The sequence below is a fragment of the Coturnix japonica genome, chromosome 16 (genome assembly GCF_054131305.1).
Source record: "Coturnix japonica strain WE chromosome 16, WE-NBRP24, whole genome shotgun sequence".
Lineage (NCBI taxonomy): Eukaryota > Metazoa > Chordata > Aves > Galliformes > Phasianidae > Coturnix > Coturnix japonica.
In genome coordinates this window covers 9,813,169-9,957,347 of record NC_140678.1, presented here as the reverse complement: position 1 = coordinate 9,957,347, position 144,179 = coordinate 9,813,169, and the positions used below count along the sequence as shown (strand labels likewise).

Below are 144,179 nucleotides of genomic sequence, written 5' to 3'. Positions count from 1 at the left end.
ACACCAGTTTTACTCTACAAAATAAGGACAGTTCCACCCGAAATATCAATTTCTGTCAACACATTAAAAATTTTCACACGAATATCACTACACATACCAGAAATAAAAAGTTATCACTGAAGTATCACTAATTATCCTTGCAAAAATTTCATTTTCTTTCAAAAATAAAGCATTTCATTCCTAAAAATAGCATTTCTAAACAAAATACTGGTTTTCATACACAAAGAAAGACTTTATCCCTACAGAATGATGCTTTGGAGCCTAATAGAATACAGTGATTCAAGAATTCCCAAATTCCTCTACAAAATAAGGACATTCCCACCAGAAATATAATGTTGTGTCATAATGTAGAAAACTTTCACACTAATATCCTTGCTTATCTCAGAAATAAAAAGGAATCTCATAAGTATCACTAATTATCCTTTCAAATATTTCATTTTCTTACCAAACTAATGCTTTTCATTCCTAAAAATAGCATTTTCTAAACAAAATACTGGTTTTCATCCCCAAAGGTAGACATTATCTCTACAGAATGTTCCTTTGGAGCATAATAGAATACAGTGTTTCATGAATTCCTGTATTCCTCTACAAAATAAGGACATTTCCACCCAAAATATCAATTTCTGTCAAGATTTAGAGAACTTTGACAATAATAGCAGTACTTATCCCAGAAAAAAAAAATAAAAGGTACATTCTTGAGTATCACTTCTTATCCTTGCAAAAATACAATTTTCTTAACAAATACAATGCTTTTCAGCCCTAAAAATATCATTTTCTCCCCAAAATACTGGGTTTCATCCTCAAAAGAAGACAGTTCCTCTAAAAAATGAATATTTGCAGCATAATATGATACATTGTTTACAGAATACCGGAATTCCTCTTTCAAATAAGGACACTTCCCCCCTAAAGATCAATTTCTGTTCTAATTTTTGAAATTTACACACGACTTTCACTACATAGACCAGAAATAATAAGTTCTCTCTAAAGCATCACCATTTATCCTGGCAAATATTTGAGTTTCTTTTGAAAATATGAATTTTCTTCACTAAAAATAGCATTTTCTAAACCTAATACCTGTTTTCATAACCAAAAGAAGATATTTTCTCTAGAAAATGATGCACTGTAGCATTATAGGATGCATTTCTACCAGAATACCCGTTTTCCTTTACAAATTATGGACATTTCCACCCAAAATGACAGTTTCTGTTAAAATTTTTACCATTTACACATGAATATCACCACTTCTTCCAGAAATAAGAAGTTCTCTCTTAAGTATCACTCCGTATTCTGGCAAAAATACATTTTTCTTAACTAAGAAAATGCTTTTCATTCCTGAGAATAGTATGTTCTAAACAACATATGGTTTTTAATTCCCAAAAGAAGATATTCTCTCTACTAAATGATACTTAGGAGCATAATATGACACATTGTTTCCAGAACACCAGTTTTACTCTACAAAATAAGGACAGTTCCACCCGAAATATCAATTTCTGTCAAAACATTAAAAATTTTCACACGAATATCACTACACATACCAGAAATAAAAAGTTATCACTGAAGTATCACTAATTATCCTTGCAAAAATTTCATTTTCTTTCAAAAATAAAGCATTTCATTCCTAAAAATAGCATTTCTAAACAAAATACTGGTTTTCATACACAAAGAAAGACTTTATCCCTACAGAATGATGCTTTGGAGCCTAATAGAATACAGTGATTCAAGAATTCCCAAATTCCTCTACAAAATAAGGACATTCCCACCAAAAATATCAAGTTGTGTCATAATGTAGAAAACTTTCACAGTAATATCCTTGCTTATCCCAGAAATAAAAAGGAATCTCATAAGTATCACTAATTATCCTTTCAAATATTTCATTTTCTTACCAAACTAATGCTTTTCATTCCTAAAAATAGCATTTTCTAAACAAAATACTGGTTTTCATCCCCAAAGGTAGACATTATCTCTACAGAATGTTCCTTTGGAGCATAATAGAATACAGTGTTTCATTAATTCCTGTATTCCTCTACAAAATAAGGACATTTCCACCCAAAATATCAATTTCTGTCAAGATTTAGAGAACTTTGACATTAATAGCAGTACTTATCCCAGAAAAAAATAAAAGGTACATTCTTGAGTATCACTTCTTATCCTTGCAAAAATACATTTTTCTTAACAAATACAATGCTTTTCAGCCCTAAAAATATCATTTTCTCCCCAAAATACTAGGTTTCATCCTCAAAAGAAGACAGTTCCTTTAAAAAATGTATATTTGCAGCATAATATGATACATTGTTTACAGAATACCGGAATTCCTCTTTCAAATAAGGACACTTCCCCCCTAAAGATCAATTTCTGTTCTAATTTTTGAAATTTACACACGACTTTCACTACATAGACCAGAAATAATAAGTTCTCTCTAAAGCATCACCATTTATCCTGGCAAATATTTGAGTTTCTTTTGAAAATATGAATTTTCTTCACTAAAAATAGCATTTTCTAAACCTAATACCTGTTTTCATAACCAAAAGAAGATATTTTCTCTAGAAAATGATGCACTGTAGCATTATAGGATGCATTTCTACCAGAATACCCGTTTTCCTCTACAAATTATGGACATTTCCACCCAAAATGACAGTTTCTGTTAAAATTTTTACCATTTACACATGAATATCACCACTTCTTCCAGAAATAAGAAGTTCTCTCTTAAGTATCACTCCGTATTCTGGCAAAAATACATTTTTCTTACCTAAGAAAAGGCTTTTCATTCCTGAGAATAGTATGTTCTAAACAACATATGGTTTTTAATTCCCAAAAGAAGATATTCTCTCTACTAAATGATACTTAGGAGCATAATATGACACATTGTTTCCAGAACACCAGTTTTACTCTACAAAATAAGGACAGTTCCACCCGAAATATCAATTTCTGTCAAAACATTAAAAATTTTCACACGAATATCACTACACATACCAGAAATAAAAAGTTATCACTGAAGTATCACTAATTATCCTTGCAAAAAATTCATTTTCTTTCAAAAATAAAGCATTTCATTCCTAAAAATAGCATTTCTAAACAAAATACTAGTTTTCATACACAAAGAAAGACTTTATCCCTACAGAATGATGCTTTGGAGCCTAATAGAATACAGTGATTCAAGAATTCCCAAATTCCTCTACAAAATAAGGACATTCCCACCAGAAATATCAAGTTGTGTCATAATGTAGAAAACTTTCACACTAATATCCTTGCTTATCCCAGAAATAAAAAGGAATCTCATAAGTATCACTAATGATCCTTTCAAATATTTCATTTTCTTACCAAACTAATGCTTTTCATTCCTAAAAATAGCATTTCCAAAACAAAATACTGGTTTTCATCCCCAAAGGTAGACATTATCTCTACAGAATGTTCCTTTGGAGCATAATAGAATACAGTGTTTCATGAATTCCTGTATTCCTCTACAAAATAAGGACATTTCCACCCAAAATACAAATTTCTGTCAAGATTTAGAGAACTTTGACAATAATAGCAGTACTTATCCCAGAAAAAAAAAATAAAAGGTACATTCTTGAGTATCACTTCTTATCCTTGCAAAAATACATTTTTCTTAACAAATACAATGCTTTTCAGCCCTAAAAATATCATTTTCTCCCCAAAATACTGAGTTTCATCCTCAAAAGAAGACAGTTCCTCTAAAAAATGAATATTTGCAGCATAATATGATACACTGTTTACAGAATACCGGAATTCCTCTTTCAAATAAGGACACTTCCCCCCCTAAAGATCAATTTCTGTTCTAATTTTTGAAATTTACACACGACTTTCACTACATAGACCAGAAATAATAAGTTCTCTCTAAAGCATCACCATTTATCCTGGCAAATATTTGAGTTTCTTTTGAAAATATGAATTTTCTTCACTAAAAATAGCATTTTCTAAACCTAATACCTGTTTTCAGAACCAAAAGAAGATATTTTCTCTAGAAAATGATGCACTGTAGCATTATAGGATGCATTTCTACCAGAATACCCGTTTTCCTCTACAAATTATGGACATTTCCACCCAAAATGACAGTTTCTGTTAAAATTTTTACCATTTACACATGAATATCACCACTTCTTCCAGAAATAAAAAGTACTCTCTTAAGTATCACTCCGTATTCTGGCAAAAATACATTTTTCTTACCTAAGAAAATGCTTTTCATTCCTGAGAATAGTATGTTCTAAACAACATATGGTTTTTAATACCCAAAAGAAGATATTCTCTCTACTAAATGATACTTAGGAGCATAATATGACACATTGTTTCCAGAACACCAGTTTTACTCTACAAAATAAGGACAGTTCCACCCGAAATATCAATTTCTGTCAAAACATTAAAAATTTTCACACGAATATCACTACACATACCAGAAATAAAAAGTTATCACTGAAGTATCACTGATTATCCTTGCAAAAATTTTATTTTCTTTCAAAAATAAAGCATTTCATTCCTAAAAATAGCATTTCTAAACAAAACACTGGTTTTCATACACAAAGAAAGACTTTATCCCTACAGAATGATGCTTTGGAGCCTAATAGAATACAGTGATTCAAGAATTCCCAAATTCCTCTACAAAATAAGGACATTCCCACCAGAAATATCAAGTTGTGTCATAATGTAGAAAACTTTCACAGTAATATCCTTGCTTATCCCAGAAATAAAAAGGAATCTCATAAGTATCACTAATTATCCTTTCAAATATTTCATTTTCTTACCAAACTAATGCTTTTCATTCCTAAAAATAGCATTTTCTAAACAAAATACTGGTTTTCATCCCCAAAGGTAGACATTATCTCTACAGAATGTTCCTTTGGAGCATAATAGAATACAGTGTTTCATGAATTCCTGTATTCCTCTACAAAATAAGGACATTTCCTCCCAAAATATCAATTTCTGTCAAGATTTAGAGAACTTTGACATTAATAGCAGTACTTATCCCAGAAAAAAATAAAAGGTACATTCTTCAGTATCACTTCTTATCCTTGCAAAAATACATTTTTCTTAACAAATACAATGCTTTTCAGCCCTAAAAATATCATTTTCTCCCCAAAATACTGGGTTTCATCCTCAAAAGAAGACAGTTCCTCTAAAAAATGAATATTTGCAGCATAATATGATACATTGTTTACAGAATACCGGAATTCCTCTTTCAAATAAGGACACTTCCCCCCTAAAGATCAATTTCTGTTCTAATTTTTGAAATTTACACACGACTTTCACTACATAGACCAGAAATAATAAGTTCTCTCTAAAGCATCACCATTTATCCTGGCAAATATTCGAGTTTCTTTTGAAAATATGAATTTTCTTCACTAAAAATAGCATTTTCTAAACCTAATACCTGTTTTCATAACCAAAAGAAGATATTTTCTCTAGAAAATGATGCACTGTAGCATTATAGGATGCATTTCTACCAGAATACCCGTTTTCCTCTACAAATTATGGACATTTCCACCCAAAATGACAGTTTCTGTTAAAATTTCTACCATTTACACATGAATATCACCACTTCTTCCAGAAATAAAAAGTACTCTCTTAAGTATCACTCCGTATTCTGGCAAAAATACATTTTTCTTACCTAAGAAAATGCTTTTCATTCCTGAGAATAGTATGTTCTAAACAACATATGGTTTTTAATACCCAAAAGAAGATATTCTCTCTACTAAATGATACTTAGGAGCATAATATGACACATTGTTTCCAGAACACCAGTTTTACTCTACAAAATAAGGACAGTTCCACCCGAAATATCAATTTCTGTCAACACATTAAAAATTTTCACACGAATATCACTACACATACCAGAAATAAAAAGTTATCACTGAAGTATCACTGATTATCCTTGCAAAAATTTTATTTTCTTTCAAAAATAAAGCATTTCATTCCTAAAAATAGCATTTCTAAACAAAACACTGGTTTTCATACACAAAGAAAGACTTTATCCCTACAGAATGATGCTTTGGAGCCTAATAGAATACAGTGATTCAAGAATTCCCAAATTCCTCTACAAAATAAGGACATTCCCACCAGAAATATCAAGTTGTGTCATAATGTAGAAAACTTTCACACTAATATCCTTGCTTATCCCAGAAATAAAAAGGAATCTCATAAGTATCACTAATTATCCTTTCAAATATTTCATTTTCTTACCAAACTAATGCTTTTCATTCCTAAAAATAGCATTTTCTAAACAAAATACTGGTTTTCATCCCCAAAGGTAGACATTATCTCTACAGAATGTTCCTTTGGAGCATAATAGAATACAGTGTTTCATGAATTCCTGTATTCCTCTACAAAATAAGGACATTTCCTCCCAAAATATCAATTTCTGTCAAGATTTAGAGAACTTTGACATTAATAGCAGTACTTATCCCAGAAAAAAATAAAAGGTACATTCTTGAGTATCACTTCTTATCCTTGCAAAAATACATTTTTCTTAACAAATACAATGCTTTTCAGCCCTAAAAATATCATTTTCTCCCCAAAATACTGGGTTTCATCCTCAAAAGAAGACAGTTCCTCTAAAAAATGAATATTTGCAGCATAATATGATACATTGTTTACAGAATACCGGAATTCCTCTTTCAAATAAGGACACTTCCCCCCTAAAGATCAATTTCTGTTTTAATTTTTGAAATTTACACACAACTTTCACTACATAGACCAGAAATAATAAGTTCTCTCTAAAGCATCACCATTTATCCTGGCAAATATTTGAGTTTCTTTTGAAAATATGAATTTTCTTCACTAAAAATAGCATTTTCTAAACCTAATACCTGTTTTCATAACCAAAAGAAGATATTTTCTCTAGAAAATGATGCACTGTAGCATTATAGGATGCATTTCTACCAGAATACCCGTTTTCCTCTACAAATTATGGACATTTCCACCCAAAATGACAGTTTCTGTTAAAATTTTTACCATTTACACATGAATATCACCACTTCTTCCAGAAATAAAAAGTTCTCTCTTAAGTATCACTCCGTATTCTGGCAAAAATACATATTTCTTACCTAAGAAAATGCTTTTCATTCCTAAGTATAGTATGTTCTAAACAACATATGGTTTTTAATTCCCAAAAGAAGATATTCTCTCTACTAAATGATACTTAGGAGCATAATATGACACATTGTTTCCAGAACACCAGTTTTACTCTACAAAATAAGGACAGTTCCACCCGAAATATCAATTTCTGTCAAAACATTAAAAATTTTCACACGAATATCACTACACATACCAGAAATAAAAAGTTATCACTGAAGTATCACTAATTATCCTTGCAAAAAATTCATTTTCTTTCAAAAATAAAGCATTTCATTCCTAAAAATAGCATTTCTAAACAAAATACTAGTTTTCATACACAAAGAAAGACTTTATCCCTACAGAATGATGCTTTGGAGCCTAATAGAATACAGTGATTCAAGAATTCCCAAATTCCTCTACAAAATAAGGACATTCCCACCAGAAATATCAAGTTGTGTCATAATGTAGAAAACTTTCACACTAATATCCTTGCTTATCCCAGAAATAAAAAGGAATCTCATAAGTATCACTAATGATCCTTTCAAATATTTCATTTTCTTACCAAACTAATGCTTTTCATTCCTAAAAATAGCATTTCCAAAACAAAATACTGGTTTTCATCCCCAAAGGTAGACATTATCTCTACAGAATGTTCCTTTGGAGCATAATAGAATACAGTGTTTCATGAATTCCTGTATTCCTCTACAAAATAAGGACATTTCCACCCAAAATACAAATTTCTGTCAAGATTTAGAGAACTTTGACAATAATAGCAGTACTTATCCCAGAAAAAAAAAATAAAAGGTACATTCTTGAGTATCACTTCTTATCCTTGCAAAAATACATTTTTCTTAACAAATACAATGCTTTTCAGCCCTAAAAATATCATTTTCTCCCCAAAATACTGGGTTTCATCCTCAAAAGAAGACAGTTCCTCTAAAAAATGAATATTTGCAGCATAATATGATACACTGTTTACAGAATACCGGAATTCCTCTTTCAAATAAGGACACTTCCCCCCCTAAAGATCAATTTCTGTTCTAATTTTTGAAATTTACACACGACTTTCACTACATAGACCAGAAATAATAAGTTCTCTCTAAAGCATCACCATTTATCCTGGCAAATATTTGAGTTTCTTTTGAAAATATGAATTTTCTTCACTAAAAATAGCATTTTCTAAACCTAATACCTGTTTTCATAACCAAAAGAAGATATTTTCTCTAGAAAATTATGCACTGTAGCATTATAGGATGCATTTCTACCAGAATACCCGTTTTCCTCTACAAATTATGGACATTTCCACCCAAAATGACAGTTTCTGTTAAAATTTTTACCATTTACACATGAATATCACCACTTCTTCCAGAAATAAGAAGTTCTCTCTTAAGTATCACTCCGCATTCCGGCAAAAATACATTTTTCTTACCTAAGAAAATGCTTTTCATTCCTGAGAATAGTATGTTCTAAACAACATATGGTTTTTAATTCCCAAAAGAAGATATTCTCTCTACTAAATGATACTTAGGAGCATAATATGACACATTGTTTCCAGAACACCAGTTTTACTCTACAAAATAAGGACAGTTCCACCCGAAATATCAATTTCTGTCAAAACATTAAAAATTTTCACACGAATATCACTACACATACCAGAAATAAAAAGTTATCACTGAAGTATCACTAATTATCCTTGCAAAAATTTCATTTTCTTTCAAAAATAAAGCATTTCATTCCTAAAAATAGCATTTCTAAACAAAACACTGGTTTTCATACACAAAGAAAACTTTATCCCTACAGAATGATGCTTTGGAGCCTAATAGAATACTGTGATTCAAGAATTCCCAAATTCCTCTACAAAATAAGGACATTCCCACCAGAAATATCAAGTTGTGTCATAATGTAGAAAACTTTCACACTAATATCCTTGCTTATCCCAGAAATAAAAAGGAATCTCATAAGTATCACTAATGATCCTTTCAAATATTTCATTTTCTTACCAAACTAATGCTTTTCATTCCTAAAAATAGCATTTCCAAAACAAAATACTGGTTTTCATCCCCAAAGGTAGACATTATCTCTACAGAATGTTCCTTTGGAGCATAATAGAATACAGTGTTTCATGAATTCCTGTATTCCTCTACAAAATAAGGACATTTCCACCCAAAATACAAATTTCTGTCAAGATTTAGAGAACTTTGACAATAATAGCAGTACTTATCCCAGAAAAAAAAAATAAAAGGTACATTCTTGAGTATCACTTCTTATCCTTGCAAAAATACATTTTTCTTAACAAATACAATGCTTTTCAGCCCTAAAAATATCATTTTCTCCCCAAAATACTGGGTTTCATCCTCAAAAGAAGACAGTTCCTCTAAAAAATGAATATTTGCAGCATAATATGATACACTGTTTACAGAATACCGGAATTCCTCTTTCAAATAAGGACACTTCCCCCCCTAAAGATCAATTTCTGTTCTAATTTTTGAAATTTACACACGACTTTCACTACATAGACCAGAAATAATAAGTTCTCTCTAAAGCATCACCATTTATCCTGGCAAATATTTGAGTTTCTTTTGAAAATATGAATTTTCTTCACTAAAAATAGCATTTTCTAAACCTAATACCTGTTTTCATAACCAAAAGAAGATATTTTCTCTAGAAAATTATGCACTGTAGCATTATAGGATGCATTTCTACCAGAATACCCGTTTTCCTCTACAAATTATGGACATTTCCACCCAAAATGACAGTTTCTGTTAAAATTTTTACCATTTACACATGAATATCACCACTTCTTCCAGAAATAAGAAGTTCTCTCTTAAGTATCACTCCGCATTCCGGCAAAAATACATTTTTCTTACCTAAGAAAATGCTTTTCATTCCTGAGAATAGTATGTTCTAAACAACATATGGTTTTTAATTCCCAAAAGAAGATATTCTCTCTACTAAATGATACTTAGGAGCATAATATGACACATTGTTTCCAGAACACCAGTTTTACTCTACAAAATAAGGACAGTTCCACCCGAAATATCAATTTCTGTCAAAACATTAAAAATTTTCACACGAATATCACTACACATACCAGAAATAAAAAGTTATCACTGAAGTATCACTAATTATCCTTGCAAAAATTTCATTTTCTTTCAAAAATAAAGCATTTCATTCCTAAAAATAGCATTTTCTAAACAAAATACTGGTTTTCATCCCCAAAGGTAGACATTATCTCTACAGAATGTTCCTTTGGAGCATAATAGAATACAGTGTTTCATGAATTCCTGTATTCCTCTACAAAATAAGGACATTTCAGCCCAAAATATCAATTTCTGTCAAGATTTAGAGAACTTTGACATTAATAGCAGTACTTATCCCAGAAAAAAATAAAAGGTACATTCTTGAGTATCACTTCTTATCCTTGCAAAAATACATTTTTCTTAACAAATACAATGCTTTTCAGCCCTAAAAATATCATTTTCTCCCCAAAATACTGGGTCTCATCCTCAAAAGAAGACAGTTCCTCTAAAAAATGAATATTTGCAGCATAATATGATACATTGTTTACAGAATACCGGAATTCCTCTTTCAAATAAGGACACTTTCCCCCTAAAGATCAATTTCTGTTCTAATTTTTGAAATTTACACACGACTTTCACTACATAGACCAGAAATAATAAGTTCTCTCTAAAGCATCACCATTTATCCTGGCAAATATTTGAGTTTCTTTTGAAAGTATGAATTTTCTTCACTAAAAATAGCATTTTCTAAACCTAATACCTGTTTTCAGAACCAAAAGAAGATATTTTCTCTAGAAAATGATGCACTGTAGCATTATAGGATGCATTTCTACCAGAATACCCGTTTTCCTCTACAAATTATGGACATTTCCACCCAAAATGACAGTTTCTGTTAAAATTTTTACCATTTACACATGAATATCACCACTTCTTCCAGAAATAAGAAGTTCTCTCTTAAGTATCACTCCGTATTCTGGGAAAAATACATTTTTCTTACCTAAGAAAATGCTTTTCATTCCTGAGAATAGTATGTTCTAAACAACATATGGTTTTTAATTCCCAAAAGAAGATATTCTCTCTACTAAATGATACTTAGGAGCATAATATGACACATTGTTTCCAGAACACCAGTTTTACTCTACAAAATAAGGACAGTTCCACCCGAAATATCAATTTCTGTCAACACATTAAAAATTTTCACACGAATATCACTACACATACCAGAAATAAAAAGTTATCACTGAAGTATCACTAATTATCCTTGCAAAAATTTCATTTTCTTTCAAAAATAAAGCATTTCATTCCTAAAAATAGCATTTTCTAAACAAAATACTGGTTTTCATCCCCAAAGGTAGACATTATCTCTACAGAATGTTCCTTTGGACGATAATAGAATACAGTGTTTCATGAATTCCTGTATTCCTCTACAAAATAAGGACATTTCCACCCAAAATATCAATTTCTGTCAAGATTTAGAGAACTTTGACATTAATAGCAGTACTTACCCCAGAAAAAAAATAAATGGTACATTCTTGAGTATCACTTCTTATCCTTGCAAAAATACATTTTTCTTAACAAATACAATGCTTTTCAGCCCTAAAAATATCATTTTCTCCCCAAAATACTGGGTTTCACCCTCAAAAGAAGACAGTTCCTCTAAAAAATGAATATTTGCAGCATAATATGATACATTGTTTACAGAATACCGGAATTCCTCTTTCAAATAAGGACACTTCCCCCCTAAAGATCAATTTCTGTTCTAATTTTTGAAATTTACACACGACTTTCACTTCATAGACCAGAAATAATAAGTTCTCTCTAAAGCATCACCATTTATCCTGGCAAATATTTGAGTTTCTTTTGAAAATATGAATTTTCTTCACTAAAAATAGCATTTTCTAAACCTAATACCTGTTTTCAGAACCAAAAGAAGATATTTTCTCTAGAAAATGATGCATTGTAGCATTATAGGATGCATTTCTACCAGAATACCCGTTTTCCTCTACAAATTATGGACATTTCCACCCAAAATGACAGTTTCTGTTAAAATTTTTACCATTTACACATGAATATCACCACTTCTTCCAGAAATAAGAAGTTCTCTCTTAAGTATCACTCCGTATTCTGGCAAAAATACATATTTCTTAACTAAGAAAATGCTTTTCATTCCTGAGAATAGTATGTTCTAAACAACATATGCTTTTTAATTCCCAAAAGAAGATATTCTCTCTACTAAATGATACTTAGGAGCATAATATGACACATTGTTTCCAGAACACCAGTTTTACTCTACAAAATAAGGACAGTTCCACCCGAAATATCAATTTCTGTCAAAACATTAAAAATTTTCACACGAATATCACTACACATACCAGAAATAAAAAGTTATCACTGAAGTATCACTAATTATCCTTGCAAAAATTTCATTTTCTTTCAAAAATAAAGCATTTCATTCCTAAAAATAGCATTTCTAAACAAAACACTGGTTTTCATACACAAAGAAAACTTTATCCCTACAGAATGATGCTTTGGAGCCTAATAGAATACTGTGATTCAAGAATTCCCAAATTCCTCTACAAAATAAGGACATTCCCACCAGAAATATCAAGTTGTGTCATAATGAAGAAAACTTTCACACTAATATCCTTGCTTATCCCAGAAATAAAAAGGAATCTCATAAGTATCACTAATGATCCTTTCAAATATTTCATTTTCTTACCAAACTAATGCTTTTCATTCCTAAAAATAGCATTTCCAAAACAAAATACTGGTTTTCATCCCCAAAGGTAGACATTATCTCTACAGAATGTTCCTTTGGAGCATAATAGAATACAGTGTTTCATGAATTCCTGTATTCCTCTACAAAATAAGGACATTTCCACCCAAAATACAAATTTCTGTCAAGATTTAGAGAACTTTGACAATAATAGCAGTACTTATCCCAGAAAAAAAAAATAAAAGGTACATTCTTGAGTATCACTTCTTATCCTTGCAAAAATACATTTTTCTTAACAAATACAATGCTTTTCAGCCCTAAAAATATCATTTTCTCCCCAAAATACTGGGTTTCATCCTCAAAAGAAGACAGTTCCTCTAAAAAATGAATATTTGCAGCATAATATGATACACTGTTTACAGAATACCGGAATTCCTCTTTCAAATAAGGACACTTCCCCCCCTAAAGATCAATTTCTGTTCTAATTTTTGAAATTTACACACGACTTTCACTACATAGACCAGAAATAATAAGTTCTCTCTAAAGCATCACCATTTATCCTGGCAAATATTTGAGTTTCTTTTGAAAATATGAATTTTCTTCACTAAAAATAGCATTTTCTAAACCTAATACCTGTTTTCATAACCAAAAGAAGATATTTTCTCTAGAAAATTATGCACTGTAGCATTATAGGATGCATTTCTACCAGAATACCCGTTTTCCTCTACAAATTATGGACATTTCCACCCAAAATGACAGTTTCTGTTAAAATTTTTACCATTTACACATGAATATCACCACTTCTTCCAGAAATAAGAAGTTCTCTCTTAAGTATCACTCCGCATTCCGGCAAAAATACATTTTTCTTACCTAAGAAAATGCTTTTCATTCCTGAGAATAGTATGTTCTAAACAACATATGGTTTTGAATTCCCAAAAGAAGATATTCTCTCTACTAAATGATACTTAGGAGCATAATATGACACATTGTTTCCAGAACACCAGTTTTACTCTACAAAATAAGGACAGTTCCACCCGAAATATCAATTTCTGTCAAAACATTAAAAATTTTCACACGAATATCACTACACATACCAGAAATAAAAAGTTATCACTGAAGTATCACTAATTATCCTTGCAAAAATTTCATTTTCTTTCAAAAATAAAGCATTTCATTCCTAAAAATAGCATTTTCTAAACAAAATACTGGTTTTCATCCCCAAAGGTAGACATTATCTCTACAGAATGTTCCTTTGGAGCATAATAGAATACAGTGTTTCATGAATTCCTGTATTCCTCTACAAAATAAGGACATTTCAGCCCAAAATATCAATTTCTGTCAAGATTTAGAGAACTTTGACATTAATAGCAGTACTTATCCCAGAAAAAAATAAAAGGTACATTCTTGAGTATCACTTCTTATCCTTGCAAAAATACATTTTTCTTAACAAATACAATGCTTTTCAGCCCTAAAAATATCATTTTCTCCCCAAAATACTGGGTCTCATCCTCAAAAGAAGACAGTTCCTCTAAAAAATGAATATTTGCAGCATAATATGATACATTGTTTACAGAATACCGGAATTCCTCTTTCAAATAAGGACACTTTCCCCCTAAAGATCAATTTCTGTTCTAATTTTTGAAATTTACACTTGACTTTCACTACATAGACCAGAAATAATAAGTTCTCTCTAAAGCATCACCATTTATCCTGGCAAATATTTGAGTTTCTTTTGAAAGTATGAATTTTCTTCACTAAAAATAGCATTTTCTAAACCTAATACCTGTTTTCATAATCAAAAGAAGATATTTTCTCTAGAAAATGATGCACTGTAGCATTATAGGATGCATTTCTACCAGAATACCCGTTTTCCTCTACAAATTATGGACATTTCCACCCAAAATGAAAGTTTCTGTTAAAATTTTTACCATTTACACATGAATATCACCACTTCTTCCAGAAATAAGAAGTTCTCTCTTAAGTATCACTCCGTATTCTGGCAAAAATACATTTTTCTTACCTAAGAAAATGCTTTTCATTCCTGAGAATAGTATGTTCTAAACAACATATGGTTTTGAATTCCCAAAAGAAGATATTCTCTCTACTAAATGATACTTAGGAGCATAATATGACACATTGTTTCCAGAACACCAGTTTTACTCTACAAAATAAGGACAGTTCCACCCGAAATATCAATTTCTGTCAACACATTAAAAATTTTCACACGAATATCACTACACATACCAGAAATAAAAAGTTATCACTGAAGTATCACTAATTATCCTTGCAAAAATTTCATTTTCTTTCAAAAATAAAGCATTTCATTCCTAAAAATAGCATTTTCTAAACAAAATACTGGTTTTCATCCCCAAAGGTAGACATTATCTCTACAGAATGTTCCTTTGGACGATAATAGAATACAGTGTTTCATGAATTCCTGTATTCCTCTACAAAATAAGGACATTTCCACCCAAAATATCAATTTCTGTCAAGATTTAGAGAACTTTGACATTAATAGCAGTACTTACCCCAGAAAAAAAATAAATGGTACATTCTTGAGTATCACTTCTTATCCTTGCAAAAATACATTTTTCTTAACAAATACAATGCTTTTCAGCCCTAAAAATATCATTTTCTCCCCAAAATACTGGGTTTCATCCTCAAAAGAAGACAGTTCCTCTAAAAAATGAATATTTGCAGCATAATATGATACATTGTTTACAGAATACCGGAATTCCTCTTTCAAATAAGGACACTTCCCCCCTAAAGATCAATTTCTGTTCTAATTTTTGAAATTTACACACGACTTTCACTTCATAGACCAGAAATAATAAGTTCTCTCTAAAGCATCACCATTTATCCTGGCAAATATTTGAGTTTCTTTTGAAAATATGAATTTTCTTCACTAAAAATAGCATTTTCTAAACCTAATACCTGTTTTCAGAACCAAAAGAAGATATTTTCTCTAGAAAATGATGCATTGTAGCATTATAGGATGCATTTCTACCAGAATACCCGTTTTCCTCTACAAATTATGGACATTTCCACCCAAAATGACAGTTTCTGTTAAAATTTTTACCATTTACACATGAATATCACCACTTCTTCCAGAAATAAGAAGTTCTCTCTTAAGTATCACTCCGTATTCTGGCAAAAATACATATTTCTTACCTAAGAAAATGCTTTTCATTCCTGAGAATAGTATGTTCTAAACAACATATGCTTTTTAATTCCCAAAAGAAGATATTCTCTCTACTAAATGATACTTAGGAGCATAATATGACACATTGTTTCCAGAACACCAGTTTTACTCTACAAAATAAGGACAGTTCCACCCGAAATATCAATTTCTGTCAAAACATTAAAAATTTTCACACGAATATCACTACACATACCAGAAATAAAAAGTTATCACTGAAGTATCACTAATTATCCTTGCAAAAATTTCATTTTCTTTCAAAAATAAAGCATTTCATTCCTAAAAATAGCATTTCTAAACAAAACACTGGTTTTCATACACAAAGAAAACTTTATCCCTACAGAATGATGCTTTGGAGCCTAATAGAATACAGTGATTCAAGAATTCCCAAATTCCTCTACAAAATAAGGACATTCCCACCAGAAATATCAAGTTGTGTCATAATGTAGAAAACTTTCACACTAATATCCTTGCTTATCCCAGAAATAAAAAGGAATCTCATAAGTATCACTAATTATCCTTTCAAATATTTCATTTTCTTACCAAACTAATGCTTTTCATTCCTAAAAATAGCATTTTCTAAACAAAATACTGGTTTTCATCCCCAAAGGTAGACATTATCTCTACAGAATGTTCCTTTGGAGCATAATAGAATACAGTGTTTCATTAATTCCTGTATTCCTCTACAAAATAAGGACATTTCCACCCAAAATATCAATTTCTGTCAAGATTTAGAGAACTTTGACATTAATAGCAGTACTTATCCCAGAAAAAAATAAAAGGTACATTCTTGAGTATCACTTCTTATCCTTGCAAAAATACATTTTTCTTAACAAATACAATGCTTTTCAGCCCTAAAAATATCATTTTCTCCCCAAAATACTGGGTTTCATCCTCAAAAGAAGACAGTTCCTCTAAAAAATGAATATTTGCAGCATAATATGATACATTGTTTACAGAATACCGGAATTCCTCTTTCAAATAAGGACACTTTCCCCCTAAAGATCAATTTCTGTTCTAATTTTTGAAATTTACACACGACTTTCACTACATAGACCAGAAATAATAAGTTCTCTCTAAAGCATCACCATTTATCCTGGCAAATATTTGAGTTTCTTTTGAAAATATGAATTTTCTTCACTAAAAATAGCATTTTCTAAACCTAATACCTGTTTTCATAACCAAAAGAAGATATTTTCTCTAGAAAATGATGCACTGTAGCATTATAGGATGCATTTCTACCAGAATACCCGTTTTCCTCTACAAATTATGGACATTTCCACCCAAAATGACAGTTTCTGTTAAAATTTTTACCATTTACACATGAATATCACCACTTCTTCCAGAAATAAAAAGTTCTCTCTTATCTATCACTCCGTATTCTGGCAAAAATACATTTTTCTTACCTAAGAAAATGCTTCTCATTCCTGAGAATAGTATGTTCTAAACAACATATGGTTTTTAATTCCCAAAAGAAGATATTCTCTCTACTAAATGATACTTGGGAGCATAATATGACACATTGTTTCCAGAACACCAGTTTTACTCTACAAAATAAGGACAGTTCCACCCGAAATATCAATTTCTGTCAACACATTAAAAATTTTCACACGAATATCACTACACATACCAGAAATAAAAAGTTATCACTGAAGTATCACTAATTATCCTTGCAAAAATTTCATTTTCTTTCAAAAATAAAGCATTTCATTCCTAAAAATAGCATTTTCTAAACAAAATACTGGTTTTCATCCCCAAAGGTAGACATTATCTCTACAGAATGTTCCTTTGGAGCCTAATAGAATACAGTGATTCAAGAATTCCCAAATTCCTCGACAAAATAAGGACATTTCCACCCAAAATATCAATTTCTGTCAAGATTTAGAGAACTTTGACAATAATAGCAGAACTTATCCCAGAAAAAAAATAAAAGGTACATTCTTGAGTATCACTTCTTATCCTTGCAAAAATACATTTTTCTTAACAAATACAATGCTTTTCAGCCCTAAAAATATCATTTTCTCCCCAAAATACTGGGTTTCATCCTCAAAAGAAGACAGTTCCTCTAAAAAATGAATATTTGCAGCATAATATGATACATTGTTTACAGAATACCGGAATTCCTCTTTCAAATAAGGACACTTCCCCCCTAAAGATCAATTTCTGTTCTAATTTTTGAAATTTACACACGACTTTCACTACATAGACCAGAAATAATAAGTTCTCTCTAAAGCATCACCATTTATCCTGGCAAATATTTGAGTTTCTTTTGAAAATATGAATTTTCTTCACTAAAAATAGCATTTTCTAAACCTAATACCTGTTTTCATAACCAAAAGAAGATATTTTCTCTAGAAAATGATGCACTGTAGCATTATAGGATGCATTTTTACCAGAATACCCGTTTTCCTCTACAAATTATGGACATTTCCACCCAAAATGACAGTTTCTGTTAAAATTTTTACCATTTACACATGAATATCACCACTTCTTCCAGAAATAAGAAGTTCTCTCTTAAGTATCACTCCGTATTCTGGCAAAAATACATTTTTCTTAACTAAGAAAATGCTTTTCATTCCTAAGAATAGTATGTTCTAAACAACATATGGTTTTTAATTCCCAAAAGAAGATATTCTCTCTACTAAATGATACTTAGGAGCATAATATGACACATTGTTTCCAGAACACCAGTTTTACTCTACAAAATAAGGACAGTTCCACCCGAAATATCAATTTCTGTCAAAACATTAAAAATTTTCACACGAATATCACTACACATACCAGAAATAAAAAGTTATCACTGAAGTATCACTAATTATCCTTGCAAAAATTTCATTTTCTTTCAAAAATAAAGCATTTCATTCCTAAAAATAGCATTTTCTAAACAAAATACTGGTTTTCATCCCCAAAGGTAGACATTATCTCTACAGAATGTTCCTTTGGAGCCTAATAGAATACAGTGATTCAAGAATTCCCAAATTCCTCGACAAAATAAGGACATTTCCACCCAAAATATCAATTTCTGTCAAGATTTAGAGAACTTTGACAATAATAGCAGTACTTATCCCAGAAAAAAAATAAAAGGTACATTCTTGAGTATCACTTCTTATCCTTGCAAAAATACATTTTTCTTAACAAATACAATGCTTTTCAGCCCTAAAAATATCATTTTCTCCCCAAAATACTGGGTTTCATCCTCAAAAGAAGACAGTTCCTCTAAAAAATGAATATTTGCAGCATAATATGATACATTGTTTACAGAATACCGGAATTCCTCTTTCAAATAAGGACACTTCCCCCCTAAAGATCAATTTCTGTTCTAATTTTTGAAATTTACACACGACTTTCACTACATAGACCAGAAATAATAAGTTCTCTCTAAAGCATCACCATTTATCCTGGCAAATATTTGAGTTTCTTTTGAAAATATGAATTTTCTTCACTAAAAATAGCATTTTCTAAACCTAATACCTGTTTTCATAACCAAAAGAAGATATTTTCTCTAGAAAATGATGCACTGTAGCATTATAGGATGCATTTTTACCAGAATACCCGTTTTCCTCTACAAATTATGGACATTTCCACCCAAAATGACAGTTTCTGTTAAAATTTTTACCATTTACACATGAATATCACCACTTCTTCCAGAAATAAGAAGTTCTCTCTTAAGTATCACTCCGTATTCTGGCAAAAATACATTTTTCTTAACTAAGAAAATGCTTTTCATTCCTAAGAATAGTATGTTCTAAACAACATATGGTTTTTAATTCCCAAAAGAAGATATTCTCTCTACTAAATGATACTTAGGAGCATAATATGACACATTGTTTCCAGAACACCAGTTTTACTCTACAAAATAAGGACAGTTCCACCCGAAATATCAATTTCTGTCAAAACATTAAAAATTTTCACACGAATATCACTACACATACCAGAAATAAAAAGTTATCACTGAAGTATCACTAATTATCCTTGCAAAAATTTCATTTTCTTTCAAAAATAAAGCATTTCATTCCTAAAAATAGCATTTTCTAAACAAAATACTGGTTTTCATCCCCAAAGGTAGACATTATCTCTACAGAATGTTCCTTTGGAGCCTAATAGAATACAGTGATTCAAGAATTCCCAAATTCCTCGACAAAATAAGGACATTTCCACCCAAAATATCAATTTCTGTCAAGATTTAGAGAACTTTGACAATAATAGCAGTACTTATCCCAGAAAAAAAATAAAAGGTACATTCTTGAGTATCACTTCTTATCCTTGCAAAAATACATTTTTCTTAACAAATACAATGCTTTTCAGCCCTAAAAATATCATTTTCTCCCCAAAATACTGGGTTTCATCCTCAAAAGAAGACAGTTCCTCTAAAAAATGAATATTTGCAGCATAATATGATACATTGTTTACAGAATACCGGAATTCCTCTTTCAAATAAGGACACTTCCCCCCTAAAGATCAATTTCTGTTCTAATTTTTGAAATTTACACACGACTTTCACTACATAGACCAGAAATAATAAGTTCTCTCTAAAGCATCACCATTTATCCTGGCAAATATTTGAGTTTCTTTTGAAAATATGAATTTTCTTCACTAAAAATAGCATTTTCTAAACCTAATACCTGTTTTCATAACCAAAAGAAGATATTTTCTCTAGAAAATGATGCACTGTAGCATTATAGGATGCATTTTTACCAGAATACCCGTTTTCCTCTACAAATTATGGACATTTCCACCCAAAATGACAGTTTCTGTTAAAATTTTTACCATTTACACATGAATATCACCACTTCTTCCAGAAATAAGAAGTTCTCTCTTAAGTATCACTCCGTATTCTGGCAAAAATACATTTTTCTTAACTAAGAAAATGCTTTTCATTCCTAAGAATAGTATGTTCTAAACAACATATGGTTTTTAATTCCCAAAAGAAGATATTCTCTCTACTAAATGATACTTAGGAGCATAATATGACACATTGTTTCCAGAACACCAGTTTTACTCTACAAAATAAGGACAGTTCCACCCGAAATATCAATTTCTGTCAACACATTAAAAATTTTCACACGAATATCACTACACATACCAGAAATAAAAAGTTATCACTGAAGTATCACTAATTATCCTTGCAAAAATTTCATTTTCTTTCAAAAATAAAGCATTTCATTCCTAAAAATAGCATTTCTAAACAAAACACTGGTTTTCATACACAAAGAAAACTTTATCCCTACAGAATGATGCTTTGGAGCCTAATAGAATACAGTGATTCAAGAATTCCCAAATTCCTCTACAAAATAAGGACATTCCCACCAGAAATATCAAGTTGTGTCATAATGTAGAAAACTTTCACACTAATATCCTTGCTTATCCCAGAAATAAAAAGGAATCTCATAAGTATCACTAATTATCCTTTCAAATATTTCATTTTCTTACCAAACTAATGCTTTTCATTCCTAAAAATAGCATTTTCTAAACAAAATACTGGTTTTCATCCCCAAAGGTAGACATTATCTCTACAGAATGTTCCTTTGGAGCATAATAGAATACAGTGTTTCATTAATTCCTGTATTCCTCTACAAAATAAGGACATTTCCACCCAAAATATCAATTTCTGTCAAGATTTAGAGAACTTTGACATTAATAGCAGTACTTACCCCAGAAAAAAAATAAAAGGTACATTCTTGAGTATCACTTCTTATCCTTGCAAAAATACATTTTTCTTAACAAATACAATGCTTTTCAGCCCTAAACATATCATTTTCTCCCCAAAATACTGGGTTTCATCCTCAAAAGAAGACAGTTCCTCTAAAAAATGAATATTTGCAGCATAATATGATACATTGTTTACAGAATACCGGAATTCCTCTTTCAAATAAGGACACTTCCCCTCTAAAGATCAATTTCTGTTCTAATTTTTGAAATTTACACACGACTTTCACTACATAGACCAGAAATAATAAGTTCTCTCTAAAGCATCACCATTTATCCTGGCAAATATTTGAGTTTCTTTTGAAAATATGAATTTTCTTCACTAAAAATAGCATTTTCTAAACCTAATACCTGTTTTCATAACCAAAAGAAGATATTTTCTCTAGAAAATTATGCACTGTAGCATTATAGGATGCATTTTTACCAGAATACCCGTTTTCCTCTACAAATTATGGACATTTCCACCCAAAATGACAGTTTCTGTTAAAATTTTTACCATTTACACATGAATATCACCACTTCTTCCAGAAATAAGAAGTTCTCTCTTAAGTATCACTCCGTATTCTGGCAAAAATACATTTTTCTTACCTAAGAAAATGCTTTTCATTCCTGAGAATAGTATGTTCTAAACAACATATGGTTTTGAATTCCCAAAAGAAGATATTCTCTCTACTAAATGATACTTGGGAGCATAATATGACACATTGTTTCCAGAACACCAGTTTTACTCTACAAAATAAGGACAGTTCCACCCGAAATATCAATTTCTGTCAACACATTAAAAATTTTCACACGAATATCACTACACATACCAGAAATAAAAAGTTATCACTGAAGTATCACTAATTATCCTTGCAAAAATTTCATTTTCTTTCAAAAATAAAGCATTTCATTCCTAAAAATAGCATTTCTAAACAAAACACTGGTTTTCATACACAAAGAAAGACTTTATCCCTACAGAATGATGCTTTGGAGCCTAATAGAATACAGTGATTCAAGAATTCCCAAATTCCTCTACAAAATAAGGACATTCCCACCAGAAATATCAAGTTGTGTCATAATGTAGAAAACTTTCACACTAATATCCTTGCTTATCCCAGAAATAAAAAGGAATCTCATAAGTATCACTAATTATCCTTTCAAATATTTCATTTTCTTACCAAACTAATGCTTTTCATTCCTAAAAATAGCATTTTCTAAACAAAATACTGCTTTTCATCCCCAAAGGTAGACATTATCTCTACAGAATGTTCCTTTGGAGCATAATAGAATACAGTGTTTCATGAATTCCTGTATTCCTCTACAAAATAAGGACATTTCCACCCAAAATATCAATTTCTGTCAAGATTTAGAGAACTTTGACATTAATAGCAGTACTTACCCCAGAAAAAAAATAAAAGGTACATTCTTGAGTATCACTTCTTATCCTTGCAAAAATACATTTTTCTTAACAAATACAATGCTTTTCAGCCCTAAACATATCATTTTCTCCCCAAAATACTGGGTTTCATCCTCAAAAGAAGACAGTTCCTCTAAAAAATGAATATTTGCAGCATAATATGATACATTGTTTACAGAATACCGGAATTCCTCTTTCAAATAAGGACACTTTCCCCCTAAAGATCAATTTCTGTTCTAATTTTTGAAATTTACACACGACTTTCACTACATAGACCAGAAATAATAAGTTCTCTCTAAAGCATCACCATTTATCCTGGCAAATATTTGAGTTTCTTTTGAAAATATGAATTTTCTTCACTAAAAATAGCATTTTCTAAACCTAATACCTGTTTTCATAACCAAAAGAAGATATTTTCTCTAGAAAATGATGCACTGTAGCATTATAGGATGCATTTTTACCAGAATACCCGTTTTCCTCTACAAATTATGGACATTTCCACCCAAAATGACAGTTTCTGTTAAAATTTTTACCATTTACACATGAATATCACCACTTCTTCCAGAAATAAGAAGTTCTCTCTTATCTATCACTCCGTATTCTGGCAAAAATACATTTTTCTTACCTAAGAATATGCTTTTCATTCCTAAGAATAGTATGTTCTAAACAACATATGGTTTTGAATTCCCAAAAGAAGATATTCTCTCTACTAAATGATACTTAGGAGCATAATATGACACATTGTTTCCAGAACACCAGTTTTACTCTACAAAATAAGGACAGTTCCACCCGAAATATCAATTTCTGTCAACACATTAAAAATTTTCACACGAATATCACTACACATACCAGAAATAAAAAGTTATCACTGAAGTATCACTAATTATCCTTGCAAAAATTTCATTTTCTTTCAAAAATAAAGCATTTCATTCCCAAAAATAGCATTTTCTAAACAAAATACTGGTTTTCATCCCCAAAGGTAGACATTATCTCTACAGAATGTTCCTTTGGAGCATAATAGAATACAGTGTTTCATGAATTCCTGTATTCCTCTACAAAATAAGGACATTTCCACCCAAAATATCAATTTCTGTCAAGATTTAGAGAACTTTGACATTAATAGCAGTACTTATCCCAGAAAAAAAAAAATAAAAGGTACATTCTTCAGTATCACATCTTATCCTTGCAAAAATACATTTTTCTTAACAAATACAATGCTTTTCAGCCCTAAAAATATCATTTTCTCCCCAAAATACTGGGTTTCATCCTCAAAAGAAGACAGTTCCTCTAAAAAATGAATATTTGCAGCATAATATGATACATTGTTTACAGAATACCGGAATTCCTCTTTCAAATAAGGACACTTTCCCCCTAAAGATCAATTTCTGTTCTAATTTTTGAAATTTACACACGACTTCCACTACATAGACCAGAAATAATAAGTTCTCTCTAAAGCATCACCATTTATCCTGGCAAATATTTGAGTTTCTTTTGAAAATATGAATTTTTTTCACTAAAAATAGCATTTTCTAAACCTAATACCTGTTTTCATAACCAAAAGAAGATATTTTCTCTAGAAAATGATGCACTGTAGCATTATAGGATGCATTTCTACCAGAATACCCGTTTTCCTCTACAAATTATGGACATTTCCACCCAAAATGACAGTTTCTGTTAAAATTTTTACCATTTACACATGAATATCACCACTTCTTCCAGAAATAAGAAGTTCTCTCTTAAGTATCACTCCGTATTCTGGCAAAAATACATTTTTCTTACCTAAGAAAATGCTTTTCATTCCTGAGAATAGTATGTTCTAAACAACATATGGTTTTTAATTCCCAAAAGAAGATATTCTCTCTACTAAATGATACTTAGGAGCATAATATGACACATTGTTTCCAGAACACCAGTTTTACTCTACAAAATAAGGACAGTTCCACCCGAAATATCAATTTCTGTCAAAACATTAAAAATTTTCACACGAATATCACTACACATACCAGAAATAAAAAGTTATCACTGAAGTATCACTAATTATCCTTGCAAAAATTTCATTTTCTTTCAAAAATAAAGCATTTCATTCCTAAAAATAGCATTTCTAAACAAAACACTGGTTTTCATACACAAAGAAAGACTTTATCCCTACAGAATGATGCTTTGGAGCCTAATAGAATACAGTGATTCAAGAATTCCCAAATTCCTCTACAAAATAAGGACATTCCCACCAGAAATATCAAGTTGTGTCATAATGTAGAAAACTTTCACACTAATATCCTTGCTTATCTCAGAAATAAAAAGGAATCTCATAAGTATCACTAATTATCCTTTCAAATATTTCATTTTCTTACCAAACTAATGCTTTTCATTCCTAAAAATAGCATTTTCTAAACAAAATACTGGTTTTCATCCCCAAAGGAAGACATTATCTCTACAGAATGTTCCTTTGGAGCATAATAGAATACAGTGTTTCATGAATTCCTGTATTCCTCTACAAAATAAGGACATTTCCACCCAAAATATCAATTTCTGTCAAGATTTAGAGAACTTTGACATTAATAGCAGTACTTACCCCAGAAAAAAATAAAAGGTACATTCTTGAGTATCACTTCTTATCCTTGCAAAAATACATTTTTCTTAACAAATACAATGCTTTTCAGCCCTAAACATATCATTTTCTCCCCAAAATACTGGGTTTCATCCTCAAAAGAAGACAGTTCCTCTAAAAAATGAATATTTGCAGCATAATATGATACATTGTTTACAGAATACCGGAATTCCTCTTTCAAATAAGGACACTTTCCCCCTAAAGATCAATTTCTGTTCTAATTTTTGAAATTTACACACGACTTTCACTACATAGACCAGAAATAATAAGTTCTCTCTAAAGCATCACCATTTATCCTGGCAAATATTTGAGTTTCTTTTGAAAATATGAATTTTCTTCACTAAAAATAGCATTTTCTAAACCTAATACCTGTTTTCATAACCAAAAGAAGATATTTTCTCTAGAAAATGATGCACTGTAGCATTATAGGATGCATTTTTACCAGAATACCCGTTTTCCTCTACAAATTATGGACATTTCCACCCAAAATGACAGTTTCTGTTAAAATTTTAACCATTTACACATGAATATCACCACTTCTTCCAGAAATAACAAGTTCTCTCTTATCTATCACTCCGTATTCTGGCAAAAATACATTTTTCTTACCTAAGAATATGCTTTTCATTCCTAAGAATAGTATGTTCTAAACAACATATGGTTTTTAATTCCCAAAAGAAGATATTCTCTCTACTAAATGATACTTAGGAGCATAATATGACACATTGTTTCCAGAACACCAGTTTTACTCTACAAAATAAGGACAGTTCCACCCGAAATATCAATTTCTGTCAAAACATTAAAAATTTTCACACGAATATCACTACACATACCAGAAATAAAAAGTTATCACTGAAGTATCACTAATTATCCTTGCAAAAATTTCTTTTTCTTTCAAAAATAAAGCATTTCATTCCTAAAAATAGCATTTCTAAACAAAACACTGGTTTTCATACACAAAGAAAGACTTTATCCCTACAGAATTATGCTTTGGAACCTAATAGAATACAGTGATTCAAGAATTCCCAAATTCCTCTACAAAATAAGGACATTTCCACCCAAAATATCAATTTCTGTCAAGATTTAGAGAACTTTGACATTAATAGCAGTACTTATCCCAGAAAAAAAAAAATAAAAGGTACATTCTTCAGTATCACATCTTATCCTTGCAAAAATACATTTTTCTTAACAAATACAATGCTTTTCAGCCCTAAAAATATCATTTTCTCCCCAAAATACTGGGTTTCATCCTCAAAAGAAGACAGTTCCTCTAAAAAATGAATATTTGCAGCATAATATGATACATTGTTTACAGAATACCGGAATTCCTCTTTCAAATAAGGACACTTTCCCCCTAAAGATCAATTTCTGTTCTAATTTTTGAAATTTACACACGACTTCCACTACATAGACCAGAAATAATAAGTTCTCTCTAAAGCATCACCATTTATCCTGGCAAATATTTGAGTTTCTTTTGAAAATATGAATTTTTTTCACTAAAAATAGCATTTTCTAAACCTAATACCTGTTTTCATAACCAAAAGAAGATATTTTCTCTAGAAAATGATGCACTGTAGCATTATAGGATGCATTTCTACCAGAATACCCGTTTTCCTCTACAAATTATGGACATTTCCACCCAAAATGACAGTTTCTGTTAAAATTTTTACCATTTACACATGAATATCACCACTTCTTCCAGAAATAAGAAGTTCTCTCTTAAGTATCACTCCGTATTCTGGCAAAAATACATTTTTCTTACCTAAGAAAATGCTTTTCATTCCTGAGAATAGTATGTTCTAAACAACATATGGTTTTTAATTCCCAAAAGAAGATATTCTCTCTACTAAATGATACTTAGGAGCATAATATGACACATTGTTTCCAGAACACCAGTTTTACTCTACAAAATAAGGACAGTTCCACCCGAAATATCAATTTCTGTCAAAACATTAAAAATTTTCACACGAATATCACTACACATACCAGAAATAAAAAGTTATCACTGAAGTATCACTAATTATCCTTGCAAAAATTTCATTTTCTTTCAAAAATAAAGCATTTCATTCCTAAAAATAGCATTTCTAAACAAAACACTGGTTTTCATACACAAAGAAAGACTTTATCCCTACAGAATGATGCTTTGGAGCCTAATAGAATACAGTGATTCAAGAATTCCCAAATTCCTCTACAAAATAAGGACATTCCCACCAGAAATATCAAGTTGTGTCATAATGTAGAAAACTTTCACACTAATATCCTTGCTTATCTCAGAAATAAAAAGGAATCTCATAAGTATCACTAATTATCCTTTCAAATATTTCATTTTCTTACCAAACTAATGCTTTTCATTCCTAAAAATAGCATTTTCTAAACAAAATACTGGTTTTCATCCCCAAAGGAAGACATTATCTCTACAGAATGTTCCTTTGGAGCATAATAGAATACAGTGTTTCATGAATTCCTGTATTCCTCTACAAAATAAGGACATTTCCACCCAAAATATCAATTTCTGTCAAGATTTAGAGAACTTTGACATTAATAGCAGTACTTATCCCAGAAAAAAATAAAAGGTACGTTCTTGAGTATCACTTCTTATCCTTGCAAAAATACATTTTTCTTAACAAATACAATGCTTTTCAGCCCTAAAAATATCATTTTCTCCCCAAAATACTGGGTTTCATCCTCAAAAGAAGACAGTTCCTCTAAAAAATGAATATTTGCAGCATAATATGATACATTGTTTACAGAATACCGGAATTCCTCTTTCAAATAAGGACACTTCCCCCCTAAAGATCAATTTCTGTTCTAATTTTTGAAATTTACACACGACTTTCACTACATAGACCAGAAATAATAAGTTCTCTCTAAAGCATCACCATTTATCCTGGCAAATATTTGAGTTTCTTTTGAAAATATGAATTTTCTTCACTAAAAATAGAATTTTCTAAACCTAATACCTGTTTTCATAACCAAAAGAAGATATTTTCTCTAGAAAATGATGCACTGTAGCATTATAGGATGCATTTCTACCAGAATACCCGTTTTCCTCTACAAATTATGGACATTTCCACCCAAAATGACAATTTCTGTTAAAATTTTTACCATTTACACATGAATATCACCACTTCTTCCAGAAATAAGAAGTTCTCTCTTAAGTATCACTCCGTATTCTGGCAAAAATACATTTTTCTTACCTAAGAAAATGCTTTTCATTCCTGAGAATAGTATGTTCTAAACAACATATGGTTTTTAATTCCCAAAAGAAGATATTCTCTCTACTAAATGATACTTAGGAGCATAATATGACACATTGTTTCCAGAACACCAGTTTTACTCTACAAAATAAGGACAGTTCCACCCGAAATATCAATTTCTGTCAAAACATTAAAAATTTTCACACGAATATCACTACACATACCAGAAATAAAAAGTTATCACTGAAGTATCACTAATTATCCTTGCAAAAATTTCTTTTTCTTTCAAAAATAAAGCATTTCATTCCTAAAAATAGCATTTCTAAACAAAACACTGGTTTTCATACACAAAGAAAGACTTTATCCCTACAGAATTATGCTTTGGAACCTAATAGAATACAGTGATTCAAGAATTCCCAAATTCCTCTACAAAATAAGGACATTCCCACCAAAAATATCAAGTTGTGTCATAATGTAGAAAACTTTCACACTAATATCCTTGCTTATCTCAGAAAAAAAAAGGAATCTCATAAGTATCACTAATTATCCTTTCAAATATTTCATTTTCTTACCAAACTAATGCTTTTCATTCCTAAAAATAGCATTTTCTAAACAAAATACTGGTTTTCATCCCCAAAGGTAGACATTATCTCTACAGAATGTTCCTTTGGAGCATAATAGAATACAGTGTTTCATGAATTCCTGTATTCCTCTACAAAATAAGGACATTTCCACCCAAAATATCAATTTCTGTCAAGATTTAGAGAACTTTGACATTAATAGCAGTACTTATCCCAGAAAAAAATAAAAGGTACATTCTTGAGTATCACTTCTTATCCTTGCAAAAATACATTTTTCTTAACAAATACAATGCTTTTCAGCCCTAAAAATATCATTTTCTCCCCAAAATACTGGGTTTCATCCTCAAAAGAAGACAGTTCCTCTAAAAAATGAATATTTGCAGCATAATATGATACATTGTTTACAGAATACCGGAATTCCTCTTTCAAATCAGGACACTTCCCCCCTAAAGATCAATTTCTGTTCTAATTTTTGAAATTTACACACGACTTTCACTACATAGACCAGAAATAATAAGTTCTCTCTAAAGCATCACCATGTATCCTGGCAAATATTTGAGTTTCTTTTGAAAATATGAATTTTCTTCACTAAAAATAGCATTTTCTAAACCTAATACCTGTTTTCATAACCAAAAGAAGATATTTTCTCTAGAAAATGATGCACTGTAGCATTATAGGATGCGTTTCTACCAGAATACCCGTTTTCCTCTACAAATTATGGACATTTCCACCCAAAATGACAGTTTCTGTTAAAATTTTTACCATTTACACATGAATATCACCACTTCTTCCAGAAATAAGAAGTTCTCTCTTAAGTATCACTCCGTATTCTGGCAAAAATACATATTTCTTACCTAAGAAAATGCTTTTCATTCCTAAGAATAGTATGTTCTAAACAACATATGGTTTTGAATTCCCAAAAGAAGATATTCTCTCTACTAAATGATACTTAGGAGCATAATATGACACATTGTTTCCAGAACACCAGTTTTACTCTACAAAATAAGGACAGTTCCACCCGAAATATCAATTTCTGTCAAAACATTAAAAATTTTCACACGAATATCACTACACATACCAGAAATAAAAAGTTATCACTGAAGTATCACTAATTATCCTTGCAAAAATTTCATTTTCTTTCAAAAATAAAGCATTTCATTCCTAAAAATAGCATTTCTAAACAAAACACTGGTTTTCATACACAAAGAAAGACTTTATCCCTACAGAATGATGCTTTGGAGCCTAATAGAATACAGTGATTCAAGAATTCCCAAATTCCTCTACAAAATAAGGACATTCCCACCAGAAATATCAAGTTGTGTCATAATGTAGAAAACTTTCACACTAATATCCTTGCTTATCCCAGAAATAAAAAGGAATCTCATAAGTATCACTAATTATCCTTTCAAATATTTCATTTTCTTACCAAACTAATGCTTTTCATTCCTAAAAATAGCATTTTCTAAACAAAATACTGGTTTTCATCCCCAAAGGTAGACATTATCTCTACAGAATGTTCCTTTGGAGCATAATAGAATACAGTGTTTCATGAATTCCTGTATTCCTCTACAAAATAGGACATTTCCACCCAAAATATCAATTTCTGTCAAGATTTAGAGAACTTTGACATTAATAGCAGTACTTATCCCAGAAAAAAATAAAAGGTACATTCTTGAGTATCACTTCTTATCCTTGCAAAAATACATTTTTCTTAACAAATACAATGCTTTTCAGCCCTAAAAATATCATTTTCTCCCCAAAATACTGGGTTTCATCCTCAAAAGAAGACAGTTCCTCTAAAAAATGAATATTTGCAGCATAATATGATACATTGTTTACAGAATACCGGAATTCCTCTTTCAAATAAGGACACTTCCCCCCTAAAGATCAATTTCTGTTCTAATTTTTGAAATTTACACACGACTTTCACTACATAGACCAGAAATAATAAGTTCTCTCTAAAGCATCACCATTTATCCTGGCAAATATTTGAGTTACTTTTGAAAATATGAATTTTCTTCACTAAAAATAGCATTTTCTAAACCTAATACCTGTTTTCATAACCAAAAGAAGATATTTTCTCTAGAAAATGATGCACTGTAGCATTATAGGATGCATTTCTACCAGAATACCCTTTTTCCTCTACAAATTATGGACATTTCCACCCAAAATGACAGTTTCTGTTAAAATTTTTACCATTTACACATGAATATCACCACTTCTTCCAGAAATAAGAAGTTCTCTCTTAAGTATCACTCCGTATTCTGGCAAAAATACATTTTTCTTACCTAAGAAAATGCTTTTCATTCCTGAGAATAGTATGTTGTAAACAACATATGGTTTTGAATTCAAAAAAGAAAATATTCTCTCTACTAAATGATACTTAGGAGCATAATATGACACATTGTTTCCAGAACACCAGTTTTACTCTACAAAATAAAGACAGTTCCACCCGAAATATCAATTTCTGTCAAAACATTAAAAATTTTCACACGAATATCACTACACATACCAGAAATAAAAAGTTATCACTGAAGTATCACTAATTATCCTTGGAAAAATTTCATTTTCTTTCAAAAATAAAGCATTTCATTCCTAAAAATAGCATTTCTAAACAAAACACTGGTTTTCATACACAAAGAAAGACTTTATCCCTACAGAATGATGCTTTGGAGCCTAATAGAATACAGTGATTCAAGAATTCCCAAATTCCTCTACAAAATACGGACATTCCCACCAAAAAATATCAAGTTGTGTCATAATGTAGAAAACTTTCACACTAATATCCTTGCTTATCTCAGAAATAAAAAGGAATCTCATAAGTATCACTAATTATCCTATCAAATATTTCATTTTCTTACCAAACTAATGCTTTTCATTCCTAAAAATAGCATTTTCTAAACAAAATACTGGTTTTCATCCCCAAAGGTAGACATTATCTCTACAGAATGTTCCTTTGGAGCATAATAGAATACAGTGTTTCATGAATTCCTGTATTCCTCTACAAAATAGGACATTTCCACCCAAAATATCAATTTCTGTCAAGATTTAGAGAACTTTGACATTAATAGCAGTACTTATCCCAGAAAAAAAAAAAAGGTACATTCTTGAGTATCACTTCTTATCGTTGCAAAAATACATTTTTCTTAACAAATACAATGCTTTTCAGCCCTAAAAATATCATTTTCTCCCCAAAATACTGGGTTTCATCCTCAAAAGAAGACAGTTCCTCTAAAAAATGAATATTTGCAGCATAATATGATACATTGTTTACAGAATACCGGAATTCCTCTTTCAAATAAGGACACTTCCCCTCTAAAGATCAATTTCTGTTCTAATTTTTGAAATTTACACACGACTTTCACTACATAGACCAGAAATAATAAGTTCTCTCTAAAGCATCACCATTTATCCTGGCAAATATTTGAGTTTCTTTTGAAAATATGAATTTTCTTCACTAAAAATAGCATTTTCTAAACCTAATACCTGTTTTCATAACCAAAAGAAGATATTTTCTCTAGAAAATGATGCACTGTAGCATTATAGGATGCATTTCTACCAGAATACCCGTTTTCCTCTACAAATTATGGACATTTCCACCCAAAATGACAGTTTCTGTTAAAATTTTTACCATTTACACATGAATATCACCACTTCTTCCAGAAATAAGAAGTTCTCTCTTAAGTATCACTCCGTATTCTGGCAAAAATACATTTTTCTTACCTAAGAAAATGCTTTTCATTCCTGAGAATAGTATGTTCTAAACAACATATGGTTTTGAATTCCCAAAAGAAGATATTCTCTCTACTAAATGATACTTAGGAGCATAATATGACACATTGTTTCCAGAACACCAGTTTTACTCTACAAAATAAGGACAGTTCCACCCGAAATATCGATTTCTGTCAAAACATTAAAAATTTTCACACGAATATCACTACACATACCAGAAATAAAAAGTTATCACTCAAGTATCACTAATTATCCTTGCAAAAATTTCATTTTCTTTCAAAAATAAAGCATTTCATTCCTAAAAATAGCATTTCTAAACAAAACACTGGTTTTCATACACAAAGAAAGACTTTATCCCTACAGAATGATGCTTTGGAGCCTAATAGAATACAGTGATTCAAGAATTCCCAAATTCCTCTACAAAATACGGACATTCCCACCAAAAAATATCAAGTTGTGTCATAATGTAGAAAACTTTCACACTAATATCCTTGCTTATCTCAGAAAAAAAAAGGAATCTCATAAGTATCACTAATTATCCTTTCAAATATTTCATTTTCTTACCAAACTAATGCTTTTCATTCCTAAAAATAGCATTTTCTAAACAAAATACTGGTTTTCATCCCCAAAGGTAGACATTATCTCTACAGAATGTTCCTTTGGAGCATAATAGAATACAGTGTTTCATGAATTCCTGTATTCCTCTACAAAATAGGACATTTCCACCCAAAATATCAATTTCTGTCAAGATTTAGAGAACTTTAACAATAATAGCAGTACTTATCCCAGAAAAAAAAAAAGGTACATTCTTGAGTATCACTTCTTATCCTTGCAAAAATACATTTTTCTTAACAAATACAATGCTTTTCAGCCCTAAAAATATCATTTTCTCCCCAAAATACTGGGTTTCATCCTCAAAAGAAGACAGTTCCTCTAAAAAATGAATATTTGCAGCATAATATGATACATTGTTTACAGAATACCGGAATTCCTCTTTCAAATAAGGACACTTTCCCCCTAAAGATCAATTTCTGTTCTAATTTTTGAAATTTACACACGACTTTCACTACATAGACCAGAAATAATAAGTTCTCTCTAAAGCATCACCATTTATCCTGGCAAATATTTGAGTTTCTTTTGAAAATATGAATTTTCTTCACTAAAAATAGCATTTTCTAAACCTAATACCTGTTTTCATAACCAAAAGAAGATATTTTCTCTAGAAAATGATGCACTGTAGCATTATAGGATGCATTTCTACCAGAATACCCGTTTTCCTCTACAAATTATGGACATTTCCACCCAAAATGACAGTTTCTGTTAAGATTTTTACCATTTACACATGAATATCACCACTTCTTCCAGAAATAAGAAGTTCTCTCTTAAGTATCACTCCGTATTCTGGCAAAAATACATTTTTCTTACCTAAGAAAATGCTTTTCATTCCTGAGAATAGTATGTTGTAAACAACATATGGTTTTGAAATCCCAAAAGAAGATATTCTCTCTACTAAATGATACTTAGGAGCATAATATGACACATTGTTTCCAGAACACCAGTTTTACTCTACAAAATAAGGACAGTTCCACCCGAAATATCAATTTCTGTCAAAACATTAAAAATTTTCACACGAATATCACTACACATACCAGAAATAAAAAGTTATCACTGAAGTATCACTAATTATCCTTGCAAAAATTTCATTTTCTTTCAAAAATAAAGCATTTCATTCCTAAAAATAGCATTTCTAAACAAAACACTGGTTTTCATACACAAAGAAAGACTTTATCCCTACAGAATGATGCTTTGGAGCCTAATAGAATACAGTGATTCAAGAATTCCCAAATTCCTCTACAAAATACGGACATTCCCACCAAAAAATATCAAGTTGTGTCATAATGTAGAAAACTTTCACACTAATATCCTTGCTTATCTCAGAAATAAAAAGGAATCTCATAAGTATCACTAATTATCCTATCAAATATTTCATTTTCTTACCAAACTAATGCTTTTCATTCCTAAAAATAGCATTTTCTAAACAAAATACTGGTTTTCATCCCCAAAGGTAGACATTATCTCTACAGAATGTTCCTTTGGAGCATAATAGAATACAGTGTTTCATGAATTCCTGTATTCCTCTACAAAATAGGACATTTCCACCCAAAATATCAATTTCTGTCAAGATTTAGAGAACTTTGACATTAATAGCAGTACTTATCCCAGAAAAAAAAAAAAGGTACATTCTTGAGTATCACTTCTTATCGTTGCAAAAATACATTTTTCTTAACAAATACAATGCTTTTCAGCCCTAAAAATATCATTTTCTCCCCAAAATACTGGGTTTCATCCTCAAAAGAAGACAGTTCCTCTAAAAAATGAATATTTGCAGCATAATATGATACATTGTTTACAGAATACCGGAATTCCTCTTTCAAATAAGGACACTTCCCCTCTAAAGATCAATTTCTGTTCTAATTTTTGAAATTTACACACGACTTTCACTACATAGACCAGAAATAATAAGTTCTCTCTAAAGCATCACCATTTATCCTGGCAAATATTTGAGTTTCTTTTGAAAATATGAATTTTCTTCACTAAAAATAGCATTTTCTAAACCTAATACCTGTTTTCATAACCAAAAGAAGATATTTTCTCTAGAAAATGATGCACTGTAGCATTATAGGATGCATTTCTACCAGAATACCCGTTTTCCTCTACAAATTATGGACATTTCCACCCAAAATGACAGTTTCTGTTAAAATTTTTACCATTTACACATGAATATCACCACTTCTTCCAGAAATAAGAAGTTCTCTCTTAAGTATCACTCCGTATTCTGGCAAAAATACATTTTTCTTACCTAAGAAAATGCTTTTCATTCCTGAGAATAGTATGTTCTAAACAACATATGGTTTTGAATTCCCAAAAGAAGATATTCTCTCTACTAAATGATACTTAGGAGCATAATATGACACATTGTTTCCAGAACACCAGTTTTACTCTACAAAATAAGGACAGTTCCACCCGAAATATCAATTTCTGTCAAAACATTAAAAATTTTCACACGAATATCACTACACATACCAGAAATAAAAAGTTATCACTGAAGTATCACTAATTATCCTTGCAAAAATTTCATTTTCTTTCAAAAATAAAGCATTTCATTCCTAAAAATAGCATTTCTAAACAAAACACTGGTTTTCACACACAAAGAAAGACTTTATCCCTACAGAATGATGCTTTGGAGCCTAATAGAATACAGTGATTCAAGAATTCCCAAATTCCTCTACAAAATACGGACATTCCCACCAAAAAATATCAAGTTGTGTCATAATGTAGAAAACTTTCACACTAATATCCTTGCTTATCTCAGAAAAAAAAAGGAATCTCATAAGTATCACTAATTATCCTTTCAAATATTTCATTTTCTTACCAAACTAATGCTTTTCATTCCTAAAAATAGCATTTTCTAAACAAAATACTGGTTTTCATCCCCAAAGGTAGACATTATCTCTACAGAATGTTCCTTTGGAGCATAATAGAATACAGTGTTTCATGAATTCCTGTATTCCTCTACAAAATAGGACATTTCCACCCAAAATATCAATTTCTGTCAAGATTTAGAGAACTTTAACAATAATAGCAGTACTTATCCCAGAAAAAAAAAAAGGTACATTCTTGAGTATCACTTCTTATCCTTGCAAAAATACATTTTTCTTAACAAATACAATGCTTTTCAGCCCTAAAAATATCATTTTCTCCCCAAAATACTGGGTTTCATCCTCAAAAGAAGACAGTTCCTCTAAAAAATGAATATTTGCAGCATAATATGATACATTGTTTACAGAATACCGGAATTCCTCTTTCAAATAAGGACACTTCCCCTCTAAAGATCAATTTCTGTTCTAATTTTTGAAATTTACACACGACTTTCACTACATAGACCAGAAATAATAAGTTCTCTCTAAAGCATCACCATTTATCCTGGCAAATATTTGAGTTTCTTTTGAAAATATGAATTTTCTTCACTAAAAATAGCATTATCTAAACCTAATACCTGTTTTCATAACCAAAAGAAGATATTTTCTCTAGAAAATGATGCACTGTAGCATTATAGGATGCATTTCTACCAGAATACCCGTTTTCCTCTACAAATTATGGACATTTCCACCCAAAATGACAGTTTCTGTTAAGATTTTTACCATTTACACATGAATATCACCACTTCTTCCAGAAATAAGAAGTTCTCTCTTAAGTATCACTCCGTATTCTGGCAAAAATACATTTTTCTTACCTAAGAAAATGCTTTTCATTCCTGAGAATAGTATGTTGTAAACAACATATGGTTTTGAATTCCCAAAAGAAGATATTCTCTCTACTAAATGATACTTAGGAGCATAATATGACACATTGTTTCCAGAACACCAGTTTTACTCTACAAAATAAGGACAGTTCCACCCGAAATATCAATTTCTGTCAAAACATTAAAAATTTTCACACGAATATCACTACACATACCAGAAATAAAAAGTTATCACTGAAGTATCACTAATTATCCTTGCAAAAATTTCATTTTCTTTCAAAAATAAAGCATTTCATTCCTAAAAATAGCATTTCTAAACAAAATACTGGTTTTCATCCCCAAAGATAGACATTATCTCTACAGAATGTTCCTTTGGAGCATAATAGAATACAGTGTTTCATGAATTCCTGTATTCCTCTACAAAATAGGATATTTCCACACAAAATATCAATTTCTGTCAAGATTTAGAGAACTTTGACATTAATAGCAGTACTTATCCCAGAAAAAAATAAAAGGTACATTCTTGAGTATCACTTCTTATCGTTGCAAAAATACATTTTTCTTAACAAATACAATGCTTTTCAGACCTAAAAATATCATTTTCTCCCCAAAATACTGGGTTTCATCCTCAAAAGAAGACAGTTCCTCTAAAAAATGAATATTTGCAGCATAATATGATACATTGTTTACAGAATACCGGAATTCCTCTTTCAAATAAGGACACTTCCCCCCTAAAGATCAATTTCTGTTCTAATTTTTGAAATTTACACACGACTTTCACTACATAGACCAGAAATAATAAGTTCTCTCTAAAGCATCACCATTTATCCTGGCAAATATTTGAGTTTCTTTTGAAAATATGAATTTTCTTCACTAAAAATAGCATTTTCTAAACCTAATACCTGTTTTCATAACCAAAAGAAGATATTTTCTCTAGAAAATGATGCACTGTAGCATTATAGGATGCATTTCTACCAGAATACCCGTTTTCCTTTACAAATTATGGACATTTCCACCCAAAATGACAGTTTCTGTTAAAATTTTTACCATTTACACATGAATATCACCACTTCTTCCAGAAATAAGAAGTTCTCTCTTAAGTATCACTCCGTATTCTGGCAAAAATACATTTTTCTTACCTAAGAAAATGCTTTTCATTCCTGAGAATAGTATGTTCTAAACAACATATGGTTTTGAATTCCCAAAAGAAGATATTCTCTCTACTAAATGATACTTAGGAGCATAATATGACACATTGTTTCCAGAACACCAGTTTTACTCTACAAAATAAAGACAGTTCCACCCGAAATATCAATTTCTGTCAAAACATTAAAAATTTTCACACGAATATCACTACACATACCAGAAATAAAAAGTTATCACTGAAGTATCACTAATTATCCTTGCAAAAATTTCATTTTCTTTCAAAAATAAAGCATTTCATTCCTAAAAATAGCATTTCTAAACAAAACACTGGTTTTCATACACAAAGAAAGACTTTATCCCTACAGAATGATGCTTTGGAGCCTAATAGAATACAGTGATTCAAGAATTCCCAAATTCCTCTACAAAATACGGACATTCCCACCAAAAAATATCAAGTTGTGTCATAATGTAGAAAACTTTCACACTAATATCCTTGCTTATCCCAGAAAAAAAAAAGGAATCTCATAAGTATCACTAATTATCCTTTCAAATATTTCATTTTCTTACCAAACTAATGCTTTTCATTCCTAAAAATAGCATTTTCTAAACAAAATACTGGTTTTCATCCCCAAAGGTAGACATTATCTCTACAGAACGTTCCTTTGGAGCATAATAGAATACAGTGTTTCATGAATTCCTGTATTCCTCTACAAAATAGGACATTTCCACCCAAAATATCAATTTCTGTCAAGATTTAGAGAACTTTGACATTAATAGCAGTACTTATCCCAGAAAAAAAAAAAAAGGTACATTCTTGAGTATCACTTCTTATCCTTGCAAAAATACATTTTTCTTAACAAAAACAATGCTTTTCAGCCCTAAAAATATCATTTTCTCCCCAAAATACTGGGTTTCATCCTCAAAAGAAGACAGTTCCTCTAAAAAATGAATATTTGCAGCATAATATGATACATTGTTTACAGAATACTGGAATTCCTCTTTCAAATAAGGACACTTCCCCCCTAAAGATCAATTTCTGTTCTAATTTTTGAAATTTACACACGACTTTCACTACATAGACCAGAAATAATAAGTTCTCTCTAAAGCATCACCATTTATCCTGGCAAATATTTGAGTTTCTTTTGAAAATATGAATTTTCTTCACTAAAAATAGCATTTTCTAAACCTAATACCTGTTTTCAGAACCAAAAGAAGATATTTTCTCTAGAAAATGATGCACTGTAGCATTATAGGATGCATTTCTACCAGAATACCCGTTTTCCTCTACAAATTATGGACATTTCCACCCAAAATGACAGTTTCTGTTAAAATTTTTACCATTTACACATGAATATCACCACTTCTTCCAGAAATAAGAAGTTCTCTCTTAAGTATCACTCCGTATTCTGGCAAAAATACATTTTTCTTACCTAAGAAAATGCTTTTCATTCCTGAGAATAGTATGTTCTAAACAACATATGGTTTTGAATTCCCAAAAGAAGATATTCTCTCTACTAAATGATACTTAGGAGCATAATATGACACATTGTTTCCAGAACACCAGTTTTACTCTACAAAATAAGGACAGTTCCACCCGAAATATCAATTTCTGTCAAAACATTAAAAATTTTCACACGAATATCACTACACATACCAGAAATAAAAAGTTATCACTGAAGTATCACTAATTATCCTTGCAAAAATTTTATTTTCTTTCAAAAATAAAGCATTTCATTCCTAAAAATAGCATTTCTAAACAAAATACTGGTTTTCATACACAAACAAAGACTTTATCCCTACAGAATGATGCTTTGGAGCCTAATAGAATACAGTGATTCAAGAATTCCCAAATTCCTCTACAAAATAAGGACATTCCCACCAAAAATATCAAGTTGTGTCATAATGTAGAAAACTTTCACACTAATATCCTTGCTTATCTCAGAAATAAAAAGGAATCTCATAAGTATCACTAATTATCCTTTCAAATATTTCATTTTCTTACCAAACTAATGCTTTTCATTCCTAAAAATAGCATTTTCTAAACAAAATACTGGTTTTCATCCCCAAAGGTAGACATTATCTCTACAGAATGTTCCTTTGGAGCATAATAGAATACAGTGTTTCATGAATTCCTGTATTCCTCTACAAAATAAGGACATTTCCACCCAAAATATCAATTTCTGTCAAGATTTAGAGAACTTTGACAATAATAGCAGTACTTATCCCAGAAAAAAAAAAAAGGTACATTCTTGAGTATCACTTCTTATCCTTGCAAAAATACATTTTTCTTAACAAATACAATGCTTTTCAGCCCTAAAAATATCATTTTCTCCCCAAAATACTGGGTTTCATCCTCAAAAGAAGACAGTTCCTCTAAAAAATGAATATTTGCAGCATAATATGATACATTGTTTACAGAATACCGGAATTCCTCTTTCAAATAAGGACACTTTCCCCCTAAAGATCAATTTCTGTTCTAATTTTTGAAATTTACACACGACTTTCACTACATAGACCAGATATAATAAGTTCTCTCTAAAGCATCACCATTTATCCTGGCAAATATTTGAGTTTCTTTTGAAAATATGAATTTTCTTCACTAAAAATAGCATTTTCTAAACCTAATACCTGTTTTCATAACCAAAAAAAGATATTTTCTCTAGAAAATGATGCACTGTAGCATTATAGGATGCATTTCTACCAGAATACCCGTTTTCCTCTACAAATTATGGACATTTCCACCCAAAATGACAATTTCTGTTAAAATTTTTACCATTTACACATGAATATCACCACTTCTTCCAGAAATAAGAAGTTCTCTCTTAAGTATCACTCCGTATTCTGGCAAAAATACATTTTTCTTACCTAAGAAAATGCTTTTCATTCCTGAGAATAGTATGTTCTAAACAACATATGGTTTTGAATTCCCAAAAGAAGATATTCTCTCTACTAAATGATACTTAGGAGCATAATATGACACATTGTTTCCAGAACACCAGTTTTACTCTACAAAATAAGGACAGTTCCACCCGAAATATCAATTTCTGTCAAAACATTAAAAATTTTCACACGAATATCACTACACATACCAGAAATAAAAAGTTATCACTGAAGTATCACTAATTATCCTTGCAAAAATTTCATTTTCTTTCAAAAATAAAGCATTTCATTCCTAAAAATAGCATTTCTAAACAAAATACTGGTTTTCATACACAAACAAAGACTTTATCCCTACAGAATGATGCTTTGGAGCCTAATAGAATACAGTGATTCAAGAATTCCCAAATTCCTCTACAAAATAAGGACATTCCCACCAAAAATATCAAGTTGTGTCATAATGTAGAAAACTTTCACACTAATATCCTTGCTTATCTCAGAAATAAAAAGGAATCTCATAAGTATCACTAATTATCCTTTCAAATATTTCATTTTCTTACAAAACTAATGCTTTTCATTCCTAAAAATAGCGTTTTCTAAACAAAATACTGGTTTTCATCCCCAAAGATAGACATTATCTCTACAGAATGTTCCTTTGGAGCATAATAGAATACAGTGTTTCATGAATTCCTGTATTCCGCTACAAAATAAGGACATTTCCACCCAAAATATCAATTTCTGTCAAGATTTAGAGAACTTTGACAATAATAGCAGTACTTATCCCAGAAAAAAAAAAAAAAGGTACATTCTTGAGTATCACTTCTTATCCTTGCAAAAATACATTTTTCTTAACAAATACAATGCTTTTCAGCCCTAAAAATATCATTTTCTCCCCAAAATACTGGGTTTCATCCTCAAAAGAAGACAGTTCCTCTAAAAAATGAATATTTGCAGCATAATATGATACATTGTTTACAGAATACCGGAATTCCTCTTTCAAATAAGGACACTTCACCCCTAAAGATCAATTTCTGTTCTAATTTTTGAAATTTACACACGACTTTCACTACATAGACCAGAAATAATAAGTTCTCTCTAAAGCATCACCATTTATCCTGGCAAATATTTGAGTTTCTTCTGAAAATATGAATTTTCTTCACTAAAAATAGCATTTTCTAAACCTAATACCTGTTTTCAGAACCAAAAGAAGATATTTTCTCTAGAAAATGATGCATTGTAGCATTATAGGATGCATTTCTACCAGAATACCCGTTTTCCTCTACAAATTATGGACATTTCCACCCAAAATGACAATTTCTGTTAAATTTTTTACCAATTACACATGAATATCACCACTTCTTCCAGAAATAAGAAGTTCTCTCTTAAGTATCACTCCGTATTCTGGCAAAAATACATATTTCTTACCTAAGAAAATGCTTTTCATTCCTGAGAATAGTATGTTCTAAACAACATATGGTTTTGAATTCCCAAAAGAAGATATTCTCTCTACTAAATGATACTTAGGAGCATAATATGACACATTGTTTCCAGAACACCAGTTTTACTCTACAAAATAAAGACAGTTCCACCCGAAATATCAATTTCTGTCAAAACATTAAAAATTTTCACACGAATATCACTACACATACCAGAAATAAAAAGTTATCACTGAAGTATCACTAATTATCCTTGCAAAAATTTAATTTTCTTTCAAAAATAAAGCATTTCATTCCTAAAAATAGCATTTCTAAACAAAATACTGGTTTTCATACACAAACAAAGACTTTATCCCTACAGAATGATGCTTTGGAGCCTAATAGAATACAGTGATTCAAGAATTCCCAAATTCCTCTACAAAATAAGGACATTCCCACCAAAAATATCAAGTTGTGTCATAATGTAGAAAACTTTCACACTAATATCCTTGCTTATCTCAGAAATAAAAAGGAATCTCATAAGTATCACTAATTATCCTTTCAAATATTTCATTTTCTTACCAAACGAATGCTTTTCATTCCTAAAACTAGCGTTTTCTAAACAAAATACTGGTTTTCATCCCCAAAGATAGACATTATCTCTACAGAATGTTCCTTTGGAGCATAATAGAATACAGTGTTTCATGAATTCCTGTATTCCTCTACAAAATAAGGACATTTCCACCCAAAATATCAATTTCTGTCAAGATTTAGAGAACTTTGACAATAATAGCAGTACTTATCCCAGAAAAAAAAAAAAGGTACATTCTTGAGTATCACTTCTTATCCTTGCAAAAATACATTTTTCTTAACAAATACAATGCTTTTCAGCCCTAAAAATATCATTTTCTCCCCAAAATACTGGGTTTCATCCTCAAAAGAAGACAGTTCCTCTAAAAAATGAATATTTGCAGCATAATATGATACATTGTTTACAGAATACCGGAATTCCTCTTTCAAATAAGGACACTTCCCCCCTAAAGATCAATTTCTGTTCTAATTTTTGAAATTTACACACGACTTTCACTACATAGACCAGAAATAATAAGTTCTCTCTAAAGCATCACCATTTATCCTGGCAAATATTTGAGTTTCTTTCGAAAATATGAATTTTCTTCACTAAAAATAGCATTTTCTAAACCTAATACCTGTTTTCATAACCAAAAGAAGATATTTTCTCTAGAAAATGATGCACTGTAGCATTATAGGATGCATTTCTACCAGAATACCCGTTTTCCTCTACAAATTATGGACATTTCCACCCAAAATGACAATTTCTGTTAAAATTTTTACCATTTACACATGAATATCACCACTTCTTCCAGAAATAAGAAGTTCTCTCTTAAGTATCACTCCGTATTCTGGCAAAAATACATTTTTCTTACCTAAGAAAATGCTTTTCATTCCTGAGAATAGTATGTTCTAAACAACATATGGTTTTTAATTCCCAAAAGAAGATATTCTCTCTACTAAATGATACTTAGGAGCATAATATGACACATTGTTTCCAGAACTCCAGTTTTACTCTACAAAATAAGGACAGTTCCACCCGAAATATCAATTTCTGTCAAAACATTAAAAATTTTCACACGAATATCACTACACATACCAGAAATAAAAAGTTATCACTGAAGTATCACTAATTATCCTTGCAAAAATTTCATTTTCTTTCAAAAATAAAGCATTTCATTCCTAAAAATAGCATTTCTAAACAAAACACTGGTTTTCATACACAAAGAAAGACTTTATCCCTACAGAATGATGCTTTGGAGCCTAATAGAATACAGTGATTCAAGAATTCCCAAATTCCTCTACAAAATAAGGACATTCCCACCAAAAATATCAAGTTGTGTCATAATGTAGAAAACTTTCACACTAATATCCTTGCTTATCTCAGAAATAAAAAGGAATCTCATAAGTATCACTAATTATCCTTTCAAATATTTCATTTTCTTACAAAACTAATGCTTTTCATTCCTAAAAATAGCGTTTTCTAAACAAAATACTGGTTTTCATCCCCAAAGATAGACATTATCTCTACAGAATGTTCCTTTGGAGCATAATAGAATACAGTGTTTCATGAATTCCTGTATTCCGCTACAAAATAAGGACATTTCCACCCAAAATATCAATTTCTGTCAAGATTTAGAGAACTTTGACAATAATAGCAGTACTTATCCCAGAAAAAAAAAAAAAGGTACATTCTTGAGTATCACTTCTTATCCTTGCAAAAATACATTTTTCTTAACAAATACAATGCTTTTCAGCCCTAAAAATATCATTTTCTCCCCAAAATACTGGGTTTCATCCTCAAAAGAAGACAGTTCCTCTAAAAAATGAATATTTGCAGCATAATATGATACATTGTTTACAGAATACCGGAATTCCTCTTTCAAATAAGGACACTTCCCCCCTAAAGATCAATTTCTGTTCTAATTTTTGAAATTTACACACGACTTTCACTACATAGACCAGAAATAATAAGTTCTCTCTAAAGCATCACCATTTATCCTGGCAAATATTTGAGTTTCTTTCGAAAATATGAATTTTCTTCACTAAAAATAGCATTTTCTAAACCTAATACCTGTTTTCATAACCAAAAGAAGATATTTTCTCTAGAAAATGATGCACTGTAGCATTATAGGATGCATTTCTACCAGAATACCCGTTTTCCTCTACAAATTATGGACATTTCCACCCAAAATGACAATTTCTGTTAAAATTTTTACCATTTACACATGAATATCACCACTTCTTCCAGAAATAAGAAGTTCTCTCTTAAGTATCACTCCGTATTCTGGCAAAAATACATTTTTCTTACCTAAGAAAATGCTTTTCATTCCTGAGAATAGTATGTTCTAAACAACATATGGTTTTTAATTCCCAAAAGAAGATATTCTCTCTACTAAATGATACTTAGGAGCATAATATGACACATTGTTTCCAGAACTCCAGTTTTACTCTACAAAATAAGGACAGTTCCACCCGAAATATCAATTTCTGTCAAAACATTAAAAATTTTCACACGAATATCACTACACATACCAGAAATAAAAAGTTATCACTGAAGTATCACTAATTATCCTTGCAAAAATTTCATTTTCTTTCAAAAATAAAGCATTTCATTCCTAAAAATAGCATTTCTAAACAAAACACTGGTTTTCATACACAAAGAAAGACTTTATCCCTACAGAATGATGCTTTGGAGCCTAATAGAATACAGTGATTCAAGAATTCCCAAATTCCTCTACAAAATAAGGACATTCCCACCAAAAATATCAAGTTGTGTCATAATGTAGAAAACTTTCACACTAATATCCTTGCTTATCTCAGAAATAAAAAGGAATCTCATAAGTATCACTAATTATCCTTTCAAATATTTCATTTTCTTACAAAACTAATGCTTTTCATTCCTAAAAATAGCGTTTTCTAAACAAAATACTGGTTTTCATCCCCAAAGATAGACATTATCTCTACAGAATGTTCCTTTGGAGCATAATAGAATACAGTGTTTCATGAATTCCTGTATTCCGCTACAAAATAAGGACATTTCCACCCAAAATATCAATTTCTGTCAAGATTTAGAGAACTTTGACAATAATAGCAGTACTTATCCCAGAAAAAAAAAAAAAGGTACATTCTTGAGTATCACTTCTTATCCTTGCAAAAATACATTTTTCTTAACAAATACAATGCTTTTCAGCCCTAAAAATATCATTTTCTCCCCAAAATACTGGGTTTCATCCTCAAAAGAAGACAGTTCCTCTAAAAAATGAATATTTGCAGCATAATATGATACATTGTTTACAGAATACCGGAATTCCTCTTTCAAATAAGGACACTTCCCCCCTAAAGATCAATTTCTGTTCTAATTTTTGAAATTTACACACGACTTTCACTACATAGACCAGAAATAATAAGTTCTCTCTAAAGCATCACCATTTATCCTGGCAAATATTTGAGTTTCTTTTGAAAATATGAATTTTCTTCACTAAAAATAGCATTTTCTAAACCTAATACCTGTTTTCATAACCAAAAGAAGATATTTTCTCTAGAAAATGATGCACTGTAGCATTATAGGATGCATTTCTACCAGAATACCTATTTTCCTCTACAAATTATGGACATTTCCACCCAAAATGACAATTTCTGTTAAAATTTTTACCATTTACACATGAATATCACCACTTCTTCCAGAAATAAGAAGTTCTCTCTTAAGTATCACTCCGTATTCTGGCAAAAATACATTTTTCTTACCTAAGAAAATGCTTTTCATTCCTGAGAATAGTATGTTCTAAACAACATATGGTTTTGAATTCCCAAAAGAAGATATTCTCTCTACTAAATGATACTTAGGAGCATAATATGACACATTGTTTCCAGAACACCAGTTTTACTCTACAAAATAAGGACAGTTCCACCCGAAATATCAATTTCTGTCAAAACATTAAAAATTTTCACACGAATATCACTACACATACCAGAAATAAAAAGTTATCACTGAAGTATCACTAATTATCCTTGCAAAAATTTCATTTTCTTTCAAAAATAAAGCATTTCATTCCTAAAAATAGCATTTCTAAACAAAATACTGGTTTTCATACACAAAGAAAGACTTTATCCCTACAGAATGATGCTTTGGAGCCTAATAGAATACAGTGATTCAAGAATTCCCAAATTCCTCTACAAAATAAGGACATTCCCACCAGAAATATCAAGTTGTGTCATAATGTAGAAAACTTTCACACTAATATCCTTGCTTATCTCAGAAATAAAAAGGAATCTCATAAGTATCACTAATTATCCTTTCAAATATTTCATTTTCTTACCAAACTAATGCTTTTCATTCCTAAAAATAGCATTTTCTAAACAAAATACTGGTTTTCATCCCCAAAGGTAGACATTATCTCTACAGAATGTTCCTTTGGAGCATAATAGAATACAGTGTTTCATGAATTCCTGTATTCCTCTACAAAATAAGGACATTTCCGCCCAAAATATCAATTTCTGTCAAGATTTAGAGAACTGTGACATTAATAGCAGTACTTATCCCAGAAAAAATAAAAGGTACATTCTTGAGTATCACTTCTTATCCTTGCAAAAATACATTTTTCTTAACAAATACAATGCTTTTCAGCCCTAAAAATATCATTTTCTCCCCAAAATACTGGGTTTCATCCTCAAAAGAAGACAGTTCCTCTAAAAAATGAATATTTGCAGCATAATATGATACATTGTTTACAGAATACCGGAATTCCTCTTTCAAATAAGGACACTTCCCCCCTAAAGATCAATTTCTGTTCTAATTTTTGAAATTTACACACGACTTTCACTACATAGACCAGAAATAATAAGTTCTCTCTAAAGCATCACCATTTATCCTGGCAAATATTTGAGTTTCTTTTGAAAATATGAATTTTCTTCACTAAAAATAGCATTTTCTAAACCTAATACCTGTTTTCAGAACCAAAAGAAGATATTTTCTCTAGAAAATGATGCATTGTAGCATTATAGGATGCATTTCTACCAGAATACCCGTTTTCCTCTACAAATTATGGACATTTCCACCCAAAATGACAATTTCTGTTAAATTTTTTACCATTTACACATGAATATCACCACTTCTTCCAGAAATAAGAAGTTCTCTCTTAAGTATCACTCCGTATTCTGGCAAAAATACATATTTCTTACCTAAGAAAATGCTTTTCATTCCTGAGAATAGTATGTTCTAAACAACATATGGTTTTGAATTCCCAAAAGAAGATATTCTCTCTACTAAATGATACTTAGGAGCATAATATGACACATTGTTTCCAGAACACCAGTTTTACTCTACAAAATAAGGACAGTTCCACCCGAAATATCAATTTCTGTCAAAACATTAAAAATTTTCACACGAATATCACTACACATACCAGAAATAAAAAGTTATCACTGAAGTATCACTAATTATCCTTGCAAAAATTTCATTTTCTTTCAAAAATAAAGCATTTCATTCCTAAAAATAGCATTTCTAAACAAAATACTGGTTTTCATACACAAAGAAAGACTTTATCCCTACAGAATGATGCTTTGGAGCCTAATAGAATACAGTGATTCAAGAATTCCCAAATTCCTCTACAAAATAAGGACATTCCCACCAGAAATATCAAGTTGTGTCATAATGTAGAAAACTTTCACACTAATATCCTTGCTTATCTCAGAAATAAAAAGGAATCTCATAAGTATCACTAATTATCCTTTCAAATATTTCATTTTCTTACCAAACTAATGCTTTTCATTCCTAAAAATAGCATTTTCTAAACAAAATACTGGTTTTCATCCCCAAAGGTAGACATTATCTCTACAGAATGTTCCTTTGGAGCATAATAGAATACAGTGTTTCATGAATTCCTGTATTCCTCTACAAAATAAGGACATTTCCGCCCAAAATATCAATTTCTGTCAAGATTTAGAGAACTTTGACAATAATAGCAGTACTTATCCCAGAAAAAAAAAAAAGGTACATTCTTGAGTATCACTTCTTATCCTTGCAAAAATACATTTTTCTTAACAAATACAATGCTTTTCAGCCCTAAAAATATCATTTTCTCCCCAAAATACTGGGTTTCATCCTCAAAAGAAGACAGTTCCTCTAAAAAATGAATATTTGCAGCATAATATGATACATTGTTTACAGAATACCGGAATTCCTCTTTCAAATAAGGACACTTCCCCCCTAAAGATCAATTTCTGTTCTAATTTTTGAAATTTACACACGACTTTCACTACATAGACCAGAAATAATAAGTTCTCTCTAAAGCATCACCATTTATCCTGGCAAATATTTGAGTTTCTTTTGAAAATATGAATTTTCTTCACTAAAAATAGCATTTTCTAAACCTAATACCTGTTTTCAGAACCAAAAGAAGATATTTTCTTTAGAAAATGATGCATTGTAGCATTATAGGATGCATTTCTACCAGAATACCCGTTTTCCTCTACAAATTATGGACATTTCCACCCAAAATGACAATTTCTGTTAAATTTTTTACCATTTACACATGAATATCACCACTTCTTCCAGAAATAAGAAGTTCTCTCTTAAGTATCACTCCGTATTCTGGCAAAAATACATATTTCTTACCTAAGAAAATGCTTTTCATTCCTGAGAATAGTATGTTCTAAACAACATATGGTTTTGAATTCCCAAAAGAAGATATTCTCTCTACTAAATGATACTTAGGAGCATAATATGACACATTGTTTCCAGAACACCAGTTTTACTCTACAAAATAAGGACAGTTCCACCCGAAATATCAATTTCTGTCAAAACATTAAAAATTTTCACACGAATATCACTACACATACCAGAAATAAAAAGTTATCACTGAAGTATCACTAATTATCCTTGCAAAAATTTCATTTTCTTTCAAAAATAAAGCATTTCATTCCTAAAAATAGCATTTCTAAACAAAATACTGGTTTTCATACACAAAGAAAGACTTTATCCCTACAGAATGATGCTTTGGAGCCTAATAGAATACAGTGATTCAAGAATTCCCAAATTCCTCTACAAAATAAGGACATTCCCACCAGAAATATCAAGTTGTGTCATAATGTAGAAAACTTTCACACTAATATCCTTGCTTATCTCAGAAATAAAAAGGAATCTCATAAGTATCACTAATTATCCTTTCAAATATTTCATTTTCTTACCAAACTAATGCTTTTCATTCCTAAAAATAGCATTTTCTAAACAAAATACTGGTTTTCATCCCCAAAGGTAGACATTATCTCTACAGAATGTTCCTTTGGAGCATAATAGAATACAGTGTTTCATGAATTCCTGTATTCCTCTACAAAATAAGGACATTTCCGCCCAAAATATCAATTTCTGTCAAGATTTAGAGAACTGTGACATTAATAGCAGTACTTATCCCAGAAAAAAAAAAAGGTACATTCTTGAGTATCACTTCTTATCCTTGCAAAAATACATTTTTCTTAACAAATACAATGCTTTTCAGCCCTAAAAATATCATTTTCTCCCCAAAATACTGGGTTTCATCCTCAAAAGAAGACAGTTCCTCTAAAAAATGAATATTTGCAGCATAATATGATACATTGTTTACAGAATACCGGAATTCCTCTTTCAAATAAGGACACTTCCCCCCTAAAGATCAATTTCTGTTCTAATTTTTGAAATTTACACATGACTTTCACTACATAGACCAGAAATAATAAGTTCTCTCTAAAGCATCACCATTTATCCTGGCAAATATTCGAGTTTCTTTTGAAAATATGAATTTTCTTCACTAAAAATAGCATTTTCTAAACCTAATACCTGTTTTCAGAACCAAAAGAAGATATTTTCTCTAGAAAATGATGCACTGTAGCATTATAGGATGCATTTCTACCAGAATACCTATTTTCCTCTACAAATTATGGACATTTCCACCCAAAATGACAATTTCTGTTAAAATTTTTACCATTTACACATGAATATCACCACTTCTTCCAGAAATAAGAAGTTCTCTCTTAAGTATCACTCCGTATTCTGGCAAAAATACATTTTTCTTACCTAAGAAAATGCTTTTCATTCCTGAGAATAGTATGTTCTAAACAACATATGGTTTTGAATTCCCAAAAGAAGATATTCTCTCTACTAAATGATACTTAGGAGCATAATATGACACATTGTTTCCAGAACACCAGTTTTACTCTACAAAATAAGGACAGTTCCACCCGAAATATCAATTTCTGTCAAAACATTAAAAATTTTCACACGAATATCACTACACATACCAGAAATAAAAAGTTATCACTGAAGTATCACTAATTATCCTTGCAAAAATTTCATTTTCTTTCAAAAATAAAGCATTTCATTCCTAAAAATAGCATTTCTAAACAAAATACTGGTTTTCATACACAAAGAAAGACTTTATCCCTACAGAATGATGCTTTGGAGCCTAATAGAATACAGTGATTCAAGAATTCCCAAATTCCTCTACAAAATAAGGACATTCCCACCAGAAATATCAAGTTGTGTCATAATGTAGAAAACTTTCACACTAATATCCTTGCTTATCTCAGAAATAAAAAGGAATCTCATAAGTATCACTAATTATCCTTTCAAATATTTCATTTTCTTACCAAACTAATGCTTTTCATTCCTAAAAATAGCATTTTCTAAACAAAATACTGGTTTTCATCCCCAAAGGTAGACATTATCTCTACAGAATGTTCCTTTGGAGCATAATAGAATACAGTGTTTCATGAATTCCTGTATTCCTCTACAAAATAAGGACATTTCCACCCAAAATATCAATTTCTGTCAAGATTTAGAGAACTGTGACATTAATAGCAGTACTTATCCCAGAAAAAAATAAAAGGTACATTCTTGAGTATCACTTCTTATCCTTGCAAAAATACATTTTTCTTAACAAATACAATGCTTTTCAGCCCTAAAAATATCATTTTCTCCCCAAAATACTGGGTTTCATCCTCAAAAGAAGACAGTTCCTCTAAAAAATGAATATTTGCAGCATAATATGATACACTGTTTACAGAATATTGGAATTCCTCTTTCAAATAAGGACACTTCCCCCCTAAAGATCAATTTCTGTTCTAATTTTTGAAATTTACACACGACTTTCACTACATAGACCAGAAATAATAAGTTCTCTCTAAAGCATCACCATTTATCCTGGCAAATATTTGAGTTTCTTTTGAAAATATGAATTTTCTTCACTAAAAATAGCATTTTCTAAACCTAATACCTGTTTTCAGAACCAAAAGAAGATATTTTCTCTAGAAAATGATGCACTGTAGCATTATAGGATGCATTTCTACCAGAATACCCGTTTTCCTCTACAAATTATGGACATTTCCACCCAAAATGACAATTTCTGTTAAAATTTTTACCATTTACACATGAATATCACCACTTCTTCCAGAAATAAGAAGTTCTCTCTTAAGTATCACTCCGTATTCTGGCAAAAATACATTTTTCTTACCTAAGAAAATGCTTTTCATTCCTGAGAATAGTATGTTCTAAACAACATACGGTTTTTAATTCCCAAAAGAAGATATTCTCTCTACTAAATGATACTTAGGAGCATAATATGACACATTGTTTCCAGAACACCAGTTTTACTCTACAAAATAAGGACAGTTCCACCCGAAATATCAATTTCTGTCAAAACATTAAAAATTTTCACACGAATATCACTACACATACCAGAAATAAAAAGTTATCACTGAAGTATCACTAATTCTCCTTGCAAAAATTTCATTTTCTTTCAAAAATAAAGCATTTCATTCCTAAAAATAGCATTTCTAAACAAAATACTGGTTTTCATACACAAAGAAAGACTTTATCCCTACAGAATGATGCTTTGGAGCCTAATAGAATACAGTGATTCAAGAATTCCCAAATTCCTCTACAAAATAAGGACATTCCCACCAGAAATATCAAGTTGTGTCATAATGTAGAAAACTTTCACACTAATATCCTTGCTTATCTCAGAAATAAAAAGGAATCTCATAAGTATCACTAATTATCCTTTCAAATATTTCATTTTCTTACCAAACTAATGCTTTTCATTCCTAAAAATAGCATTTTCTAAACAAAATACTGGTTTTCATCCCCAAAGGTAGACATTATCTCTACAGAATATTCCGTTGGAGCATAATAGAATACAGTGTTTCATGAATTCCTGTATTCCTCTACAAAATAAGGACATTTCCACCCAAAATATCAATTTCTGTCAAGATTTAGAGAACTTTGACAATAATAGCAGTACTTATCCCAGAAAAAAAAAAAAGGTACATTCTTGAGTATCACTTCTTATCCTTGCAAAAATACATTTTTCTTAACAAATACAATGCTTTTCAGCCCTAAAAATATCATTCTCTCCCCAAAATACTGGGTTTCATCCTCAAAAGAAGACAGTTCCTCTAAAAAATGAATATTTGCAGCATAATATGATACACTGTTTACAGAATACCGGAATTCCTCTTTCAAATAAGGACACTTCCCCCCTAAAGATCAATTTCTGTTCTAATTTTTGAAATTTACACACAACTTTCACTACATAGACCAGAAATAATAAGTTCTCTCTAAAGCATCACCATTTATCCTGGCAAATATTTGAGTTTCTTTTGAAAATATGAATTTTCTTCACTAAAAATAGCATTTTCTAAACCTAATACCTGTTTTCATAACCAAAAGAAGATATTTTCTCTAGAAAATGATGCACTGTAGCATTATAGGATGCATTTCTACCAGAATACCTATTTTCCTCTACAAACTATGGACATTTCCACCCAAACTGACAATTTCTGTAAGAAATTTTAAAATTTACACAGGAATATCGCCACTTCTTCCAGATATAAGGAGTCCTCTCTTAAGTATCACTTCGTATTCTGGCAAAAATATTTTTTTCTTACCTAAGAAAATGCTTTTCATTCCTATGAATAGCATATTCTTAACCACATCTGCTTTTCATCGCGAAAAGAAGAAATTTTCCCTACAGAATGATGCTTTGGAGCAAAATAGAATACGGTGTTTCTACAATTCCCAAATTCCTCTACAAAATAAGGACATTCCCACCAGAAATATCAAGTTGTGTCATAATGTAGAAAACTTTCACACTAATATCCTTTCTTATCTCAGAAATATAAAGGAATCTCATAAGTATCACTAATTATCCTTGCAAAAATTTCATTTTCTTGCCAAAATAATTCTTTTCATTCCTAAAAATAGCATTTTCTAAACAAAATACTGGTTTTCATACCCAAAGGAAGACATTATCTCTACAAAATTATGCTTTGGAGCATAACATGGTAGATTGTTTCCAGAATTCCTGTATTCCTCTACAAAATAAGGACATTTCCACCCGAAATATCGATTTCTGTCAAGATATAGAGAACTTTGACACCAATAGCTGTACTTATCTCTGAAAGAAATAAAAAGTTCATTTTTGAGTATCACTCTTTATCCTTGCAAAAATACATTTTTCTTACCAAATAAAATTATTTTCATCCCTAAAAATTGCATTTTCTAAACCAAATAATGGTTTTCATCCCCAAAGAAGATATTTTCTTTACTGAATGTTGTTTTGTTGGATAAGAGAATCCATTGTTTCAAGAATTCCTGTTTTCCTCTACAAAATAAAGACATTTCTACCCCAGTTATCTGTCTCCAGATGAAGGTCAACCCAATGCTGCCATGACTTGAGCAGGTTGCCCTCCCTTTGCTGCTTAACCCAATGCTGCCATGCGATGTGCAGGGTGCCCTCCAGTTGCAGCTCAACCCAGTACTGCTATGCCATGTGCAGGTTGCCCTCCATCCAGCTGCAGCTCAACCCAATGCGTCTCGTCCATTCGTTGCTCACCTGCTTCTGCTCCTGCAGCAGCTTCAGACACTGCAGCGCTGTTAATGTTCCGCTGGCAAATTGGGCCCGCATTGCTGCACTGCTCACACAGCTCCTTGCAGGACCTGAGCCAATTGCAGAATGGGGCCGGTGGGTTCCGTGCTGCCCCACTGCCCCTGCCCCACCCTGGGTGGCTTCTATGAGGTCAGAGTGTCATTGTGACACACCAGCACTGGAGGGTCCTTGAAGGTCACAGACGCAAAGCATGGTTTGTGATGGAAGAGTCCTTGAAGGTCATTAAGAACCAGGGAATCACAGAATCACAGAATCACAGAATTACCCGGGTTGGAAGGGACCTCAAGGATCATGTAGTTCCAATCCCCCTGCCTAGCAGGGCCACCAAACATACACCTCTACTAGATCAGGTTGCCCAGGGCCCCGTCCAACCTGGCCTTGAACACCTCCAAGGACGGGGCATCCACAACCTCACTGGGCAGCCTGTTCCAGGACCTAACCACTCTTCTAGTAAAGAACTTTCCCCTAACATCCAACCTAAATCTTCCCTCCTTCAACTTAAAACCATTTCCCCTAGTCCTGCTATTATCAGCCCTTTCGAAGAGTTTACTCCCTTCCTGGGAGTAAGTTCCCTTCAGGTATTGAAAGGCTGCAATGAGGTCGCCCCGCAACCTTCTCTTCTCCAGGCTGAACAAACCCAACTTCCTCAGCCTGTCCTCATAGGGGAGGTGCTCCAGCCCCCTGATCATCTTTGTGGCCCTCCTCTGGACCCTTTCCAATATCTCCATATCTTTTTTGTACTGAGGGCTCCACACCTGGACACAGTACTCCAGATGGGGCCTCACAAGAGCAGAGTAGAGAGGGACGATCACCTCCCTATCCCTGCTGACCACCCCTCTCCTGATGGAGCCCAGGATCCCATTTGCTCTCCGGGCTGCCAGAGCGCACTGCTGGCTCATGTTAAGTTTCTCATCTATCAGGACCCCTAGGTCTTTTTCTGCCGAGCTGCTCCTTGATGGCCCTCCTCTGGACCCTTTCCAAAATCTCTATGCCTTTCTTGTACTGAGGGCTCCACACCTGGACACAGTACTCCAGATGGGGCCTCACAAGAGCTGAGTAGAGAGGGACAATCCCTATCCCTGCTGACCACCCCTCTCCTGATGGAGCCCAGGATCCCATTTGCTTTCCAAGCTGCCAGAGCGCACTGCTGGCTCATGTTAAGTCTCTTGTCCATCAGGACCCCCAGGTCCTTCTCAGCCGAGCTGCTCTCAAGGACAACTCCTCCCAGCCTGTACAGGTGCCTGGGGTTCTTCCGGCCCATGTGCAAAACCTTGCACTTTGCCGTGTTGATCCTCATTAGATTCACACAAGCCCAGCTTTCTAGTCTGTTGAGGTCCCTCTGAATGGCACCCCTTCCTTCCAACGTATCGACCGCACCACTCAGCTTGGTGTCGTCAGCAAACTTGCTGAGGGTGCACTCAATTCCCTTATCAATGTCATTAATAAAGATGTTCAAGAGCACCGATCCCAAGACAGACCCTTGAGGGACACCGCTCGTTACTGGCCTCCACCTGGACATAGAGCCATTGACCACCACCCTCTGTCTGCGGCCTTTCAACCAATTGCTTATCCATCGAGTTGTCCACCCATCACATCCACTTCCCTCCAATTTGGAGATGAGGATGTGATGGGGGACCATGTCAAAGGCCTTGCTCAGGTCCAGGTAAATGACATCAGTCACCTTCCCTTCGTCCACCAACACCGTCACTCCATCATAGAAGGCCACAAGATTAGTTAAGCATGACCTTCCCATGGTGAAGCCGTGCTGGCTGTCTCGGATCACATGCTCATTCTTTATGTAATGGAGCATGTTGTCCAGGACGATCTGTTCCATGATATTCCCAGGCACGGAGGTGAGACTCACCGGCCTGTAGTTCCCCGGGTCCTCCCTGCTCCCCTTCTTGTATATGTGAGTGACATGACACATCCAGCAGCAGCTCAACCCAATGCTGCCATGCTATGTGCAGGGTGCCCTCCAGTTGCAGCTCAACCCAGTGCTGCCATGCCTTGTGCAGGTTGCCCTCCATCCAGCTGCAGCTCAACCCAATGCTGCTCATCCATTCATTGCTCACCTGCTTCTGCTCCTGCAGCAGCTTCAGACACTGCAGCGCTGTTAATGTTCTGCTGGCAAATTGGGCCCGCATTGCTGCACCGCTCACACAGCTCCTTGCAGGACCTGAACCAATTGCAGAATGGGGCCGGTGGGTTCCGTGCTGCCCCACTGCCCCTGCCCCACCCTGGGTTGCTTCTATGAGGTCAGAGTGTCATTGTGACACACCAGCACAGGAGGGTCCTTGAAGGTCACAGTGGGTTTGTGTCTATGTTGGGTTTGGGTTTGAGGATTGGGTTTGGGGTAGGGTTGGTTTTAGCTTTGGAGTTTGGTTTTGTGTCTATGTTGGGTTTAGGTTTGGGGTTTGGGTTTGGGGTAGCTGTGGTTTTAGCTTTGGGGTTTGGGTTTGGGGCAGGGTTGGTTTTAGGTTTGGGGTTTGGGTTTGGGATAGGATTGGTTTTAGGTTTGGGGTTTGGGTTCAGGGTAGGGTTGGTTTTAGGTTTGGGGTTTTGGTTTGGGGTAGGGTTGGTTTTGGTTTGGGTTTGGAGTAGGGTTGGTTTTAGGTTTGGGGTTTGGGTTTGGGGTAGGGTTGGTTTTAGCTTTGGGGTTTGGTTTTGTGTCTATATTGGGTTTAGGTTTGGGGTTTGGGTTTGGGGCAGGGTTGGTTTTAGGTTTGGGGTTTGCGTTTGGGATAGGGTTGGTTTTAGGTTTGGGGTTTGGGTTTGGGGTAGGGTTGGTTTTGGGTTGGGTTTGGGGTAGGGTTGGTTTTAGGTTTGGGGTTTGGGTTTGTGTCTGTGTTCAGTTTGGGGTAGCTGTGGTTTTAGCTTTGGGGTTTGCATTTGGGGCAGGGTTGGTTTTAGGTTTGGGGTTTGGGTTTGGTGTAGGGTTGGTTTTGGGTTGGGTTTGGGGTAGGGTTGGTTTTAGGTTTGGGGTTTGGGTTTGGGGTAGGGTTGGTTTTAGATTTGGATTAGGGTTTGTGTCTATGTTCGGTTTGGGATAGGATTGGTTTTAGGTTTGGGGTTTGGGTTTGTGTCTGTGTTCAGTTTGGGGTAGGGCTGCTTTTAGCTTTGGGGTTTGGGTTTGTGTCTATGTTGGGTTTGGGGTAGGGTTGCTTTTAGGTTTGGGGTTTGGGCTTGGGGTAGGGTTGGTTTTAGATTTGGATTAGGGTTCAGGGTAAGGTTGGTTTTAGGTTTGGGGTTTGGGTTTGTGTCAATGTTGGGTTTGGGGTAGGGTTGGTTTTAGGTTTGGGGTTTGGGTTTGTGTCTGTGTTCAGTTTGGGGTAGCTGTGGTTTTAGCTTTGGGGTTTGCGTTTGGGGCAGGGTTGGTTTTAGGTTTGGGGTTTGGGTTTGGGATATGGTTGGTTTTACGTTTGGGGTTTGGGTTTGGGGTAGGGTTGGTTTTGGGTTTGGGTTTTTGGTTTGGGGTAGGGTTGGTTTTAGATTTGGATTTGGGTTTGGGGCAGGGTTGGTTTTAGATTTGGATTAGGGTTCAGGGTAGGGTTGGTTTTAGGTTTGGGATTTGGGTTTGTGTCTATGTTGGGTTTGGGGTAGGCTTGCTTTTAGGTTTTAGGTTTGGGGTTTGGGGTAGGGTTGGTTTTCGATTTGGATTTGGCTTCAGGGTAGGGTTGGTTTTAGATTTGGATTAGGGTTCAGGGTAGGGTTGGGTTTAGCTTTGGGGTTTGGGTTTGTGTCTATGTTGGTTTTGGGGTTTCAGTTTGGGGTAGGGTTTGTTTTAGATTTGTGGTTTGCGTTTGTATCTATGCTGGGTTTGGGTTAGGGGTACAGTTGGTTTTAGGTTTGGGGTTTGGGTTTGTGTCTATGTTGAGTTTGGGTTTGTGTCTGTGTTGGTTTATGGTTAGGCTTTGGCACTGGATTAGGGTAGGGTTGGGTTTGGGTTAGGCTTCGGCCTTGGATTAGGGTTCGGTTTTGGTTTAGGGTTTGGGATGGCGTTTGGGTCAGAGTTAGGGTTGTGAATCATGCACAACTTAAGCAGATCCAACCTGAAGGACAAAGGCGCTGGAGTAAATGTCAGCTCAGGAACAGAACTGGGAGTGGGCCTCAGAGTTTGCTTTCAAGGGAAGATTGGACAGATGTGCTGCTGTTGAAAATAAGATTGCAGATGTGCTGGTGTTGAAGATAAGATGGCAGAACAGATGCCTCAGCTGGACGTAGCATCAACAGGAACCAGTTTGGGCACCCCCCCTTAGAGAGTTGGGCATTTATAGTGAGAATGGCTATTAGCCTTCATCCCACCACCACCAGAGATGTTCATTAATGCTTGGAATCTCTGCCCATGTCATTGGGATTAATGACCATGTATAGGCTATGCCTATCAATGGGTAGTCGCTGCAGTGATCCCCACGCACCCAGTGCTGCAATAAAGGGAACAGAACTCATTGGCGTGTCACATTCCTGTCTTGATTTCCTTGGCTTCACCATGGCCACAGCTTATAGGACTGGTCATAGATCAGCTTCCAAAGCCCCTTTTTTTAAAGGAGATGCCACAAAGCTGTACTGCCTGGTGGTGTTGTTGATCAGGTAGTAGAGAGCATTCAAAAGGCTCCAAATGATGCATTATAGAAAGCTGCAGCCACATCATGAATCCCTTCCCCTGCCCCCATCCCCAAATCCATCACCAATCAACCCCTCCATCCACGGCCCCAAATCCCCCCCTTCCATTTCTAGGAACCAATGAAGCTACATTGTGTGCCTCCGGTGGCACAGTGGTTAAGGACGCCACTTTGCAACACCAGAGGCCCGGGTTCAAATCCCCCCTGTGTCGCAAGTGGTAGAAGTGCCGCTCTGCTACACAGGAGGCTCATATCCTGGGGGTTGGACTCGATGATCTCTAAGGTCCCTTCCAACCCGCATGAGACTGTGATACTCTGATACATCCATGGCCCCAGATCCATCTCCAATGAACCTTTATTCACAGCCCCAAATTCATCCCTCCATTTAGAGGAACCAATGAACCCCTTTATCCACAGCCCCAAATCCATCTCCAATGTACCTCCACCCATGACCCCAAACCCATCACCAATGAACCTTCATCCACCACCCCAAATCCATCCCTTCCATTTATAGGAACCAACGAACCCCTTCATTGATGGCCCCAAATCCTTCCCTTCCATTTATAGGAACCAATTAACCCCTCCATCCCATCCCCAACCCCCCACTTCCCCCTTCAGCCTCAATGCACAGAACTGACACATTGTGGGCCTAAAAATGAACCCAAAATCCAAACCCTAAATAAACAGGCCCAAAATGATGCAAAATGAACCCAAAACCAGACCCCAAATTAAGCCGTGGGGCTTCCAAACTCCACCTCAGCACCTTCCCACCTTTGGCTGCTTGATGCCCCCCATGGCAGCAGCTCTCCTGCCCTGCTGCAGCCTGTAGAGCATCTCCCCCCGGTTCCTCCTCATCTTTTCCTCATAGCTTCAGCCCTTTAAGGTCACGACGTCGCCATATTCCTCCTTCAGCTTCTTCATCACAGCCTTCAGTTCCCCTTCGTACCTCGTGAGCTCTGCGTTCAGCTGTTGCCGTGTCTCACCAGGCCATGATGGGAGCCCATGTTGGCCTTGGAAGCCATTGGGGTTGGAGTCTGGGATCCCACGTTGACCTATAAAGAAGCCATTGGGGTTGGAGTCACGGCCACCCAGGAGGGGGGTTGAAGGCAGAGCACAGATGAGGGTCCTGCATCCTGAAGGAGCATCTGGTACAGAGCAGACACATCTGAAGGATGAGCTCCAGCATGGCTGGCACCAACAAGGAGCAACCCAGGATGAGCAAGAACGGCCCCAGGGTGGGAACTGCCTCTGGACAGACATGCAGTGACACTGAAGGTACACGTGCCCACAGCCACCAAGGGAGCGGTGCTGCAGCCAGTCTTGGGATGGAAATGGCACTTTCCATCTGCCACCTCCATCCTGCCCAGCAGTGGGAGGGGTGCCAGGAAGCAGCAGATGCAGAGTGTGACCTGCTTTTATTTTAATCTCCAGAGCGAGTTGCCGTCTGGGATGCGGTGGCCGCCTTTGTATGAGAGAATCATGGAACAATTGGAGCAGGAAGGAACCCCAAAAGGGCACCCGGTCCCACCGCCCTGCGGGGAACAGGGACACCTACCTCCAGATGAGGTTGCTCTGAGCCTGGTCCAGCCTGGCCTTGAAAGCCTGTCTGGGCACCCACCACCTCTCTGGGCAAGACATCCCAGTGCCTCACCACCCTCCAGCCAAATCCTTCTTCCTCCCATCCAAAGCCAATCTTCCCTCTTTCTGCCTGAAACTGTTTCCCCTCCTCCTATCCCAAGTGACCCTGCTAACAGCTTTAGAAAGCCTTCATGCAGCATGAAAACATGCCTGTGAGCAAACAAGCAGAGAGAGCAGCAAGGATTGCTGTTGCACTGCGTCACGCCGCTCACTGCCCTCTCCTCCCTTACCAACTCCCCAAAATAAAGCCCACCCCCCCCCCCTTCAATATATACTCATTAATAACACACACACACACACCCTTTATATAGAAACCCGGAACGCAGCGTTGGGTGCGGCGCAGCCCCGGGGCAGGAAGCGCTGATGATGGGAGGGGGCCGGGCCATATACACTCATATGGGCCCGCCCCTAAGCTCTGCCCCCCTGCACGGAAGGACACAAAGTTCCCCTGTCGTGGCTGTGGGTGACCACTAGGGGGCGCCGTAGGCATAAAGATTGCCCCCCACGCCCCTTCCCCTTCAACCCAATTTGGTTCCAAAGAGACCCCCCCGCCCCCCCATTAAACTGGGGTCTTAGAGTGCCCCCACTGACTCCAAATACCTCCGCCAACCCACCCTATAGACCCCAAACCCACCCCACTGCACCCTAATCCCACCCCACAGCCCCCAAACACTCCCCCAAGCTGTTACCTCGATCTGGTAACCTGGAAAGTCAAGTCCCTTTGTGAATGTGTATCGACGGCCCCGACCAAGTCACAGCTGTTTGTTACACCATTATGGTGAGCTGTAAAATGGTGTTTATTGGAATGTGAGGGTCCCTTATATAGGTATCCAGTTTCATCCTTACCTTTTTTACATATGCATGACCCAGCAGGGGAGGGCCTATCACGTTACATCCCGAGGGTCCGATTTCGCCTAATACAACATCTCCCTCTCCCCATGCTTAACAAAACCATGCCCCGTTACAACGCAAGCGCCGATCCTAAACCTAATATATAAAAGTGTTAGTACTTATATAAATTTTTGTGGTGAGTTATTTAAAAAGTGACGTAAACATGCAGAGGTATGTGGTGCAGTGTGTAATAATGTTAGTGCTTCTTTAGTTAGTATTTTCAAGGCATCTTGGGCTATATTATACAGTTCATCCTTCTGCTCAAAGCTTCTCATATATCTGCTGGAACTCCATTTTCTCATTCAAAGTCCTTGCACCTGTGCCTCTTGAGCCAGCAGCAGGAAATCTATTGCAGCTCCTTTCTGTAAAACAGCATGCCTGAAAGAAAAGTACTCAGCATTCGATTAGTTTTCTGTTTCTCCCAGACCGCCCTTTTGGGTGATCACTGCATCAGGTTTTACTTTTCTCGATGGGATCCATAAAATTTTTCCCGATTCTCTGTCCTTTACTGTGGCATAACCTCTTCGTTCAAAATGACTGATTGCATAAAGTGCTCGGGCCAATACTTCTGCCTGTTGGGCTATTGGGATCCTACCTCTGTGACCCTCCCCCTCCCCAAGGACACGTATCTTATCCTTCAGGAGGCGGTTGGCCCTCTCCACAATTGCTTGTCCCTGGGAATTCCCAGGGATGCCTGTTGAATGAGATATTCCCCAATGCTCTTTAAGTAGATCTTGAGATGAAGCACGAGCCATTGTCTGTCTTGATGTGTCGCAGCACACCAAGGACCATGATGGCAGTGGCCCAGTGTCGCTGAGCTGCAGGGGACTTAAATGTTAACATAACCATCACTCAATCAAAACCTTCACTGATAATACACTAAACAGAAGATTACATGTAACGTCATAATTTTTTGAATTGACATATACACACTCATTCAAGCATTCATTTTAGACAATTCTATAAATGAAAATTTCTAAGCTAATGTATTATTACTTATCGATAACTATGAGGTGGCAAACCACCAAAAGGAGAGAAAAGGAACACAGTAGTGATGGATGCGATAGGCAGTGCCTGCAGGGCGTCCCCTGCTTCAAAGTGCATTTTGCCTTTCTCACCCATCACAGATTCTCTCCTGTGCAGGTTTTTTTTTTTTTTTTTTTTTTCACATGTACTCCATATATGCATGGCCAGTGCATGATACAGAGCCCAGATGAAACACCTGTTCTTAAAAGATAACAAACCACTATATTAGATCTCTCTACAATACAAACTACTCAGAAAAGTTATTAATAGCTATAGTCACTTATTTCTATTGTTACTTGCTTCACCCTTAGCTCTCTTCTTTTTTCTTTTTCTTTTAATTGGTAAGCTTTTTCTTGTTGACCTACTCCTACTATAGTTACAAAAATCATCTATGGGTAGTATAGTAATTCTTGATGCAGTATAGAGTGAGATGCACCTGAAACTGTCAGAAAACAAATATCTTTGCACTGCTGTGTGCACGTTGCATTCAGCCCACTACGGGCAAAACTCATCCTGGGATCTTCAGGACCTGCTCTAGTACGGCTGCCACCGTTCCATCCAACTCCACCACCACAATTCCCCCTCCATACAATTTCCAAGCTCCATCAACAAATTTGTCCAAGTCCCTACCCTAGTTCCCTAAATGTGTATATTATTGGGAGAAAATGAAGGCATTCTTGCTCCGACTAGCAAGAGATCTTCAGAGGTTAAACAGCACTGCAGACAAAGAGGGAGAAAACTTTGTCTGTAATACGGATCCCAGAAGGGGAAGTGATTAACACTGAACCAGGGGCACGAGCACTCAGAATGCTTTGCTTTTGTCCCCATTCAGAAGTAACGATTTGTTTACTTTCACAAGCGGCGGAGCCGAGGGGCGGGGGGGGGTAAGCAGTGAGGAGGGGCAGCGCGGGGGTTTGCGTTCTCTTGCTGGCACTTAAACTTCTCTGGCTAGAGCAGATCACATTCAATATTTTAACTCACTGTTCTTCTGTAACCTTTTTCCTGTTTTTTTTGTTTTTCACAATTCCACTACTCGAACCCTCAATTACACTTCCATGTAACATTAATAATTCCACTTCCATATAGCATTCATGTTTACACATCCCTATAACATTAACAGTTCCATATACCATTTGCATTTATACTTTCATATACCATAAACATTTAACAATCACAACGACAGTGACAATAATCAATACAGTTTATCCTAAGCATTCTTCCTCTCCTCCAAGTTGTCAGCAGGAGTTTAACCGACTCCAACTCGGGCTGCAGTGGCTCTCTCATCAGCTGGACTTGTTCCAGCTTCAGAGACTCCACTCGAGCCCGGGGCCCCCTGACCGGGCCCCCAATTAACAATAAAAAGGAATGCCTCCCTTATCTTTGACCAATCCGAGACTTGGTCGCTCTTGTTCTCCCCTCTCCCTCCCCCCAGGTAGAGCTGGACCAGTAGCCCACCCTCTTGGGGAAGGGTTATGATGATTAGGAAAGCCTCTGCCTCCGCCCCCACTGATGCGGATTGGCTTCCATCTTGGTTAGTCCTATCCACCCCGCCCCCCGGGGCGGAGCCACACCCACAACCCATCCCATCTCGAGGAAAGGACCCATCCTCCCGCCCCTGCTCACTCCCCTTCCCCACCCCCAAGGATGGGCGAAGGAGTGCAGAAGATACCGGTTGCTTTGGATACCGATATGGGGCCTCAGAGGAAGGCTTCTGCGGGTCAAGAGATAAGGATGTGGAATGTGTGGAATGCTGCTGGACGGGGCCATCTGCTCGTTGTTCAGCCGGAGTGATGGGTGCGGTCGGGATGGCTCGCGCCACCTTGTCTTTGTCTTTCAAATCTTCGGATCTGCAAGAGAAAAGGCTTCCCGACCCACATTCCGCCGTCCCAACCTGAGTTTCAGTCTTCCCCTCTTTCTGAGCCGCTTTCAATGCCCGTAGCACCAATGCCCACGTTTTGAGCTCAGAAGCTTTTTGCTCATTCATTGCGCGCTCAAAGAGCGAAAAAGTTAAAGAGTCCCACTTATTGTGATCCAAAATCACCCGAGGAGAGGAAAGCTCCCTCTCCTTTTCAAGACAACTAATGACGGCCGCAATGTCCTTCTTAGAAGGCGTATCTTTCCTACCATAGTAGGTTTTACAAAGTTGCAATACTACTCTAATGACGGAATACATTTACCCAGAGACCTGAAGTCTTCCTGGTCTTCTATGAACTATCGGCCGTAGGATAGGCGCAGCGCTGCATTCCCCTTTGCACCCCACCGAGAGTGCTTCCACGGGCTCGAACCGTGGATACCGCGTCCGTCAGCGCGGTTTTAGCCGTCGCACACTCACCTCCAGGACTTTTCCTCACACGGGGCACCATTTGTTACCTCGATCTGGTAACCTGGAAAGTCAAGTCCCTTTGTGAATGTGTATCGACGGCCCCGACCAAGTCACAGCTGTTTGTTACACCATTATGGTGAGCTGTAAAATGGTGTTTATTGGAATGTGAGGGTCCCTTATATAGGTATCCAGTTTCATCCTTACCTTTTTTACATATGCATGACCCAGCAGGGGAGGGCCTATCACGTTACATCCCGAGGGTCCGATTTCGCCTAATACAACACCAAGCCCACCTTAAAACCCCCAAAGTCCACCCCATAACCCCCAGATACCCCCCAAACCCACCCTATGGCCCCCAAATCCACCCCTCAGCCCCCAAATACTCCCTTAAACCTACAATATAGACCCCAAACCCACCCCACTGCACCCTAATCCCACCCCACAGCCCCCAAACACCCCCCAAGCCCACCTTAAAACCCCCAAAGGCCACCCCATAACCCCCAGATACCCCCCAAACCCACCCTATGGACCCCAAATCCACCCCTCAGCCCCCAAATATCCCCTTAAACCCACCCTATGGATCTCAAATCCACCCCTTAGCTCCAAAATACCCCCTTAAACCATGCTGGAGCCTTGGGGGCGGCTGTTGGCGGCCCTCAGCCCACAAACCTCTTCCACTCCCTCTGCCGTTCCCCCCCCTCCGCCCCACGCAACCAGGTCAGGCCTCTCCGGTCTCCACTCCCCCTTCCCCCCATTATCCCTAATGGGTCCGTGCCGTAACCCGCTCCCCCGGAGGGAACGCGTGCTCTGCGGAAATGAGTCCCCTGGGAAACGCGATCCGCTTCACTGTTGTTCCGCCCTTGCTTTGGTTCCTACGGCCTACAGAGCCGGAGGAAGGCGATCCCGGGAAGGGGGGGGGGGTGGTGTCCTCAGAGGAGTGGGGACGTGTCAGCTGTGTCTCCACGGAGGGCTGTGTGTCCCCCCCCTACAGGTGGAGCTGCTGCTGCTGCTGCTCGTGTACCCCCGTGGGCGCCCCCCCCCCACCACCCAAAACGAAGGGGGGCTGCGGGGATACCTGAGAGTATTGGCTCGGGCGCCCGGCCCCCCCCGGCCCAAAGCGTGCAGCCGCTACCTGCGGCGTTTGGCTGCCCGGAGCCTGGGGGGGTTACGGGAGGGCTTTGGCACGATGGGGAGCCCCGGAGGGGAGTAACGGCTTTGCCTCCGTTTGGAGCCCGACAACGCGACCCCTCCTCATCGCCTCCACATCCTGCCGGTGCTGCTGCAGGTGGGGGGGGGGGCTCAGGGCTGATCAGTGCGGTTGGAGTCGGGGGGAGCAGAATTAAGGCTCACCCTGCGCCCCTCCCGGTTTCCCCCCCACCCCCCACTCCTCCCGGTCAATGCCCTATTCAGCTCCTAAGGCCCCTGGTGGTGGGGGGTGTCTCCAACTCCTCTTTGCCCCCCCTTACTTTACCCGTAGCGGCTCAATTGCGACCCTCCCCCCACCTTGGGATGCCTCCAGGCGACGCCGCATGTTCGACGCCATGTGGGAAACGCTGGGAGTGGGACCCGAAAGCCAGTTGGTGTGAGAAGGGGCTCGGCCCCCCGCCGTCATCACCCCCTTCATGTTGGATGAAGGGGACGGAGATGGGGGGTGGGTGGCGGCCGCCTCGTTGCCCCCCCGCGGTCTGGCCATAGGAAATAATTCATCTCGATGGTTTTCTTATGGATTCATTTGCTTCCTCAAGGTTGTCCTGACATTTGGCAATTTCCTTCAGTAGCGTTTTGAGCCTTTTCACTTCTGCATCCTTCTGCTGTAGAAATATCACATTCCAAACAGGACGAACCAGATCATTTTAGAAACAATTACAAGCCAAGTTGCATTTTGGTGTTAAAAACAGCCATAGACTCATAGAATAGCCTGGGTTGAAAAGGACCACAGTGTGCAGGGTCTCCAACCAGCAGACCAGGCTGCCCAGAGCCACATCCAGCCTGGCCTGGAATGCCTCCAGGGATGGAGCATCCACAACCTCCATGGGCAACCTGTTCCAGTGTGTCACCACCCTCTGTGTGAAAAACATCAACCTAATATCCAACCTAAACGTCCCCATATAACTTTAAAACCATTCCCCCTTGTCCTATCACTATCCACCCTTGTAAACAGCCATTCCCCTGCCTGTTTATATGCTCCTTTCAAATACTAGAAGGCCACAGCGAGGTTTCCCTGGAACCTTCTCTTCTCCAAGCACAACAAGCCCAGTTCCCTCAACCTGTCCTCACAGGAAAGGTACTCCAGCCCTCTGATCATCTTACTGGCCCCCCTTAGCGTTATTTGCAATTCTCTTTTGCCTTCCTGCAAGCACACCTGCTTCAGGGCACATTTCATCCCACTGTTAGGCCTTGTAAGAAGCACTATGGCAAGTCCATATGCAGAAAACACCGGCATTCCATTCACTAACAGAGAAACTATTCTGCCCTTGCTCCTGACTCTTGTCCCTGCCTCCTCCTGCACTGGGCAGTGTTTGTGGGCAATGAAAGAAATACCCACATTCTGGAAAATACAGACAAAAAAGAAACAGGCAGAAAAGCGGCACTAATACTTTGTCACTGGTGGGAATCTCCACAGAAAGTGCTGTGCTAAAGGTGTGAGGTTAAGGGATCATCACTGTCACGATAAAAGTCACAGCATGGAAGATTTAGCGATGGCGTGCTGACTAGAAGGAAAAAACAACACTTACCTTGGAGCTTGTTCATTTTCTCTCCTATCATCGGATATCTTCTCATCATCTACGTAGCTCTGAGGTTGGCCAAAGCCTGTTGCCATGAGCTTTGCTAAACGCAACAGTGCTGTGGCTCAGAGGTATTACACCGGCACATAGCATAGGAGAACTCCATAACCCAAGTGTCAAGGGAAGAAGAAAGGGGAACTGTTACAATTAATTACGTTCACTAAATTGATAATTGTAGGCTTCTTGTCACACACTACTGCCTACAGCAAAACAGCACAGATGTTGACAACTGTGATTTCTGCATACAAGCAACCACTCAAGGCTGAGCACACTCTCCTGTCCCTTTGCCATGTCTAGAAAGACCCAGAAGAGCTCAGTGTTCTCTTGCTGTTAGTTTACATCCTCCAAGCACTTCCAAAGGCACACTGCTCTGTAGAAAAAGCTGAGCTTATCAGAAAGTTTGTGCAGGAAGAAGGCAGCAGTGTCAGTGCACGTCATCCTGGGGGATCTGAAAGCATTTGTGAAGAGAACAGGGAAAGAAGAGGGAAGAGAGCAAAACCAACAGGCACTAGCACTGCTGCCCACAGGGGGCGGGGCTTGAGGCAGGGCCTGTGCCAGAGGGGGGCCTGGCACAGTTAGGGCCAGCTCAGGGCCCAGAGCAGAGGGGGAGCAGGCAGAGGCAGGGCCTTGGGGCCCAGGATGGAGGAGGACCAGGCACAGCTGGGGCCAGCTCAGGGCCCAGAGCAGAGGGGGACCAGGCACAGCTGAGGCCACTGCAGGGCCCAGGTGAGAGGGGAACCCAGCACAGTCGGGGCTGCTTTGGGGCCTGGGCCAGAAGGGGGCCCGGCACAGCCAGGGCCTATCCCCCTTTTTTGCACATATGAAATGCTCCCAGCTGTGCTGCACAGCAGAACATCTTTCAATGGAGATGAAAGCCTGTGAAATGAAAGAATCCTTTCTTATTTCTTTCACATTTGTGTTTGTTGACTGCAGTTCCAACCAGGTGGACTCGCAGTGTCTTGCAAGTGACACCTGGAAGCAGGTACAGACTGGAGACACAGCACCCTCAATGTCCAGGTGAGTAACAGCAGCCAAGGAGGCCTTTGGGCTCTGCAGGATTCAAGTGTGGAGCTTTACACACAGGAACAGCTGAGTATAAAGACAGTGGCAGAGCTGCAGAGCTTGCCATAGTAGGGAGGCACAGTGGCTCAGCTCATTTCCCACAGAAACACAGGAAATAAGAGCCATGAGGGAAATGCAGATGCCTTCTGCCCCCATCAGAGGGGAGGAATGAGCTGCACTTCCACAGAGACATTCCTCTCACAGCCACTCACACCTCAGGTGTGGAGGGACGAGCTGGGGCTGCTGGTGGCAGCTGTGGAACACTGCCATCTGTGGTGCTCCATCCTACCCTGGAGGGGCATGTAGAGCTGAGGACCTTTGTCACTGCACAAATGACTGCAAGCAGAGATGTAGCAGAGGGAACATAAAGCATTTAATAACATTTAAATGACAGTATTTCCAACCAAATGTCCCCCATCCTCACAGTCATATCTGATCTCTACAATCCCACCCAAACAATTTCCCAGCCCCCTCCAATTCCTCCTCACTATCCCACCCCTGAATTTCCCTCCCCCAATTCCCACACAGTAATTGCCCACACTAATTACCAGCATGCAGGGCATAGAGAACACCTGTTCCTTGTGTGCAGACACCTGAAAAAAAGAAGTGGCAGGGAACTGGAGGTCTGTAGCAGGTTGTGGAGGCTCTGCATAGAACGTAACCCCAGACCACAACCCCATCAGCTGCTGGGGCAGCAGCATCCCTGTCATTGGGGGATGTTGCCAGTGGTGGACAGGGACACAGGGAGAAGCCACACCTTGGTGTAGCTCTGATCTGCTCATGTCCAGTCCAATCCTCTATAGCACTTTCCATCTTCTGTCCTTTGTTCTTAACCGTATCCTTCCTTCTCTTCTGCTCTTTTCCTTTCCTTTAGTTGTCTTACCTGTATCTGCTTTTCCCCTCTTCTGTTCTTTTACTGCTCTGGTCAGCATCCAGTGTCTGCACCGCAACTCTAGGTTTTGGGATGGAGAAAGGTACACAGGGCATAGATTTGTACAAGAAAAGCTCTCTTGCTGTGCCCAACAGATGACAAAAAGGAACCCTCAGGACCACAAAGGCAGCTTGTTTCTCCAAAGGCCACAGCGTAAGCTCGTGTAACTGGGAAGGACTCTGTTATACATCTCCTAAAAGTGCCTTTGAATGAATAATTTTCTGGTCTTGTTTCCAATTGTTGCTCAGAGGAAATGAGGTTTTTATCCTTGTATCTTTGCAGGAAGACAGAGAGGAGGGAACCTGTTTGGTGAAATGCTCAGGTGCTGTTTCCTTCCTTGCACCAACAGCCTGTTAGTGTCCATGCGATGCCAGTTGTCCTCCTGACAGTTTCTACCGGTCCTTCTCCGAGTCCTTCTGCTAAGCACTGCTATTTCTGTATCCTCGGGGCCCTGTTAGGACTAAAAAGAGGAGCAGATAACAGATGGAAGGATCTGGCCTTCTGCTGGGTGATAGCCGCCTGCATGTCCTGTTCCTGCTTTCTCTTTTCCCCAGGTGGCATTGTGCTTCCCAAGGAGCATATGGACCTTTTAGATGGGAGTGTAGCAAGGAACACATGGGGTCTCAGCTTCCTTCCTGCCCTGCACCTGAGTGAGAAACATTGTGACCTGCTCAGGAGGCAAGATGTCATGTCAGGGAGGTGTGTTTTCCTTGTTGTTTTTTGTCATCTGTGCTTTGCTTTGCTGTGTGATTTTTTTTCCTTTGCAGTGCTATGGTTTTCTTTCCTATTTGGTGTTTTCTATGTTGTTTTGTTTGTTTTTTTTTAATAAGTTTGTTTCTGTTTTTCCTTGTCTTAGTTTTTTGCTTTTGTTTGATTTATTATTTTTTCTTTCCTTTTATTTATTTATCTTTTTTTTAAATTTTGTGTTGTTTCCTAGAATCCTTCAAGGTTTATTTGTTGTTGTTGTGTTTTTCATCTATGCTTTGCTATTTTTCTTTAGATACGCTGTATGAGAACTGTTGAATCACAGCCTGAGCCACTGATTATCACCTAGGGAAGGGACCTGGTCAGCCCTGGTTAGTGCAGGTGATGGCAATGCAGCTGAGTGACTGGAAGGGATGGAGCCTGGCTGCACCTCTCTTACAGCTCATTTTTGAAGGCTGACTGCCCCTGGGTGGAATTTTTCTGAGGATTTCTCCGCTGTGGAGTTTGTTCTGTGCAATTCTATCCTCAGAGGTGGGTGAGCTGTTCTTTCCTTGCCTTTGTAATATGTTCCCATTGTGCCAGTATTTCTGCTATTACAGATACTTTGTGGTTTTTTTTTTATATTTCTTTTGTGTGTTTATTTTAAAACTTTGATTCCTTGGTCTTTGGCTTGATTTTTTCTTTATTGGTGTTTGCATTGCTATTTTTTATTTTTTTTCTTTCTTTTGCTGACTCATGTTCTGCTTTACGGTGACATTTGCAAGAGACTGTGAATTCTCCTGGTTCAAACTGCAGTTGGCTTAATCAAATGCGTAAGAAATACATAAGGGCTGCTGAGGCCAGGCTGGAGTTGCATTTCTTTATGAACTGGGGTGTTGCTGTGGATGCGTTTCTCTCCTGTTTTGTCTCTTTTGTGGCAGTTCAAGAATATTTGAACGTGCTATGTCAGTGTTTGTTGCCATCCTGCTTTCTCTTCTCTGTCTTGCAGGTCAGCTCATGCTAGAAGTCAGTGGTATCACTGTATGAATGGAGGTCAGTTTAGGAGCAGCTGCTGATGGAAGGAATCAAGACCAGGCTAATAAATGGAAGCATCTCCTGGTAAGGTGTCAGAGGTGGCAGTAATGATGTCTGTCATCATAAAAACCAGAGGGCAGGCTCATCCGAGTGCTTGCTGACTGATACTTGGGAGTATCTCGTTCTCCAGCTGAACGATAAGAAAGCTAAACATGTTGAGCCGTTACAGCTTGTGCTGAAGTTGTGAATGTGCCCCCAGATGTTTCCTTTAGTGGTAAATCATGTTCTGGCACTGTGGTAGCCCTATCTCTGTCATGATCTGGAGCACCGTGTCTTGTTGCGAGCCTTGTGTGCCTGTTTCCATGAACCTTGCTTTCTTTCTCTCTTCCAAGTAAGGGCAGGGTGCTTCCTTGCTTTTGGTGGATTCATCCAGGAGGCTGTTAGAAGGCCAAATGCAATGTTCATTACATGGAGGGACAGGATGGGAATGGACTGCCGTTGCCACCAGGCAAAAGTGAGTTTCTTATGTCATGAATGATATAATTTTGATTATTCAGAGCAGTTGCAGTGTGGTAGAGGATGTCACGGAACCATTTATTTGGGAGCGCAGGGAAGAGTCATGAGAACCGAAACCGTAGTTTCTGCTTTGGCTGTCAAAATGGTGGAGGACAATGTCTGGTCTTCCTGTTAGCAGGCCCCCTCTGAGAGATTGGGCTTTGCTTGCTGCTTTGCTGTGCCTACCTGCCTGCTCCCTGTGCTTGTTCCTTTTACCTTTCAGTGCTTCTTTTCCCTTGCTTTGATGCTTTTCCCTTTCAGGGCTCCTTTTCTCTTTCAGTGCTGCCTTTGCCCTTTATGTACTCCTTTTCCCTACCAGTGTTGCTTTATGCTGTTCCTTTCCCTTTCGGGGCTCCATTTCCCTTTCGGGGCTCCTTTTCACTTTCAGGGCTCCTTTTCCCTTTCGGGGCTGCTTTTCTTCACTTCTTTTCTTTTTCAGGGCTCCTTTTCCCTTTCAGGGCTCCTTTTCTTTATCAGTTCTGCATTTCCCTTTCAGGGCTGCATTTTCTTGTTCCTTTTCCCTTTCACCGCTGCTTTTCCCTTTCACTGCTGCTTTTCCCTTTCTCTGCTGCTTTTCCCTTTCTCTGCTGCTTTTCCCTTTCTCTGCTGCTTTTCCCTTTCTCTGCTGCTTTTCCCTTTCTCTGCTGCTTTTCCCTTTCTCTGCTGCTTTTCCCTTTCTCTGCTGCTTTTCCCTTTCTCTGCTGCTTTTCCCTTTCTCTGCTGCTTTTCCCTTTCTCTGCTGCTTTTCCCTTTCTCTGCTGCTTTTCCCTTTCTCTGCTGCTTTTCCCTTTCTCTGCTGCTTTTCCCTTGTAGTCTTGCTTTTCCCTTGTAGTCTTGCTTTTCCCTTTTAGTCTTGCCTTTCCCATTTAGTCTTGCTTTTCCCTTTTAGTCTTGCTTTTCTATTTTAGTCCTTCTTTTCCCTTTTAGTCTTGCTTTTCCCTTTTAGTGTACCTTTTCCCTTTTAGTCTTGCTTTTCCCTTTTTAGTCTTGCTTTTCCCTTTCCCTGCTGCTTTTCCCTTTCCCTGCTGCTTTTCCCTTTCCCTGCTGCTTTTCCCTTTCCCTGCTGCTTTTCCCTTTCCCTGCTGCTTTTCCCTTTCCCTGCTGCTTTTCCCTTTCCCTGCTGCTTTTCCCTTTCCCTGCTGCTTTTCCCTTTCCCTGCTGCTTTTCCCTTTCCCTGCTGCTTTTCCCTTTCCCTGCTGCTTTTCCCTTTCCCTGCTGCTTTTCCCTTTCCCTGCTGCTTTTCCCTTTCCCTGCTGCTGTTCCCTTTCCCTGCTGCTGTTCCCTTTCCCTGCTGCTGTTCCCTTTCCCTGCTGCTGTTCCTTTCCCTGCTGCTGTTCCCTTTCACTGCTGCTGTTCCCTATTAGTCTTGCTTTTGCCTTTCACTGCTGATTTTCCCTTTTAGTCTAGCTTTTCCCTTTTAGTCTTGCTTTTTCCTTTTAGTCTTGCTTTTTCCTTTTAGTCTTGCTTTTCCCTTTTAGTCTTGCTTTTCCCTTTTAGTCTTGCTTTTCCCTTTTAGTCTTGCTTTTCCCTTTTAGTCTTGCTTTTCCCTTTTAGTCTTGCTTTTCCCTTTTAGTCTTGCTTTTCCCTTTTAGTCTTGCTTTTCCCTTTTAGTCTTGCTTTTCCCTTTTAGTCTTGCTTTTCCCTTTTAGTCTTGCTTTTCCCTTTTAGTCTTGCTTTTCCCTTTTAGTCTTGCTTTTCCCCTTTAGTCTTGCTTTTCCTTTTCACTGCTGCTTTTCCCTTTTAGTGCTGCTTTTCCCTTTTAGTGCTGCTTTTCCCTTTTAGTGCTGCTTTTCCCTTTTAGTGCTGCTTTTCCCTTTTAGTGCTGCTTTTCCCTTTCAGTCTTGCTTTTCCCTTTCAGTCTTGCTTTTCCCTTTCAGTCTTGCTTTTCCCTTTCAGTCTTGCTTTTCCCTTTCAGTCTTGCTTTTCCCTTTCAGTCTTGCTTTTCCCTTTCAGTCTTGCTTTTCCCTTTCAGTCTTGCTTTTCCCTTTCAGTCTTGCTTTTCCCTTTCAGTCTTGCTTTTCCCTTTCAGTCTTGCTTTTCCCTTTCAGTCTTGCTTTTCCCTTTCAGTCTTGCTTTTCCCTTTCAGTCTTGCTTTTCCCTTTCAGTCTTGCTTTTCCCTTTCAGTCTTGCTTTTCCCTTTCAGTCTTGCTTTTCCCTTTCAGTCTTGCTTTTCCCTTTCAGTCTTGCTTTTCCCTTTTAGTCTTGCTTTTCCCTTTTAGTCTTGCTTTTCCCTTTCACTGCTGCTTTTTCCTTTTAGTCTTGCTTTTTCCTTTTAGTCTTGCTTTTTCCTTTTAGTCTTGCTTTTCCCTTTTAGTCTTGCTTTTCCCTTTTAGTCTTGCTTTTTCCTTTTAGTCTTGCTTTTTCCTTTTAGTCTTGCTTTTCCCTTTTAGTCTTGCTTTTCCCTTTTAGTCTTGCTTTTCCCTTTTAGTCTTGCTTTTTCCTTTCAGTCTTGCTTTTTCCTTTCAGTCTTGCTTTTCCCTTTCAGTCTTGCTTTTCCCTTTCAGTCTTGCTTTTCCCTTTCAGTCTTGCTTTTTCCTTTCAGTCTTGCTTTTTCCTTTCAGTCTTGCTTTTTCCTTTCAGTCTTGCTTTTCCCTTTCAGTCTTGCTTTTCCCTTTCACTGCTGCTTTTCCCTTTCACTGCTGCTTTTCCCTTTCAGTCTTGCTTTTCCCTTTCAGTCTTGCTTTTCCCTTTCAGTCTTGCTTTTCCCTTTCAGTCTTGCTTTTCCCTTTCAGTCTTGCTTTTCCCTTTCAGTCTTGCTTTTCCCTTTCAGTCTTGCTTTTCCCTTTCAGTCTTGCTTTTCCCTTTCAGTCTTGCTTTTCCCTTTCAGTCTTGCTTTTCCCTTTCAGTCTTGCTTTTCCCTTTCAGTCTTGCTTTTCCCTTTCAGTCTTGCTTTTCCCTTTCAGTCTTGCTTTTCCCTTTCAGTCTTGCTTTTCCCTTTCAGTCTTGCTTTTCCCTTTCAGTCTTGCTTTTCCCTTTCAGTCTTGCTTTTCCCTTTCAGTCTTGCTTTTCCCTTTCAGTCTTGCTTTTCCCTTTCAGTCTTGCTTTTCCCTTTCAGTCTTGCTTTTCCCTTTCAGTCTTGCTTTTCCCTTTCAGTCTTGCTTTTCCCTTTCAGTCTTGCTTTTCCCTTTCAGTCTTGCTTTTCCCTTTCAGTCTTGCTTTTCCCTTTCAGTCTTGCTTTTCCCTTTCAGTCTTGCTTTTTCCTTTTATTCTTGCTTTTCTCTTTCACTGCTGCTTTTCCCTTTTAGTCTTGCTTTTGTCTTTTAGTCTTGCTTTTCCCTTTTTGCACTTGCTCAGTGTAAGCACTGAGATGAGGCCAACCCCCAGCTCACTACATCCTCCCTTCAGGAAATTATAGAGAATTGTGGCACAGGACATTCTGACTGTTAGACTGTTATAATCCCTGCAGTGAAACCACAGTTGAATGCTCTTTGTTTCTTTTGATGAATGTCTTCAGCTATTTCCATGCATTTTACTTACCTGTTGAATCCTGTCTTACAGTAAGGGCCTATCACAGGATTCAGGAACTTCAGCAACTTGTGGAAATTGCCTACAGCAACTACAGACAGCTGGGAGGAATAACTGAGGAGGAGAGGAAGATGAAAAAAGAGGAAAACTATGTTAAGAAGTAAGGCCAACATTATAATGTGTTCCATTTTAGTGCATTTTTTAAGGGTACTTTACACTCAGATTGCTTTGGCCTTTCTGCCTTTTTCACTTAGTGAATTTAGCCAGGCTTAAAAGAAAAGGACTTCAGGCCATTTGTGGGCTCCTGCCATGAGGATCAACACTGCAGTACAACACAAATGACTGATGGCTCCATTCTTCTTGTGCTTGTGCAGGATGACAGCCTGCACAAGAAGACATCCCTAACTCTACCTCTGCCTGTCAAACATTTGGCTATGTGCTGTTCTTAGTCACTGTAGATGAACATGTCCTTAACGTGCTTGGGCCTCCTCAAACCCATGTCACAAGTGATGTGCAATTAGTGGAGGCCAGAGAGCATCATCTCTAGGTCCATCCCTAGGACCTTCTGAAACTGAAGTAGTGGTTCTCAGGTGGTCAATTGCTGTTATATATAGGTATAGATCAGAATTAGGTCTCAGCTAAGCAGTTTCGGGAATTTAATAGTTAATTTAATAGCCACTGTGAATGTGACTGATGTGACCTGTGCAACTGGCTCAGCCAGTGCTTCAGCTTCCTTTTAGAAGTGTCATGCAGTCTCTCATTTGATTGTTCCAAATCACTTTGGAAAGTGTGCACAGGAGCCAGCTGCTGCTGGGGGCGGAGCTGGGTTTCGTCCCATCAGGAGCCCTGCGCTGGTTCGCTGCGCAGGGAGACGTCTCCATCTCGCGGTCAGAAGAGTCGAGCACAGCTGACTCTATGGTAGTCAAAGCAGTCGACGCAGGAGCTTTTACAAAGGGTCCCGAGCCAGGAGTACGCTGCATTTGAGCTGTTTTCTGCTCTCACTAGCCTATTCCTTAAAACACTCTTGGAGCGGACTGGGCACGGCTGGCTGTTCTTGATGCTGTTTGTCCCCTTTGTGTTTTGCAGGACCGTGAGGGAGCTGGAGGCTCAGCTGGAATCCGAGCGAGTCAGGAGGGAAAACCTGGAGAGCCAGCTGGATGGCTGCCGAGCCGAGATCGGCCGCCTCAGGGAGACCCGGGATAGAGCCCGCAGCCCTGCTGCTTTGCCTCCGGTTAGTGGGATGGATGGCAGCCCTGTTGCTCTGCCTCCGGTTAGTGGGATGGATGGCAGCCCTGCTGCTTGATCTCGCTAAGATTGTGAGGTGTGGTGCAAGGAAATTCTGGAGTGAGTATGTTAACAGCTTTCAGCTTGGGACACTGAAGTGAGCTGCAGCCTTTGCTACATTCTGAACTGAGAGGTTATCAGTTTGTCCCGGACAGAGAATATGAATTCTCTGTATTTAGAAAAGGGAGTGAAATGGTCCTTGAATGCTTCCATGGTGACTGGCTGCTGGCTGTTCATCTTGCTGGGTAGCTGATGCCCAGTTCAGACTGGACTGGGGACTTTAGGAATTGTCCCCCCATTCCCCAGCTGCCACAGGTCATAGCAGCTACCACGCATATTGCAGGATCACTCTTTTGCATCAGAACTCTCCTTCAGAATGGGTTTATTCTCCCCCCTTTTGCCCCAGGCTGGAAATAGAGTTAGTGGAGGCCTGTATTACAGCATTGCTGTGTGCAGTGGCTGAATTCAACAACTGGTCTCATGTCATCTTAATTATCAAACCCACTGACAGCAAAGCAGGTGCAGATAGGTTGACTTACTTAGAAAACAGAACTAATTCTTCTGCCTGTTGGAATAAGGAGTGAAGAAAGACAGTGCTTACTGCGTGCATTCCTTTTCTCTTCTTTATCCAGGATTAAGTCTTCTTTGCTATCTGTACTCCCTTCCACACCATGTCTTTCAAAAAATGCTATGTTGCTTGCATCCACTTCTTCATCACTAGAGCTACCATCTCCAGTTCTTTGGGTCAAAAGGTCCACAGCTGCTAGCTGGGCAAATCTGCACAGAGAACAGTTAACCTACACTGATATAACCCTGTAACCTATAAGCACACAGCCATGCCCCCCACATAAGATAGAAACTCTAAAACACTTTGTGTTCCTGTCTAGAGGACAGTGTTTCAGGATCTGAGGAAGCATTAGTGCACAAACCATGAGCAGCAATCTCCTTTCCACAGCGCTCTGCCTCACTGAAATCTTATTACAGCGACTCCCACTTCAGAAACATGTTTTGCTTTGTAGGATTTCTTAACTGAATCTCATCAGCAACTACATTACTTTTATCAAATAAAAATCAACCAGCCTTCTCTAGCTCCCATTTGCTCTGTACAGCTGGAGCACACAGGTTCGCAATTTTCCTTTTGCAGATCCAATAGTTTTCATCTTTCATGCCTGACCTTGCTCAAAATAAATAAGTAAAAAATAAATGTTCAGACTTTTACAGCTACGATGTGGCTTTGCTTATCAGTGTAGTTTAAGGGCTTGATTAGTTCTTGCTTCATCACCAAAAATCAGGAGTAATTACAACAAAGCTGACTTGATATTTAAATAGTAAATTAAATGTTGAAGAAAAGAGCTGTGGCATGTACTGCTACCTCTTGGCTATGTCCTTTGGAGTCTCTCCAGCATCATCTGTAATGTCACAGTCAGCCCCCATTTCAATCAACCACTGCAAGCAATGGATATGCCCTTGTCCTGCAGCTGGGGGAAGAAAGGTAAACACAAGTCAGCCATGTACAGCAGCATTTTGAACTTCCTACTTCCCCTTTCTGTCATGGTTTAACATGACATAATTTGGGTTCATTAAGACCACAAAGGAGAGATGCTATTTCAGAGAATATGTGAGTATATTGATTTTTAGGGAGTATCACACAGAGTGGGTTTGAACCTTTTTCTGGTCCCTGAAATGTACGTGCAACTCTTTCTGTACGTGAGCTTTCTGTACTAAATGTTCTCAGTCCCATGCATCAGCACGGCTACTGCCCACACTGCATGGTCCCCAGTAATGATGTCTCACATATGGAAGATTGTCCTTGGCATGTCTGACTGAAACCAGCGAGCCTTTTTCTTAAGGTAAAACAGATCTGCCTCTGACAGCACCCCATTGGGAGATGTGTCAGACTAAAACAAGGAAATGTACTGATAATCAGCCATAAAAGTTCTCCATAACGGAAACACTGGAGGTGAAGTTTGGGGGTGAAACAATTGTTGGCTAGAAACTATCCAAGAAAAGGTAGTGGGAAGAAATGTGAAGGAATGTAAAGTTTTTCTCTACATGTTTTAAAAAATTCTGCCATTTTTTCTCTGAGCAAAACGAATTATGGGAAATTGTGTTAAAAGCATATTACAGGAATACCTCTATCTTTTCTTTGCCATTTCTATTTGGATACAAATTGTTTTCTTTTTAAAACAAACTGTTAATAGCAGGACTAGGGGAAATGGTTTTAAGTTAAAAGAGGGAAGATTTAGGTTGGATGTTAGGGGGAAGTTCTTCACTAGGAGAGTGGTTAGGGCCTGGAACAGGCTGCCCAGGGAGGCTGTGGATGCCCCGTCCTTGGAGGCGTTCAAGACCAGGTTGGATGGGGCCCTGGGCAACCTGATGTAGTAAAGGTGTATGTTTGGTGGCCCTGCTAGGCAGGGGGGTTGGAACTGCATGATCCTTGAGGTCCCTTCCAACCCGGGTCATTCTGTGATTCTGTGATTCTGTGTTCTATCTTGACTTCAGCTTGGTTATTTTGTTGTTAAAGTGACCCCTGCATATGCATATGTCATTAAATGTTTTTCAAGGTTTCTCCTTCAGGCCTTCAGAAAATGAGATGCTGGTTTTCATTAAGTTTATCTAATGAGCAGCCAGTTGAAAATGTAAGTAAAGAAGCCAGCAATAAACAGTAAAAAGCTCAAACACTGATCATAATTACTGACCTTTGTGCATGAGAGTGGATCCCTTATCATCCCGCTCATTAATATTGATTGCTCCACAACTCACTAATCTTCTGAGTTCTAACAAGTCCCCTCTGAAAGCAGCGTCATGAGCTGGGAAATCTAAAACTGAAAATGAAATGCATGTTTCTGAGCAGATGCCAGTAATTCCACTAAACGTGCTCATATTTGTCTCAATTTGCATCTTTGATAACAACTCACTCACAGGCATTCCATAGCAAGGTTAATGCACCTTTAATTAGCTAAAATGCAGCTGCATATCTAGGATTGTTCATCACAGACTTGACTAAACTTCACTTGGTTATGTCTACAGGCATCTTATACAGCTGAGTGATTAATTTCACAAATCTGAACTAAGAAGTATACCTTTATTTTATAGCTAATGTTTATTACTGGCGGTAACAGTAGTCATCTACCTATTCAGATTTCCATAGTCTAAACAAATACATAAACTATACTACTTCTCCCCCTCTACTCAGCTCTTGTGAGGCCCCATCTGCAGTACTGCATCCAGGCCTGGGGTCCCCAGTACAGGAAGGACATGGAGCTCTTGGTGCGGGTCCAGAGGAGGGCCACTAAGATGATCAGAGGGCTGGAGCATCTGTCCTATGAGGAAAGGTTGAGGGAACTGAGCTTGTTTAGATTGGAGAAGAGAAGGCTCAGGAGAGACCTTGTTGTGGCCTTCCAGTCCTTGAAAGGAGCATATAAACTGGAGGGGAAATGGCTGTTTATGAGGGTGGACAGTGATAGGACAAAGGGGAATGGTTTTAAACTGAGGCAGGGCAGATTTAGGTTAGATATTAGGAGGATATTTTTCACACAGAGGGTGGTGACGCACTGGAACAGGTTGCCCAAGGAGGCTGTGGATGCCCCATCCCTGCAGGCATTCAAGGCCAGGCTGGATGTGGCTCTGGGCAGCCTGGTCCGGTGGCTGGTGACCCTGCACATAGCAGTGGGGTTGAAACTGGATGATCACTGCAGTCCTTTTCAGTCCAGGCCATTCTATGATTCTACGATTCTTGTTTAAAAACTATTCATGCAGGCCATTTGATTTTTCTGGTTATTTTTTATAGGTGGAGAGTGTTAGTGTTTATACCTGTAAGCACAATGACAAAAGACTAGCAGATAGGGAAATCATGTGTCTGGGAATAGTAGAGAGGTGAAGGTGCAGTGCTCATATCCTTGTTTTGTTCAGCGTCCTCCTCTGAAACCTCACCACCCTCGTGTCCTTTGCTATGCTGACTGCAGTAGTATTCCTGGTTAGCAAGTAACCTTAATTTCAGTGGGATCTTTCCAGGCTAAGCAGTTATTGAGAATCATGAACAGGCAAATCTGCAAACTCATTGATTCTGGATCTCTGCTGGAGTCTAGGCAGAATATGGGCAACTTGGTACAACAACTCATATTGCAACACAATGTGAGAAGCTTTATTCTGATTATTGTAAATACTATTTATGAAGTTGAGCAGAGTATCCCAGTCTAGCTGTCAGTAAGAGCCACAAGCATCCTAAGCAACAGTCATACCTTACAATAGCAATATATAAAGGTTATAGTTCTGCTTATACAAGATTTCAGAATCGAGTGCTTCATAGAATTACTATGTCTATTTTAACAGTAAATTTTAATCAACTTTTAAGATTTGATACCTACTCACCTTCCTGTGTCTCTGGATGCTCCCCCTCTTTTTCCACACTGTCAATATATTGCAGAATATTGTCTTTATAGAACCTCTCAGCCAAGTCCCTTGGAGTCTCTCCATGGTCATTCCTTGCTTTTAAAGTGTGCATAACACTGGCCATTTTACTGACCAGGAACTTAAAGCAATGCAGGTGTCCTTCCACTGCTGCCAAATGAGCTATGGAACAAGGGGAAACCAAGTATGTTAGAGCAGGGTATTGCTGACCACCAGGAAGGCAGTGTTCCCACCAACTGTTAGATCTAGTGTCCAACACTGCACAGTGGGAGGGAGCAGGCAGCTGGATACGGAATGCTCAGCTCCTATCCAGGACAGAGTTCAGCTATAGGCAAAGGAGGTAAAAGAAAGCTGTCAAATACAGGATCTGAAAAGAAAATGCCCTGTCAGAGCTGACTGCAGCCAACACATCATGACACTGCCAAGAGACCCCAGAGCAACAACTAGGGATGCACTGGTGGGGTCTTCTGTTCCCCATAGAATGTTTACTCCTTAGCAGCTGTGATCTGGCCTCTCTCTCCTAGATAAGACTACAGAGGGATTGAAAGAGGAGTCTTTGGTTAGGAGTTAGGGCACCTGTTTCAGTCCCACATCCATTGCACCACTCCCAACAAACTGCATCACACCTCTGCAGCTCCATTACTTCACCTTATAAAATGACAGTGACATTCACTTTATTGGGAAGAGCTTTGGAGGTACGTCCCCTGATATTCCCATTAATATGTAGATGTATTCAATGCACTTCTATTACAATTTTAACATTTACAGTTGTGGAGAGTTGTGTGAGCAGGAGCTGTTCTGACCCAGCGCAGCACTGACTGCTTCCCTATATGGCAGAAGTGCTCCCTCCCCTGTCCTTTAGGCTACTCTGAGCTTTAGTTATTCAACACCAGTAGAGTGCCGGGCCTGTAGCAAAGTAAGAGGTACAAAATATATGTTTGTTATTATGTAATAAATCATAGTCTCCAGTCCCATCAATGGGAAGAAGTTGCAAAATAAACACAGTTATTATGCAACATATTATCACCCCATGTATTAACTCAATATAGATTATCACCCCACGTATTAACTCAGTATGCATTATCACTCCATCAAAATGCTCTGACTGACATTCTGTGGGCAAAAGAGTTATGTATTTCTGATTATCTTCATAGTTGCTAATGATGTATCCAGGACAAGTCCCCTAAGCTAACTTCTGGCACATCACAGAATCACAGAATCACAGAATTATCAAGGTTGGAAAAGACCTAGAAGATCATCTAGTCCAACCATCACCAATACTTCCCGGCTAAATCATATTCCTCAGCACAACATCCAAACATTTCTTGAACACTCCCATGGTTGGTGACTCCACCACCTCCCTGGGCAGTGCATTCCAATGCCTCACCACCCTTTCCGAGAAAGTAATACTTCCTAATGTCCAGCCTGAACCTCCCCTGGCGCAGCTTAAAACCATTCCCTCTAGTTCTATCACTGATTACACGAGAGAAGAGGCCAACCCCCAGCTCACTACAACCCCCCTTCAGGAAGTTAAAGAGAGCAATAAGGTCTCCCCTGAACCTCCTCTTCTCCAGGCTGAACATGCAAAAGTTGCAGTGTTACAATTCTTGAGCTTTAGGAGCATAGATTTGCAACCTCAGTAAATTCCTGTCAGTACTTTCAGATTAAATTATAGCACTGGCCAGCTAATCTTGAAGCTGAATTATATAAAGATGATTTAAATTGACAGTGGTATGTAGAGCACAGCACTTCTGTTAATCTTTTATTAACAGTGTTACAATGCATTTTCTTTCTTCTGGATGATAACAGAAGCAAGTGCAAACTGAGCTACCTTCTATGTTGTCACCAGAGCACCTAACATCATGATTCTTTATTGCCTGAGCCACTACACCAGATGTCCTGCTGGGATGTAAGAGCCCCAGGTCCTTTAACAAAGCCTGGGTTTGCAGAACAGAACATAGACATCAGTTTTCTGGGTAAATGGCACTCGGCAGAGGATAAAATATTTTAAAATGGATTTAAAGAATAAATCTAAACCTGCAAACAAGTTATAGAGGTAAGAAAATAGGCTATTTAGAACAAATAATATGACAAACCTTAAGAAGGCAAATGTTAAAGGGGAAACGATGTAACAAGAATAAAGGGTTGAAAGACAGCATTCACCTTACAGAGTAATTTGAGGCAGTAGCGTGGTAAGCAAAGGGACAGTGGAGAAACTATGAAGGGCAAGAAACAAAGAGTGCTCATTTTTTGTGCTAAAGTGGCTACACACAGGATTTTGAAGAGAGTACAGACTATAGATAACACAGAAATACTGGTATGCCATAAATCAAGATGGAGAAATCAGAGGTAAATGAGAACAAGGGTTTTACCAAGCCAGTTAAGAAGTAGTTGGATGCAAAAGCTTGCATATGAACATGCCAGAATCTGATCACACTGGCACAGCTGTTCAAGCTTGGCATACATTCAAAAAGGAGCAGATAGCAGCAGAACCTGCCTGCTGCCCCACCTGCCCTTCTCCTCCTATGATCTCCATTGGCACAGGCACAGGGAATGCCCACCTACACAGCACTCAGTCAGGCTGTGCCTGCTTCTGATGTGAGTTATGCCAGCTCCCAGGAGCTCTGAGCCTTGCCAGCAGCAGTGGGAGCTGAACAGGATACTGCTGCCAACCAACAAGTACTTTGGGATTTATGTATTCCCCCATCATTATAAAAATAGAATAACGAGGTTGATAGCATGGAACAAATCATACAGTCATCGGTTAGGTTTGGAAAGGACTTTAGAGACTATCCATGGGCAGGGAGGCAGTGATGCTTCCCACTAGACCAGGCTGCCCAAAATGCCACCTGACCTGGCCTTGAACAGCTCCAGAGACTTGGAATCACAGAATGACATGTTCAGTTGGAAGGGACCTCAAAGATCACCCAGTTCCTACCTCCTGCCATGGGCTGCCTGCCCCCCAACAACTCAGGCTGCCCAGGGCCCATCCAACCTGACCCTGAGAACCTCCAGGGATGGGGCACCCACAGCTCTCTGGGCAGCCATGCCAGGGCCTCAGCACCCTGTGAGTAAAGAATTTATTCCTACCATTTAATCTCCTTTTTTAGTTTTAAGTGGTTCCCTTCTGTCCTACCAAACCATTATCTATTGTCCTATCAGTGCTGCTGGTGTGTTTTATATATGATGTGCTAGAGTTATCACATCCACAACAAGGGCTGAAAAACCAAATGATTATTCCTGACATACCTGGAAGGTTTCCATCAGTATCCACATCACCTATGCATGCTCCCCATCTAACAAGAAGCTGCAAACAGCCCAAGCGACCATGACAAGCAGCATAATGAACAGGCTTCCAGTCATTCCTGTCTGCTGCGTTTACATTCTAAAACAAAAGCTGCAGGTTAGTTTGTTTATGAAGCTTAGACATGAGACATTCTATAAATAAGTATCAACAGTTCATTGTGCTACTTTATTTAAACAAAATCAAATATTTCTCCAAATTCAAGCCACGAAAGCGGCATAAGACGTATTTCTCACAGGTTCGTGGCTTCATTGAAATAAAACACACATAAAAGGTGTGTTTTCAGACATCTACCACCGTGTTAGTCGTTATATAATACACAACTGGATTTTTTTAACATCTTACGATTAAAAAAATGCAAATTTACACTACAAATAAATTCACAGCGTCACCAATGAGAATGTACCAACAGAGGTTAATCTATAGTCCCAAACCTCAGTTAGTGAGGGGTTTGGTATGGAAAAGGATACCAGACTCTGGCTCTGCATTAGGGAATTGCAGGTGGAAGGCTCTCACCGCTTCACTTCGCAGTATGGTTTGCAATGTGTACGACTGCCCATGGGCTGCAGCCAGGTGTGATGGAGTGCACCCGCGGTCATCTCGAGCTTCTAGGTTTGCTCCATTTATTAACAAAGCCTACAAGAAATGCAAAGCTCACAGGCTGAAAGAGCAAACACTGTCTCACAGGGTGACTTGAGATGGTCAGCTGGGTTCCTCTGATAAATCTGATAGCACAGAGGGAACAAACGAGTGCAGTCATTTTACCAGTGACTTGGTTTCAGCTGTAAAGACACAGAGCCAGCTCCAGTAGGAGCACTTCCACTGATCTTCATAAGGAAGTGTCCAAACCAAAGGCCTGCCTTCCTTTTGCTGGAGAGTGAATATCTCTACATACCTGCATGCAAGCATCCTGCCCACGGATTGCCGCAAGGTGAGCTGCTGTCCAGCCTCTGACTGTCACACGTGTCACATCAGCTCCATGCCAGAGCAACCAGTGAAGGCACTGTGCAACCAAAAACAAGCTCTTATTCATTTAATAAACTCTTATTCCATAACAATTCTTATAACTCATCTGAGGCAAATGCTAACTATAAATCAACAGTAGATGTTACATTTCAAACAGTGTTAGGAAATGACATGGTCTCAAGGCTTCATCCAAGGGCACAAAAAGCACAACCAACCTACTAATTGCAATGACTTGCAGTGTGCCTTCTTTATCTTACAATTCCATACATAAAATGCAGACTGTGAGAGCGTTCATGTGGCATGAGGTAAAAACACTGGGGAAAAATGGTGCAAAGATGCTCATTTGAAGTCCAGCTAAAATGAACAGCAGGAAAGATGCCATGAATCAAAAGTAAAGCCTCAGTTCATTTATTAGGCTTTCTTGAGTATATGTAATCCCATCTCTCCTCTCACCCATCACAGATTATTTTAACTTTATTCACCTTTTTTTCAGCAGGTGTTATTGCTTTCCATGGAAAGCTTAAAGAACAATTAAGAAAATAATAAACTACAAAACTAGTTAAAGCTTTTTGTTACACATCATTACTATTTACTGTCTTCTTTTAGGCTAGTCTCCAGCTCTCTTTCCTTTGGGACTTCATTTTTTATACGGTTATTTACAGCCTTGCTGTTTCAAAGTAAGATCGCTATAAACATTGCACAAGGAGGCTGTAACAGGAAGGTGAATGTGCTGAATGCAGCAGCTCAGTCCTTCTGGAAATCAAATCATTTCTGCATCAACAGTCAGTGTTCTTGCTTATGAAAATGAACTGTATTTGAACTGTTTCTGTAGAGAATGAGGCATGAGACAGAACACTGGGAAATGAACAAACATTTTTGTGTCACTTCTCGCTTGGCTCAGTCACTTTCAGAATATTAAACATATCCTTATGGATTTTCCAAGTGTTCTGAGTGAAGGGGAAAACACAAGGACAAAAGAAGGTAATGAGGCTAGAAGGGGAGACCAGAAGGCACACCTTGTTTGGTGTTAGAAAAGCTCTGATTTTGTAAAATCTGAGGACACTGATTACATAAACTGCCTGGGGCTTCAGAAAGGTAAAATGTAGTCCTAACAAACTGCACATCTTTCCTTAGTGAATACCTTAAATCAGAAAAAAAGAGCAGGCAGAGATTATAGGTCTAGCTTGATCAAAGCTAGCAATGTTGTGTTCAGCCTCTCCCCAGAGGAAAACGTTAACCCATAAAACCTTGCTGTGTCCAAACACTAACATAAACAGGGGAGGAATGGCTGTTTTCAAGGGTAGATATTTTTAGGACAAGGGGGGATGAATTTAAACTGAGACAGGGGAGGTTTAGGTTAGAGATTAGAGGGAAGTTTTTCACATAGAGGGTGGTGACAGGTTGCCCAAGGAGGCTGTGGATGCCCCATCCCTGCAGGCATTCAAGGCCAGGCTGGATGTGACTCTGGGCAGCCTGGTCTGGTTGTTGCCAACCCTGCAGGTGGTTGAAACTGGATGATCATTGTGGTCCTTTTCAACCCAGGTTATTCTATGATTTTATGATTTTACCTCCAGGCTTCCAGAGTGTGCAGCACAGTGCAATGTTGTGAACTTGTGGACTAAATCCACCTCGTCGATAGAGGCTCCACGTTTTATCATTAATGCAAGCTGTTCTACATCACCAGCTTTCACTGCCTCATGTACACTGGTGTAAGTTTGCTTCTTCCTGACATCTAGTGAGGGATAATAAAAGCATTAGCCAGCTCAGTCACATTTCAGAGAGATGAAAGAAGTGATGAATCAAATAAGCATCAGGGTGACAGTTTATAAGAACCAGACAATAGTGTAACCTATGAGAGTGTAACTTGTATCAGCACAAGTCTTTAGCCCTTTGTGTTTCCCAGAAGCAAACCAATATTCAAGAACCTGAAAGAGCCACGTCCCCTCCAGCCACAGATAAAGAACAGGACAGCAGAGAAACTCCATCTATGTATACAGATGCTGGATCAAGTCCAACCCAATGCTGGCTCTCTTCCTAAACTGTTTCATCAATCACGCCTTCAGGTGTTCAGCCATTGCTCCTCAGGGGCTCTGCATGGCCACACTCCTTACTGCCACCCAAGGACACGGCACACCAAGGGCCCTTCGCTAAGTAGGCAAACCTTGCTAATAGGACATAAGGTCATGCAGATGCTCTTGACTGAGCTGAACCTATCAGTTAAAGCTGCTACATAAAAGCAATGCTTTATACAATGTGTTAGTCATCCTGCTCTGTTCTGCTGCTATACCCATAGCACTGCTCTGGCACAGGTTACTTTGTTAGAAACCTAGTATTTTTCTCCCACCAAAGTCAATAGTGTTTTCGTGGACTTCAGTGGCTCAGAATCAAACTCTGAATGTAGACACAGCGTGGTCCAAAAAAAAAAACAAAACCATCACCAGGCCATGGGATCAAATAGTCTGTATTTTCCTTCAGGCCTAGTTACTGTTTGACACTGTAACTGTAAACAATGGGAGCTGGATATCTAAATCCTCTTGCAACATTTTGGCATTTTGCCTATATTTGCCAATAAAAATAAGTGATGTAAGTAGTTTTAATGGCTGGGATGGCTAACTTGAGATAGCTAAGCATATGAGTAAGCCAAAACAATTGATAATCACCTTCTGGAGTAGTCATCATTCTGGAACCAAAACGCACCAACACTCTTTGATTAAATTTCAGGCTCTAAGAAGTCTTTAAGAGGCAGGTTGTTGTTCTGCAAGTCAAGCATACACAGAAATATTGGTCTTAAGTTATTGGAGCCTCAGTTTTCCTGCCCATGGAGAAGAAATTGAGGCAACAGTTCAAATAGTTATAAATGTGAGATCAAAAATGTTAAAGCATATCAATGAGTTGCTGCTCAAAGGTGCCTGGCGTGCATAAAAGCAGAAATTATGATGAAAACAGCTGACGTTGTTTACCAGTACTTATACCTGTTCCCATGTAGTCTGTAGCATGAAAGTAATGCTTGGCCAGATTCAGCACTGCCACAGAGAGGAAAAGAGGGGGTTAAACTGTTTCATTAAGCAAAGCTGAGTGTTGTATCACACCCTGGTGTACCATCACTTCACTCCCACTCCCCCCAGTGCCAGGCTGTACCACTGCCCTGCCCAGAGGCAGCAAAACAGTGCATGAACCAACACCAGCTGCAACTCAGAACAGCTCATGTTGGAAGGGACCTCCTGGGGTCCATGTTTTTAAATAGAACTTAAGTACATGCAGCATTCTGGTGTTGTGTTTTTTAAACAAAGCATCACTAGGACCTGATTTTCCCCCAAGGGAGAGACTTCTCACGATGCCAGGTGAGGGTTACAGACTTCAGCACGGTGATGCAGGCTGACATCAGAAGCATATCTGGCCAACCAGACTGCTTGCCAGAGCACAAATGTGCTTAACACCACGTACCAGTGCAATGGGTTCAAGGTAATATTTACTGTTTTTTAATCCAGAACAATTTTGCCCTCTTTTTTCTTCCAGAAGGGGCAATGAACTACAGCTGTGTGCAGGTGGGTGCCAAGCTGCAGCTCCATGGCTCAGGCACCATGAGCACAGCTGGGACTGGAGTTTAATGAACAGCTGTTAACACAAACTCCCTACAAAACACAACCAGTTTTGAGAGCAAGTGATATTTTCCATAACTTCAGTGCACTTTGTTATCAAATGCTTGTTCCCTAGTTGCCCTGTAGAAAGAAGTAGATAAGAGAGTAAGTGTTACAATGGTACTTAGCCAGAATTCACCCAAGAAATTACTCAGCCTGAGGGAAGGAGACAGTGTTAGGTTTTCCCTACATCTCCATAACACACAAAAATAAGCCATTGTGGTGCTTTTTGGCAGCAGTTGAAGGGGATGAGGCACAAAACCACACAGTGGGCAAAGACCGAGGTCCTGAGCCCTGTGTGGGGTTATAACCCCATCCCGGCAGTGCCCGTGGGGGTTATGCCACCTTTCTCCACATGTTTGGCAAATATCGATTAGTCTGGGGTATTTTAGGTGGGCCCAATATGAAATATGAAGTTAACTAACGGGCAAAACAACTGAGGAGAGCCGGAAAGCGCGGGCACAGCCGCCCCGCGGGCGTCCCCCTCACAGCCGATGGGGGGAAGCGGGACAAGGAGCAGCACAGCCCGGCCCGGCCGTCAGGGGAGGACGCGGGGATAAGGCCGCGGGCGGAGCGGTCTCACTGGCCGGAATAGGGCTGGAGCCGCGTTCTCCTCTTCTTCCAGTCCTTCCCCCACACCGCAGCAGGGTTGCTATGGGCGCAGTCCTCGCGGGAGGAAAATGGCGGGCGGCCATGGCGGCTCAGGGGGACGGGCCCTGCCCCACAGTGATGCGGGAGGTTGCTGTGGCTCCTCTCAGAATCATGAAGGCCACTTCCCTCAGTGCCACAGCACTTCCCCAGCAGCCTGTGCCAATGCATCACTGCTTTTAGACCGGATTTTCCCTGTATCAAACCTCTCACTGCAGCCTTACATAAAGGTGTGGGTTATTGCTTGAGGTCTGGTTGTCAAAATTCACAGCTGATACTTACAACATGCACTGGGATGAATTTGGATTTTCTGAGTACCTGACCTTGCAAGAGCCATCTATCCTAAGACAGTGACATTTCCTCTGACTTTTAGATGAAATCCACACCTGGCAAAATGCATTTTTATCCCAAGACAAACACCCTATGACTTATGCACACTTACACTTCCATGCATACATACCTATGCAGCTTACTGCCCATCCCACAAACACACCCAACCACACAAACCCACTACAGAAAGGAAAGAGACTGACACAAACATATGCTTCAATTTTATTTATTACATTTAAGAAATATTAACATCTCAGGATATCTGGTTTATCACCTAAATTCAGTCATAAGCAACGAAAAAATTAAAAAAAAAAAAAATTTTTTAAAAAAACTTCAAATGAGCATTCTTAGATTCATACCTCCCCTGTAAAGAAAAGTTTGTCCAGCTGTATTAAACTCTTATGTGTGACTAATGGGAAAATATATCATTGAAGATGTCTCAGCTACCAGGCATCCTGGTTTGTTAATGGTCTGTTGGCACTTGTGTTCACAACTGAGCAACTCTGGTTGCTTTGTTAAATTCTGGCATTTCTACCCAAAACGGTCTTATGGTTACTTGTTTTAACATCTGGATATGTAAAAGATTGTTCAAGTTAAGGTTAAGAAGAAATCTAGGATTTTATCTTGAGAAGTCCCAGCATTGCTTCCCTTGATCACCCGCTTATGAAATAACTGAAGGAAGTTGCTTGCTTTTACTTTTCTGAATCTGATTCAGCAACAGGTTTAAAACTGAGGTCTTTTTATTTCCATTTAAACTGAAAAAAGTACAGAAACGCTGTCTTTGTTTGATGGTGTGCATAAACATTACACTCCCCGTATATAGCAAAAATAGGTTTTATTTATAATTTACATTTCCACAAGTGAAAATTGTACATTTTTTACATATACAATTTCATTCCATTAAATTTTCACGCATCTACAGAATTTTCACACAATGACACCTGAAACAGTGCAGGCAATAAGAAATTTAAATACAAAAATGTATTTATTAACCAAACAGTCGCTGAGGCCCTGCCTCAATTTGAGTGCTTTTATTTCCTATAAAAAGTATCTGCTTTCCAGAATTAACACAGGAGCTCTTCTGTAAAAAAAAAAAAATCAAACCTCATTCTAAACAGACTCATCTGGTTCTGTTTTAACATCTATAGAGGCAGGTGTGCTCTCTTCTGCACAGGCAGCAGGGGTGCCATCAGGTTCTTCTTTCACTTGAGGTGAGTCACAGGACTCATCCGTTTCCTGTTTAACAATGTTCAACATAATATGTAGGGGATTTTCTACAGGGGTCTTGCTGGGAGAGGGTGTGCAATCAGATGATGATGTCTATAAAACAAACATTCACACAGCATTAACACATTGTTCAAACAACCATTTTTTTTTACCTTCTTTTCCTTTCTGTCTCTTTCGAAGCGCAAACATGTGGGCAAGCAGAGCACTCAAAATCCAAACTTCCACTTATTACTTTCTACTTTATCTAATAATACAAAGTTACTATATCATAGCATTACTTTTCCATAATTACTATCAAATGGTATTATCCTCACAGCGATGAAATGCTTAATATGTTACTGTAAAATATTCCCAACTATTCCCCCCACTGTTAGCTCCCAAGTCATAACAAATTTAACATATACTAACACTCATTTTTTCCGTTTCTTAAAATTCTTAAGATTACACATGTTAACAATAAAATCATAATGGCTTCACTTTAGTCTCACCTATATAACACGAAAGCTGTCATGGATACATCATAGCTAACTCTAACTATACATTACAAACTTGCCATTCCCAAGGCATTCCCTCTGATTCTTTGCCTAGGCACATGCAAGAGGAACTGATTCTGCAGACCTGCTCTATATAAAGACAGTGATCAAGCAAACAAACTGAAAGCAAAATAGTTTTAAAAAATATATATATGAAAGTAAAGGTTTTCTTACGTTTTGGTAATCTTCATAGCAGGATGGATGGAAAATCTGGAAAATAATTGTTAACCATTTAAATACATTAGGGATACAATAAAAGCACCAGTCATAAACAGAACAAATCCAAATCACACTATTCCTCCAGGACAACAATGTGTAGAACAAGTATGGTGTCAAATGTGACTGGGAAGATATCTGGTGTATGCTTAGTTAGGAAAAGCCATCATATAAAAACCTTGTTTAGCACAGGGAAATAACTGGACCAAAACCAACACCCACACTCACAGGACATTCACAGAACAGAATGGGTGGAAGGGACATCTGGAGCCAAGCTGCCCAGCACCACATCCTTTGGCTTTTGAAGGCCTCCAAAGAGAAACAGGCTCCACCACTGGGCTCTTTCCAGCACGGTCTCTCTTGTAATGAGGGGCCCAGAAGTGGACCCAGTAATCCAGGCAGACTCAACAATGCTAAGTAGAGAAGATCACCTTCATTTATCTTTTAGCAACATATTACGATGGAAGCCTATTGAGCCTGTACTAATGATCCCAGGACTTCAAGCATGTCCAAAGGTTGAGATATTTATACAACTAGAAGCAGGAAAACTAACAGGGGAGTCCTTCAGAAAAGATGGGTCACTGTGGTCTATTTCTGTAATTCTTCTCTTATGCTTTTGTTTTGCTTTTTAATATAAATGAGTGCCACGTAACAAGATTGGATTACCTTCTCATGCATTCTGATAGCATTCTTTAGATGCCACTCTTCCTCTTCCTCATCCCAGTACTGCTCAAACTGCTCCCGGCAGATTTCACACCTCTGAAAGTTATTGAAGTAACATGATAGATACATGGTGTTATTAAAGCCATTACTGAACACCAACATCAAGAACTTGGCTAGTAACAGTCACATATATATATACATTAAGATAACACGAAAACTACATTTTACCTCCACGCTTCCAAAATATCTTTAAGAAAATGTTAATAGAAATTATTTGAGTACAGTTGGTAGAATGAGCAACAACATTTGTCAATTGAAAAAGTTAAGTCTTGTCCCTTTAACAAGGAAGTCTCAGCAAGACACTCTGTAACAATCTAATGCTGTTTTACTGTCAATTAAGACAATCTGGTGCAGGGATTTAGTTTATTTCATGGCATCTTCCAAAACTCAACTCTGAGTTAGAGTGAGAACTGCACAAAGCATTAACACCCTTCACACTTCTCTGCAAAATAAACAGCGACCTCTGAGAACAAGGCACAAGACTTGAATCTACTTACAGACCATATGGGTTACAGCAGGAAAACTGGAACTCACCTCAACTGCTCCAGCTGGTCCAGCAGGCACACTCTGAAACTGCTTTTCTTTTGCAGCTTTTTCAAAGAACTGGCTTTTTGCACGCTCCTCTAGGTCAGCTATTTCTTCAAACTCAATCCAATCCTAAGGACAATAATTCAATCACAATCACAAACAGCCAGAAATCATTAAAAAATACGTTTGAAAAAAGAAAAAAAAAAAGAAAAGAAAAGAAAAAATGGAATCCCTGAAGTAACAGATATAATCAGCCTTAGTTCGTTAAACTGAAACAGTCTGCGAAAGGCCATTATACTTCAACTTCCATTTCATTCTTAGTCCAACCAAAGCAGTACGGATAACTCCAAGCTGCTTATTGTTCACCACATAACAGCCTTTTCTTTTGGCAAGTATGTCTGATATATCAAGTAGTTTTCATACATCACTGATCACCAAACTCCAATGGTAATACAACTTCAATCTCAATCCCACTCCATGTATGTGAAACACCAAACCCAGCCCTAATTAACAAGGCCCAGGTCCTGCATTGCTCACCGTTACGCTGTAGTACCACCTTCTGTGTGTAATTTTTTGGCGAACGTCTTTTTTCGAACGGTTCTGGCGATAGTGCCAATCTAAATGGTCTGCATAAACGTCTGTCTTTGAAGTAGTAAATCTCATTCCACACGAGCAGCACTGAATTCCAGTGTATAGTCGATTTATAACACTATCATAACGCCTAGAAAAACAAAAAGAAGTTAACATTTCTTTGGAAAGAAATTGGAAGTTTCTCAGTAAGTTGTTTCAAGTGACCTCAGGAGTAGAAGAAAAGCATGATTGTCCTATAAGGTTAAAGCATTTGACAGTCAAAGCATTCATGTAAGTACATTAAAAAGCATTCAAATAAGCATGAACTACTCACAGTGAACACACTAGCATTGTTATATCACACCTACTCAATCGCCTTGGATTAACCGCCTAGATACCACCATGCCATTATTCCTAGTGCAGAGTAAGCTCATGCTGCAATACGCACTGACTGAGTTCTTCAACTTTAAAGTTCGTGAGGTCTGGGACATCGTGATCACCCTGGTCATCATCCTCCTCTTCAGCTGCTGGCTGCGCCGATGTTTCATTCGCTTCTTTAAAAGAAAGAATTTCATCAAAATTTCAGCTCATTTTCAGAACAAAATAAGGTGCACCTGGATATTATTTTTATTCAAATACTAATAAATATAACCTGACTACGTTAACCTGAATGTGTATAAGAGCTGAGTCAGTCTCATAGCTTTAAAAAGCGTACAAAAGACAGTATGCAACTCCAAATGGCAATTTAACATGACTCTACTTCATCTAAGCTTCTGGCACTAAAATTCAGTATTTAGAGAGAGACAAATATTTCAGAGACTGACAGGAATCTGATTAGAATCACTGACAAGATATTGAGGTGGGGCACCAAAAAAAAAAAAAAAAAAAAGAAATGGAGGCTCTAAATAGCTTAAAAGATACATTTAGAAAGTTAATAATTCACTTTATCACACACACCAAATGTTTTCCAACAAAGATCCATTTAAGAAAAAAGAATGCAATAGTTCACATAGTTCTTACATTTCACTTTACACTTCAGCTACGCATAAACTGGAGAGTCAGAATGTAATGAAAGCTACATACGTGCTGAAGTGGAATCCGTTTTTGACAGTTTGAGGATTCCTGTCGACAACAGTTTAGCAAACAATTCGTTGACATCGAGCTGACCAACGTGGTTATCAGGATATGAATGTGGAACTGCTCCTCCTAGGAGAGGGGAAATAAGGTCACAACACTCAAGGAAACCAAAGGTTAGCATAAAAAAAAAAAATCACCTCCATCAGCATTTCACAACACTCTTTTCCTTCTACCCCTTTTTACTTCCATTTTTAACTTCAATCTACTCATCCACTTCAGTTTGCCTCATACGCAGCCTTTGCCTCATTTCTGCCCCTACAACTTCCTTCCTAATGTGTTTTGAAATGCCATCTACCTGTTTTCTACTGAAATTCCCATGGAAAACGTAGTATTTTCTTGTTCTGTGCTTAAAGATCTCATGAGAATCCATCTACTTGTATCATTTACAACTTGATACAAGACTTTTATTACTAACAATTAATATAGTGGGAATGTGTATTCAGCCTGGCCAATTGAGGTGCCCTTCTGCTATGTGAAAAGCAATCCAAAAATTGGTTTCAGTGGTTCTGTTTTGTTTTAAAGTGTAACTACATACCAAAACCACGCAGTTAAAGCACTCACTGCTTGAGAGAAACCCCTGGAGAGATGACAGTACTCCTGAAACCCCACCTACTGCCATCTCACAGAGAAGGATGCCCTTTAGTGTACAAGGACCCACGGCACCATCACCGTACAGCACTAATTTTTGTGGTCATGAACAGAGAACAGTCCAAAGGACACAGAAGGAAGTTAACTATTACAGTATCTGCAGGGTTCTGAACAAAGCTTCCAGGATTTGGTAGATACTGTTGACCTTGGCCATAAGGTCCTGTCTGAGCAGACATGTGCGAAACCTGTAAAATTAAGCATTTATACAATGTTGGCAAGGCAATTTGTTTTTAATTATTCCATCATTAACCTCTACACACTTCTCAGTACAAACTTTTCTTCTACTTGCGCATCCTTCAAGCACATTTTCCACTTAAAGTATTTCAAAGCAATCCTTTTCACCAAAAAAAAAAGGGCTAATAACAAAAGAAACTGGTAAACGTTCACCAAGATCACAATGAGGTTTTATCTAATAACTGAGATAGTACCCATGACATGAAATGCATCCTGAAAGATGGATTTTCAGCAAGCCAGCTGCAAGAAACTTCAGAAAGAAAATAAATTTTTACAGCATGCTTGAAGTATGTCCCCTACAACCTCCAATCTACTGGGAGAACAGACATTGTTTTCACTGATTTACAATTACTTTCTCCTTTAGAAGAGAGCGCTTCCAAGAAGCAACAGCAAGGACAACTGACACCATAAAGCCTGCCAGTGCCATGATCATTCTTCAGAAGCCATAGCTTAAAAGCCTGCATCTTTCTCAACTGCTCCCAAGTTATGGTTGTCTCCAAAAAGACTGCAATTATTTTGGTTCATTTTAATTCTAAACCTCTCAGAAAAAGTAATTACGTATATTCACTTCAATAATCTGTCATGATTTGTAGGTAACATGCTTTGTGTAAGAGAAAACATCGCATTCTTCCTATTACTTAATTCATTTTCAAATAAAAGATACTGATGTCAGTGCAATATCCTCAGCTATAAAATGGTTGCAAAGAACTGGCTTTTAATTTCTAAAAACAAAGACTTAACAAATAGCAATGCCTGCCCCTTTTTCCTTGAATCATCCAGATACTACTTAAGGGTATTTTTAGTCTGCAAAAAAAATGCTTTTAGAGGAAAAACTGCTAATTTTCTACACAAGAATTCTTCTCTAAGTAAATTATTTACTAGAATCAGTTCTTACCTGATGACCTCCCATTGACATATTATTGAAGTTTCCGTATTGTGAACCTTGAAGTTTGTCGTCAAAGTAATGTCCGGATGCTCTCAATGCAAAATTCTGTGCTCCTGGGCCAGCTGGCCCACTGAAATTTGGTCCTAGTGAACTGTCAAACATTTCAGGCCTTTGGAACTGCATTCCATGAGCTGGTCCGCTGTAGCCCTGTCCGGGATGGTCAACAAACGGACCACTTTGTCCATATGGCGACATCTCTAATCGTGAGGCAGGATGGCTAGCTATATTTTCAAAACGTGAACCATGAAGGCCAAGGGGCAGGACAAATCTTGAGGCAGGCTGGTGAGGGCCATCAAATCTTTGAGGTATGGCTGCATCAAATCGTGGCTGTGCGGGCTGGCCAGGAGCCCTTTCAAATCTTGGGCCGGGCTGTCCATGAATTCCATAAAATCTTTGCAAAAGAGACAGTTGTCCAGGTTGACCATCAAAGCCAGCATGACAGCCATCAAATCTCGGACCGGTCCGTCCCATAGGACCATCAAATCTAAGTCCACCAACGCCCTGGTGCACTGGTCCATCAATCAACCTGGGCCCTACACCTGGCTGCCCATGTGGCCCCTCAAATCTGAGGCCGCTTCCAGGTTGACCATGGGGCCCCAATGGCTGTAAATGCGGACCCTCAAACCTGAGACCACCTTGACCATGAGGCCCCAAGGGCTGACCATGTGGTCCTCCCTCAAACCTGAGACCACCTCCTGGCTGACCTCGAGGCCCCAGAGGTTGACCATGAGGTCCCTCAAACCTGAGACCACCTGAAGGCTGACCACGGGGTCCCTCAAACCTGAGACCAACTCCAGGTCCTTTGAATCTAGGACCACCAACAGGCTGGCCTGCAGGCCCCTCAAACCGCAATGGTCCAAGAGGTCCCTCAAGCCTCAAAGGACCTCCCCCACCAACCTGTCCGTGAGGTCCTTCAAACCTGAGAGCCCCTGCCAGCTGCCCTGGTGGCCCATCAAATCTTAGGGATCCAGCTCCCCCTGCTCCTGCCAGGGGCCCATCAAACTGAGAAGCACCTGCCCCCACCAAAGGGCCCTCAAATCTCAGAGCAGCTTGTCCAGTCGGTCCATCAATTCTAGAACTTGAACCAGCAGTAGGGCTATCGATAAAAGGACTTCCTTGTCCATCTGCCCCAACTCTTGCAGCAGATAGTCTAGATGAGCCATCAAATAAAGGTCTGTCTTCCATTAGTGCACTTATTCTCGGCTTTGCTTCTATGCCTCCAAATCTTGACCCTGGACTGTCAGGAAATGGTTCTTTATCTGGATCTTCGTATCTAGCTCTTTTGAAACGTTCATTGAATGGTGATCTTGGTTCATCTCGAACACCTGAAAGAGGAGAAAATAAAAGATAAGGCACTGTACAGAGAAGGACCTAGGTGTCCTGGTGGACAAAAGGTTGACCATGTATCAACAGTAGGCCCTTGTGGCCAACGAGACCAATGATAAACCTAGAGTGCGTTAAAAAGAGCACGGCCAGCAGGTCAAGGGAATAATAGATGAGGTCAGGCTCTTTTCAGCAGTGCTCAGCGACAAGATAAGGTGCAATGGGAACCAAACTGTAACATAGAAAGTTCCATAAAAACATAAAGAAAAAAGACAAAACACTTTACTCTGAGGGTTAAAGAGCACTGGAACAAACTGCCCAGAAAGGTTTTCCTTCTCCAGAGATAATCATAATCTGCCCAGACACTTTCCTACTCTAAGGTACTTGCTTTAGCACTGGGGCGTTGGACTATGTATCTCCTACAACTCAACAATAACTACTTGCAAAAAGATTGCAAATTATTTGACATCTGTAAAATAAGGCAAAAATACATACCAGATTTCCCAAGCAGCTGTCTTTCTTCACGGTTATCAAACCTACAGACTGCATCACCATCGATCTTCTGGAAGTCTGTTGTACCTTTTCCCTGCTGTCTGAGAGCATCTCTGAATTCATCTGATTCTCCCCAGTTGTCATAAGGGTTGAAGTTTTTCGAACCCCTTCCTCCTTTAGTAGCATTTTGTTCCTCAAGCCTTCGTCGACCCTCCAGAGGTGAAAGGTTATCAGCAAAGGGTCTGCTGGTGCCACTTACAGGAGAGTGCCGTCTTGATCTTTCTCCAAAGGGTTCTTTTCTTTCAAACTGCACTCCACGCTTTGCTTTCGCTTGCTCACAGTCCACAGAGAGCAACGCATCAGGTACATGATAATCCAAAATATCATCAGGATCCAAGAGATCAAGTCCTGACAATGAATGCTGAACTTGTGTTCTCTTCAGTTTAGCTTTATGCTCATAGTATGTTAACTCCGCATCCGACAGAAGAGGCTTCCTTTTCAAAGAGCCTTTTTCAACTGTAGGGCTATCCCACACATTACATCTGTGCTTTCCTTCCTGGTACTGGAACAGCTGTTGAATCTGATGAGCTACCACAAGGAACTCGTCTTGTGTTATTTCACCAGATGCTAAGCAGTCATTGGCCTGTAACATAAAGTTTGGATTTCTAAGAAGAAAAGCAAAGCACAACTATATCCAAGACACCTCTACAAAGACAATCAATCAGTATTACCTTTTTAAGTAATTCTCTCTTGCTTGCAGATGTCAGTTCTTTGGGAATTTGCAAACTGGCATCCACACTTAACCGGTGTTGCTGTTTCGGTGCTCGGGGTGACAGAATTCCTTTAGCAGCAGGCCAGTTTTCTCGGTGTTGTTGGTGAGGGGATTTACCAACTGCTTGGTGTTCTTCAGTCTGCTGAGAGCTGTGAATAGGAACACGTTTAAAACACAAGTTAGTTATTTATTCAGGATGTATTACATCTCTATCAGAACCGATCATGGTAAAACATCACTATCGATTCAGAAAGTATGCATAATTGCCATTTTTCACTACAAGCAAATTATGAATCTCAATCAAGAACTTCTGTCAGCATGGGCTGTCTGAATGTTTCCTCCCAAACCTAACTGTACTTCAGCCAAGAGCAGAATTTCCACTTACTTCAGAGAGAATTTGTTCGAAATATGGTAACTTACTTTTTATTTTCCTCCCAACCGGGTTTCCACCTCTTGCCTGCTTTGGATCCCTGCCAATTCTCTGCATTCTCCTTTGGATCAGGAGAACCTTTTGTAGAATGCTGGCTTGCTGTTTCTTGGGGCCTGTCTTCTTGGCTTTTTTTCACCCTCCTTGGATCTCGCACCTCTTGTTTAACATTTCGCTTATTAGAATTTCTTTCATCTCTTGCCCCTTGTGAGGCTTCTTCAGCATGAGACTGTTTAGCGCCAATCTGGCATATCTTTCCAATTTTAGGAGTTGAAGAAGTGGGAGATAAACTCCTGAGTATTCTTTTGGGTGATCTCCTCTCTCTTCGTTTTGGAGAATGTGTAGATGGTGACCGTGACTTAGGAGAACGGGATCGTGACCGTTTTCTATTACTGGATCTCCCTTGTTTTCCACCCTGTTTTTCTGATTCTTCTGTAGTCACGTCTTGTTTCTGGACAACACCATTAATTGTTTTATTCCTGCTGCCTACTGGTCTATGCTCAGATGTCTTATGCTCATCTTTTTCTTTTTTCTCTGTATTTCTCCTCTTTTCTTTCACCTCATCCCCTTTGCTCTCTGGCTTTTCTTGAAGATGTTTTTTCAGTCTTGGATCCCGTTTACTCATTTCAGATACTTTTGTGCTTTCAGATTCTTGGGTTTTAGTATCTTTAGTATTGGGAAGCTTGTTTTTCAAAGGAGATGGAGATTTAGACTTTGTTTCCAACTGATCAGGTTCTTTCTTTTGTGGTTTTTCACCTGCTTTCATTTTCTCTGGCTTTGTTGAGCTTTGTTTTTCAGACTGGGATGTTTTGCTCGCCTTGGTATCAGACTGACCAGATGCGCTTGGTGGAAATTCTTTCCTATGGGACTGATCTTTAGCATGAGAAGAATGTTGTGACATTCTATTAAGTCGAGGATCTCTATTTACTATTTTGACATCATGAAGTGGAGGACTTGAGGATGGTTTGATCTTCTCAGACTGTAATGAAGCCTGAGTAGGCGTCTTAACGGCCACGTGAGGTGTCTGGGACACATGTGGCTTGGAAGGCGCTGGAACTGAAGGTATAGAAGATGATCCTTGCTGAACACTAAGAGAAACAGCCTGAAATAAGGTGACAAGAAAAAAAAAAACCTAGCATTAATCTGTGTGATACAACACCTGCACAGAGATGATCGTGTTCTGTTTTGAAAAGAAAGATGAAAATAGAAATGTTTTGAAGTAGTTATCAGACTAATCCATTTAACTGAAAATGACCCATTCATTCCTCATCGCAGCAATTAAAATAACATAGTACCAACACAAAAGGCGAAGATCAAGTACAAAGTCAATACTACAAGGTCAACGCAGCAAAAAAATCAACAAAAGCACACCTCAATACAGCTTTAGTTTTTCTATACATTCCTCATTTCCAAGACAACTAAATGGCCAAGCATGTTTATATATTTTCATTTCTACACTTCTACGATATTTCACTTTAGTATCATCAACTTTCAACACAAGATGACTTTCAATTATGAATGTAAAAACAAAACAGGTTTAACTGCCACCACCTTCAGATTGTGACAGCCACCACTTTCAATGTCACCCTCAGATTGTGACATCAAACCAACCTGACGTAATGAAGACAGAAACTGCCTTGACATTTCCAACAATCAGGATTCCCCGTTCCTTATGGAAATACTCAATTTTCTAAGCGCAAATGTATTCAAAAAAAAGCCTTGTTTATGGTGAGCCACAAAAAGAGGTGGAAGACACATCACAGGCAGACATAATTTTCAAGATGAGAACAAAAGACCACAAACCTTTTTTAACCTGTTCTGAATGTAATCCTTAAGATTTTTATGTAACAATTACTGGTCTAGAGGACCAGATCAACTTGCACTACTCTAGTCCTAAAACAGCTCCTCTTGTCTAAACTTAACTGCAGTTACCAGTATAGACGCTAAGGTACGACCAAACAAAGTGAGACCGAACTATGGACCATTCACCAACTATCCTACTCACCAACTGTGCTTTAGTCTGTTCCAACTCCAGCATTTTTTGCTGAAGTTCTAACAACTGTTTTTGCTTCGCAAGCAATTGCTGCCTTATCAGTTTCTCCTGTGTCAAATTCTTTTGTATTTCTGGAACAGCTGGAGGAGTAGAGGCACCAGAAGTGACAGCAGAGGTAGATGCAGTAGATTCCTCTGGCTAAAAATAGAACATAAGGTTACATTCAACATCTTAATGGATCCAGCTAACTCCATCTCTCTTAACTGCTAGTGTGATACAAAACTGGGACTTAGCTTGCACAAGTTAATGACTGCATTTTTTATGCAAAATACAAACAAAACAATTTCTGCTCCTCTAGGAATTGCCTACTGTCATAGGATTAACTGTGCCACCATGACAGAATATGGCATTTAACATAAATGTTTGGAAATCTAGAATTCAAGTTATAAATACTTACAATAAGCCCCTTAAATACTGAGTCCATAAATTCCTCTTGCCTGTCTCCAGAGATCAGATGCTTTATTCTTATCACACTACGTTTGTCAAAAGCAGCATACAAACAACAAAAACAACACGTACTGCCATCTGTTCATACAGTAGGTATAGAGACTTACCAATTTATTTAAAAACTTAGGATTCACATGGATGCTAGAAGTATCCACATTTAGGGGCAGAGGTTTAATTGGCCAAGCAGGATCTAATGAGTTGACTCTGACGTCAAGTGCATACAGTTTCTTCAAAGGAAAAATATCGTCCCATGTGGAGCGTAATTTAAATAAACTTTTCCTAGTATTTGCATCCACCTAAAACAATAAAACAATTCTATGGCTTGTTAAGTTAATATAAAACAACCTATACTTTTCTGTAGAACTTAAGATCTCATATGCTTTATATTCTTACCAAAGTTATCATTTTAACACAACGAACTGGCTATAAAGAACTTGTAAGTGGTGTAGATTGATACATCTACACCAACAGAATCGGTAACAGAAGTTCAAATGCGGACATGTGAAGGTTTAATTGTGTATTACCATTCTCTGAGAATTTTCTTTCAGCTTTTCCATTACCAAAATTCTCATTTTACTTGGCCAATTTCTGTCAAAAAAAATACAGCGACAAAAATATCCAAAGAAAATGCCTCTGAAACAATACAGTAACTCAAATGTTCGTGCTGAGCGGCACACAGCAACAACAACCAAATCAGAGAACAACAAACTTTCTGAACAGAGAAAGTGTTTTGTTGAGCTGTTTAATCACTGAAGGTTTTTTTCCCCCTAATAAATCCAACAAAAGGTGTATGAGTTAAAACGAACTCAAGTACATTTCAGTTCAACTGCAAAATCAGACCCATAAATCGAGCACTAATAGTGCTACAACCCATTTTCTCTTTGCAATCAGATGTAGCAATTAAGCTCAAAACTCACATTAAAGAAAAAATTCAATTAATCTCATAACTCAAGTAGTTAATTTAAACAAATGGAAAACATCTGCTGACAAAACACATGCTGCTGCTAGCTCAACCATTACACATTGACCCTTTTTTTTTGGCTTTTCAACCTTTTTCGGGCTACAGTTTTATTTTAGGTGTCACATTAAGACACGTTGTCCAGAAAGTTCAGAAGTTCTTTGAAAAAGAGGGCAGGAACTTCAATAAAAGTAACTCATACTTAGCTAATATGGGTGGGAGGTGCCTCTACACAACTTTCAGTGTGAGGGTATCAAGTTCACTGCTGCCATGACTGAGCCAGTTTCTGACATCGCTAAGTGTTTAAAGATACCTTCAGTGATCATTTACTGATAAAACAGAATCTCTAGCAATGTCAGGGTGAGAATTTCATCTTGCGATATCATGAGTTATCTAATGTGACTGACACTTTACATATTTAATATCAATTTAATAGTTCTAGTTAGCTTATTGGACAGTTAACTACAAAACTCAGCAAATGAATTACCCAGAGCTTCAGCTGCAAGTTTAAATGCAACTATGTGAAAGAACACAAACCAATATTGGAAAAATAAGTAAATGCCTGCCTATCTACTCTATACAAAGGAGTTCAATATCTCTGAGCTCACTATTACAATCTACCCCTTATTTAGTCACTCATTGTACACCTGAAAAACAGATATAAAACATTCTGGGATCACAGATCCTCGCTGCTATGCAATAACAAATACACCAAAGCTCCACTTATCTCATTCAGATGCAGTGCCACTTTGTTATGTTAGGGCATACAGGAAACCACAGAAATTAACCATTAATTCAACTTAAACCCATTCAAGTCCAGTCTTTCAAAAGCCGGACTTGGATTTGCCATTCTCATTGAAGAATAAGCACAATTACTTCACTGGGTTTAAAGACTTAGGAAAAAAAAAAAAGTGAATACATTTGGCAGCAATTTTCAACACTGAATGAAATTAAAATGGGTATCTTTAACATAACAAAGCAATAATATACTCTCACAACCTCCCCCCCTCGCCCATCATGTTTTTTAATCACAGACCACTTGAAGAATATCAGCTGCTAGTGGTATTTGTTGCAATTTAAGCACCCATTTTTCACACCAAAAATTAAGTGAATCAGACAAATCTAACTCAGAGAGCTCAGAAAACCTCTAAGAAACTGATTCTCAATATATTCCTGACACAAAGACTAACTACTTCCTTAAAAAATAAATCAGCAATTCATAATTAACTGTTCTACTAACTTAACTTACAGGCTTGACAACAGCAGGAATGCCCTTCCACATTATAGATACAGTATTTGCCATTCATAAAAAGCAATTAGTTCTTCTGGTTCGGTACCCAAGAAAACCCAAAGCTGAGAGCATGTATTTATTTTACCAGGAACAACTTTGCTTAAATACAGAACTTTTCTGAAAGTGTATATATACCTTTTCAAATACACAAATAAATGTTGCAACTAGGTTTTTAGTAAATGCAGTAAGATACTCTCTTCCAACTTTCTTGACAATGGAATCCATAAGGTACATAACAGGAAGCTTCTCTGACGCAGGAGCCTGGAGTAATAAGAAGAAACTGAGAAGTTTAGTACAACAAAGACATACGTTAAACTATATATAAAGGGATTACCAATCCCAGAAATACAGACCTCTTTTTTGGGTTGCCACTATCCACACCAAGGGATTTGCTTGGGATTTTGGTTTTGGTTTATACAAAAACTTAAAAACTTAAATCTGGAAAATCAATACTCAGTTCAAAGTATAATGCGGTGGGTCTACCACAGAGAAAAGGAACAACTTGGGTTAATCCTGTTTGTCTCAAAGCTTTGGGGTGAAAAAAGGGAAAAAAAAAAAAAGAAAAAAGAAGCCCACAAGACAATATTACTGCTAGTGTACTGAGTGCAGCCTTTCAAAACCCACTGGAGAAAGTAACTTGAAATGAGCAGGAAGCCATCGCTAGCACTTCAAGGAACTTCTAAAAAATAGTTTATCATTTGGACCTCCCGAGTGCTGCTTTTCTCCATCTCACGGAACACAAATCAGACTTCCTGCGAACAGCCCGAGTTAGAGAACTTCGGTAGTAGCAGATTATACGTTGAACATCACAGTCCTTTCACAAGCCACATGCAGAAAAGGTCACAACTATATCACTGTAATCCAAGGGAACGGAGCAAGCAGTCCCAGTCTCTGTTGGCACTTCATGTGTTTGGGAGTAGTTAGAAGTAATCACACAGAAATTAAGGAAGCCTACTTCAAAATGTGACAGCATTAGTTTAGCAGTGCCCTCCTTCCAACATCAGCTACTCAGGTGGCACAGTCTAAGAACCGTGACTTCAAAAGAGTTGGGTTATTTAAGTCTTCATTTTTTGGTAATGTTTATTATGTTCTCTAGCCCACGTTCCAATAACCACACAAATGGAATCCCAGATTTGAACCTCTTGTTTTCAGGTGATCTAGACAGTACCCCCTAAGCAAAGAAAGAGACCCACACAGAGATAAACCAACAGCAGGGAGGCTCCGCATACCACCAGAACACACAGAATGCTAACGCTGAGCTCATCACAACAGAATTCCCACTCTTCTTTCAAATAACGTATGAAAGCTATTGTTGGAAATGTGTGGCTTTGGTTTTTTTTTTATTAGTTTCCTAAAAAAAACTTTAAAAAAAAAACAACTGAAAATCAAACCATAATCAAACCCCAAGTCACAAACTTGCAAAGAAAAAAAAGACTTTAAAAACCAACTTTGTACACAAAATGGGTCTCAGAAACAAACTCTGCACTATACAATGGTAAATAAAAAGACAAATACATATTTCACACTTTTTATTTACATATTTTTTTATCATAGCAGTCACACATCTCAGAGCCATTAATTCAGTCATAAAGCAGAGCACTCCAGTTTTACACTAAACAAAACTGCCTCCAGGCAACACTTTTTAAAAGTGGCTTAAGCAAAGGAGAGCACTTTCCCCCCAAAAAAACAACTAAGAAAACTTGCCTTGAATAAACCACAGTCACAAATAGTAACTAAGGCAAAACTAACCATTGATACAAGATTAAAGACAGCTTTCAAAAGAAGGAGGAAAAAAAAATTAAAAACACACTTCAGGGCAGGCTCTAAAACACCCAGAAATGAAGAAATTTGACAGCATTGATATTTATCACATGTTATATACATCCACCACTGCCCTTTAGGAGATATAATGGTGAGATCTATTCGATTATGACGTCACCTCCCCAAGGAATGGCAAAGCTTGGCCACTGGTAGCATTTAAAACTAGACTGGAAGAGGTCTGTGGAACGCTAAAGAGCCATCCTGCATTGGTAGAAAGACAGATTAAATAATGTAAGAGATCTTTCCCTCCCCAGCATTAAGACAATACAATTCTCACCATTATAAACAGCGATTTAAAGCCAAAGGGGGGAAAAAAAGGCCTATATTAGAGGGAGCCTGGTATTAGAGGGAGCAAGGGAGACAATGGGGAAGGGGTGACTGGCAAGAACACACGGTGGATTGAAGAAATAACCCTTTTCTTACAGAAAGCTGCAATAGAAAGGTACAGTAACCCCCCACCCCGCCCCCATCCGTGTTCTGAGGCTGACTGATGTCAGCAACTGCCTGGGTTGGGCTCAGAGGGAGCCTCTTCTTTCCCTTCCTTTTCTATCACGTGCCTTTCAGACGCCATGTTAGGATCCTACAGGCTTTTCTACACAGTCGGGGAGAATTTCTTCTTCCCATCCTCACCAAATCAACCTCGCTAACCAAGACACGTGAAGATAACACAGCACTCGCTTTACTTAGGGCAAACAGCCACCTGCAAGCCAAATGGGTTACCCCAAGCCCACATCGCTTTCTTTAAGCAGAAAACACAAGAATCACCCGACCAGCAACACACACACTTCCCTACTAAGAGCAGATGATCGCCTTTCACCTCAAAACTTCCCTGCAAGATCAGTCCCCCACCCTTACTCCTCCAGTTAATATCTCACTGGGAAAATAACCTTATCTTTCAAACTACAAACAATACTTTAAAATAAATCATTATAATTAGCCTTTCTAAAGCAGACGATTTCTGTGCTATAAACTCAACCTTCTTTATATTCCTTCACGCTACCTGGATATAAATTGGGGGGGGGAAACAACAAACCTGCACAAGGTCAGGCTCTCGCTAACGAGACTTATAAAATCGTTATCTACGTTAGAAATTGCTAAATTCAACGGTTTCGACACCAGTTTAAAGGGGAAAACTCAGTTCCAAGGGCGAGGCTCTGCCCAGTCACGGCCGGGCTGCCATGTTGCATCTGTTACCGAACCCAAGGGACCCCAACCCGTCCGGGTGCCCTCGGGTCCCCTGTTCCCTACGGGGTGTGGGAATAAGGGGCAGCCCTCAGCCTGGCCAGGAAGGGAGGGGTAAAAGGCCGCTTAGGGGAGGGCCATGCTCCCTGCTGAGCCACGCTGTCCTCCGCTTGCTCCCAACGACGACCCCCGGGCCTGCTGCCCCCACCGCCCCTCCCTCAGCTCTCCCTGTTCCCCCCATTGCCATCTCTGACCCTGGGAGCACCTCATTCGAGGCCCCGAGCCCTGCTCCCCTTCCCTCCCCCTCCCAGCCTCGGCCCTGCTGCCTCCCTCTCTCGGGCCCTCCTTCTCTCCCTGCCTCCTCCGTCCCTCAGCCCTTTCTCCTGACACCGGCCAGTTCCCCCAGCAGTATAGGTAGGAGTAGTAGGCGGTTGAATATAAAAACCTTGGCGATTTGCGCCTCGATCAGGGAGACGATGTCCTTGGCGAAGGGCACGTTCTCCTTGGCCAGGATGGTCAGCATGTTGATGTGAGGTTTGCTGTTGAACGTCAGGTCCTCCAACAATGACTGGTAATCGCGGCACGTGTCCTCCCGGGCCTCGCTGCTACCAGCGCTGCTCTCCGGGGCTGACATGTTCCTCCAACCGGGGCCCGCACCAGGACCTGACCCACCGACCGACGGCCCCCTCTCCGCAATTCCCCTGCCGCCTCCGCCACCGAGCGACGCTTCCCCCCCTCCGCTGCCGCTGGGCTCCTCTACCGCATCCTCCGAGCTGCGGCTCCGCTGCTTAATGACGTTGCTAATGCCGTCCGGATCGCCGATGCGCTTCCGACCACCGCCAGCTCAAGTCTCAACGCTCACAAAATGGCGGCGGCGGCTACGGCTCGTGAACCGCTTCCTCCAACCGTTGCGTCATGTGAAATTGGGCTGAGGGAAAAAAGGGGCCGGCAGCTTGGAATGCCCCTTTTGTTCGCTCAGCGCGTCCCCATTGGGTGACGCTCAACCGCTCCGCATGCGATTGGCTCGACCTGAAGAACGTGAATGTGATTCGCTGGACCATCTCAATCTACAGATGATTGGTTGCTATGGCCAAAAACCCGCCCTCACCTCTGCGTTCAGACTTACGATTGGTTGTTTTTCCCCACTCCCCTCCTCTAACTCCCTGGGCCAATCCCTCCCACCTTCCCCTTCAGCCCTCAGTTCTGATTGGTGCTCTGCTGCGATCCCGCCTTTCCTCCTCACCCTCCACAGAGTCACACAGAATCAGTCACAGAATGACCCGGGTTGGAAGGGACCTCAAGGATCATGTAGTTCCAACCCCCTGCCTAGCAGGGCCACCAAACATAAACCTTTACTAGATCAAACATACACATTTACTAGATCAAACATAGATCTTTACTAGAACAGGTTCGCTATTGGCCAGCCGTTGTTGTGGTAACGCAGCTTTCCGTAGTCGTAGTAACAAAGCCTGCTCATGATATTCTCCCAAAGATAATAATAAAGCTTGTGGAAATAAACTCAGTGGCGAAGTGTTTTCTCCACAGCCCTTCCAAAATGCTGCTCCTTTATGAGGAAACAAAACTGAACTTGATGCCTCTATGAGACAGGCAGGGCAGCCAGGCCTGATAGGTAGATAGAAATACTATCATAGAATCACCAAGGTTGGAAAAGACCTAAAGCATCATCCAGTCTATCCACCTACCACCAGTATTTGCCCACTAAACCGTGGTAAGAAGCCATTCAAGAATTAAGTACTTTCCCAAACATCTAAGGTTGCAGATACTACCAGAGTAAAACACCGTAGGTTTTCAAACATCAGTTTAATTACATGTAGATTACCTCACTGTACTGTAGGTTTTCGAACATCAGTTTAATTACATGTAGATCACCTCACTGTACATGAGCTCAAGTCCTTTGTTCTCCAGCCCAGATTCACTTAAGGAAGCAGACGGTTTTTCTCTGTGGTTCACAGAATCACAGAATTATCAAGGCTGGAAAAGACCTGGAAGATCATCCAGTCCAACCATCACCAATACTTCCTGGCTAAATCATATTCCTCAACACCACATCCAAGTGTTTCTTGAACACTCCCATGGTCGGTGACTCCACCACCTCCCTGGGCAGTGCATTCCAATGCCTGACTACCCTTTCCGAGTAGTAAAATTTCCTCCCAAAGGAGGAAATACTGTTTTCCCCAAAGGGGAAAAGGAGCCCTGCAAGGGGAAAAGGAGCCCTGCAAGGGGAAAAGAGCAAGGAAAAGCAGCCCTGAAAGAGAAAAGCATTACAGAATTGGAAAAGGAGCCCTGCAAGGGGAAAAGGAGCCCTGCAAGGGGAAAAGAGCAAGGAAAAGCAGCCCTGAAAGAGAAAAGCATTACAGAATTGGAAAAGGAGCCCTGTGTAGAGAGTGTTTTTTACAGCTAGCTGAGAAGTGTCGTAAACACGGTGCAGTTAATCAAGCAGCCATGCCACCTGCAAGGACAGTGAGATCAACAGGATGCCCTGGGATGGTGAGAAACTAACCATGGTTTTGTGAACTCGGCAAGGGAGTAACTTTCAGGATGATAACAACAAGCTGCAAAGATACTCGGGGATGGTATGTAATTGGGAACCAATGAAGAGCTCCACATTTGCAATATGTATGAGCTAATTATCCGTATTATAAAGGTACACGCAGCCAAGGAATAAACGAGAATAGCTGATCATATGTCAATGACAGGTGTGGTCGTCTGCTTTTCTCCCGCCTCATGTGGATCGTCATTTTGAGGCTTCCCCAGTGCTCAAGGAACAGCCTATGGTTAATGTTTGGAATATGGCCACAGGACTTTGGGACTGTTCCCTACCACTGACAACTTGGGGTCGTGAATATGCTCGTATTTCCACAGGGACTGGCCCTATGTGGGTTCCAGCATGATATCTTCGGTCTCATCTGAAGGCAGAAAATAGCATCCAGCCTTCATAGTAATTGTAATTGTGTGTTTCTTACTTAGTGATATTGCTTTGTAACTTGCTGTGTTATAGATAATATTAGTAATAGTTTGACATAGTGTATGATTTTCTGTTTTACCAATGCAGTCTCAAGATTTAGAGTTTAAGGCATTAGCTAGGATGTTGTGTGCTTCTTCTATTTTAGTAATTGATCAGATGTATATTAAACAGGATTTGATCTAATCAATACTAGAATCTACAGGAATAGCTCTTTTAATGTTTTAGTACTGTTTGGTTATGGTGTTATTAGCCTATTAGTTAGCTTTTCTTAATTTGCAAAGACAAAACCTGGAAAGGAATCCCAGACAAAGAGATGACCCTGTATCATAGAATAGATACCTCTCTTACATCCAACTAATTGGGATTTTTGAAATATAACCATGCATCATTTTAGACAAAAGTGCATGCTAATAGAACTAAATTTGATAGTTTATTCTGTTTTCCAAGCAGGTGTTCCACTTGGGCTCTATATCACGCACTGGCCATGCGGATGTGGTGTACAACTGGAAGAAATCCTTCAGACCCTGAATGCAGGAGAGAATCTGTGATGGGTGAGAGAGGAAATGTGCACCTTGAAGCAGGGGACGCCCTGCTGGCACTACCTGTCGCATCCACCACCAATATGGCTTGCTGTTTCTCAAGGGTCAATAAGTAATAATGCCCCTAGTGATACTCTAGTACGTTTGTCCTCTAAAATTGGTTCTATTTGACATGTTACTTCATAAAATTGCATGATCATTAATCAATTATTAGCCCGGATAACTCAGTCGGTAGAGCATGGTTATGAACATCTTAAAAGCATTTATTGCACAAATTTTAGTGGTCATTAAAATCAATATATCAGAGTATATGAAAATTGAAGACTTTTCCTGATCAGTTACAGATTAACACAATGGGACCCTCATGGATTTATTTTCAGGTTACAGAAACTTAGGTTGCAGTACAAACATTTTTGTTCTTTTTAGTGGGTTTAACAGTAATGTTGTTATGTTGTATTTGACTTGTCTCTTTTTTCACTTTTAGAGTATTGTCAATCGAGGCCTTGATTGAGTTATAATAGTTATGTTATTAATTTAAGTAGTGTTGCTATTCTATAGGCAGTATTGTAAGAAGAATTCTACGGAGCGTCCGTCATGGATCCAGATGAGAAGTTCACAGAACAGCAGCTACGAAGCAGGATAAAACTACATGAGAACTGATTGAACAAATGAACTCAACTGCTTGTTAAATATGATTAATTGGTCGTTAAATCAAACCCTTTTTCAGCCTAAAAGAAAACGGGGGAAATGTAGAGAGTGTTTTTTACAGCTAGTTAGCTGAGAAGGGTCGTAAACACGGTGCAGCTAAGCAAGCAGCCATAACACCTGCAAGGACAGCAAGAACAACAGGATGCCCTGGGATGGTGAGAAACTAGCCATGGTTCTGGGAACTCAGCAAGGGAGTAGCTTTCAGTTGATAACAACAAGCTGTTAAGATACTCGGGGATGGTATGTAATTGGGAACCAATGATGAGCTCCACTTTTGCAATATGTATGAGCTAATTATCCGTATTATAAAGGTACATGCAGCCAAGGAATAAATGAGATTCGCTGATCATATGTCAATGACAGGTGTGGTCGTCTGCTTTTCTCCCGCCGTTCTGCAACAAACACCTATATACAAATTTAAGAACACAACGGAGTAACTGTTACTGTTTATTAACAACCAGTTTTAATAATACGATAAAAGTATGTCCTGAGAAAGGGGAACAAACATGCTTCTTCAAGGTTTTTTAGCTGTTCTGGATCTCAGCCGTCGCTTGATGATCAGATGATCACTTTCCTTCTTTTGTTCCTCAGATTCCTGAAGAAAACATTTCAAAAGTTACTCATCTTTTCACACAAGACTGACAAGCTCTTCTTGACCCACGCAAACATATTTCTTCCCCTAAATGGATTTCAGAATGGAATTTGCTTATTATATTTTATTCAGAAAACTATGGGATACCGAGATCATTTTAATGCAGCTTAATCACAAGGAACAAATATGGAGAATGTACAAAATCCTGTTTATCTTAAAAAAGCACACACATCTGAGGAAAGCCTGAAGGCAGCTTTCATTTTGAAATACTTGTTTTCAAAAGAGTATTATAATACTTGTTTTGTGAAACATGAAGCGTTCAGAAAACATTTTTAGCCTCAATCCCTGTAGCTATGACTTGCCCAGAATTTCAGTTCTCGGTTCAGTTCCATGTTCTCAGAACTACAGTGAGAGAAGAAATTGTCTCATCTTCTTCATCCTCTAACAAAAAAAATATAACATTTTGGTTTCTGCCCCTATCATTCGTCAAATCATCAAAAAATTCAGAGGGATATTACAGTATGGGCAAATGATCACTTTGTTGAACAGAAAAAGGACTCTACTATAATTAAAAGATGCAGTTCCAACAGAGCAAGAATGTTCTTAGCACAATAGCTGCCGACAGAGTCATGAAACTGGCACATCAGATCCTTTGCAAGTTGGCTTAGACAGGAGATCATAGTTTAAGCATACCTAAAAAGCTGTCTAAGTTGTGCTCTAGAAAAGCATGTAGTAGAATAATCCCACTCCGACACACTGAAATTATCTATGATTCCAAATTAGAAGACATCTCCGTGATTGCTACATCACCTACTTAGTAAACTGTAAGCCAGCCAAACACAGAGATCTTTGAGGACAAAATAAAACAGAACAGCAGGAAGACCAACAAGTATGACTTGGTAGAATAAAGAAATACCTCAGTACTTTCAACCTCCCCCTGCAAATAGATGAAACCTCCAGTCTGTTTGGACTCCTTAGTAGTTTATTTTAAGCCAAGACTACATTATAATCGCTTACCGAAGAAGCAGGTATATCTAGAGGGCCAGAAACGACAGTGGAATACAGCTTCCTTTTGCATCGTTTTGGCTTGGTCTCTCCTTCTTCGAGACTTTCAGGTTCGTTTGATTTAGGAGAACTTACTGCTGACATCAGCTTCTTGGCTAGAAGAAATTTGTTTTGATACATAAACCAATCAACTTACTGGTTTTGTGAGTCTTTAAATCAATGAATGCAAAAAAAGCTTCGTAACAAACTTGGTTTATAAATGACACGTAAAATTTAAGTGAAAATACTCAGAAATTGTATTTGTTCCTCGAGGTTCTTTATTGCTTCTATAGCTGAAACAGTTTATAGCTTCAGGTACGGCAGCTTAAAGCACGCATTAAAATGGAGTATGAAAGACAATCATGGCTCAGAAGTCGCTGGAAGTCAGAAACTTCAGCAGGAGTTAAACAACAGGCCTAACTTTCGTGCTGACAGAAGCACAAGACAGAACCAACTTTCTCTGTATACTTGTAGGATTTCACAAATGTAATAATGAATCTCTGAAGAGACGAATAAATGCATTTACTTCATAAATCAAAGGACAACTTAACATGGCAGACAAGTCTAAGAACACATACATTAATAGCCTACAGCAGAAACAAGCCATTCTACAATGTCTAGAAAACATGGAATAAAACTTATTCTACACCAACCTTTAGAGTGTATAATAGAAGGAGAGCTTTGAATAAAATCTCCAACTTTTTGCAGTGTTTCATCCTTCTTTTTAGTCAGTCTTGAAGCATGTACTCGCTTTCTCAGGAAGTAGTCTTTTCCGGATTTCTGTTCAACAGAGATGTGAACATGTGAAACAAGAGCATTGTTTAAACTTCATTTTAGTTCAACGTTATTTTAAGTTGACATTTTGAGCTTTACTACTGACACCTCTGTTCATTATGCTGATGATACCACAACGGCAAGTAATGTAGACAATTTTATACCCTTTAGGGAGTTGTCAAAATCTCAGCTATTTCAAGGCATACGTTTCTTAAAGCTTCTTAATAAGGCAGTAGTTTCTTTAAAAGTAGCTCCCAAGCTGTGGAGTTGTTTCTTACATAAGCTGTTCTAATTACATAAAATATACAAACATACAAAACAGAAGACAACAGATGGGAAAAATCTACTACTCATACTCTGACCATGCCAAGGATACTGCTATCACATGTGAACATCTGTTTTTAATAACTGCCATGCATATTAATGATATGAACCTTAGTTTAATACAAGGGCTTCACTTACAAAAGCACACGATAATACACTAAAGCTTCTCTTCCCAACCATTCAGTGTGCAATATCCTTCCCTCCAAATCATTACACAGTACAGCCATTACACGCTCTGGGGACAGACTGACTTGCCCTTTGGTTAGCTTATGGAATTTAATAGGAAGAGCTCATAAGCATGTAAGATTCCCATTCAGGTATACACATAAGGATAAGACACTGCTTCTTTCGTGTGACCACACAATTACAGGAAGTCCCAAGCTAGCTTCAAAACTAGAACAAAAACCAACCATTTTCTCATCACTTGCAGAGGGTGAATTAAAAGCCATGACAGATTTTGTATTTTTCGCGTTCTCACTTTTCACAAAATCCTGGGAAAATAAGACAAGTTTCAGCCATGATTCTTTTGGAAAGAACAATTGATGTCACAAAAGTGAACACTTTAAACACTTTTGCTAATAGTAGGGAAGTATTTGCTAGTGGTAACTATTCCACTGTAAATCAAATAGTAAATAAGCATTCAATTATAAAAACAGGACATTAAGATATCAGTATTAGACATCTCATGATGTCTAAAAAGCTGATTTATGTCTACAGGTTTCAAAGAAAATACACAATGGAGTTAAGAGAAATTCCCTTCTCTTAAACCATTATCACTGAGCTTGGCTATTAGTTTTGTTCATTAAAGCAGTTCATTGATTAAATTCTTCAACTACTTTACTGAGGTAGAAATAGCATTTTTTTAATGCTTAAATGAGAATGGTAAAAAGGCATCAGATATTTTGTTTTCTGTTGGGTCTAGGTCATACCTCATCCATGTCATCACTTCTTTTCTTTTTTGCCTTAGGCATTTTCACTCCTAAAGGTATCATGCTGTCGTGCTGCTTTATCTCCATCTTATCAGGTTGCAAAGGTGTCAGTGGGATTTCCAGCTCCGGTTTTGGGAACCGACTAGTTTTGCCATTTTCTGCGGACACTCCAGAAGAGTCGAGGACAGTTTCCAAATGCTCCTGATAGCACAGAAGAATTTTAAATGCAAGTGTTAAGGTAGCCATGAGATTAAAAAGCTATAAAGCATCTGGAAAAGGATATGTAAGCATTCGATTTTCCTGCTGTAAGAACACTTGTAACAGAAGGAGTCTATTTCAGTTACAGCAGAGGTTTACCCCTCTTTCCTAGAACTTGTTACATTTAAAATTATTTCCAATCTATGATCACAAAAAAAGTTCTCCATGTTAAACTGAGCCTGATACTTTACAAGTCATTTTTTCTCAAGGGCACAGACAACTACACTTTTTTTTAATAGAGAATGGTGGTAGAACTGACACGATTTTCTTCATCTCAACTCTGCTGCGTCAGAACTGGGCAGGAACAGGAGCATTTGATTCAAGTGTTCGATTAACTTCCAGCTTAATCTTAGGGAATTTGCCCTTCCTCTTCTACACTAGAGATGTTATTTACATAAGTAAGGTCCAGCTGGCAAGGTGCAAGCCCAGTACAAGTCATTAAAGAACTCCATTGCTATCTTTTCCCTGGAGAGAATACAGACATTCAAGCAATGACACCGCACTTAAGCTGAAGGCTATCATGTACCTGCTCATGGTCAAATGGCAGCAAATGCACAGCTAAGTGACAGGAAAATGTCAGTATGCATTTCCCCAGCAGCACTTCCTGTCCACAATCCACCTAATCCTGTTTTTCTCAACAGGAACAACAAAGTCAGAACTGAGATCACCTGGACTCCTCCTTCTCTATGGCAGGAATTCAGCTAGCATATCAAAACTGAGTTCAGATGCTGGTTGAACACATGGAAGACAGGCTGCTGGGGACATCAGAAAATGGTAGATGGCTGCTTCTACTGCTGCTAGTAACTAGCAAACTCCAGTGTCCCAAACACAGACTAGCAGCTTTTACTACTTACACTGTTCCGACCCCCTGAGGGGAGTCTTCTTCCTCTCAAAAAGTTACCAAAGATTGTAGAAAGACAAAAAGTAGTCAGAGCCACTTTATCAGGCTCTGCTAAGAATCTGAATGGAGTATCACCACCCACTGTATTTCCAAGAATTAAGTTGGTTAATAAATACTTTGTTTTTAAAATATATGTAACTGCTATTTTATGAAAGTTAGCAATTAAAAACTTATATAGGAATGATTAACATCATCTGCTAACCAAACAATGTCCAGAAATCCTGCAGAGGAAGAAAATAAGTTCAATTTGCTGTGCCCGTTTCAGTGGCTCCATGAATTTTTTCCAAGTAACTTATCTAATCATGAGCCACTTCATAAGCATTAACATGAGGAGAGTTTTCAACAGCACCTGACAAAAATTCATCACACAATTGTTTCAACAGCTTTTATTCCTATCAAAGGCTATAAAAACAGGTGATCTGATCACCTTGAAAGTGATAAATAAATTAAAACTTGGGAATTGTTTAGAGAACATGAGATCTTTTCCTACTCATTCCTTATCAAAAGCAATACAATCACAACTTTTTCAGATCTGAAGTTTCATACTAACCTCAGATTCATTTAATGAAGTGAGGCTCCTAGTACATGGACGTGCCAAATAATTGTCTTCAGCTTTGCATCTTAATGGAATACTTTCTCCAGTTTTAGTTTTGCTTTGTTGTTTCCTAGGCTGTAAATATTTAAAAGGAGTAAAGATTAGGCTATGCATTAGACCTCCAAAATATCTCGAGTTTTCTAAAGTTACAGTGTAAAACCTCAAGCTCAGACGCCACATGAACACGTAAGCTGAAACACAGCACAAGTGTGGGAAGGTAGTAACATCTATTCATTGTGTGATCTTCAGATACACCCTACTGGGTCTCACTAACAGTCTCAGGCAGTATTCTGCCTCCAAAAGAGAGAAAGCGAGACATTATTTAGGGACAAAATCTGTAACGCTGGTCGTTTTGTTATCCATTCCCCCCATATTCTGCACGCTCACAGCTGCTATGTTAGAACACCAAAGGCTAAACCTCTGCCTAATCTTCAGCATCCACATACGAATACATGGAAAACTGCATGGAAAAGTTCCATAATGTACACAGAGAGATGGTGTTCTAGTAAATAAAATAGTTTTGAGAAGATGAGAGCTCATGTTTGAGTGGAAGACAAAAAGAACCAACAAGTACTCATCACTGAATATGTAGTTAAAGGACTATATGCTAAGAAAAATGATTCTAGCTCCAGTATCTCCTAGGAAAACAGAAGAACAAAAAGGGGTTAACAAGATGTTAAGTACTGACTTTCTATAAATATAATCATACCTTTTCATTTACAGAGTCATTCCTTCTACTTTGTCTTTCTTCAAGTAAAGGTATTTCTGGCAAACACTGAGGGCTACTGTGGTTAATGCGTTGTTTTAATTCCTTTATAAAGTCATCTTTGTCAGCCAGTTCTTTTCTTAACTCTTCTATCACAGTTGCATTATCCTAATAAACAGTAAAAACTGCTGAGTTATGGGATTGGCAAAAGGAATTAACACACACAAGCAGTATTGCAATTACTTAGTAGCATCAGTTTTAGAATTGCAGGCTAGAACACTTAACTATTCAAGAACAGTAACATTTCACAAGTGCAGTAGTCACAGAATTGCCTGGGAAGTTGTAATACAATATATTTTGATTCTTCTATTTTACTTATGTGCTTCAGCCTTCATCTCCCTTAAGATATAATAACCCGAGCTTTTATTTGTTCCCAAATCCTCGGTACTGTGAGAAAGTCGGCAGTTGTAGGGGAAGTTTTGCTATGAGAACATCTTTCTTCTCAGAGAAAGTGAATCCAAACATTCTCAAAAGAGCACAACTCATTTAGTCTTCTGTTTAGCTTCTGAAATTCTATGCTACGGCTTAGATTGGCTATCCTGATTAAAAGCTGGATGTTGAAATAAGAAATGCAACTTCCAGAGATCATCCCCCCTCTGCTTTTTGATGCTTCCTTTAATCTCTCTCCACGTCCCCTTCTGTCTTTTCATGCCATTGTAGATACTACCTCAGAGAAAGCAAAGAAAGTAAGAAACCTGAGACAGAACTACTGTCTGACTATTGAGCCTAGCTTGGGATCCGGAAATGCTGTGAATTATCGGAAAAAGCTACAGATGTCCAGTCTGACTGTAAAATCATAAGCATCAAACTGACATCTGCTTATCTGAACTACTGAAAAAATTGAAATTTTAGTAATTAACAGAAATTCTGTTTCTGAAGAACAAAAATAAAAGCTGGTGCTTTTTTTGGTTAGTTGCACATGATGTCAATACGACAGTGTTCAAGAACACAACCACACCCAGAATACAAAGAGCAGGTACAGGAGTTTTACAGAATTTATGGGTAGCTAATCAGGTAGGAGGAAAGGAGAGCTGACCTTGCTTGAATCCTTTAAGGCAGATTGTCTCAGTTCTGCTATTTCTGTCTCTTTTTGAATGGCAATAGAAGCCAAAGTTTTGAGCTGTTCTTCCAAAGCTTCTACTAACTGATCTCTCTCCTCACGCCAATTTTGAAGATTATGGTCCTTTTCCATCAGCTCCTATATTTCATGTTGAAAGAAAATCATACTTAGTAGAAACAAGCAGAATCTTTAAGACAGCCTAGAATTAATAAGTTTTTCATATAGCATAAATAAGGACTCAAGCAGATAAAAAGAGTTTATGGTAAGACATTTCAATTAAAATATCGTGATGTCACTCAACAAGATCAGGTTACATGCATGTATTACATATGTATTTACTATGCAGATTATTGTATTTAAAGCAATCTGCCAGTGCTCTGTAGTGACTAATTATTTGAATATCTTTCATGGTCTACCACTAATTTCAGTTGGCCACTTTCATTTTGCTCCAATTTTTTTTTTTTTTTTGACCTTTTTCCTGTTGCTTGGAAAACCTGCATCATTCATTTAATAAAAATTAAGAGCAAGAAAAATACCTGTTTAAGTTGTTGGATAGTATAGTCTTTATAATCCAGCTCATCCTTAAACTGGTTATTAATCCTTTCAAGTTCATCCATCCTGTTCCTGACGGATTCCTCCACAGAACGCATCGTGGACACCTGTAATGTAAGCACAGCTCACGGTTCATTAAAAGACTTCTGTAATCCAACCTGGCCAAATACTTCTTTGTTAAATAAAGAGGAATTCACAAACAAGTGCTGAGTAGGAAAACGACAGCAAGTGCAAGGTTACCAAGGAAGACATGAATTCATTTTTAAGCTTCAATTTTCCACCCCAAGCACACCCAATAAACTTTCAGACTAAGATCCTGCAAAATGGGTTTTAAAATATCTACTTGTTTAATAATTAAATTTTAACTATTAACATCACTGAAGCTGAAATTGAAGAAAAAAAATATACATGCTTATATTAAAGAGCCTCTGGAAATTAGTCTATTTCTCTTCAAGTAAATAGCATTCTTCCCAGTTATCAGCGTTTTTTCACAAGACTTAGGTTTTAGGCTTTGGAGTTACCACGGATACCAATGGCAAGTCACCAGTAACGTAGAGATAATAACAAGTCCCCTCCAGAGGCAGATTAGCTATTCTCTTCACAAACCTTATTCCAGACTACCAACCAACTTTACTTTCCTCTGTTCATTATCTATGTGAAACCATGTTTTAACTTCTGGTCCCCTCTAGAGCTTCAATGGCAACTTTACCTAAGATTTGCTGCTAGCCACACTAGTGTGAAATTTCCAGCTTCATAGTTAAAGTTTGAGAAGTTTTAACAGCAGAAAGCCAAGCATAATCTTACAGAAAAAAATATCTCAGTTGACTACAAACCTCGCTTTGTACTTGCTGAATTTGTTTCTCGGCATCAGAATGTTTGTCTTTTAGATCTGCATACTCTTCTTCTTTCCTCTGCAAATCTTTTTTCAAATTCAGTACAAGGGCAGAACTCTCAGAAAGAATATTTTCTAGCCTTATGTTAAAAATAAAGAGACAAAGAACATTACTGTTACACATCTCATGGAAACAGCAATTACAGCTTAATCCATGCCCTGCCTGTTGGTTTCTATTTGTAAATAGACTCTTAAATCTATCTAGACCAGTGACAAGATTTAAACAATTACTTTTGAATTTCAGCTTGCTTCTCATAATCAGATGCTGAAGCAATAAATTATTCAGATGCTATTCTGAGGGATGTACAACAAAACCACCAGCAATCCCCATATTATTCTTCATTTCCTTGCACACTCCTGTTTTCCCTTGGAACTCAAGTAGCATACCAAAGCATCCTAAAGTAGTAGTTTGGCCATTGATAAGCATGCAAATGCATTAAGTCGAAGGGATGTTCCCATTAACTATTTTTAACTCTAGTTCATTCTCAAAGGGCTCTAAGTTAACTCAGTGGTTACTTACGATTCTATACGTTGCACTTTCTCCATTTCACTCTTTTCCTTTTCCCGAAGACAATGTTTCATCTGCTCCAAGCTGTTTTTCATCTGCAAAACTTCTTGAATCAGATTTGCTTCATTGCTACTTAAGTCTTCAACCTTTTTGTCTGCATTTGCAGAGTTCTCCTGCAGAGTTGCTGTAACTGTCTCTAGATTAACAATAATAGATTCTTTTTCTTTAAGTAATTCATTGAGTTTTGACACATTGTCTTCCATTGCGTTGGAAGCCTCCAGGAGATACTCAAGCTCTTTTATTTTTACCTCACATTTGGCAACTTCCTCCTGAAATTGTGCAATCACTCTCTGATCTTCTGCAGTCTTTTCTTCAAAGTCCTGAGTTTTCTTCTCTATTTGCTCATGTAACTGTTTCACAGGATCATCTTCCTGACTAGTGTGAGTTGTAATCTCACATAGCTTCATTACAAGTTGACGATTATGATTTTCAGCTTTATTCAGTCCCGCCTTTAGGTTTTCATTGTCTTGAAGCAGTGCTTTGATGTGCTGACTTTTTTGTGAGGAAACATCAACAATACTTCTGCATACTTCCCAAATCCTTTCAAGACTATAGTTAAAGGAGAAGTCCTGCACAAGATCTGAGATGGAAGAAGTCTGTGACTGAATGCATGCAGAACTAATTTGAGATGTCCCTGGCTCATCTTTTTCAGAGTCTGAGGAATCCTTTACACTGACAAAGTCAGTACCGATGGCATGAAACTCTAAGTGACATTTGTATAATTCATCTAATTTGGTCCGCATTTCTTTTACTTGTGACACTTTACCAATTATATATTCTTTGGCAAATTCTATGTTGTTAGTTAGTTGGGCATTTTTGTTTTCTAGTGTCATATTTGTAGATTTCTGTTCATCCAGTTCAGAAGCAATTTCCCGATAGTCAGCTTGACCCTGCAGAATTTGTTCACGGAGGACATCAGCTGTTTCTTCAGAAAAAGAAAGCTCAATAGGCAGGCTTGTTACCTGCTTACTGAAATCTTCTTTTTTATTTTTTTCTCTTCCGCATTGTTCTTCAAGCACAGCTAAATGACGTTCCAAGATTTCAGTTCTTTCCCTCAGTGCTAGTACTTCCTTTCGGTACGCGGAGCACTTTTGTTTCATGTGTTCAATTGTCTTTTGCTCTACAGTGTTCTTTTTCTTTCTCTCATTTACGACTACAGTAAAACAAACAAACAAACAAAAAAAAAAAAAAAAGGGAAAAGGAATGTAGCTCAGATTGATTAAAATCATTATTACATAGCAGTTCACAACACCAAGTAGCAACTTCTAAGTGAAAAACTGTCGTAATATGCAAGCCATACCCTCACATCACATAGTATTTGATACTAGTGAAGGAATTAAAGTCCTCTGAACACGTAATCAGGTGCCTCAGATTTCTATACAGAATTAACAGCAAAAGGTTTTCAGTCTGGAAGAACACTTTTACCATGGCACTACTCAAACCTTCCACTCCACACCAGTAGAAAATCCAATTAGATTTAAGAAACATGGGAACGAGATAGATAATTCACAGCTATATTCTTTCTATCTTCCCTGCTTCAGCAATCCCTATAAGGCAGCCAGGAATCACTCCATCTACATCTAAATGGTAGATAAACAGTTCTCTAAGAAATTTCATTCCAACTCACAGTCCTCTTACTTTCAAAAGAAAGATAAAACCCTGGACAAGTTGATCACTTAAGTGTTGATATCTGTCTCTCTTATTCAGTTCTCTAAACAAAATATGAGGATTCCTACTTCTGTCCACACTTACTCTTTTGCATATAAAGTTCACTCATAAAGTTGTACAAATTTGCAGATTCAAGTTTCCATAAATATTCCATTAGCTTGAGGCTGTTTTTTTCTTTAACTGGTGAGCAATTAGCTAAAATCACATGCATTTTCTTTCTATCAAAAGCGACTTCTGCTGTATTTCATCATTGCTTTAGAATCCAGTTATGTCCATTCCATAATATGCATACTTTAAGTATTAGAAAAATAAATATAAGTCAAGACTTACTAGGGATTGGGTCACCACAACAATATATTCCATGGTGATTCTTGTACAGTCCTTTTATTACTACAACTATAGAAATGCAGAATTTTATAGCACCCACGTGCAGCCTGCATTACATACAGATTCACATGTACTGCATGGAAACAGCCTCTTAACTCATCTAAGGAGTTTTATATACAGCCCTCAACTGATTTAGAAGTCATACTGAAGAAACAGCAGTGGCATATTCCACCCCAAACCAGGTTTTGGTTTTGATTGCTGCTCCCAGCAACACTAGTGAGGGGAATATGATTTATAAGTAATCTAAACACTTTATGCTGAAAACAACAAGCAAGCACTAAAGCAAGATAAATAAGACTAGGGAGAAGATGTGTAATGTTCAGTCTAGAAGCTCCTTACACAGGAAGTAGGGAAAAAGCATTATTACAGAGCATAGGAAACAAGACCTAAAAGCTCAGAGAATGGTGTAAATACACTGAACTTGAAGCTGAGATAACCTAGCATCTCCTAAAACACTTTTGCTCATGCTACTTATATAACTAATTCTACAAAAGAACCAGCACAACATACCTGTGCTCATTGTTCTACTATGTATATTTAACATAGCTAAAGAATATATATTAAGCAGTTTTTGAAATTGGACGCTATTAATACTCACAAATAGAAGAAAATTTTAACATGATTGAATACTCAGTACTTCTTAACAGAAAACTTCATGCTGACATTGTGACTATCAGCTACCCATTTTAATTCCTATGTGGAGCATTGCTGTCATTAATTTTTAAATGAGAGCTTTGGTCATATGATTAGAACAAACCCACTACTATTTGGAGTATGGAGGAGTCCACATCCCTCCCTCAGTCTCTGGTAAGATGCTTATATGTGATGCCATTCAGTGGTCACATTAGGATTCAATATTTATGCCAAATAAAGGCAGCAGGGACAAATCATCCAAGAACAGCATCTCATCCAAAGAAGGCCTTGACTTTCTCCCTTGCACATATTTTGCAAGAGGAATACAAGAAAGGAAGGGAATACAGCTAAGTTTTACATTTTCCCTTCTACATTGTATATGCCTTCCGTAATTCTAGGAACACTGATGCTCAGCTGTGCCCAGAAGTGAAGTTAAATGCATCAGAGCTTATCCAAACCATTTTGCTCAAATATTGCCCATGAGCGAGCAATTAGCAGGTCGTCAACAATTTTGATAGTTGCTTCAGGAAAAACAAACAAACAAAAAAAAGCACTTGAGCAGCTGATGCTACTCAGAAGATCAGCAACAGCAGTTGAAACAATCCTAAAGAAACTGCTTTAAAACTATTACCAAATCTGCAAGTGCATCAACAGATGAGGAAAAAGCAGCAAAATGGAAAAAAATAGTGCAAAAAACTTTTATTCTTAAGCATTCAAAAATGAACAGCATAGGACCTTCTGAAAAAGGGATATTTACATAACAGTTACTTCTATTTACAGTTTAACACAGTGGCTTTTCTCCTTATACCATAAGGTACGCGCTTCACAGCCTTTTGCTTCCTATCCGGAATAGGAAGCAATTTATTGTTTTGGAAGACACCCTGTTCAACGATGGAAGAAACTGTACCTTTCTTTGGAGGTGGCTCTTCCACAGTAGGCTTATCTTCATCACTACTGCGCTTTCTTCCCACTTCCAACTCAGTTTTCTCTTGTTTCAGTGCTTTAACTGAAAGCACTGAAAATTGGCTGCTTTCAGTTCCTTTATTAGTGTTCTCTTCTGCCGGTTCTGCTTTAATGGTAGTTAAATGGTAGGTAGTCTTTTCCTGTATTGATATAAGATCAGTTACATTGAAGCTTAACAAAAGGAGCACTTAAGTCTCAGTAATCTTCTGTAGGCAAATATTTACACAAAACCATACAGCTAAAATATTTACCTGGTGACTCTATAGACATCAGTTACAAATCTCAATAGCAGACAGAACAAGTACACCTTCAGATAATGACAAGTGCAATACTCGATAGAGTATACAAGGGAAAGCAAGAGCCTAGCAGGTTACAAAGTAAAAGACTTGCACACAATCAAGAGTTTACCAGTTTATCAAAGAATTTCCTGTTTCCAAGAAGTCAACAAAATTACAAACATGGTCAAAAAGCAAATGGTCAGCTCTCATACAAGTTCATCACATCACACTTCTGCTAAGCTGCTAAAATCACTTTCATCGTGACAGATATAATCCAACCTTAAAGCTTAGTCAGCTCTGTCACGCATATTTTAGATTGTGTCCTTGACCACAAGTGAAGCTTCCTTACTTACAAGATGACGATTGTTAAGCCATGCTGGCACTGCCAAGGACTGATTATTCATCTTTAGTAGCTTATGAAAAGAAAAGCTTCAGAAGTGTTCAGGCCACACAATCTTACAGATAGAGTTGGAGCCTTGTTCTTGGAAGAAGTAATAGGTGAGAACATGACTACTCATCACAGTCAGCTTTAATACCATGGAAATACTAAGTTGCAGTGATGCAGACAGTCAAAGACTAAGAAGGGTCAAGTTGCTAAGCTTACAAGGTTAGAGATCTGAGTGACAGAATTAACTATAAATGTTTTCAGAGCTACTTCAGGCTACCAAACATCAAAAAATGAACAAAAACCACCAGAAGTGGTATGCACACATACTTAATCAAGCTAGTCTTCACATATTCAGTAGCTTGCAGTACATTAGTCAGGATAAAGTTTTATGGACTGCATAGAACGTGGAGATATCCTGACCATTCATACTCATACTTCCAGCTCTACTCAACATACTTTTACTGTTGCTCTTCCTCTGATGTAGGACTGTGAGGCAGGAGTTAGTGGAACACGCTGATATTTTTGTTGTTTGTGTTAACAACAACTACCTTCAGATAAATTTGAATTGTTTACAATTTCAAGCGAGTACCAGCTACATACAGAAAATCAGTTTTCCAAAAATGTGTTGATTACAAGCATAGAATTAGTGTTTTTCTTTTTTTGTATAAGGCTATGGAGATGTGTAAAACTCACATAATCTTTTACTTTTTCTTCTAAATGAGATTTTAAGTCTTGTAGCTCTGTAATAATGTCATCTTTCTGCACCTTGATTGAGATTGGAAATAAAAAATAAAAAAAATTCAGTCATCAGTTTCTAATGTAGTGTTAAGTAGCTGAATTACACAATGCATTAAAGGCAAATTCAGTTAAGCTAAGCTCGGTAAGAAATCTATTAATTGAGCCTACTGGAATAGCATTTTAAGCTACCACAAGTTGGTATTAATTAATTAATTAATTAAAACAATTTTACACAACATCTTGATAAAGTTACCTCAGTTGCTTCTTTAACTTGCTCAACAGACTCATCCAATTTAATCATCTGCATTTCAAAGTCTTTAACACACAGAAAAGGTTGTATTACATAAGTAGCCAATAGATAGTTTATTAAGTAATCAATTTTTCCAGATATTCTAATGTTTAGGTAGCTTTTGAACAGATTAATTAATTTGCATGTGGTCTTCACTTATTGGGAGTGATTCAAAAGTTTTCTATATTTCTTGGAATGAAAACATTGCATCAACAAGACATAAAGAAGAGTAGAGATTACAATATAAAAGTAAAAATCAAGATATAGACTTTTAACCCCATACTTACGAAAGCGTAAAGCTGCTAGTTGCAGTTTAAAGGAGAGGGGAAAAAAAAAAAAGAAAAGAAATAACCAAAAACCGTGGAATTGCTGAACCTGAATATACACAAGGAACAAACTATCATTTATCTACAGGCTATGGTTCCAAAGGTAGAACATCTCCTCTAATTCCTACTCAAACTGGTTATTTCTCTTTTAGATTAATGAACTATTTCTGTCTTCTACCTTTCACATCGCATAACTCACCTTTGTTCTTCTGCATCAGCTCTTCTTCAGTTTTAAGTAGTTTGGTGTTTTTCTCTGTTAGCTCTTCTTTGGTCTCCATCAGTTCAAAGTTAGTTTTCTCCAGCTGCTTTTCAAACCAGCCAGTATCTTCCTTCGGGTCCTCCAGGGATACAATGGAACTATGTGCTGCCTCAGCTTGCTCTTTAATATCCATGACATCATAATGCACAGAATCAAGAATGCCCTCAGGATCAACACAGGTGTCAGGCACTATGCTATGTTCTCCACCCTGAAACGTAATTTATAATCAGTTAAAACTGGTGAATAGCTGACTACATAATAGCTGTTATTTCTACACATAGTCTGGATAGCCACTATGAAGACAGCCATACAAGAAGTTTTTAATTTCAGCTTCAAAACCCACCTCACAAATTCACATACAACATGACAGTGATTCATATGGGGGGAAGATAAGTGGCATTCTAGTAACAGCTAATATATTTTATAGTATTTGATGTTTGGTCACTACTTAAACCAGTTTTCAAGAAATTACAAAAGAGTTATTGCAGACTCCAATCCTGCTTTTAACCTCAAGAGTTTCACTAGGCAAACAATGTACAAGAACTGCCACTTCATGCAGCCATAGATTTCTGCTTTTTTTATGTTTTGAGTTTCCAGTTGCATTCAATGCAACTGATCATCATCTTTTCAGTTCTTTGTCTTGCAGCGCCACATCACCCTCATAGGCTGCTCCCTCTACTTTCACACTTAACCTCTTTCAGATAAGGCCACAATCCAAGGGCACACATCCATCAATTGTGCTTCAAACACAAACTCTCAGCACTTCAAAGTTTTCCATCAAGACTGTAGCACTGATCTGACAGCTTAACTTCTTCAGTGTTATATCATAGCACTCACTCCTACCTATTCCGCTTAACCCCCACTTTCCCACTGAAGCATCTGATGGCCATAACACAGCTTTTCAAACTCTTTACTGCTCCACTTCTTTTGTCAACACTTGAACTGGACAATATTCAAAATTACAACAGCAGCAACATATGGGGTAGCTGGATTTGCTTTCCTACATGGGATCATATTTTGAGAAGAGAGAAAAATTAAGTAAATAGCATAAAATCTCCTCCAGATGTAACAAGTGGCTTCTTGTTAGGTTGAATACTTTTTAGGAATGAGATTCTCAGAAGATGCTTCTGCCCTCACACCCCAAAGAAACACAAAGACCCCAGTAGAGATTTTTAGAAAACTCTGTAGGAAAATTAAGCTCAACTAAAACACTAAATTAAAAATCCTGACTGCTGTATGGAGACAAACACCCAGATTCACTACAGATACTACACAAATAGATTCATATTCTTAGAAGAACAGAATTTTTTCTTTAAATGCAAATCATAAGTACTGATCAACAAAATAGACTACAACATACTCACTTTTTGTGCAATAGCTGAGAATCTTAGCACATTGAGTGTTTCTTCATAGGTTGAAGCACACTGGCTGATGTTTGCTAACATGTGTATCTTCCCTTTTCCACTGAAGAATCCCTGAAGAAAGTGTGTTAACTTACTTTCACGAAACGGTATGTGCTGCTGCACCCTTTGAAGACAAAAACCACAACAAATCCCATTAGCAGAAGTTAACAGCTTCATTTCAATGTGAGAGCTATCCAAGTGGAAGACAACACATTAATAACTGCACTAGTCTTTAAATCATTTTGAGTTGTGGGTTGTTTTGAATTTAATCTTTTTGCTAGTTTGCAGACAGGTTGTATGATTGTTCCAGCTACTATGCAGCCATTATCTTCTTAGACAACCCACGAGAACATTTAAAACAAAAAGTACATTCAACATCCAGCCTAAGATAGGTCATACAGCCTCACGTTAGCTTAAATTCTCTCTCACCTTTCTCTTTCCCTTACCACATCTGGCAAACTGACCTATCTACTTCTAAGAAAACAGTACCCAACAAAATCAGAGATAACCACTCTCTCAGTATATTGTCTCTAGGAAAGGACAATAGTAAATACTTTGGAAATAAAGAAGCATATACTTATCACAACATCTCTGGTGTTTCCTAAACCAAGGTTAAGTCACTGAATCAAACAGCTGGTGATGTACAGAAAATTAGGAGAGAACTCCTAAAGCGTGACTAAACACACTGTTCTCTAGTGAGGTTACCTGCTGGACTCTTTACAGCTACTGAATTCTGCCAACAGAGCTAAAAGCTTCACATAGCTACACTCCTGTCACAACACACGTGACCCATAAGTAGCTTTAGTGCAGGAGTGGTAAATGAGTTCTTATTTTAAAGAAAATTACTATCAAAGTCATCACTACATTTCCCCCATATTGTTAAAATTTCAAGTGATCAGGACCAACAAATAAAACAGTTCTGAATAAATCAAAGCACTTTAAGCAGCAGCTAATTTTAAGGAATCCTTCTTCCCTAGAAAGGACAGACAGATAAGAGACTAATCCAGTAGCAAGGCCTATTTTCATCTACTTTTAAGCATAACAGAATTTGAATAGGCTACCAGGCACAGTGTGGCATTTCATGAACACAGAGCTCACCTAATCTTTGGGACAGAAAGACACCTTCAAATGAGAATCAGCAGAGAATTCTGCAATTATATCCAGCTGTGACTGTAAATAAATACTACATTGTTTAAAATACAGAAAGCTCTGTCTGCACTCATTTAGAGCACAACCTCAGACAGAAGTAGCAAGCAGGCTTTCTTCTCTCTGAATTTGGTTAGCTAGATCAGAAAGAATGATGAAGTTGCATCAAGGTTTGGAAAAATATATATATATATATGTATATATGTAATTATATATATCTATATGTATATATGTAATTATATATATCTATATATAATTTTTCTTTTCCAAATTATATATATATAATATATATATTCTGACCATGTCTCTTGGCTAGGACAAAGCACAGCAATATCCCTGAGGAAAACTGTTACAGCAGAACTAAATGATAAATGCAACTAACTAACAAAGGAGGAAAAGGTCTAACATTTCACACATTTAAAGTGAAAATAGTGAAAACAAATTTTATAATCTGCCCCAGGACTTGTTTGAGAAGGCAAGGCCAGAAAAAAAAAAACAAAAAAACCACAACGCTAATTTGCTTAAGTCTATGATAACACATTCAGAAATTTAGAACTGGAATGGTTTTATTTGAAAAAACAAACAAACAAACAAAAAACAACAACAAAAAGAAGGCAAGTTTATAGATCACTTTCTTAGATCATTAAGTCTTCACACATCTGCAGAAGCCTACAGATAGTTTTCACTCATAACATAGTTTCGTACTCTGCATTTTAAACAATAGTTTAAACATTGTACATGATATCTGAAATCTACAACTAGTTTACAGTTTGTACAAGGACTTACTTTGACTGCTGACTGATCTTGAGTGCACTAATACACTTGCTTAGAGTTAGGAGAGATGCATTGATATTTCCACTCTCTTTCAGTCTGTCACCTTCATTGCACGTCTTGGTATTCCTTTCTGAACCAGCAAGATCACACAGTGATAATCTGAAGGCAGATAAGGAAAATTAAGTTTTCTTGCCTTTGAATGTACATTGATTATTTATCATTTCCAACACAACCACTCCTCCTAGAGGAACAATTTCTTGAACCCTTTCATGCTTTTTAATGTTGCTTTCCTAGTGAAGTTGCACACTACTTCCTGCCAAACTCTTTTCCAACACAGCTTCCATTTTTCTGCCATATTCTTCCTTCTGAGGATTTACATTAGTTCAGAAGTTGAGTGAGAAGGATAAAGGAACACTGTGTGGAACAGTGGGCACAAGATATAGAACAGCATTACAACTTGATGGTTTAGTACTGCATAATGACAGGAAATGGGGAACCACCACTCATACAGGAGGCTGTATCAGGGAACCTAGTGTCCGTAGCCCAATATCAATACATCAATACTGAAAGTAACTGACAATTTCATCCTAAAAGAAGAAGGGAACTCAGCTCTGAACTTACTCATTGACTCGTGTCACTCGTGGCATTTCAAGGTCTTCAATTCTTAGTACCTTAATTGAAAATATACTGTGGCTAAAAGGAGAAATGAAGCAAGGTCAATAGCCAGAAATACACACATTTTCTAAAATCTGTAACATCTGTTCAAAACACTGCTGGATTTATTCCAGATTCAATTAACAATAATTCTACTAGATGCATTAAACCTTTTAAAGAGACATTCCGTCTTGGTTTATTTTGCTTTTCTTCCCCCTCATGAACCACCATTACTTACATGGAAGAAGGCTTAGTTATTTTGTTGAGAGTTTTTGATAAAACACTTAGCTTTTGTATGCACTTATCTGCTTGAAGGACTAATCCTTCTAGTTCAAAGCACTAGAATCACAAACTGTCACAAATTATCACATGGAACACTAGATATCAAGCCTTTTTAAAGCCTCTTCCCCGAAAAAAAGCCATAAACAATATTTTCATTCATCCCTCTTCCCCACATGTTACACCCAATGTTAGTGAAAGTTTCCCACCTTCAGCTGGAGCAAGTATTTAGCTTTGTGCTTGCAAAACTCTGGTGTTTCTGTCCCAGTTTAAAAAGTCTGAAAGCTTCTTTAGAATCAGAAATCTGAACCCACTGCAAACCTTTCAAAAGAAGGAAAAGTGATTTTTGCAAGCTTCGCTAGCAAAAGAGAAAGTGAACAAGAAATAAGGTATACAAACTAAGAACATTTAGTTAAGACAATAACATACTTCATTAACTCTGCCTCAAACATACGACAAGCTGATGGCAGATAAGACTAAGATTCTTCCTCCCACAGAAAAGGGCAAGGTATAGTATAGCACAACAGTTTATCCTACCAGTATACTAAAGTATGTTCCATCCAAATTAAGCAAGCAGCCTTAGTACTGAAAGTACAAAAGCTAAGTTCTTAAACTACAGAAGCCGAAAGTTTGTATTCATTGGTGCAGAAGTCAATCTGAGAAGTTTTTTGTTTTAGCTTGTAGTTTTTATTGGGGATGGGTTATCTGGATTTTGTCTGCATTATAACGACTGTATGGCTCTCATTTTCAAGGATGATGAAGGCAGTGGAGTTCACACAGGCTTTATGGGCAAAGTACAGGAATAAGGAGAATACTGTTGAAGATGCAGATACGTACATGTAGCTTGTTGCCTTCACATTCAAGCAGACACTTCTAGAGCTACACTGAACACATTTAAGAGTTTTCTATCTCAGAAGAAACATGTTACACTATTCCATGACAAGCTTGGCAGTTTGCAAAGTATTCTAGTTACCTTTTATGTAAGAATATCCCTTGATGTCTTGAGCAAGGCAAAGTGTCATTTTTTTTTCTGTCATTTGATAAAGGAGCCAGTAAATCATAAAAACATTCATTGTAAATCTCAAAAAATGAAACCCAGAGAACTTCACAAAATCATCTATAGATAATCTGCTAAGTTGGTCTGATCCTTCTGAGAGATTTTCTGGACCTGCAAAGTAGAAAATATTACAAGTCAATGTAGAGACAGGAAAACTAGCTGCATTTAAAAATAAGTAATAGTTAAGCTTACAGCTTAAAACTTTTCCCAGAACATAAACACAGAGAATCCCCACCTCTCATACAAACACCAAGTATCTGGAAGTCAAGACGCTTGCCCTACACATTTGCAAAGACACGCCTGCTATAAAGCTTGCTTTTTCACTTCCAAAACCCAATCTAACATCTATAGTTGGGTTAGAAATATTCAGAACTCTTCAGTCTTTACAGTATAGAGAACTGAACTAGTAAGGACACTTCGTTCTGACTTTTTAGGGAAAAAAAAGTATTTAGTGAGTTCTTAAGTGCCCTAAAGGCCTGTCGGAAAACCACTAGGGATCTTATCACAAATCATACTCTTTTTCTTTGTTTTACTTTCACCTCATAAAACCAGGTTATAATAGATGTCCCAGTAGTCTCCTAGCCATTTTATTCCTTCTGTTTTCTGCCCAGATGTCCTGCCCATTATTCCGTTCTGTTACAAATAAAAGCTAAATAATCCTTTTATTATCAGCATTAGCCAATAAAGCCAGTCGTTGACCTTACAGAAGCTTTTCTAATTGCTACTGTTTAATATAAAACATACCCTTAGAATCAGCTGGGGATTTGTCATTAGTGCTGTTGTGATGGTCTACCTACGAAAGAAAACAGAGACTTTAGGATTTATTATTGATGTACAGCACCAATACACCACTGGTTGCTTTTATTTATTTATTTATTTATTTATTTATTTTAAAAGCAGCTGTATTGCTCTACCAGAAAACAATACAGTATAGTTCCAAGGTGCCAACACAAAAATCCTGGCTACACATTTTGACTGGTTTCACCTTACTACTCATTTCTGACAATTCCTTTACTATAAGATCTGATGCATTTCAGCTTCCTGATTCAGAAAGAAAAAGAACAAATAGGGAGAGAATCCCCAACAGGAAAAGGAGTTATTTAATAAGATGATTTTCAATAGCCCATTTATAATCTGCATTTTACCCTTCATGAATCTTGGACTCCTGAAATATTTTTCTTATTGGGATTTTCTTAATTCAGGACTTCCATATCCTATGGCTTATTAGGTCAACTCTCAGAAAAGGAAGTTAAGGTAGAATACTTGATCACTTAATGTAGATAAGCAGCTTATTATTTCTTAACTCAGGCTATCAAAGTGTTACACAAATGAAGTTATGACTAAATTTTGTAAATATAATATTTTTAAGTAGTTTGGTCATAGAAAATACAGAATAGCTCCCAACATGTAGATCTCATGATGTTCATAGATGTATACTCAGTTCCCAGGCTTCAGGTTGTGTTGCTTTTTTATAGAGCACAAAAGTAGAAAGAAATTCTCATCTACTGAAGAGGAGTAATCTCACCTACCAGATACAGTATGCTTAGAAGTAAAACTTTTAACATAGAAGTTTTCATCTACATGACACTCACCCAGATCTGGCTTTGTATAGTCAGCAAAGCTTGTACCTACTTAGCTTATAAGGTCAAGTATTTTACCTAGGAACACGGTTCTTGAAACTAGAGGAGGCACCTATATCGCACGATCACATCTTAACTCTCTAATGGAGTAGGATGAGATCAGCATATAGCTGTTCACTGCATTTTCTTTCCACATACTCACTAAACCTAGAACAGTTTTACACATCTTTGGTTCATGTAGAAGACAGGTGTTGTTTTTCCCCGAAATACTTAAATATCATTGGAGCCAGACTTCATACTCAGCTGTGCTCTTGAAATAATTCAGAAGGAATTTTACTGCCACCTGCCTTTCACACTGTGAAGTCCACACTTAACCACCTCATCAGTAAGATCAAGTTAACATACTCCACAACTAAAATACCCCAGTGTGGTGTAGCACACCACTAATAAGATGCTTCATTCTTTTTCAGCAGGAACAGAAAGACAAATAGAAAACTGTGTGTAAATACAGAACCCTCTTGCATTACAGAATGGAAAGGATAACACTGAACTATCACAAGATGCATGTACTCATCATTTCTTTATGAAGTAGTTTCCTACCTCTTTTGTCAGAAGAAGCAACGAATTTTTAAGAGCAATTTCTTCTCTCACTTTGTCATTAGTCAGTTTTACGTAATCTCTCCACCGAATAGGTTTCAGATCCATTTTTGTGTATAGCCTTCCTCCAACAGTTTTAAACAACATATCCATCGTCCTTGGCAAAATACCAACATCATATTCTGTCCCTGTAAGCAATACACAAAAGAAGGGCCAGGTTACTATTGTAAGCAACATATAAACATAAATGAAGACAAAGATAACTGATTCTAATCTCAAAGTATACACAAAGAATTTAGAGGCCAGTTACAGTCTGAAGCAATGTTTGCAGTGTTACTAGACTGTTCCCTGAAAAATACTGGCTTTAAGCAACAGCTCACATCCCATTCCTTAGACATTACAGGGCATCACTTTAAAACAGCCAGAATATTCTGCATAAGCTTAGCCTTAAGAAGAAAAAATAACAGCAAACTCCCACATTTAACAGACGTGCAGATTTTCAACTGTTTACCAGGCTCCCTTCCCGCTCTGAAACAACCCTGAAATAACAACCAGAGTGATGTCTCTGCTACAACATTCCCTTCGTCCCACAAACCCTATTTAGAAATATCTACAAGTCTCATAAAAACTGTTAGAGTAACTCAGCTCCTTTCCCATTGCCTTTTCTTGGAGCACACAACTACCTCCACATCTTGCCTACTTCACGCCTTAGTTTTTCCACTGTCACTAAATACCAAGCAAGCTTCAGTGTTTTAAAGTCAGTCATGAACACAAGAGAGGACAATACGCAGAAGAATTTCTATAGTGCTGTATGGAAGGTGCATAGAAAGATAATTTTTGAACATACTACCCTGTTGATTCTTAATATTTAAGTCCTAAAAAGGTATTACTATGGGAAAGTCTTCAGCTCCACGCATATAGAACTATTGGAAATACATAGTAACAGAACACTAAATAACAGAAATAAGGAGAACTTGTTTCCTGTGAACCCAATCGTTTCATTTGTTATGACAATATTAAACATAAAAAACAACTGCTCCCAGCCAGAAAGGACACTTATGTATTATTTCTGTACTACTAAAGCTCAGGGAACACAATCTTCTATGCTGCTGTTATTACTAAAATCAGAAATTTGAAAAAAGATTGAAATACCTTGATCAAATGTTTCAGAATTATTAATTTCTGCCTACAATAAATCAAACAAACTCAGACATACTTTGCCTTCAAATAAAGAACAGCATTTAAGATGCACGCATTTATAGTAGGAACAAAAACCAAAGTTATTGTAGTGTATGCTGTCTTACACACTTGTAAATTTAGTAATATTTGTTATGGAAGAAGACGACTTTTCAAGGCTACTAGTATTCAAAAGAAGGCAACGTACAAGGCCTGTTGAGTAACTAGGTAAGAAGTCATAACATCTCTCTCTTCTAGAAGTAGTTCTCACTTTAAGAAATTAATTCAAGGAAAAAGCATTTCTGCTCATACCTTGGAATGTGTAAGTTTTCCCAGCATTTGTAACGCCATACGTAAAAACAAGGCAATTACATCCTTCTAAGAACTCTTTCACTGGTTGCTTCACAGTACCTTCAAAGAATTCTTCTTGAGTTGCTTCAGGTCCAAACACCTGAATGTTACCAAGAAGCTGGTTAATCTCTTTATTTTGTTTAAGCAATATTTAGGTACTTGTAAGGAGTCAGATACACGTTGATAATTCTAAAGACAGTTAAGAAAAACTTGTTTGCTTTATATGAAGTAACAGAAGACAAGCAACTTTTTCCATAAATAACTTAAAATCATTTAAAGACAATTAATTTACCTGTGAAAAGGTGAACTTCTGTGTTGCCTGTCCTAATGTTTTATCGCTCATTCTTCCCAATGAGCTCTTAGGGGACTTCAGTATAATGCTTGTTGAGTCCTCAAGTGAAACACATCCCTATTACAAGGAAGCACAAGTAATGCAGGCATGAAAAAAGTTTTAAAAGGTCATCTTACAGGAAAGAAAACATATATACTTTAAGGGTTGTTTTTTTGTTTATGATTAAATAAATGCCTTACCTGTGACCCATTTGCTCTCTCCCGTGCCGTAAAGGGTTTAATACGCAGGCAAACTTGCATGTGTCCCCTAGGCTCCAAACTAGACCTCTAAAATTAAAGAGCTGGAAGTTAGAAATCTGACTAGATCCTCTGTTTGATGATTAGCACATTAAAGCAGCATTATTTTCATCATCCTATTGTAACAGACTCATTTGTTAACACAGGAACTAATAATATTTTACTGTTTTCACAAGTGCTTTGGACCCTGCTAAACTTCTTAGTCAGAGCCTAGAATTTCAGAACAAGTACTACTGCAACACACTCCTGTACTGCATTCAGGCCAACTATAAACAAAAGTACTCCATTATTGTGCTTCTGAGACAATGTTAGCTTCATCCACTGATACCGGTGCTCCTCATAAGGTATCAAAGCAACACCACACATCTTGGTCTAGTCTATGCGCAGTCTAAAAGCATAGTGAAGATGATTTTCATCTTCTCTGTAAGATTCTAATGCTTCTTATAAAGAAAAGAATTAAGTTTATTTTTTTTTGGAGAAACAAGCTGCCTTTGTGGTCCTGAGGGCCCCTTTTTGTCACCTGTTGGGCACAGCAAGAGAGCTTTTCTTGTACAAATCTATGCCCTGTGTACCTTTCTCGATCCCAAAACCTAGAGTTGTGGTGCAGACACTGGATGCTGACCAGAGCAGTAAAAGAACAGAAGAGGGGAAAAGCAGATACAGGTAAGACACCTAAAAGAAAGAAAAAGAGCAGAAGAGAAGGAAGGATACGGTTAAGAACAAAGGACAGAAGATGGAAAGTGCTATAGAGGATCGGACTGGACATGAGCAGATCAGAGCTACACCAAGGTGTGGCTTCTCCCTGTGTCCCTATCCACCACTGGCAACATCCCCCAATGACAGGGATGCTGCTGCCCCAGCAGCTGATGGGGTTGTGGTCTGGGGTTATGTTCTATGCAGAGCCTCCACAACCTGCTACAGACCCCCAGTTCCCTGACATTTCTTTTTTTTCCAGGTGCCTGCACACAAGGAACAGGTGTTCCCCATGCCCTGCATGCTGGTAATTAGTGTGGGCAATTACTGTGTGGGAATTGGGGGAGGGAAATTCAGGGGTGGGATAGTGAGGATGAATTGGAGGGGGCTGGGAAATTGTTTGGGTGGGATTGTAGAGATCAGATATGACTGCTAGGATGGGGGATATTTGGTTGGAAATACTGTCATTTCTATTACTCATCGCTTTGTATGATAAGTTATTAAATGCTTTATGTTCCCTCTGCTACATCTTGCTTGCAGTCATTTGTGCAGTGACAAAGGTCCTCAGCTCTACATGCCCCTCCAGGGCAGGATGGAGCACCACAGATGGCAGTGTTCCACAGCTGCCACCAGCAGCCCCAGCTCGTCCCTCCACACCTGAGGTGTGAGTGGCTGTGAGAGGAATGAATGTCTCTGTGGAAGTGCAGCTCATTCCTCCCCTCTGATGGGGGCAGAAGGCATCTGCATTTCCCTCATGGCTTTTATTTCCTGTGTTACTGTGGGAAATGAGCTGAGCCACTGTGGCTCTCTACTATGGCAAGCTCTGCAGCTCTGCCACTGTCTTTATACTCAGCTGTTCCTGTGTGTAATGCTCCACACTTGGACCCTGCAGAGCCCAAAGGCCTCCTTGGCTGCTGTTACTCACCTGGACATTGAGGGTGCTGTGTCTCCAGTCTGTACCTGCTTCCAGGTGTCACTTGCAAGACACTGCGAGTCCACCTGGTTGGAACTGCAGTCAACAAACACAAATGTGAAAGAAATAAGAAAGGATTCTTTCATTTCACAGGCTTTCATCTCCATTGAAAGATGTTCTGCTGTGCAGCACAGCTGGGAGCATTTCATATGTGCAAAAAAGGGGGATAGGCCCTGGCTGTGCCGGGCCCCAAAGCAGCCCCGACTGTGCTGGGTTCCCCTCTCACCTGGGCCCTGCAGTGGCCTCAGCTGTGCCTGGTCCCCCTCTGCTCTGGGCCCTGAGCTGGCCCCAGCTGTGCCTGGTCCTCCTCCATCCTGGGCCCCAAGGCCCTGCCTCTGCCTGCTCCCCCTCTGCTCTGGGCCCTGAGCTGGCCCTAACTGTGCCAGGCCCCCCTCTGGCACAGGCCCTGCCTCAAGCCCCGCCCCCTGTGGGCAGCAGTGCTAGTGCCTGTTGGTTTTGCTCTCTTCCCTCTTCTTTCCCTGTTCTCTTCACAAATGCTTTCAGATCCCCCAGGATGACGTGCACTGACACTGCTGCCTTCTTCCTGCACAAACTTTCTGGGCAGCTCAGCTTTTTCTACAGAGCAGCGTGCCTTTGGAAGTGCTTGGAGGATGTAAACTAACAGCAAGAGAACACTGAGCTCTTCTGGGTCTTTCTAGGAATGGCAAAGAGACAGGAGAGAGTGCTCAGCCTCGAGTGGTTGCTTGTATGCAGAAATCACAGTTGTCAACATCTGTGCTGTTTTGCTGTAGGCAGTAGTGTGTGACAAGAAGCCTACAATTATCAATTTAGTGAACGTAATTAATTGTAACAGTTCCCCTTTCTTCTTCCCATGACACTTGGGTTATGGAGTTCTTCTATGCTATGTGCCGGTGTAATACCTCTGAGCCACAGCACTGTTGCGTTTAGCAAAGCTCATGGCAACAGGCTTTGGCCAACCTCAGAGCTACGTAGATGATGAGAAGATATCCGATGATAGGAGGGAAAATGAACAAGCTCCAAGGTAAGTGTTGTTTTTTCCTTCTAGTCAGCACGTCATCGCTAAATCTTCCATGCTGTGACTTTTATCTTGATAGTGATGATCCCTTAACCTCACACCTTTAGCACAGCACTTTCTGTGGAGATTCCCACCAGTGACAAAGTATTAGTGCCGCTTTTCTGCCTGTTTCTTTTTTGTCTGTATTTTCCAGAATGTGGGTATTTCTAAATAGGGCTGCATGAAGGGGTGTGTGTGTGATGGAAGAGTGAAGGAAGTCCACTGCAGATCTGTGCTTACTGCAGAAATGGCACCATGCTGTAGCAGCAAAAAGGCAAGTGGTAGGAACTACACTTGAAGAGTGGAAGTTGGTGGTTGGCTGCGCTCAAATCTTCCTCCCAGGAGATGCTCTTCAAGTATTGCTTGTTCCTTTCTGCCAGAAGCTGACACAAGTGGTCTTCCAGCCAAGAGCAGCCTTGCGGAAAGTCTGGGGAGGACTGCAGCCTGTGACGTGGCACCCAGGAGAGGTACAGATGCACAACAGGCATCAGGGTTTGATTCAATGTCTTTCTAGTTAGGCTTTCTGTCCATTCTTTCTTCATACTCCTTTTGCTGCGTTTTGCGTGAGGTCTTCATCCCTGGGATTTACAATTACCTTCCCTGTCCAGATTTGAAATGCAAACCCACCCTTCAGCTCAGATCCTAAGATCCGCTACTGTGAACACGCAAGATGAGATTTCCTAGTATTGTGGCCCATTTTGCTACAGAAATTAGCGTTGGTCGCTCTTTAAATCTTACTGCTTCTCCTTTCTTGATTATAACAGATGTATGCCTGGAGCCAAATGGAAACATCTATGCGAAAGTGGTGCAGGAAGTGCTTTCAGAGAAAGCTCATCTTCAGGCTGGAGGGCTTCCTGTAACAGCAGGTCCCAGCTCTGTCTCCAAGACCCTGGCTGGGTGTAAACGCAAGGGTTTGGACAAAGAGAAACAGACTGCAGCGCAGTTGCCTGCTACCAAAAGAGCCAGATGCCAGAACAGAGACAGTGTGCCGGCCCCAGCAGCACACCCTGGGCCTGCCCCAGCACTGAGCTCCAAGCAAAGAGGTAAGAAGGTGCTGCGGTACCGTCCTGGTGAAGTGCAACACATTGAGTTTGCTTAGGGCTTGCTTTTTCCTGCTCTGTAGAGGGGATAAGAGTTGAAGGCTACAAAGTCCAAAGGCAGTGAGGTGCCAGAATACCTAAATGCATCTCTTTCTGTTAATTTCACAGTGGTCTTCTGTATGTCCCCCTGGAAATGTCTGAGAGGCTTCCTAGTCCCATTTGCTTTGTCATTGGACTGCCATTTGTTTTCACAGCACCCATGTTTCTGCAGTTTTGCTGTTAACAAAATGAATTCATTGGTATTCTTGCTTTATAGAAAGAAGACAACGACAAAAAGAAAGGAGAAGAAAATTGAAAAAGGCTTCTCAGAGAGCTGCACATATAGAGGTGAGTCCTTGGTGAACACAGACACACATTCTCTTGTTGGTCTCAGTGCCTCCATCTGTCAGATATGAAAGAGATGGTAAAATCCTGAGGGAAGCAATGGAATAGAAAAGCAGCCAGCTGTGTGTTTGAGGAAATGACACTGTCAGTGAGAGCTGCCATGGGGAGCTTGGACGCCTTCCTCTGGCTTGAGAAGGATGTGGTTGGTAACAGCCAGAAGGTTTTGCTGTGATAAAGAAGCTTGCCATGTCGGGCACTGCAACCTTTGAAACAGCCTTTCCACGACAGAGCATAGGCAGTGTGTCCTGGGAAGTAGTGTCAGTGACCTGAATGAAAGGAACATGCTGTTCCACACGGGGCCATTCTGGATGTTTACTGGTCAGAATTTCTTCATGAGATCTCCCTAGATTGTTTCTGTTCTACTTCTACGTTTCCTTTCTTTCCAGTTCTCCGCAGCGATGAACAGCCTTGCAGAGATGATGCAGAACCTGCAGCTGAAAGACTGAGAGGAGAAACATCACAAGGCAGCGGCTGCAGTGCGCGGTGTTTCAGTTGCTGCCCAACTCAGTACTTGTAGTTTGATTGCAGTCAATCAATAAACCATCACAATTAGAGATTCACAAAGAGCGCACAGCCTGATTTGTCCAGTGACACTCCATGAGCTGCTGCATGACTTTTGGTCCAGAGTTGCATCTACCATCTTCGGTCCACTATGCATCTTTGGCCCACCACAGCCCATCCCAGCACTGTTCTTCCTTTGCACACCCATGTGCCCACACAACATTGCATGCCCTTGTACTGATAATTGCTGCTATTCCTTCCAAGATTCAAGACTCTGCACTTGCTTTTGTTAAACCACTTCTTGTTTATTAGTGCCCAGCTCTCCAGTCTGTCCAGGTCTTGCTGAATGGCAGCACAGACTTCAGGTGTGTCAGCCATTCCTCCCAGCTATGTATCATAGGTGTACTTACTGAGCGTGGACACTATCCCCTCATCAAGGTCATCAGTGAAGATACTGAACAAGACCAGACACATCAACAAACCCCAGGGAACACACGTCTATAACTGGACGCTGTGCTGGTGATCAAAACCCTCTGAGCTTGGCCAGTCAGACAGTTCTCAGCCCAGCTTACCATCCACTCATCTATTCCACACTTTCTCAGCTTTGTTACCAGGATGTCATGTGAGACAGTATCAAAAGCCTTGCTGAAGTCAAGGTAGATGACATCCACTGCTCTCCCCACATCTACCCAGTTGGTGATGCCATCACAGAAGGCTGCAGGGTTGGCTGAGCATGACATTTCCCCGGTGAATCCAAGCTGTCTACTGCTGGTAAACTTCTTCCCTTCCAGTTGCCTGGAGATGGCATCCAGACCAAGCTGTTCCACCACCTTTCCAGGGAGAGGTGAGACTGACTGCCCTGCAGTTTACCGGATCCTCCTCCTTGCCCTTTCTGAAGACTGCAGTGTCACAGGCTCTCCTCCAGCTTTCAGGCACTTCTCCAAGACCTGTCAAAGATGATAAAGAGTTTGACAATCACCTCTGCCAGCTCCCTCCACACATGTGGATGCATCCCATCAGAGTCTATGGATTGTGCATGCTGATCCCAACCAGATGCTCTCAGATCACCCCCTCCTCACCCAGAGGGAAGCTCTCCATTTCTCAAGCTCTCTCTCTTCCCTCCAGGGCCCAGGAGTCCCAAGGGGCAGTCACTGAAGTGAAAAACAAAGTAAAGAAGGTGTTCAACATCTTCACCATCTCAGCATCACCCATTTCCAGGACACCCCCCTTCCCTATTTCCTTCTCTTAGGGATGCACCAATCCTGAGCTCCGAAGAAGCGCTATTTAAATGCTGCCCAGCTCTCATGGCCCCCTTACCTTTGAGCACTCTAGCCTGTGAGATTCCTCCAAGTAGGCAACAGCAAAAAATCAAAGTAGGCTCTCTGGAAGTCCAGGGCCAAATTAGTTCTAGGCACATTGTTACCTCCACAGGTTAGCTGGGTGCCTGGCACTGACCCCTTCCAATCCAGTACTTTCGACCCCAAGTTGCTGGCTCCAGGGGGTGTCTCTACTGCAGTTCTGGCTGAGGACTTTGCCCGAGGAGACAAATCACGCTGCTTTTGAAACTCCCAAGTTTCAGGATTTCCTGCTTGTTTCAACACGCCAGGGAAACACGTGGGTGGCATGAGTTGGGCAGCAGGGTGCTGGCTGCAAGCACACAGTGACAGCAACTGCAGCCATCAGCATAGTCTGAGCCTGCCTGCAAGACCTTGCACACAGACCTCAGTGCCACGACTCCCCTAACTGAACACAGCAACCTGGAAATCCAACCCAAATGGAAATGTCCTTAGAGTGCCATCACCCTGCACTCCACGCACTTCATCGTGCCCCAGAAACCAGAATCAAACCACACAGACCCTGACAATCACAGCTATGTCTGTTCTTCCCTAAAGAAT

General features: G+C 38.1%; 5 protein-coding genes and 4 long non-coding RNA genes across 9 annotated transcripts; 2 read left to right on the top strand and 7 right to left on the bottom strand.

Annotated features, from left to right (window-relative positions):
* Positions 1–60,408: 60,408 nt before the first annotated feature.
* On the bottom strand, positions 60,409–62,219 carry LOC146758263 (uncharacterized). The gene is made up of 2 exons (XR_014934952.1): positions 62,010–62,219; positions 60,409–61,123 (listed from the first exon to the last, which is right to left on the bottom strand). It is a non-coding gene; the product is annotated as an uncharacterized LOC146758263 (long non-coding RNA).
* Positions 62,220–62,482: 263 nt separating this feature from the next.
* Positions 62,483–66,232, bottom strand: LOC146758262 (uncharacterized). Its single transcript, XM_085517419.1, has 2 exons — positions 66,154–66,232; positions 62,483–66,010 (listed from the first exon to the last, which is right to left on the bottom strand). The coding sequence occupies exon 2, from the start codon at positions 65,797–65,799 to the stop codon at positions 64,873–64,875; it is 927 nt and encodes a 308-aa protein (XP_085373545.1). The 5' UTR covers positions 65,800–66,010; positions 66,154–66,232; the 3' UTR covers positions 62,483–64,872.
* Positions 66,233–69,445: 3,213 nt separating this feature from the next.
* On the top strand, positions 69,446–78,375 carry LOC146758261 (ankyrin repeat domain-containing protein 42-like). Its single transcript, XM_085517418.1, has 7 exons — positions 69,446–69,752; positions 71,283–71,427; positions 71,729–71,964; positions 72,422–72,531; positions 72,840–72,961; positions 76,501–76,627; positions 77,554–78,375. The coding sequence occupies exons 5-7, from the start codon at positions 72,916–72,918 to the stop codon at positions 77,768–77,770; spliced, it is 390 nt and encodes a 129-aa protein (XP_085373544.1). The 5' UTR covers positions 69,446–69,752; positions 71,283–71,427; positions 71,729–71,964; positions 72,422–72,531; positions 72,840–72,915; the 3' UTR covers positions 77,771–78,375.
* LOC146758260 (ankyrin repeat domain-containing protein 42-like) lies at positions 77,985–90,764 on the bottom strand. The gene is made up of 10 exons (XM_085517293.1): positions 90,653–90,764; positions 89,404–89,454; positions 88,000–88,163; positions 85,982–86,101; positions 85,411–85,546; positions 82,123–82,323; positions 80,451–80,576; positions 79,124–79,229; positions 78,353–78,528; positions 77,985–78,076 (listed from the first exon to the last, which is right to left on the bottom strand). Exons 1-10 carry the CDS (start codon positions 90,762–90,764, stop codon positions 77,985–77,987), a joined length of 1,284 nt encoding a protein of 427 aa, XP_085373419.1.
* Positions 90,765–91,865: 1,101 nt separating this feature from the next.
* On the bottom strand, positions 91,866–109,354 carry LOC146758259 (pre-mRNA cleavage complex 2 protein Pcf11-like). The gene is made up of 16 exons (XM_085517417.1): positions 109,021–109,354; positions 105,708–105,833; positions 103,431–103,619; positions 102,829–103,014; positions 100,817–101,925; positions 100,356–100,545; positions 99,628–100,267; positions 97,759–99,134; positions 96,729–96,814; positions 95,928–96,052; positions 95,293–95,398; positions 94,812–94,995; positions 94,281–94,403; positions 93,690–93,782; positions 92,982–93,017; positions 91,866–92,367 (listed from the first exon to the last, which is right to left on the bottom strand). Exons 1-16 carry the CDS (start codon positions 109,207–109,209, stop codon positions 92,158–92,160), a joined length of 4,968 nt encoding a protein of 1,655 aa, XP_085373543.1. The 5' UTR covers positions 109,210–109,354; the 3' UTR covers positions 91,866–92,157.
* A 4,949-nt stretch (positions 109,355–114,303) lies between these two features.
* On the bottom strand, positions 114,304–123,211 carry LOC146758258 (kinesin-like protein KIF20B). The gene is made up of 9 exons (XM_085517292.1): positions 122,016–123,211; positions 121,437–121,575; positions 120,028–120,189; positions 118,935–119,099; positions 118,181–118,300; positions 116,472–116,672; positions 115,953–116,033; positions 115,098–115,224; positions 114,304–114,560 (listed from the first exon to the last, which is right to left on the bottom strand). Exons 1-9 carry the CDS (start codon positions 123,161–123,163, stop codon positions 114,388–114,390), a joined length of 2,316 nt encoding a protein of 771 aa, XP_085373418.1. The 5' UTR covers positions 123,164–123,211; the 3' UTR covers positions 114,304–114,387.
* A 5,924-nt stretch (positions 123,212–129,135) lies between these two features.
* Positions 129,136–132,007, bottom strand: LOC146758257 (uncharacterized). Its single transcript, XR_014934908.1, has 3 exons — positions 131,937–132,007; positions 131,328–131,474; positions 129,136–129,519 (listed from the first exon to the last, which is right to left on the bottom strand). It is a non-coding gene; the product is annotated as an uncharacterized LOC146758257 (long non-coding RNA).
* Positions 132,008–136,947: 4,940 nt separating this feature from the next.
* On the bottom strand, positions 136,948–139,342 carry LOC146758256 (uncharacterized). Its single transcript, XR_014934951.1, has 4 exons — positions 139,216–139,342; positions 137,541–137,627; positions 137,302–137,418; positions 136,948–137,109 (listed from the first exon to the last, which is right to left on the bottom strand). It is a non-coding gene; the product is annotated as an uncharacterized LOC146758256 (long non-coding RNA).
* Positions 139,343–140,119: 777 nt separating this feature from the next.
* Positions 140,120–141,687, top strand: LOC146758255 (uncharacterized). Its single transcript, XR_014934907.1, has 3 exons — positions 140,120–140,766; positions 141,064–141,342; positions 141,656–141,687. It is a non-coding gene; the product is annotated as an uncharacterized LOC146758255 (long non-coding RNA).
* Positions 141,688–144,179: the final 2,492 nt, after the last annotated feature.

Bases quoted from the DNA above. Each gene is read 5' to 3' on its own strand.
- LOC146758262 (XM_085517419.1), bottom strand. From the start codon at position 65,799: ATGTATTCCGTCATTAGAGTAGTATTGCAACTTTGTAAAACCTACTAT.
- LOC146758261 (XM_085517418.1), top strand. From the start codon at position 72,916: ATGGAGGGACAGGATGGGAATGGACTGCCGTTGCCACCAGGCAAAA. The intron at 72,962-76,500 runs GTGAGTTTCTTA...CCTGTCTTACAG, and splicing joins GCCGTTGCCACCAGGCAAAA to TAAGGGCCTATCACAGGATT. The intron at 76,628-77,553 runs GTAAGGCCAACA...TGTGTTTTGCAG, and splicing joins GAGGAAAACTATGTTAAGAA to GACCGTGAGGGAGCTGGAGG.
- LOC146758260 (XM_085517293.1), bottom strand. From the start codon at position 90,764: ATGGCCGCCCGCCATTTTCCTCCCGCGAGGACTGCGCCCATAGCAACC. The intron at 86,102-87,999 runs GTAAAATCATAA...CATTTCTTGTAG, and splicing joins CACACTCTGGAAGCCTGGAG to GCTTTGTTAATAAATGGAGC. The intron at 78,077-78,352 runs GTAAGCACTGTC...TATGCGTGGTAG, and splicing joins AGAGAAAAGGAATGCACGCA to CTGCTATGACCTGTGGCAGC.
- LOC146758259 (XM_085517417.1), bottom strand. From the start codon at position 109,209: ATGTCAGCCCCGGAGAGCAGCGCTGGTAGCAGCGAGGCCCGGGAGGAC. The intron at 103,620-105,707 runs GTATATATACAC...TTATTGTTTTAG, and splicing joins TTATTTGTGTATTTGAAAAG to GTGGATGCAAATACTAGGAA. The intron at 100,546-100,816 runs GTAAGTTACCAT...TCCTATTCACAG, and splicing joins GGTTGGGAGGAAAATAAAAA to CTCTCAGCAGACTGAAGAAC.
- LOC146758258 (XM_085517292.1), bottom strand. From the start codon at position 123,163: ATGAAACAAAAGTGCTCCGCGTACCGAAAGGAAGTACTAGCACTGAGG. The intron at 118,301-118,934 runs GTATGATTATAT...AAATATTTACAG, and splicing joins ATGACTCTGTAAATGAAAAG to CCTAGGAAACAACAAAGCAA. The intron at 115,225-115,952 runs GTTGGTTTTTGT...TCTGTTGAACAG, and splicing joins CTGCAAGTGATGAGAAAATG to AAATCCGGAAAAGACTACTT.